At 33.9% G+C, this 106334-nt stretch overlaps 2 protein-coding genes and 1 long non-coding RNA gene across 3 annotated transcripts; 2 read left to right on the top strand and 1 right to left on the bottom strand.

Moving 5' to 3' along the window:
* Nucleotides 1-15118: 15118 nt before the first annotated feature.
* LOC114340472 (dolichyl-diphosphooligosaccharide--protein glycosyltransferase subunit 1) lies at nt 15119-16636 on the bottom strand. The gene has a single exon (XM_028291219.2). It carries the CDS (start codon nt 16551-16553, stop codon nt 15171-15173), a length of 1383 nt encoding a protein of 460 aa, XP_028147020.2. The 5' UTR covers nt 16554-16636; the 3' UTR covers nt 15119-15170.
* A 278-nt stretch (nt 16637-16914) lies between these two features.
* On the top strand, nt 16915-89588 carry LOC126890516 (protein O-mannosyl-transferase TMTC4-like). Its single transcript, XM_050659513.1, has 10 exons — nt 16915-17136; nt 17188-17414; nt 26221-26599; nt 45754-45966; nt 57324-57526; nt 66601-66778; nt 75947-76263; nt 79616-79757; nt 84261-84558; nt 89335-89588. Exons 1-10 carry the CDS (start codon nt 17134-17136, stop codon nt 89472-89474), a joined length of 2100 nt encoding a protein of 699 aa, XP_050515470.1. The 5' UTR covers nt 16915-17133; the 3' UTR covers nt 89475-89588.
* Nucleotides 51983-55102, top strand: LOC126890520 (uncharacterized). The gene is made up of 3 exons (XR_007700346.1): nt 51983-52915; nt 52974-53168; nt 54920-55102. It is a non-coding gene; the product is annotated as an uncharacterized LOC126890520 (long non-coding RNA).
* Nucleotides 89589-106334: the final 16746 nt, after the last annotated feature.

The raw sequence follows: 106334 nt of genomic DNA, 5'->3' as shown, positions 1-106334 counted from the left end.
AAAAATCAAAGTGTCGGACAAAAATATTGGGGCAACTCGACAGTCGGACAAAAAATTTATTTTTATTAGTAAAGTATACTTTCAAATTATGCTGGCTTCGTGCATCCCTTATCTTTACAACCATTTTTCCGACAAAAGTAGTAGGTTACAACTAATTATATTCTTAAACAAAAAATATAATTGTCTGACAAAAATGTTGGGGCAAACGAACAGAAAACTTAATTCCTTTAGGCTATCGACGAGGAGGTATTATCAAAAAAAAAATTTAAAACAGTGTTTCTCGGTTACTTTTGAATCGATTTAGCTGAAAATTGGTACACACACTAAGTAAAGCATTTAAAAGGGTATGACGCAGATCGGAACCCAAAATTTTCTTAAAAAATTTTCCGACAAGAGGGAAAATTTTAGAAAAATTGTGATCTGATAATTTGTGTACATACTCCTTGAACAACGACAAACATCGTTCTGTATTTTTTTTCTCGAATTAAAAAAAAATTTTCAGCACATGTATCAGGTTATAAGTAGTTATATTTCAAATCAAAAAATCTAAGTGCCCGATATAAATAGTGGGGCACATCCAAATTCGGACAAAAAATTTAATTTTTATTAATAAACTATACTTTTAAACTATTCTGGGTTCGTGCATCCCTTATCTTTACAACCATTTTTCCGACAAAAGTAGTAGGATACAAGTAATTATACTCTTAAACAAAAAATGTGATTGTCTGACAAAAATGTTGGGGCAAACGAACAGGAAACTTAATTCTTTTAGGCTATGGACGAGGAGGTATTATCCAAAAATATTTTAAAACAGATTTTTTCGGTTATTTTTGAATCGATTTAGCTGAAAATTGGTACACACACTAAGTAAAACATTTAAAAGGGTATGACGTAGCGCTGTACCCAAAATTTTCCCAAAAAAATTTCGGACAAGAGGGAAAATTTTAGAAAAATTGTGATCTGATATTTGCGTACATACTCCTTGAACAACGACAAACATCGTTCTGTAGTTTTTTTTCTCGAAATAAAAAAAATTTCCGACACAAGTATCAGGTTATAAGTAGTTATATTCCAAATCAAAAAATCTAAGTGTCCGACAAAAATATTGGGGCAAATCCAAAGTCAGACAAAAAATTTAATTTTTACTGATAAACTATACTTTTAAAATATGCTGGGTTCGTGTATCCCTTATCTTTACAACCATTTTTCCGACAAAGGTAGTAAGTTACAAGTAATTATATTCTTAAACAAAAAATGTAATTTTTTGACAAAAATCTTGGGGCAAACGAACAGAAAACTTAATTCATTTAGGCTATCGACGAGAAAGTAATATTAAAAAATTTTAAGAGTTTTCTCGGTTATTTTTGAATCGATTTAGCTCAAAATTGGCACACACTAAGTAAAACATTTAAAAGGGTATGACGTAGAGCTGTACCCAAAATTTTCTTAAAAAATTTTCCGACAAGAGGGAAAAATTTTGAAAAATTGTTATCTGATATTTGCTTACATACTCCTTGAACAACGACAAACATCGTTCTGTAGTTTTTTTTTTCCAATTAAAAAAAATTTCTGACACAAGTATCAGGTTATAAGTAGTTATATTCTATATCAAAAAATCTAAGTGTCCGACAAAAATATTGGGTCAAATCCAAACTCGGACAAAAAATTTAATTTTTATTAATAAACGGTCTTTTAAACCTTACTGGGTTCGTGCAACCCTTACCTTTAAAACCATTTTTCCGACAACATTAGTAGGTCATAAGTAATTATATTCTTAATCAAAAAATCAAAGTGTCGGACAAAAATATTGGGGCAACTCGACAGTCGGACAAAAAATTTATTTTTATTAGTAAAGTATACTTTCAAATTATGCTGGCTTCGTGCATCCCTTATCTTTACAACCATTTTTCCGACAAAAGTAGTAGGTTACAAGTAATTATATTCTTAAACAAAAAATATAATTGTCTGACAAAAATGTTGGGGCAAACGAACAGAAAACTTAATTCTTTTAGGCTATCGACGAGGAGGTATTATCAAAAAAAATTTTTAAAACAGTGTTTCTCGGTTACTTTTGAATCGATTTAGCTGAAAATTGGTACACACACTAAGTAAAGCATTTAATAGGGTATGACGTAGATCGGAACCAAAAATTTTCTTAAAAAATTTTCCGACAAGAGGGAAAATTTTAGAAAAATTGTGATCTGATAATTTGTGTACATACTCCTTGAACAACGACAAACATCGTTCTGTATTTTTTTCTCGAATTAAAAAAAAATTTTCAGCACATGTATCAGGTTATAAGTAGTTATATTCCAAATCAAAAAATCTAAGTGCCTGACATAAATAGTGGGGCACATCCAAAGTCGGATAAAAAATTTAATTTTTATTAATAAACTATACTTTTAAACTATTCTGGGTTCGTGCATCCCTTATCTTTACAACCGTTTTTCCGACAAGAGCAGTAGGATAAAAGTAATTATACTCTTAAACAAAAAATGTAATTTTCTGACAAAAATGTTGGGGCAAACGAACAGGAAACTTAATTCTTTTAGGCTATGGACGAGGAGGTATTATCCAAAAATATTTTAACACAGATTTTTTCGGTTATTTTTGAATCTATTTAGCTGAAAATTGGTACACACACTAAGTAAAACATTTAAAAGGGTATGACGTAGAGCCGTACCCAAAATTTTCCCAAAAAAATTTCGGACAAGAGGGAAAATTTTAGAAAAATTGTGATCTGATATTTGCGTACATACTCCTTGAACAACGACAAACATCGTTCTGTAGTTTTTTTTCTCGAAATAAAAAAAAATTTTCGATACAAGTATCAGGTTATAAGTAGTTATATTCCAAATCAAAAAATCTAAGTGTCCGACAAAAATATTGGGTCAAATCCAAAGTCGGACAAAAAATTTAATTTTTATTAATAAACTGTCTTTTAAACCTTTCTCGGTTCGTGCAACCATTACCCTTAAAACCATTTTTCCGACAACATTAGTAGGTTATAAGTAATTATATTCTTAATCAAAAAATCAAAGTGTCGGACAAAAATATTGGGGCAATTCGAAAGTCGGACAAAACATTTATTTTTATTAGTTAAGTATACTTTCAAATTATGCTGGGTTCGTGCATCCCTTATCTTTACAACCATTTTTCCGACAAAAGTAGAAGGTTACAAATAATTATATTCTTAAACAAAAAATATAATTGTCTGACAAAAATGTTGGGGCAAACGAACAGAAAACTTAATTCTTTTAGGCTATCGACGAGGAGGTATTATCAAAAAAAAATTTTAAAACAGTGTTTCTCGGTTACTTTTGAATCGATTTAGCTGAAAATTGGTACACACACTAAGTAAAGCATTTAAAAGGGTATGACGTAGATCGGAACCCAAAATTTTCTTAAAAAATTTTCCGACAAGAGGGAAAATTTTAGAAAAATTGTGATCTGATAATTTGTGTACATACTCCTTGAACAACGACAAACATCGTTCTGTAGTTTTTTTCTCGAAATAAAAAAAAATTTCCGATACAAGTATCAGGTTATAAGTAGTTATATTCCAAATCAAAAAATCTAAGTGTCCGACAAAAATATTGGGTCAAATCCAAAGTCGGACAAAAAATTTAATTTAATAAACTGTCTTTTAAACTTTTCGGGGTTCGTGCAATCCTTACCTTTAAAACCATTTTTCCGACAACATTAGTAGGTTATAAGTAATTATATTCTTAATCAAAAAATCAAAGTGTCGGACAGAATATTGGGGCAACTCGACAGTCGGACAAAAAATTTAATTTTATTAGTAAAGTATACTTTCAAATTATGCTGGGTTCGTGCATCCCTTATCTTTACAACCATTTTTCCGACAAAAGTAGTAGGATACAATTAATTATACTCTTAAACAAAAAATGTAATTGTCTGACAAAAATGTTGGGGCAAACGAACAGGAAACTTAATTCTTTTAGGCTATGGACGAGGAGGTATTATCAAAAATTATTTTAAAACATATTTTTTCGGTTATTTTTGAATCGATTTAGCTGAAAATTGGTACACACACTAAGTAAAACATTTAAAAGGGTATGACGTAGCGCTGTACCCAAAATTTTCCCAAAAAAATTTCGGACAAGAGGGAAAATTTTAGAAAAATTGTGATCTGATATTTGCGTACATACTCCTTGAACAACGACAAACATCGTTCTGTAGTTTTTTTTCTCGAAATAAAAAAAATTTCCGACACAAGTATCAGGTTATAAGTAGTTATATTCCAAATCAAAAAATCTAAGTGTCCGACAAAAATATTTGGTCAAATCCAAAGTCGGACAAAAAATTTAATTTTTATTAATAAACTGTCTTTTAAACTTTTCTCGGTTCGTGCAACCATTACCTTTAAAACCATTTTTCCGACAACATTAGTAGGTTATAAGTAATTATATTCTTAATCAAAAAATCAAAGTGTCGGACAAAAATATTGGGGCAACTCGACAGTCGGACAAAAAATTTATTTTTATTAGTAAAGTATACTCTCAAATTATGCTGGGTTCGTGCATCCCTTATCTTTACAACCATTTTTCCGACAAAAGTAGTAGGTTACAAGTAATTATATTCTTAAACAAAAAATGTAATTGTCTGAACAAAAATGTTGGGGCAAACGAACAGAAAACTTAATTCCTTTAGGCTATCGACGAGGAGGTATTATCAAAAAAAAAAATTTAAAACAGTGTTTCTCGGTTACTTTTGAATCGATTTAGCTGAAAATTGGTACACACACTAAGTAAAGCATTTAAAAGGGTATGACGCAGATCGGAACCCAAAATTTTCTTAAAAAATTTTCCGACACGAGGGAAAATTTTAGAAAAATTGTGATCTGATAATTTGTGTACATACTCCTTGAACAACGACAAACATCGTTCTGTATTTTTTTTCTCGAATTAAAAAAAAATTTTCAGCACATGTATCAGGTTATAAGTAGTTATATTTCAAATAAAAAATCTAAGTGCCCGACATAAATAGTGGGGCACATCCAAAGTCGGACAAAAAATTTAATTTTTATTAATAAACTATACTTTTAAACTATTCTGGGTTCGTGCATCCCTTATCTTTACAACCATTTTTCCGACAAAAGTAGTAGGATACAAGTAATTATACTCTTAAACAAAAAATGTAATTTTCTGACAAAAATGTTGGGGCAAACGAACAGGAAACTTAATTCTTTTAGGCTACGGACGAGGAGGTATTATCCAAAAATATTTTAACACAGATTTTTTCGGTTATTTTTGAATCTATTTAGCTCAAAATTGGTACACACACTAAGTAAAACATTTAAAAGGGTATGACGTAGAGCTGTACCCAAAATTTTCCCAAAAAAATTTCGGACAAGAGGGAAAATTTTAGAAAAATTGTGATCTGATATTTGCGTACATACTCCTTGAACAACGACAAACATCGTTCTGTAGTTTTTTTCTCGAAATAAAAAAAAATTTCCGACACAAGTATCAGGTTATAAGTAGTTATATTCCAAATCAAAAAATCTAAGTGTCCGACAAAAATATTGGGTCAAATCCAAAGTCGGACAAAAAATTTAATTTTTATTAATAAACTGTCTTTTAAACTTTTCTCGGTTCGTGCAACCATTACCTTTAAAACCATTTTTCCGACAACATTAGTAGGTTATAAGTAATTATATTCTTAATCAAAAAATCAAAGTGTCGGACAAAAATATTGGGGCAATTCGACAGTCGGACAAAAAATTTATTTTTATTAGTAAAGTATACTTTCAAATTATGCTGGGTTCGTGCATCCCTTATCTTTACAACCATTTTTCCGACAAAAGTAGTAGGTTACAAGTAATTATATTCTTAAACAAAAAATATAATTGTCTGACAAAAATGTTGGGGCAAACGAACAGAAAACTTAATTCTTTTAGGCTATCGACGAGGAGGTATTATCAAAAAAAAATTTTAAAACAGTGTTTCTCGGTTACTTTTGAATCGATTTAGCTGAAAATTGGTACACACACTAAGTAAAGCATTTAAAAGGGTATGACGTAGATCGGAACCCAAAATTTTCTTAAAAAATTTTCCGACAAGAGGGAAAATTTTAGAAAAATTGTGATCTGATAATTTGTGTACATACTCCTTGAACAACGACAAACATCGTTCTGTAGTTTTTTTTCTCGAAATAAAAAAAAATTTCCGATACAAGTATCAGGTTATAAGTAGTTATATTCCAAATCAAAAAATCTTAGTGTCCGACAAAAATATTGGGTCAAATCCAAAGTCGGACAAAAAATTTAATTTTTATTAATAAACTGTCTTTTAAACTTTTCTGGGTTCGTGAAACCCTTACCTTTAAAACCATTTTTCCGACAACATTAGTAGGTTATAAGTAATTATATTCTTAATCAAAAAATCAAAGTGTCGGACAAAAATATTGGGGCAACTCGACAGTCGGACAAAAAATTTATTTTTATTAGTAAAGTATACTTTCAAATTATGCTGGGTTCGTGCATCCCTTATTTTTACAACCATTTTTCCGACAAAAGTAGTAGGTTACAAGTATTTATATTCTTAAACAAAAAATGTAATTGTCTGACAAAAATGTTGGGGCAAACGAACAGAAAACTTAATTCCTTTAGGCTATCGACGAGGAGGTATTATCAAAAAAAAAAATTTAAAACAGTGTTTCTCGGTTACTTTTGAATCGATTTAGCTGAAAATTGGTACACACACTAAGTAAAGCATTTAAAAGGGTATGACGCAGATCGGAACCCAAAATTTTCTTAAAAAATTTTCCGACAAGTGGGAAAATTTTAGAAAAATTGTGATCTGATAATTTGTGTACATACTCCTTGAACAACGACAAACATCGTTCTGTATTTTTTTTCTCGAATTAAAAAAAAATTTTCAGCACATGTATCAGGTTATAAGTAGTTATATTTCAAATCAAAAAATCTAAGTGCCCGACATAAATAGTGGGGCACATCCAAAGTCGGACAAAAAATTTAATTTTTATTAATAAACTATACTTTTAAACTATTCTGGGTTCGTGCATCCCTTATCTTTACAACCATTTTTCCGACAAAAGTAGTAGGATACAAGTAATTATACTCTTAAACAAAAAATGTAATTGTCTGACAAAAATGTTTGGGCAAACCAACAGGAAACTTAATTCTTTTAGGCTATGGACGAGGAGGTATTATCCAAAAATATTTTAAAACAGATTTTTTCGGTTATTTTTGAATCGATTTAGCTGAAAATTGGTACACACACTAAGTAAAACATTTAAAAGGGTATGACGTAGCGCTGTACCCAAAATTTTCCCAAAAAAATTTCGGACAAGAGGGAAAATTTTAGAAAAATTGTGATCTGATAATTTGTGTACATACTCCTTGAACAACGACAAACATCGTTCTGTAGTTTTTTTTCTCGAAATAAAAAAAAATTTCCGATACAAGTATCAGGTTGTAAGTAGTTATATTCCAAATCAAAAATCTAAGTGTCCGACAAAAATATTGGGTCAAATCCAAAGTCGGACAAAAAATTTAATTTTTATTAATAAACTGTCTTTTAAACCTTTCTGGGTTCGTGCAACCCTTACCTTTAAAACCATTTTTCCGACAACATTAGTAGGTTATAAGTAATTATATTCTTAATCAAAAAATCAAAGTGTCCGACAAAAATATTGGGGCAACTCGACAGTCGGACAAAAAATTTATTTTTATTAGTAAAGTATACTTTCAAATTATGCTGGGTTCGTGCATCCCTTATCTTTACAACCATTTTTCCGACAAAAGTAGTAGGTTACAAGTAATTATATTCTTAAACAAAATATATATTTGTCTGACAAAAATGTTGGGGCAAACGAACAGAAAACTTAATTCGTTTAGGCTATCGACGAGGAGGTATTTTCAAAAAAAAATTTTAAACAGTGTTTCTCGGTTACTTTTGAATCGATTTAGCTGAAAATTGGTACACACACTTAGTAAATCATTTAAAAGGGTATGACGTAGATCGGAACCCAAAATTTTCTTAAAAAATTTTCCGACAAGAGGGAAAATTTTAGAAAAATTGTGATCTGATAATTTGTGTACATACTCCTTGAACAACGACAAACATCGTTCTGTAGTTTTTTTCTCGAAATAAAAAAGAATTTCCGACACAAGTATCAGGTTATAAGTAGTTATATTCCAAATCAAAAAATCTAAGTGTCCGACAAAAATATTTGGTCAAATCCAAAGTAGGACAAAAAATTTAATTTTTATTAATAAACTGTCTTTTGAGCCTTACTGGGTTCGTGCAACCCTTACCTTTAAAACCATTTTTCCGACAACATTAGTAGGTTATAAGTAATTATATTCTTAATAAAAAAATCAAAGTGTCGGACAAAAATATTGGGGCAACTCGACAGTCGGACAATAAATTTATTTTTATTAGTAAAGTATACTTTCAAATTATGTTGGGTTCGTGCATCCCTTATCTTTACAACCATTTTTCCGACAAAAGTAGTAGGTTACAAGTAATTATATTAAAAAATATAATTGTCTGACAAAAATGTTGGGGCAAACGAACAGAAAACTTAATTCTTTTAGGCTATCGACGAGGAGGTATTATCAAAAAAAAATTTTAAAACAGTGTTTCTCGGTTACTTTTGAATCGATTTAGCTGAAAATTGGTACACACACTTAGTAAAGCATTTAAAAGGGTATGACGTAGATCGGAACCCAAAATTTTCTTAAAAAATTTTCCGACAAGAGGGAAAATTTTAGAAAAATTGTGATCTGATAATTTGTGTACATACTCCTTGAACAACGACAAACATCGTTCTGTAGTTTTTTTTCTCGAAATAAAAAAGAATTTCCGACACAAGTATCAGGTTATAAGTAGTTATATTCCATATCAAAAAATCTAAGTGTCCGACAAAAATATTGGGTCAAATCCAAAGTAGGACAAAAAATTTAATTTTTATTAATAAACTGTCTTTTGAACCTTACTGGGTTCGTGCAACCCTTACCTTTAAAACCATTTTTCCGACAACATTAGTAGGTTATAAGTAATTATATTCTTAATCAAAAAATCGAAGTGTCGGACAAAAATATTGGGGCAACTCGACAGTCGGACAAAAAATTTATTTTTATTAGTAAAGTATACTTTCAAATTATGCTGGGTTCGTGCATCCCTTATCTTTACAACCATTTTTCCGACAAAAGTAGTAGGTTACAAGTAATTATATTCTTAAACAAAAAATATAATTGTCTGACAAAAATGTTGGAGCAAAATAACAGAAATCTTAATTCTTTTAGGCTATCGACGAAGAGGTATTATCAAAAAAAAATTTAAAACAGTGTTTCTCGGTTACTTTTGAATCGATTTAGCTAAAAATTGGTACACACGCTAAGTACTACACTTAAAAGGGCATGACAAAGAATTGTACACAAAATTTTTCAAAAAGATTTTTCGACAAGAGGGAAAATTTCGGAAATTTTTTTTAAAATTTTAGAATGTTCTCTACAAGGCGGAACCCGACATCCGACGCCCTGAAGGCACTAAGGATTATGAGAAAGAAGAAGAAGAAGGAATGTTCTCTACGTTACGTCCTTATAAATATTATAAGGTGTATTTCTACAAATTTTCAGTTTGATCTATGTAGAACTAACCGAGAAAAATTGTTTATAGTTCGCTTTGGTCTCCTTGATGCTTATTATTTTTTTATATCCCAGAGAACGGCTGTTCCCGTACATGTGACACTATATTATACAAGAAATTTTCGATTTTCTAAATGTGACTGAATTGAAAAAATTGGGCCAAATCTAATCTTAAAATATAGGAAAAGAGATATATGTCAACCATCCATTTTGGTCCAAGGGTGTGGATTTTACGTCCCATTTAGAGTCTGTTTTTTGTTCTCGTCCCCAAAACTCCCAAAAATTTAGAAAATTTAAGTCCGACTTTACAGCTTCCTTTAGTACTGAACATTACCTTTCCAAAGCATGTTTATACCTTTCCAAAGCATGTTTAATTTTGAAAATTCTTCTCTTCTTCTTCTTCTTCCTTTTATATAGACATTACTCTGTCTGTTTTTCAATGTGCCTCCAGTAAGTTGTCATTCCACCTTTTTCGTGGTCTTCCCACTGATCGTCTTCCTATTGGGGAACCTTCTGTGACCGTCCTTACTACTCTATTTGTTGTCATTCGGCTTATGTGGTCGTTCCATTCTACTCTTCTGCTTTTCACCCCATAGGCGTAACCAGGGGGTGGTTTTGGGGGTTATAACCCCCCTTTTGGATGTACTTTGAGCTCTATACGCTTAACACAATTATTATTCCATACCCCCAGAGACCTTCAAGTAGACGTAACTCCCCCTTAGGATCATCCTGGTTACACCTCTGTTTCACCCAGTTATTAATGTTGTCCACCTTGCATCTCCTTCATATATCTGCACTTCTAGCTCTATCCCACAGCGTCTTACCATCGATTTTTCGCAATGTTTTCATCTCTGCTGTTTCTATAGCATTCTTTTTGTCCTTTCTGTATCAGGTTGTGTTTCTGCCGCGTATGTCATTATTGGTCTGATGACTCTTTTGTAAATTCTGCCTTTCACTTCTTTTCTGATGTTTTTATTTCTCTATATTGTTTCATTCCGGCAACCTGCGGCTCTGTTTGCTTTATTCACCTGATCTTCCACTTTTGTTTCGAGCTTTCCGTAGCTGCATAGTGTGATGCCTAGATATTTAAACTCCATGACTTGTTCTATTATTTGACCCTCCAGCTCTAATTTACACCTTATTAGATCTGCTGATATAACCATGCATTTAGTCTTTTTTAGGTAAATTTACATGTTAAATTTTCTAGCGGTTATATTAAATTCGTGCAGCAAACGTTGTAAATCATCTTCACTTTGAGAGATTAGTATTGCGTCGTCTGCACAGCAGATTATTTTAAGTGGTTTTTCTCCCATTTGGTATTCTTTTTTTGTTCTTACTTTTTTTATTATTTCGTCCATGATCAGGTTGAACAACAGAGGACTCAGGGAATCTCCCTGTCTTATCCCATTGTAATTTTGAAAATTGTATATACCATTCAAAAGTTACCGATCTCAGAAATTTTATTCAATTTCTATTTAAAAAGGGAAAAATGTTTTTTCTCAAAGTTCGCATCACCCCGTGGAATATTCTAGCATCTATAAAATACTAAAATTAAAACCTAACTATAGCCTCATTCCTTCTCAACATTCAGTTTTTTCATTCATTCGTTTATGTTGGATAATAAAAAAGTTAAGGACTTTAATAACTAGCCATGTTTTTCATAGACAAAGTGTGTTTTTAAATGGCAAACTTTAAGGAGTAATTGTGCATGACAAAATAAAGTCAGTTTGCTTTACGAGAAAAACGTATGTCCACAAATGCATCGTTTCCGAGATAGGGGGTGTTGAAGTTTTTCTGACAAACTGACGATTTATTTATTGCTTTAAAACCAGTTGAGATATGCAAATGAAATTTGGTGGGTTTTAAGAGGTAGTTATTGCACATTTTTAACTACAGTTAAGAATTTAATATTCACCATTGGCGCGCATACGGGTAATATGAGCCGAAAAATACGTAATTTAATATGAAGTCAAAAATGTATAAAAATTAATTTTTTTTAAATTGTACCAAAACGCCCCATTATTTTTGTCCGACAAGTGATCCAATATGCATTACACATGTAAAAAAACAGTACAAAATAAAAATAACATCTGTGGTAATAAATAAAAAAATTTCAGGAGATTGACATTTTCGGCGGGTCCGACTGCGCATATGCCCCGTGAAAATTGTCCGACAAGGTTACCACATTATTGTAAAAAGGTTTTATGGTAGATACCGTTAAAATTATCCATGTGGTAATAAATTTATTATTTTCATAAATTTTAAGTTATTTTTCGGGTGTAACTTCAATGATATTATGCTAAAAATGATGGTGTATCGCATATTTAAAATGCGTTTATCTCGAAAACGGTTGAGTTTAGGAAGATGAAAGAAGTATACCTTTATTAAGTAAAACTAATAGGAAAATAAAAATTTTAATGTCAAAATTATACAGAGTGAGGGATAAAAAAAATTGAACGTAATAAATGAGTGCTGAAAGGCATATGTGGCGCCCTCTGGGCAATGCATAATTTTTGGTAAGGAATTTAGATTTCTAGACCCAAGAAACCCCCAAATATAAAATTTCATGTTGTTATCTCATACCTATCAGGAAATATTAAATAATAAATAAAAAAAAAGTTTAACTTTGACACCCTGTATCTCGGCTATTATAAACTTTGTACTAAGGTAAGTTAGCTTAAATCGGCCTATTTTAACCTCAGGAACCTGAGGTTAAGCTATGGCCCATTCTTTACCAAACACCCTGTATGCATAAAAATTACTTCTTCTTTTAATTGTACCAAAACGCCCCATTATTTTTGTCCGACAAGTGATCCAATATGCATTACACATGTAAAAGAACACTACAAAATAAAAATGACATCTGTGGTAATAAATAAAAAATTTTCAGGAAATTGACATCTTCGGTGCGTCCGACTGCGCATATGCCCCGTGAAAATTGTCCGACAAGGTTACCACATTATTGTAAAAAGGTTTTATGATAGATACCGTTAAAATTACCGATGTGGTAATAAATTTATTATTTTCATAAATTTGACATATTTAGCGTGTCCGACGCGTCATATGCCCCAATATTTTTGTCCGACAAAATTGTTTTCGTTGTTTATATGATAAAATCCATTGATTAAAATAGAATGACCAATGTGGTAATAAATTTTTTTCTTGCATAAAATTGACAACTTCGTCACCGCTTGACAGACAAACGCCCCACTACCATAATGCGCCAAGCTCAAAATTTGTCCGACTCCACCCAAATAACAAGTACAAAAAGTTTCAACGGTGTGGTCATAAATAATAATTGTATATGCGGGCCCAAGGCCTATATTATTTTGTACTTCTACTATATTCATTGTCACAATAATCCAAAACAGTATATTGTTGGAATAGACTGTATAAATACATCAGAATTAAAAGTCAGATTAGATTAAAAATCAGAGTCAACTAGAACATTTGCCGATCATAAAAGTATGTTAGCCAAAGGCATCATAATGGTATTAACACTAGAAGCACCAGAGCGGTCATTTTGACTGCTTTCTATTTTTGACACTCTGTTTTACTCATTCATAGTTATTTTAGAAACTTGATAATTTATGACTTTTCCTAGATCTATTTGAAAATTATAATTTCTCTTTTACAGCTACTTAGCGGAATTACTTTTTAAGATATGCTAATGTCTACCTAGAAGCACCAGAGCAGTCATTTTGACCCTCTGTATTACTCATTCATATTTATTTTACAAAATTTATAATTTGGGGCTTTAATATTTATTTGAGGATTATAATTTCTCTTTTACAGGTACTTTTACAGTATAATTACATTTTGAATATAGTTAATGTCTACCTAGAAAAATTGTGTAGTAATGACAAGGTATTCTACATTTTGTTCTATTTTTCTGGGAAGTTTTTACTTATTTTATGTATAAAATGCATCGAAAACATTTGTTATTAGGTAATTTGAGTATACTCTTTGCAAGTGCGTGCTCAATATGTATTTTGATTTTTCATTGTGATCTTTCTCTTTTCTGCTGTTATCACGTCTCGTCGATATTTGACTGAGCAATAACTATTGGAGTGGTTACAGAATTTGTCAGATAATGAATATGAAGTAGAGTTATGTGATGAAAATGTATCCAATAATGAAGAAGACGAGTATGTGCCTGATAAAGTTGATAAAGGACATTCATCGGGTAGCGATTCTGAAGTTGAGGATATGTTCAGTACTTCTGCTTCAACTTCGAATGATGATTTCAATACCTCTTTAGGAATTACTACCAACCGTGTAAGAGGAATTCGCGGAAGCAGTTTAGAGAATTCCTCCATTGACATTATAGGATGGGAGTTACTTTGCAATAGCGCTAGTACACCAGGTTAGCAACTATATTATATTAGTAGCTTCACTAGCTTATATTTATATATTCATTTAGGCATATAATATTTTTGAGCATATTATTTTTTTATGTGCCTATCCATGATGAATGTTGGCGACCATCATGGGAATTTTTACCTTATCCGCAGGACGTTCTTCTTCCTGGGCCCGTTTTCCAAATATTTTTCCTTGCAGGATGGCTTCTAGAAGGGTATATCTAGATTCATTTCGCATAATGTGTCCAAAGTACTCGAACTTTCGAGATTTGATGGTGGTACCTCTCGGTTCTTCTACATTCTTCTGAGGACCTCCTCATTTGTGACTCTCCGATTATTTTGTGGCTATTCTCCGATATAGCCACATTTGGAATGCTTCCAATTTTCTGCACATATTCTTTGTTCAAGGTCCACGATTCAACACCACAAAAAACAACAGAGAAGACGTAGCAGGTGAAAGTGAAAAACATGTGAAATTTGTCATATACATAAATGTATATAAAATTTGTGTGGGTCTTGTACAAGCAAAATTGAAAAATTAATTAAATATGTCTTTTATTATTAGTTATTAACTCAATATAGGCTTTTATCAAGTAAAAAATAATTCAAAAACGGCTGGCAATAGAAATTCTAATACCCGTCATTTTGAGCACTGCGGTGCTTCTAGGTATGCAGAAATGTTGGTGCTTCTAGTGTTAAAGAGGATATAACAAGTCTCAATTTTGTGAATTTTTTATTGTTTTTGTATGTAATCAGTATGATAGAAAGTGTGGATTATTACGATATTACTTTTCTTTTTTTATCTTAGGCTGAATGGGTCACAAAACTCATGCCATTTAATTGTTTAACACGTTAATTGCCCAAATGAAGCAAAAAAATCGTACTCCCAGGCCCAACTCAGACTTTATTGTTCACGCTAGTCTATGGGTGTTAGAGCGTGTATGATCACAGGATCTGAAACCCAACTGTCAGGTGTCATGGTAATGAACGTGTTAAATAAATAAATATTTCAACACTCACTAGAAGTGAACTAAAACCTAGAATATTTAGAGTTAGATATGTATGTTCCGTACATTCATCAGAGTTTTATTTTCCAACTGTAAAAAATAATACAAAATACAATCTTATAATTTATTTAACAAAAAATGTTAATATAGATGTACAAAAAGTTATTCTCTTTTGCTGTGCTCAGGCACTGCAAGTGAAAAGTCCAATCGGACCCAGATAATTACAGCTACAAACAAAATAAAGAGTGCCAACGATAACAGCAAAGGCTCATGTAACAACAATCGTGGTTGCCATTTATAGGTAATTTCCAAATCTTGAATGTGTTGTTCAATCAGGTCCCTCTTTTTCAGTCTTATAACTTTACGCCCAAGGTTATCCAAATATTTGTAAGTAACATCATCTGATAGTCTCTCCACATCATAGGGTGGTCGAATTTTGATATCAGTGACTCCAACAGGAAGAACTACGTTAGTAACAACTTCTTCAACATACATATCGTCAAAAACATGGTCAATGAGCCTCATAGCTAATACATTATCTCCATTTTCAGCCTTGAAAAGGTACTGGTAACTGGGGACACTGTAGCCGAGAGTATAAGAACTTTGCCAACCTCCAAAAAGTGGGAATCTTGGTCTCAGTTCAAGTTCTATCCAATCCTTACGGTGTTTTACAGCTGAAGTAGAAATGTTGCCATTGCTGTCTCTGTAATAAATGCTATGAGCAGTGGCTGGTAAAACAGTAGTGTATGATTTAATACTGTGATGTGTACTACTAGTGTCTCTTTGGTAATCATATCTCGAAAATGGCCCCTTTAATGTAGCTCCTGTGTGTTTAATTTCAATTTGCTCTTCCACTGCAATGTTACCCCAGTGAGATATTTCAATTGTTCTATCTAGATGGACAACTGTCAAAAATGGAGCATTGTTTTCGTAATGAACTATCAGTTCATCCACAGCAAAAGGTGCAATTTCTCCATATGGTCCATAATGTATTGTACTATCTGTCTGAGTAACTGGTTTCAATTTAGAATAATTTTCAATACTTCTAGAGCTTAATGTAACATCAGTTTTTTGTTTAACCACTGTGTATGGTGTATAAATATAATGATTACCAAAATACCTCACTAACTGCTTCTCTTTCTGGGAAATACTATGTGGATATGGAATTAAACTTTTAATGAGTATTTCTTCAACCACCACTGTTGCAGTACGGCCCGGTTCCAAATTCTGCCTCAAGATAACTTTGTGGAATCTCTTATCGCTCTGGTTTTCTACTTGGGCTGTTAAGACGTTTAAATCTTGCTTGGCAGAGTCTTTGGCACCTTTAAATGCTATCTGTCCAACTAAATTTGGTTGCTCCGCCAGTAGAAAATTCTTGATAGGGTCTGCGCCGGCATTTTCAAGAGTTATGGTGCTGGTGATTTTTACTAACTGTGACGTTAAATCTATGGTTCTATCCACATTTTTATAAATTAAATTATTGTTGATTCTTTCTGCTGCATTGACGGTCACTATTATGAATATGAAGGTGATTAATTTCAACATTATTTTAAATTTTACATTCAATTACTGAACACATCACCGTCTAGTTGATTCAATTGACGTTTCTTAAAGGACTTGACGTGTTGACGTGTAATTGGTTGTGGAATATGACAGTGTGATGACAGTGACAGATACAAGTAGGCGATTTCCTGCAAGTATAATTTTAATTTAACTTTCACTGCTAAAATATTTTATGAATACGTTTCATTCAAATGATCTAGGTGTGACCTTTTGTATTTTAAAAGGCTTTTATTTTCCACATTATTTATACGCAAGTGTTCCTGTTGTTGTAGGAATAATGTATAATAATTACATTATGATAATTTTTGAAGCGGCATACTACATTTTTTGACAGGTGACGAAAAACATCTACTCTACACTACAGATTCCTGTAATATCTTTCATAAATATTGATTAAATTCAAAATACAAATTTGATAGGTTATGTATTTAGAATCATAAAATATTTATAAAAAAGTTTTATTAAAAATCAATACCATTAACTCGCGAAGTTAAAAAATGTGGTATTATCATGCCATAATTGATGGAATTAATATGGACTCATAACTGACAAGAATAATAAAATGGTAAGCTACTTGGGTAAGATCTATTTTGAAGTTAAAATTAATATTTTTTAGGATAATTCTCAAAAGTACATAACAATATCTGTAGCAGCATTTATTTGTTACTGCAATACTCTCGGAGGATCGTTTGTTTTTGATGACAATGAAGCTATTATAAAAAATAAAGATGTGATGCCACATACTCCCATTTTGAATATATTCAAAAATGATTTTTGGGGAACAGATATTACTTTGAACAGCAGTCATAAGTCTTACAGGCCACTTACAATTTTATCTTACAGGTACATCACTTTTACTGAAAGTTATTTGCCTATGGCATCTCAGTTTCACTCTCATTTAAAAATTTATCTACTGTAGAACCCCGATTATCTGGTCTGTGGATTATCCGTGCTATGTTTTCTCATTATTCAAATTGCATTTTTGAGGTTTTATTGAAATAGTAGATAAATCTCACACCTATGTGTGTGATTTAGTTGTGTGCTAGAAAAGAGTCACTACTCTGCTAAATAAAACGCAGGAGAAATGTTTTGACGATTTTGAACAATAATAGAATATATTTTAGAAAAGGGTGAATAGTCTCATCATTATCACAAATATATTACGCTAACAAGCAAAAAATACACGATATCAATAAAAACAAAATGAAACTATAAAATTCCATATCTTAGTCTGACTGTTTTAAAAACATATCAAGCATGGAAATTATTAAAAAATTAACTTTTTAACAACTGGATGAAGCACTTTCCAAATGGTTTTTCACATCAAAATTTTTAAGAATTATTGATATTGCTAATTTTCTTTATATCAAATACAGGGTGAGTCAAAATGCAAGTACATTATTTTCTCAGTAATGTACATTAACATTAACGTACTTTAATTTTTATATAACATTCCCTATGCCCACATTTATTAGTTTTCGAGATATTTTCATTTTTCAGAGCAAATTGTTTTAGGTGTTTAAATTTATCTAAATTTTAAGTAAGCCATGACTGAATTGACAATTGAAGATTACTGATTATCAATCCGGTAATCAATGTAATGGTAGGGGAGCAAAGTATGCTAAATGTGCAGTCACTCGAGCGTTATGGGGACCTATTGGGTTGTGAAGAGTAGGTCCTAAAACCAAAAAAAGTTAAGTAAAGTTTTCCATTTTAGTGGGCGCTTGCCATTTTTAATTTAATTTTCCATTTCCAATAATCGTTTTTTCCGATTATAACGCCATCTATCCATAATCCGAAAAAATGTTTCGAGTAAAAGTTACTTATTTTTACGTAAGGAATCCAAATCTGCAATAAAAAAAGGGGGCTCCTATTTAAGATTTTAAAGTAACCCCCCACCCCACCTCCGTGGGGGTCGTGTTTAGTGCCATTCGGTAGATTTTTCAAGAGTATTGAATAAGTGTATTTTACAGTTTTTTGATCTGATGTTAATTTCGCGAAATATCGCGGGATTCGTATTTAAAATATTAAATTTACCCCCCACCCCTCTCCGTGGGAACTCGTGTTTGATATAATTCGGTAGATTTTTAAAAAATATTGAGCACATATTTTTTAGTTTTTCGATCTGTCATTCATTTCCCGAAATATTCGCTTTTTTCTTGTGAAATTTTGGGACTCACTCATTTCCTTACGCCCAGCTCAAATCGTCAGATTTTTTAAATATACACTCTTTTGCATGTACTTAACTTACCTTATCTTAATCTGACAATTTCGAGCATTTTTAAGGATAAATTTTTTTTGGGCCCCCCTTAATGAACTCCCCTGTGTTAAGAGCCAATATATAGTAGAGGTACATCTGCAGGGTAGCAGGTTTCTCCCCATATGCTAATCTGACGCGCTCGAGTAACTGCAAAAATCCCCACTTGGGCTCCCCTACCATAACACTGTAGCAAATAAAGATATAAAAATAATTTAAACAAACTGGAACATGAAGTAAAAACCACTTCCATGTAAAAGGTATATTTACTAAAAATTTTTTAGAATCCCAATGGATTCAATAAAATGAGTTCATCAGAACGTTTTCAAACCTATCGGTCCATCATCAGTGAATTTGAATACTTGCAAAATAGCCCCAGAACCAAACAATGGTTGTGATTATAAATAAATCTACATTATGTTGAAATAAATTTAAAATGGCTAAACGCCGATGTTCAGGGATTAAACCTCTGGGAACATGGTGAAACTCTACCCGAGGACCCAATCAACCATCTTCGGTCAACGATGACTACTAAGTGACTACTTAGACTTAGTAGTCATCGTTGACCGAAGATGGTTGATTGGGTCCTCGGGTAGAGTTTCACCATGTTCCCAGAGGTTTAATCCCTGAACATCGGCGTTTAGCCATTTTAAATTTATTTCAACATAATGTAGATTTATTTATAATCACAACCATTGTTTGGTTCTGGGGCTATTTTGCAAGTATTCAAATTCACTGATGATGGACCGATAGGTTTGAAAACGTTCTGATGAACTCATTTTATTGAATCCATTGGGATTCTAAAAAAAAAATTTTTAGTAAATATACCTTTTACATAGAAGTGGTTTTTACTTCATGTTCCAGTTTGTTTAACTATAAGGTATACAGCCAATCCAGGGAACTACCCCTTTTTAGGAAAAATAATTTATTAGTAATACATTTTACAAACAAAAACACAATCACTACATGCAACATTTTTGAAACAATTAAAAACTATATTTTTATGTAAATGCAACAAATAAACAAAAAAAATTAGTAATAAATTTTACAAAACAACAGACAAACACAAAATACAATATTTTGTGAAGACAATTAAACACTACTTTTGTATGTAAATGTAACAATGTAACAAATAAAGAACGAAACATAATTTATCAGTAATACATTTTGCAAAAAAACATGTTTGAAAAAATTAAAAGCTACTTTTAATAAAATATTTTTAATATTTAATTACATAAGGTGTTCAAAATTATCTCCCTAACACATTTATGTACGCCTAAAAACGATCATTGAATGAGCTACTTATTCTATGGAGCATTTGTAAATTAACACATCGAAATACACTTTGTATTCTATGTTTCATCTCATCCCTTGTTGTTGGAGGTATTTTATAAGCTTCATTATTAACGTAACCCCAAAATAATCAGTCCAGTTTATTAAATTCTGGTGATTTGGGTGGCCACGCTACTGGTCCATTGAAAAATGAAAATATCTCGAAAACTAATAAATTTAGACATAGGGAATGTTATCTAAAAATTAAAGTTTAGTAATGGTACTTTTCAATAGTGATATAAAATACAGGGTGTTCGATTTAAAATTACTGAGAAAATAATGTACTTGCGTTTTGACTCACCCTGTATTTGATATAAAGAAAATTAGCAATATCGACCATTCTTGAAAATTTTGACAATACGTTAAAAAATATGGCATTAATAAACCATTGTTGTTTTGTTTATTTTTATTTATACAGGGAGTTGAACTTGTTACGATTTTCATATAAAATTGGTTATAACTTTGTAAATACCCTGTATAACATGACAAAACTTTATATTTTTGTGATGGAGAAGTTAACAGGATTTCGAATTTAAAATAAAATATAGGGTGTTCCATTTAAAAAAACATAAGTTTGGTCTGCCACTGTGTTATCGAACACCCTATAACATTCTAACTAATTTTGTAATGTGAAGCTCAAAGGTGGATAAAATTTTTGTTATCAACTTTTATTGCTATCTATTACTATAGCGGAGCTATTGAGCTTTACCCTACTAATCAATCACCCTGTATATATCACAAAGCAAGAGATCTTTTGAACTGAGTTAAAGTTAAATTGAAAATATAATCAAATTCATTTAATAGCCCCATGTATCTATCCAATAGGTTGTGAATACCATATGTTGTTCTGTTGAAAGGAATGTGGAAAACATTGTGGTAACATAGAGCTTGGTTTGGAACATTAAAGTTAATGTGATTTAACAGGTTTGGACAATCAATAAATCCATGTATGATCTTATATATAAATATAGCACCTGATATATCATGACGGTTCTTAAGTGGGGGTAAAGATAATTGTTGTTCAATAGAGGAATAATCATGATTTCTAATGGTAGAACTTATAATATAATGAACTTATGAAGGAAGTCGAACAATAAGGGTTGCACATAATTTTCCCCTTGTTGCCATATTCTACATTTAAAAAAATATATAGGGAATAATCAGATTTTTTTGACATGCCATTCCTATTACATGCATTTAATTGGCTAGAATTAGTGACGAGTTTGTATGATGTCATTATTACATTTGGTGAGATTGGAAATTGTAACTGACGTCTGTCATAATATCGGAGGTTGAATATATATAATGTCAAAATATTGTTATCAAATTATAATCAGGGAAGACGAAATACAGATAATATATTATCGTTTTAATACAGTTTAATTAAAATATCCAACAATTTGAATCAAAACCAAATCAAGAAACTAAAAGGCTGTATGACACTATACATTTTCTTGTATCATTTCTAATATCGTTTCTGATATGTCAAAAAAATGCATAGTGTCATACACAGATACAAGAAACGATATCAGAAACGATACAAGAATTTGTGTCAGGCACAGATTATTGTACAAGAACTGCGCCAATTTCTGCGCAAAGAGCAAAAACGTAACACCTGCTGGTAAAACATCTAAAATGTCAAAATTACTTACTCATAATGGCGGCTGAAATGAAAATGGGATAATGTATTGATGAATTTATTTGTGTTTTTGTAGGTATTATTTATAAATCTTTTATTGATACTTAATATACCGTTTGGTATGGACTACTGTTCTACTAATAACCATATATTTAGCTCCTAGTAAAGTTCAAACTATAAATTTAGGTTTCATGGTGCATAATTTTTTAATAGACGAAAATACAATAGTTCCTAATTTGGATCAAACTGAAGATAATTCTAATGCAAATATTTTAGCACAAATATCAAAACAAAATAAAAACACAAATAATCAACCTCAGTCAAAGTAAAATTCTGGTTAACATTAAAATGTTAATTATATAAAAGTTTAATAATTTTATAAAATATTTAAAATCAGCTGTGTCTGTAGATGCAGTACTACCATAACGTGACACAGGGTGACAAACAAAATTTCGACCAATCACGTGCTGAATTTCATACAATTTTCGATACAAGAACTTGCATAGTGTCATACAGGGCACAAATGTACGTACAAGAAATGATACAAGAAAATGTATACAAGAAACGATATCAGAAACGATATTAGAAATGATACAAGAAAATGCATAGTGTCATACAGCCTTAAAGTAACAGAATTTAGTATGTAGACAGTTTCATAGGACAGTTTATATTTTAACCAACTTCACATCTATAAACAAAAATCTTACATAACCTTCTATAGGACAACATTAGTTTGACATTTATAGTACAGATAGTTATCAATGGCTGCATTCAGCAGAAAACTGCGATGACTAATCGATTACTTAGCGATGTGTAATCGCTAACGATTCTTCTGAATGGTATATTTTCATGTACATACGAAATAGGTTATGACAACTGTCACATTTTTCAAAACGCTGTGTCTAGGTACACGCTAACGTGTACGCAAATAAAAAAGTTAGGTACACGCGAATTAAACTTCATCAAGCCAGTGACGTAATTATTTAGCGTGTGCAGTGACTTTATATTTTGGTACACGCTATTTTCATATGTTTAGTGTTTGTTGTTTCTTTGATAGAATATATTTTATTAAGGGAAGGGGAAGGGAAGCAAAACTATTCAGATGTTTCAAACTTAATTGTAATAAAACAATATGTATATAAAAGTATATATATTCAGGTTAGCAAAATAAATATTAGCTAACATGATATATAAAAAATACTGCTAAAATAATTTTTATACCTAAGTTAATTATACCAGTTTATATTGGTGTTTATTTTTGCTGTGGTGTTTATTTTTATTTATACAGGGAGTTGAACTTGTTACGATTTTCATAGAAAATTGGTTATAACTTTATAAAAACCCTGTATAACATAATAAACCTATATATTTTTGTGATATGGAAGTTAAGAAGATTTCGAACATAAAATAAAATATAGGGTGTTCCATTTAAAAAAACATAAATTTGGTCTGCCACTATATTATCGAATGCCCTGTAACATTCTAACTAATTTTAGTAATTTTGTAATATGAAGCACAAAGTTTGCTAAAAATTTTGTTACTAACTTTTATTGCTATCTATTACTATAGCAGATCTACTGAGCTTTATCGCACTAATCAATCGCCCCGTAAATTTTATCTTATTACTTCTGCTACCCTTAATCACGAATTTTTGTCTTTTATCGTTTTCATACTGTTTTAGAATGTTGTTAAACTCATTAAAATAACTAAATAATTGTCCACACTCAATAGTTAATTTAAAAAAAAAACACTACACAAGTAAAAAATAAGGAAACTCTTTACAAATCAATATTAAAGTGTAAACATAACGCGATTAGACAAATTCTAACCACACTCTGACACTCGTGATACTTACACTTACAGATACCACAGCATACACGCGGCTCAAATTAGCGTGTACCAAAAAACCCAGTCATAGTACACGCTAAATAATGACGTCACTGACTTGATGACGTTTAAGCGTGTACCTAACTGTTTTATTTGCGTACACGTTAGCGTGTACCTAGACACAGCGTTTTCAAAATACTTTGCAAATACGTGAAAGACACCCCAAGAACAGAAATAAAAATTATTATGAAATGGTAATTTATAAATAACCCCATTTAATTCATACATAGTTTCAAATTCTTGAATTTCTTGCGACATAGGTAAACCTAATAGGTACATGCGAATAATCCAACAAAGCAGCTCAGATATTTATCAGCGTGATTTATATGCCTTTCAGCCTTCCTTGCCTTCAATTCATGTTTTTTTAAGATATATAACTTAAAATATACGTATTAGACACACGTCATACGTCAATCATATTTTGATTTGCTAAGAAATCATATTTCAAAACCGATGTTTAAAATGGCGACCGATAAGTCATCGAATGATAACTAATCGACAATTTATGTGGCATTCAGCAGAAAATCACTAAGCGATTAGTCATCGATTGAGTCTGCTGAATGCACCCTTTGTTTCACAGTCTCTTTTTTTGTTTGCTGTCAAGTTTGTACCAGTGGGATATGATGTCATTAAATCTATGGCGTACACGCCTAATAGGGAACTTGCACATTTTTTTTATTACATAATAATGTTCAGTTTTGTATAAAAATGAGATTTCTAAAATTTCACGCTTCAAAAACTCATAATAACTTAGAAGTACGAATTTAAAATCTTCTGTGATTTAAAATAGTTCAAACAACCAGTGACGTCACATAGTTGTACTTTATTTATGTTAATATTTATGGTTATATTTAGGTATATTCTTCTTCTTATTCTTCAGTTTATTAGCCTCCACCTACTTGGGTATTTGGCCAGCTCATCATCGTGGAATAAGGGAAAAATATTTATATTCTAATGACATATGTCATTTTAATAATATATACCAGTTTGTTGAGATTGAAGTTTGATACAGTTTTTGAAGGAAAGGAAAGAAGGTTTGTTATGGAAAATAAAAGAAAACACTATAAGTGTTATTTAGTGCCATTTTGTAAAAGTACAAGTTTTCTATGTATGTAAAATAGTTCAAACGATCAAAAACACTTGTGACATCACATAGCTGTATTTTCTACTGACGTTTATAATTTTAACTATTTAGAATGGGAAATAAGCCACAATATTATTAAAAAATGATTTTTATTAATAAAAATCATTTTTTAATAATATTGTGGCTTATTTCCCATTCTAAATAGTTAAAATTGTAAAAATGCCACAAGAAAATAGCTTCAGAACGACGTTTATAATGTCTTATTTAAAATTATATACAATTTTGTTTACTTTGTTGGTGTAGAATGTAAACATACAGCCATACGACGTCACGGCGCATTTTGGGTTAGGTCCTATAATTTGAATTTAGAATTGTCTTTAGGGCCCAAACAGAACACAAAAACAACTTTTTTTATCTTTGATACATGTTTTAAATTATGATCTGTTGTGATTTATAACATTTTTTTCGAATTTAAAATTTTATGCAAGTTCCCTATTGTTTGAATATGACCATACTATACTATATACTGTAATGAACTAATGAATACATCATGCACATATAAATAAAAAATACTTAACTATTTTTAACGGAAAATAAGCCATAATTTTACTAAAAATATGATTTTATTAACGTTTCGACGTCCAAATCGGATGCCGTTGTCAAAATACAAAAAAAATTAATAAATTAAACAAAAATGTTGTTGCTTAGTAAAAAATTCATCTATTTTTTTTAATCCGACTCATTTATATCGGCAATTCAGACATATATTATACATTTTAAAGTAGAAGACTTTAAAATGATATTGCCAATATTTATGAGTTGCGTTCCTGGGACGACTTTACTGAAAGATGGTTCATTCGATTACATGAAATCAACCCCAACTCAAGAATATCCTTCACAAAAAAATCATAGCATGTGATCTATCTTTAAAAAGACAACCGCATGCAACGGTGACAGTAAAATTCTCGTGTAAGAGATTCCATAGTAAATCACGATTGAAAACCAGGAAAAAACCTCGTGATACTATCCCGACATCGTAAGTATTAGGTCTTACTTTAGTTTACTCTCAAAACTAATACCAAATTCTGACCTTAATATGTAGGTACATTTTAAATTATAAATAATACTAATAATACATAGGTATATAAATAATACTACAATATAAAATGTACTAACTCGATGTTATTGACGGCATCCGATTTGGACATCGAAACGTTAATAAAATCATTTTTTTAGTAAAATTGTGGCTTATTTCCCATTAAAAATAGTTAATTATAAAAATGCCACAAGAAAATAGCTTCAGAATAACATTAAGAAATACTTGTTCAGAAATACTTGTTATCCATGCTTTTCAATTCTCTGTGCCACATCCGGTCCCGTACCTGTAGATAACTGGGGTTCTACTGTATTTTCATTTTAACAGTTGTTGTACATTTCTTTTAATTTTCAGATTAAATGTACTTTATTCTAAGAATAAACTGGATGCGTTTCAATTCCATGCAACAAACATAATCCTCTATGGACTTCTATGCCTACTAACAGTACCTGTTTTTGAACTATTTTTAAAAAAATCAAAATATGCTACTAATATCCATGACGTTGCCTTCCTGTCTGGCTTACTGTTTACTGTACACCCTGTACATACAGAAGCAGTAGCTGGTTTGGTAGGCAGAGCCGATATTTTGAGCTCAGTATTATTTTTTGTGGTCATTTTACTGTTCCATAAATTTAGAAATAGTTTTGGAGAAAGTGTAATTTTTTGGTATATTCTGGTAGCTATATTAACGTGTTGTGCTGTCCTTTGTAAAGAAACTGCCATAGCTGTCGTGGTGAGTATATTGTATTCATGTTTGTTTTTATAAAATTCTACAATATCATTTTTTACACAATGCCGTTGTAAACCTTCCATAGAACTCTGGGCCGTATTAGACGGAATGAATAACGCAAGGATTGATTCCAGATATAGAATACTCCTAAAATACATATACGATAATGCAACTATGCAAATAAATGTAGCAGAAGACCTAACAAGAAGTAAAATAAGAACGGAAAGAGGTGTTAGACAGGGAGCCACCATATCTCCAAAGTTATTTACTCTTGCATTAGAAGATGTGTTCAAGAAGTTAAATTGGAACAACGTGGAATTAAAATCGATGGCAGATTTTTTAGGTCATTTGAGATTTGCCGATAACATAGTACTCATAAGCTACAATACAGAGGAACTGATCTGCGTGCTTAACCTTTAACTACCCGGGCATTAAGTTATAACATAAGTACACGCGTGGCATACTTTATAGGTACGCCACAAGAGAATACACTTAAAAACAACTGTTTTGTTTATTTATTTTTGAAAAAATACACTTAGTTGTTTGTTATAAACGTTATTCGGCATCAGCGAATGCTTGGAGTTCCATCTAAGTAAGTCAATTGGAATATCTAACTGGAATCTGATCCTTTGAAAAATAAAATTACTATTAAAAAAATTTTGAAATGTGATATTTTACATTAGAAAAAGTATTGTTTATAAAGGAACATATATTTTGTGTCATAATGACAAAAATTCCAATTGAAAGATGTACTTAGATTACTACAATCGTAGCCTATTTTGTACAAAACCGGAAACAACAAATAATAAACTGGTAATTACCATCTTCTCAGAACGCCGATTATAACAAAACTAAAACCAATTGTAAAGTACATTCCAGTGATAGGTTAGATATATAAACAAGGTCAAAAATAAATTTTTTAACATATTTGCAATAGAATTCCTATATCTGGCGTACAAAATACGCCAGCGCGTGTAGTTAAAGAACTTAAACGAGAATCTGAGAAAATCGGTTTAAAGATGAATTTAAATAAAACAAAAGTGATGACAAATCAAAATATCACAATCGACTTAGATGGAAGTGAAATCGAAAGTGTCGAAGAGTATAATATACGAGCCCCTTTCCAGTTCAGTTGGCCCACCTTTGTAATTTGCATTTTATGACGATTACCATAAACAAGTGATAATCAATATAGTTTTATAAGTTCCCATATTAATTATTATTGCAATTTTTACTAATATTTATTGAAAACATTACCCTTCTGGTTTTTTTATTTATTTCAAACAATAATAAAAAAAATCACTAAATCGTGGGATTTGATTCAATTACATCAACATACTTTGATTTATTCATAATTATCTTAAAATCAGAGTTAGGCCATGGAAAATGATATCAAAACAATTGTCAATTAATGTCAAATAGATTTTGTGATATTATAAAGCCTATTGCCGTTTGTCAGGATAAAGTCATCGATGGGAATGAGTGAAGGTAAAGTTATGGATAAGAACATTTGTTCAATCATCAATAGATATTTTATTTTCTCGAAAATCAATTCGAAAAATGCGAATATGTTTCAATTGTCACAGTATAGTGTAAGAAATATAGTTAGGAGATACAAAACCTCGGGTTTTGCCATCACAAAACCTATAAATGTAAGAAAAAGTAAAATAAGCGAAGCAGATAGAAGGGGATTAAGACGCATTATAGTGAAAAACCGACGTGCAACTTATCTAGATTTAAGTAGTTTTTGGAGTAAACTGGTTGGAACACACGTTTCTAGATCGACATGTCACTGAGAGGTCCACAAATTAAGATTTTCTACTTACAAAGTGATTGATAAAGTTAAAAAAAATCAATACGAATTCTTTGTGAAAATATTAATTTTATCTCAGACTAACGAGAATCTAGTCTTAACCTTACAACACAAGACAAATAAGTTAAAATGGTCAAAAGAGCATTGAGGTTGGACAAATTCACTAAGGGATACAATGCAATGGAGTGATGAATCCAGATTTGAAGTTTGTGTTGGAGTCGAGTTGGATACAGTAGGAGTCGAGTTATACGCAGGAAAAGTTAAGCTTTTCAGCTTAATGTTTTAACAGAAAAGTCAAAATTCCTACGATTATCATGGTCTGAGGCATCATGTCATCGAATAGTTTGGAAAAATTGCATTTTATCGATGGAATCTTAAATACGGGCAAATATTTGAAGGTTTTAAATAATTTCTTACCGATTGTGAAACAAAGTCGTTTCAATAAGTTTAACTTAGCGAAAGATTTTGTCTTCCAACGAGATGGCGTAGGTTGCCTTACCTCAAAAAAGAGTTTAAACTGGATTGGTGACCACGGTATACTACTTCTGGAATACGTTTCCAACAGTCCCAACAGTCCCGATTGAGGAAACATCCTGCTAGATCCTTAAAAGAATTGAAGCAAAACTTGCAAAAAATATGGGATCCATTTACACCAGAGTGTTGTCAGAACTTTATAAAAACTATGCCACGAAGAATTTTGAATCTAATTAAAAATAAAAAAAGATGTCACTTAGTTGTAAACTTCCACATTTGTTTTGTGAAAATTAGATATTTTTTGCGTTTTTTTTAATTTGTTATTATTCTGTTTATAGGCTATTGATTATATTCAAAATAAGATAGCTAAAAGGAACTACAACGTTAACGGGGTTTTATTATTTGATATGGTCAATGGACATCTATATATGAAAAAACCGCGGAGTGCTACCATTTAAAGGGGTGCGTTTTTGAGAAATGGGTGAATTAGTCCCTGGGCACAGGTTACATTAGGGTGAGTTCTATGCACTTTTGGTACAAATACGTCTACATAAAAATTGTTTCTGGTTAAATTTCCTATCTAAATATAACTTTTTAAAATCAAAGATACTTTTTTTTACAAAAATATATTCAAAAGAAAAAGCACAAAGAAACCCAAAAGAAAGAAATTTTGTTTTTTGTCCCATAACTTTTGTCCACGGAGATATAGGTATAGACATTGCTTCACAGAAAAAAAACTTACATATTTTCTCTTTAAAATGATGTTTGGTATAGGTCATTAGGATTTACAGTTTTCGAAATATGATTTTTCAAAGTTCGCCACTCACAGCAATTTTGGGCAATTTTCCTTGTTATTTCGCAAATATTGTTCTGTAACTTTTTTCTACGTAACTTTAGGTATATGCGATGGTACACGTAATAGGAATAGAAATCAATTACCTTTAAAATGGTCTACTGTATAACGTTGTACGACTTTTTTTAAAGAGATTTAAAGAGATACTTTTAACGATTTTTTTATAATATAATATAAAAATTAAACAAAATTATTATATAATATATTATATATTTATTATTTTTTACATTTTTTACGATTATTTTTTAAATTTCTCATTATAACTTTTTTTTCTTGTACATGAATATACTATCTATATATTGCGCAACAAAGAGGGCTTACTTTCTGTTCTTTAAAATGGTGTATCATCTATATTTAAATACATAATGGAAACCGAGTGATTCTTTGATATTTTTTTACCTGTATTATTTAAAATTATTTCTTTTACAAAAATTACATAAACATTAGTCTTAAAAAACATCACTTTAGTTAAAATTATTTAAACGTTGACATTTAAAAAATTTTCAAAATCAAAGTCCATCTCTTCGTTAGCATTAGCTTCAATATCTTCCTCTGACACCTCAGTTATCTTAGAGTTCCCACAATTAGTACCCATGCACATGCACCCTTTGCAGAATATTGAACAACTAATTCCTATCTTCCTACAACCGCAGTTTTTTGTACATCCTTTGGTACATTTACATGCTATTTTTTCAAGCAAAGCTTGTGGTGCAGGAGCTTTGACAATAAATATTGGAATTAATCCATATTTTCAAGTTTTCCCGACCGAGTCAAGTGGATATAAAGTATTACCTATAAAAAATAAGATTCAATCATAACACACAATCACATAAAAAAGTTATAATGAGGAATTTAAAAAATAATCCTAAAATCAAAAATCGTTGCAAGTACTTATTACAATTTGAAAAAGCATATCTTATTCAAAAATAACCCTAGAATTTTTTATAATACATACATCATTTTAAAGTAAACAGAATAAGCTTTCTTTTTTATTATAATATAATATATACCATATAGAAAAAAAAGTTATAATGGGAAATTTAAAAAATAATCGTAGAAAATATAAAAACTCGTTAAAAGTCTTGAAAAAGATAACCTCGTTAAAAGAAGTCGTACAATATTATATAGTAGACCATTTTAAAGGTAGTTGATTTCTATTCCTCTTATATGTACCATTGCATATACCTAAAGTTACGTAGAAAAAAGTTACAGAACAATATTTGCGAAATAACAAGGAAAATTGCCCAAAATTGCTATGAGCGGCGAACTTTGAAAAATCATATTTCGAAAACTGTAAATCCTAATGACCTCTACCAAACATCATTTTAAAGAGAAAATATTTAATTTTTTTTTTCTGTGAAGCAATGTCTATACCTATATCCCCGTGGACAAAAGTTATGGGACAAAAAACAAAATTTCTTTCTTTTGGGTTTCTTTGTGCTTTTTCTTTTGAATATATTTTTGTAAAAAAAAGTATTTTTGACTTTAAAAAGTTATATTTAGATAGGATATTTAACCAGGAACAATTTTTATGTAGACGTGTTTGTACCAAAAGTGCATAGAACTCACCCTAATGTAACCTGTGCCCAGGGACTAATTCATCCATTTCTCAAAAACGCACCCCTTAAATGGTAGCACTCGGCGGTTTTTTCATATAGAGAGATTCATTGACCATATGAAATAATAAAACCCCGTTAACGTTGTAGTTCCTTTCTATAGTACATAATCAATAGCCTATTAATTAATCGTTCTTATTAATTTAAAACATATTTTGTATACTTCTGGAAATCCAAAAAATATCGATGAATTAAAACTTTCAAAGTGTAGGTATGCTGGACTTTTGTTTTTGTTCTATAAAATTGGATTTTCTTTTAAATCTACATTGGGCCAACTGATAGTATGGGAAGGGGCTCGTATACCCAGATCACACGATCAAACTAGGCAAACAGAATCAAACGGCAGAGATAACTAGAAGAATCCGGATGACTTGGGCAGCAGTAGGAAGACTCGGTGATGTGTTAAAAAACAAAAAGATACCAATAAATCTAAAGAATAGGGTATTCAACAGTTGTATTCTACCAGTTATGACTTATGGAATGGAGACCATGGCACAGAGGTATCAGCCATAGAGGACACAGAGGGCGATCGAACGAGCTATGTTAGGAGTATCTCTGAGGGAACATATACGAAATGAGGAAGTGCGGACGAAGGTGGAAGATGTAATTGGAAGATTTGCGCAAATGAAATGGAACTGGGTAGGACACGTGGCACGGCAAAACAACGACAGGTGGACGATAAACATTGTACAGTAAACGATGGCTAGACGACATCAAAGCCAAAGTAGGGAGAAACTGGAACCAAACAGCACAAGACAGGGAAGAGTGGAGAGCTCATGGGGAGGCATTTGGCCAGGAGTGGATGCAAACAGGCTGAAGAAGAAGAAGTTATAAACCAGTTGTACAACAACCAATTAGTTTATTATACATTACAGTCCGTGAGCTGTATATATGTTGTAGTGTCTATGTTGACTAATTGTCGTGTTACTTAATAAAATGATTATGGCATATAAAGTGTTGTCCAACGTATTGTACAAAAGACTCCTTCCCTACGCCGAACAAATAGTGGGAGGATATTAGTGCGGTTTCCGTCCTAATAAATCAACAACTGACCAGATATTTACAGTGAGGCAGATCCTTGAAAAAACCCTAGAGTCTCGGCATACGACTCCGTTAATAGAAATAATCTTCTACTTGCTATGGTAGAATTTCGAATACCGTTTCATCTTGTCCAATTAACTGAACTTACACTCACAGGTGCAGAGAGCAATGTAAAAATCCAAAACGATCTCTCAAGACCCTTCCATTGCAAAAATGGACTAAGACAGGGTGATGGACTATCGTGTCTCTTATTTAACCTGGCATTAGAAAAAATGATTCGAGAGTCCCAGATTACTACGAATGGTACCTACTATCTTTAACAAATCAGTACAAATTGTCGGATACGCAGATGACATAGACATCATAGGTAGGTCCACAGAATCTCTGACTGAAGCATTTCGGTCGTTAAGAGCATCTGCACAGACAATGGGACTAAATATAAATGTTCAAAAGACCAAATATATGTGTTGCACTAGGTCAAGCAATCCGATACCTACAAGAATAATAATTGATGACCTAAAACTAAAGTGTGTCTACAAGAGTTGCCTATGTAACCCTAAAGCTCAACAACAGGTATAAACTGAAAATTATCCAGGTATACGCTCCAACAACAACACAACATCCAGACGAAGAAGTTGAAGACTTTTATGATGATATATCTGTAGCTCTAAAAGACACACCCACCCACTTTACAATCCTGTGTGGGGATTTTAATGCAAAATTAGGCCTTAAAGAAGACGAAGCAGAGACATCACTAGGAAATTTTGGAACTCTAGGTAGAAATGAGCGGGGAGAAACACTCTTAGACTTTTTGCTACAGAATAACTTGTTCCAAATGAACAGTTTTTTCGTTAAAAAACTACATAGAAGATGGACGTGGGAAAGTCCTGATGGTAAAACAAGAAATGAAATAGATTACATTATCAGCGACAAAAAACAGATTATCACAGACGTGAGCGTCCTAAATAAATTTACTACAGGAAGTGACCATCGAATGGTAAGAGCCACAATAAAAATAGACCTCAAAAAAGAACGAAATCGTTTGATAAAAAAGAAAACCTTGCAAGCCTGGACTCCCCCATTAAATATTGATAAATACCAACACCATATAAACGCTGCTTTGGAAAAAAATACAACTTCAGATGAAAGTATAAATAACTTAAATGAAAACATAATTAGAGCCATTGAAGAAAGTCAACGAAAAAACTGCCCAAAAAAGAAGAGAGATGAAAAAATAAGCCCAGAAACTAGAGAACTAATCAAAACGCGAAGTAAAATGAGAGGAAGCGAAAATACTGAAAAAAGTGCGTTAAGAGACATCAACAAGAAAGTGTCAAAGGAAATCAGAAAAGATCTAAGGAAGTATAAAACTCAAAGCATCCAGAAAACCATAGAAGAAAATAAAAGTTTGAAAGTTTTACGAAGGAAATTGACCAACGGAAAATGCGAAATACATAAATTAAAAAATAAAAACAGCGAAATAACATCAAACAGAGAAGATTTACTAAATATCGTAGAAGAATTTTATTTGGAACTATATAGGAGCCAAAGGCTGAATCAAAATAATCTGAGGGAAGCGGTTTCAAAGAAAATAATAAACCAAGGCTCCGAAATACTACCAGAGATAACCACTAGCGAAATCCATCAAGCACTGAGAAAAATGGAAAAGCACCAGGTGAAGATGGAGTCGTAATAGAGGCCATTAAAAACGGAGGCCACATTCTTATAGGTAAAATAAAAAATCTCTTCAACTTATGCCTTCATCAAAAGTCGATACCTGAAAAATGGAAAAACGCAGTAACAATACTTTTGCATAAGAAGGGAGATAAGACAGACTTAGAACATTATAGACCCATTAGCCTGCTAAACCACTTATACAAACTCTTTACAAAAGTAGTGACATCAAGAGTAGAAAAGAAGCTAGATTTTTACCAGCCAAAAGAACAAGCTGGATTTCGATCAAACTTTGGGACAAACGACCATCTGCAGGCAGTCAAGTTACTAATTGAGAAGTCAATAGAATATAATAAACCCCTTGTCCTAGCATTCGTGGATTTTCATAAAGGCTTTGACACGATAGAGCTGGATAGCATTTTAGAAGCTCTAAATGAATGCCGCATTGACTACCGTTACAGTACACTCATCTATAATATTTATAAAGAGGCAACAATGAGTGTTAAGTTACATGATAAAACCAAACAAATAAGCATAGAACGCGGCGTAAGACAAGGCGACACACTCTCGCCAAAACTATTCATAACTGTTCTGGAATATGCCTTTAAGATGCTCAACTGGGACAATAAAGGGATCAAAATAGATGGAGAAAAGTTAAATCATCTTCGTTTTGCAGATGACATAGTCCTTATAACTGATGACCTAGGAGAAGTAAAGAAAATGCTAAATGAGTTAGACGCTATCTGCTGGAAAATAGGCCTGAAAATGAACTTTTCTAAAACTAAATTTATGACTAATCTGATTCCTAGCGGACAGCTGATTATACGCGAACAAGAAGTAGAACTAGTGGAAAAGTACATTTACTTGGGTCATGAAATTAGAATTGGCAGAGATAACCAAACATGCGAAATAAAAAGAAGATTAACTCTTGCTTGGGCAGCCTACGGAGCTCTGAGAGACATATTTAGGAGCAGTATACCGATCGGTTTAAAAAGACAAGTGTTTGACCAATGTGTGCTACCGGTAATGACATATGGAGCAGAGACACTGACTCTAACCAAGGCAACAGCGTCGAAAATGCGGGTTGCTCAAAGGCGCATGGAAAGATCCATGCTGGGCGTAACTCTACGGGATAAAATAAGAAATGAAGATCTCAGACAAACAACCGGTATCGCAGATGTTGTAGAACGTATCACCAGGCTCAAATGGAACTGGGCAGGACACGTCGCCAGGCTGAAAGATTCAAGATGGGCACGAAGGCTGATGGAGTGGAGACCAAGAAGATAAACGAAGTAGAGGAAGGCCGCCTACACGATGGACAGATGATATCAGGCGGATTAGTAAAAACTGGCAAAAATCAGCACAAAACCGTGAAGTGTGGAAACAATTGGGGGATACCTATGTCCAGCAGTGCACGTAAATTGGTTGGATGATGATGATGATGATGACCTAAAACTGGAAGGTGTCGACACCTTCATATACTTAGGCTCGCTGTTAACTAAAGATAACAATGTCAGTAAAGAAATTAAAAGAAGAATAGTGCTCGCCAATAAGTTTTACTATGGCTTAAGAAAACAGATGGCCTCAAAATGCCTAGAAAAATTAAACTGACTATACAAAACACTAATAAGACCAGGGCTAACATATGGTTCAGAAACTTGGTCACGTACACAGAATGACCAAGAACTGCTCAAACGTTTTGAGCGAAAAATTTTAAGAGGAATATATGGTGGCATAAAAGAACACGGTTTGTGGAGCAGGCGTTACAACTTTGAGTTATATAGAAATTTTGGAGAACCTGACGTTGTACAATTCATTAAGGTAGCACACCTTAGATGGATAGGTCATGTAATCAGGCGAGAGGAAGATGCCATAGTCAAAAAAGTTTTTGACCGAAGAGGGCCGATAGGACAACGAGCAAGAGGAAGACCGAGACTTAGGTACTAAGACAACCTAGAAAATGATTTGAAATCTATTGGAATTAGAGCATGGAGAAGAGTTGCCAGCGACAGGGGCGAATGGAGGATTGTTCTGAAGAAGGCTTTGGCTCATAAAGAGCTGTAGCGCCACTGATGATGATACTTAATAAAATCGGTTTCATTCTTCTTCTTATATTATACTCCAGACCTTTTCTTGTCTTATCATAAGCCTAGTCTTAGTTCTTACATTGATTGCCATAAAGTCAATAGAATTCTTCTTTGGGCTAAGGGATGTAAGGTAGGTACAACATTTTTCAAGACTCTAGGATTTTTTTTTTAAGAAAAATAAACATAAGACTTCTCCTGCAAGATTTATCACACAGATGGACAGCGGGATAAACAAAGAATTTCAAAAGGACTTTTGGTTTGTTAATAAATACAACTGGGCTAAGAACTGTTGCCCCATCCTCCATATTATCCAGATTTTGTCCTATGCAACTTTTTTTTGTTTCCAACCCTTAAAAATAGCCCTCGCCGTGCAGAATTTTAAGTCCAATGAGGAGGTCTTCGCTGCCATGGAGATCTTCTTGCAGACCTCGAGAAAAAATAGGTTTCAGATGAATTAAAGAAGTTGGTGTATTGTTCGGTTAAGTGAATCGAGCTAAAAGGAGAGTATGTTAAGAAATAAATCCCCACTTTTCCAAAAAAAATTTCGTTTTTCTTCTGTAGACTAAGTATTTATCGGACAGCCCTAGTAAATACAGAAGAAACAATATTAATTCTAAGATTAAAAGCATAACAAGAGAGTATTGGAGAGTATTCACCAAATATACAGGGTGTTAGTAAATAAGTATGAAAAATTTTAAGGACTAATTCTACATGAAAAATTAATGCCAGTTTGCTCTATAAACATATTTCCGCAAATGCTTAGTTTCGGAGATACGGGGTGTTGAAATTTTTATTTCAAACTGCCAATTTATTTATTTCTCTAAGACTAGTTGAGCTATGAAAATGAAATTTGGTGAGTTTTAGGAGGTAGTTATTACGAATTTTATTACATACAATTAAGAATTTTGTATTCATCATTGGCGCGCCTACGGGCAATGGTCTGAATTATTTTAGAGAAAAAAATAGTACCCCACTGAGATATCTCGAATTAGAAATTATTTTTAAATTCCACGTCTAATTTATGATAAAAAATCTTTCTTGCCTTTTTTTCATATGATGCACCGTTTTTATGCAGAAAAATAAAACATCTTGGCGCATATTTTTCATTTCTTAATACATCATCAAGAACTATCCAATAATAATATAATAATACTAAACTAGAACAATAACAGAAAATATTACTAATACCATTTCAATAAGGTGCAAAGCTGCAAGAAATGTTTAAAATGATCTCCTTCACAGGTAACAGAAGAATTTTATATTCATCATTGGCGCGCATACGGGTAATGGTCTGAATTTTTTGAAGAAAAAAAGAGTACGCCACTGAGATATGTCAAACCAAAAATCAGTTTTGAATTCCTCGTTCAATTGGCGACAAAAAATCTTTCTTGCCTTTTTTTCATATGCGGCGCCGTTTTTATGCAAAAAAATTAAACATTTTAACGTTTACAAAGTATTTGAACCAAGTTTCTATGCATATGGAAACTCAAATACTTGGTAAGTGTTAAAATGTTTTATTTTTTTGTGTAAAAACGGCGGCTCGTATGAAAAAAAGGAAAGAAAGAAAAAAGAGGAATTCAAAAATGATTTTTAGTTTGACATATCTCAATGGCGTACTATTTTTTTCTTCAAAAAATTCAGACCATTACCCGTACGCGCGCCAATGATGAATATAAAATTCTTCTGTTGTCTGTAAAGGAAATCATTTTAAACATTTCTTGCAGCTTTGCACCTAGTTGAAATCTTATTAGTAATATTTTCTGTTATTGTTCTAGTTTAGTATTATTATTGTAGCGGAAGAGAAATCTTGGCCGATCCCCGTATAACAGTAAACACCTCGAGAATGACGTAATCGGATGTGCTAGGCCTCGCCGGAGAATTCTGGAAGGTACGTCACGTAGGCGGAACAAGCCGATAGCTCGAGATGGGAGTCGATTGTTCCAGAATAACAACTGGGTATAAATACGGGCATATTTTGTGAATAAGTTTAGTGTATAAGATAAATTCGTCTGTAACTTATATAAATAAAGTCGTATATAAATTACGAACCGCTAGTTTTATTGTAATTAGAAGTAATTACACTAATCACGCTACAGTTGGTGTCGGTGTTCGGTTAACTTAGTGCGATATAAATAAGTGAATTACAGAGAGACTTTAAAATACTTTTGGACTTTATTCGTCGGGAATAGTTAAAGTGCGTTGATTGTTCGGTATTCGGAAAGACTGTTAAAAGACATTTTGGAAAGTACGTGTGTGCCGACCAAAGATGTTGCTACAAGAACTTACAGTAAAACAGCTCCGTGAACAGCTCGAGGAACGGGATCTGGACAGCAGTGGGCTCAAGATAGTCCTACAAGCACGACTCGAGGATGTCCTCACGAAGAACGGAGAAGACCCAAAGACGTTCCACTTCCAGTCAGCAGAACAAGCAATCTTATCGAAATTAAAAACTGTTTCTGAAACGATCGATGATACTTCTAAGATAAATAATGAGAAATTCGAAACCATTTCTCAAAAGATCGATGAAACTTCTATAAAGAACAACGAGAAACTTGAAGAAGTTAGTAGAAAAAGCGACGAGAAATTCGAAAATGTTGCTAAAAGATTCGATGAGACTTCTCAAGTAATTAAAGAGGTCTGTAGGCAAAACAACGAAGAACTAGAAGAAGTTTGTAAACAGAACAATGAGAAATTTGAAGAAGTTTCTAGAACATTCGATAAGATGCAGAAAAGTGTAGAGACCGTAGAAGAAAAGATCAAACAGCTAGAGAGCAGGATAACCGATACAAAAGTACAACCATCAGTTAATGCAGCAACGTTAGATCCTTTAGTGAAAGATGAACTACCGAGAGACGAAACGTCGCATAATATGAGATTCAAATTACCACCATTTGATGGAAAGTCCTCTTGGTCCATATATCTTAGACAGTTTGAAGCTATTGCGACCGCCAATCATTGGACCGAACAAGAAAAGGCTGTTTCCTTGACTGCTGCTTTACGAGGTGATGCTGCAGATATATTAAGGTCAATTCCCAAGGGTCAAGAAAATTGTTACCAGACCTTGTTCACTCGTCTAGAAAAACGCTATGGAGATGCCCATCTACAACAAGTATACAAAGCACAACTGCGAAGTAGAAGTCAACGAGCAAGTGAGAATCTGCAAGAATTTGAAGCAGATGTGGCTCGTGTGGTGCGGTTGGCTTATCCAGAGGTGCCAGACAGCGTTTTAGAAGAAATTGCAGTAGATACCTTCGTCAATGGGCTGAAAGATAATGAACTACAGAAAGCTTTACGACTAGCAAGGCCGAAAGTTTTAGATGAAGCACTTGCTATTGCCTTGGAACACGAAGCAGCTAGCCAAGCTTCACGAAACAATCGAGTAATAACCGTGGAAAAAGGCGATAAGAGAAAAGATGAACGTTTGGTGGAAATGGTACGGAGGGTGATTCGTGACACGATGCCGAAGAGACGCATGAAGAGGGCTGGAAGAGTTGGTTCAAATACAGATGCTTCCTCGATACGGCCATGCAGTGAAAGTTGTAATCACCGGCTTAAAGTAGATGAACAGCTTTGCCCTGTGAGACGAACTACCGTCGTTAATGAGCAATGGCAGCCACAACAGTTACAAGAAGCCCAAGAAGACGATCCATGTATAAAAAGAGTATTGGATTGGATGCGTCGAGGTGAGAGACCTAGTTGGCAAAACATTAGTGCATGTAGTCCGGAAGTCAAGGCCTACTGGAGCCAATGGAATTGCCTGATACTAAAAGATGATCTTCTGTACAGAACCTTTGAGAACGATGATGGTACAGAATCTAAGCTTCAGTTGATTGTACCTAAAAGTAAAGTGTCAGAAGTATTGCGTCAGTTGCATGACGGTACATCAGGTGGACACTTTGGTATTACGAAGACTCTGCAAAAGGTTCGAGAACGGTTCTATTGGGTGAACTGTAAAGATGGTGCCGAAAATGTGAACCGTGTGCATCCGGTAATGGTCCGGTTGGTAAAAAGAGAGCACCCATGAGACAGTACAATGTTGGAAGTCCTATGGAAAGAGTAGCTATCGACATTGCAGGTCCATTTCCAGAAACCGATGCTGGAAATAAATACATCCTGGTAGCCATGGATTATTTTACAAAATGGACTGAGGCCTATGCATTACCAAATCAAGAAGCTGCTACCGTTGCAGAGGTACTTGTTAAAGAATTCTTTAGCCGATTTGGTGTTCCCTTGGAGATCCACTCCGACCAAGGGCGAAACTTTGAGTCAGCTCTTTTCCAAAACGTTTGTAAATTGATTGGTGCCAATAAGACCAGAACAACACCCCTGCATCCTCAATCAGATGGGATGGTCGAGAGGACGAACCGAACGATGGGTAAACACTTGTCCAAAGTTGTATCTGAACATCAGCGAGATTGGGACCAACACATTCATTTATTCCTGATGGCCTACCGCTCGGCCGTAAATGAAACTACAGGTCAAACACCAACCTGCCTGATGTTGGGTCGTGAAGTTCGGTTGCCCTGCGACCTAGAGTTTGGCTGCGGACCTTCCGAGGAACATGTTGCAGGCGAAGACTACGTTGACCGCCTGAAATTACGAATGAACAACATTCATGAACTTGCCCGACAACACATCCAGATAGCCAGTGACAGAATGAAAGATCAATATGATTCTCGATGCAAGAATGAAAGCTTCGAAGTAGGTGATCTTGTCTGGCTTTATAATCCGCAACGTCGTCGAGGCTTGTGTCCTAAACTGCAAAGACAATGGGAAGGTCCGTATGAAGTTAAGAAGAAAATAAATGACGTAATATATAGAATTAAGAAGTTGCCAAACGGTAAACCAAAAGTTATTCACATAAATCGTCTTGCACCATATGCTGGCTCAAATGAAACAGAAGAAGCACGAGTCCTCCAACAGGAGATGAAAGATGTCGCACAGCCAAGTTTTAATCAATTTATGTCAAATTACGCAGCGAGAAAGAGTGCTAGATTCGGCGTGACCACAGAAGTTCAGCAAGATCTGTTTGGTGTTCAGAAAACGTCTCTCTGGCCCACTGTGTTGCCCAAGACCTCGAGATGACTAAAGGAATATCGTCCGTATTCAATAGAAAGTTCGGCCGCCTGGACGAGTTAAGAAATCAGCAGCCTAAAATTGGAAGAGTACTGCGATTGGAAGATGGTCCTCGATCTTTGCTGTATATGGTGACCAGAAAGTCTTATACGGACACGCCAAGCTACGAGAACATATGGCGTGCTCTAACTAATTTGAAGAAAATCGTGTGTAATTATGACATCAAAAATTTGGCTTTACCAAAAATAGGCCATGCAGTAGAAAATCTGGATTGGAAGATTGTGAGAAGCATGCTTGAAGTGGTCTTCAGAGGAACTGGTGTACAAATCACTGTGTGTTGCATGAACCCGAAGATGTCGTACCCTTCAAAGACAGTAGACTGTTATTTCTTCTTGAAGGGTGTATGCAGAGCTGGAGAGTCGTGTAGATTCCGCCATCCTGGGCCTTCATTTAGAGTTGCTGATCGAGACGCTCAGATCTTAAGAGGGGAGCAGTGTAGCGGAAGAGAAATCTTGGCCGATCCCCGTATAACAGTAAACACCTCGAGAATGACGTAATCGGATGTGCTAGGCCTCGCCGGAGAATTCTGGAAGGTACGTCACGTAGGCGGAACAAGCCGATAGCTCGAGATGGGAGTCGATTGTTCCAGAATAACAACTGGGTATAAATACGGGCATATTTTGTGAATAAGTTTAGTGTATAAGATAAATTCGTCTGTAACTTATATAAATAAAGTCGTATATAAATTACGAACCGCTAGTTTTATTGTAATTAGAAGTAATTACACTAATCACGCTACATTATATTGGATAGTTCTTGATGATGTATTAAGAAATGAAAAATACGCGCCAAGATGTTTTATTTTTCTGTATAAAAACGGTGCATCATATGAAAAAAAGGCAAGAAAGGTTTTGTATCATAAATTAGACGTGGAATTTAAAAATAATTTTTAATTCGAAATATCTCAGTGGCGTACTATTTTTTTCTTTAAAAAAATTTAGACCATTGCCCGTAGGCGCGCCAATGATAAATACAAAATGCTTCATTGTATGTCATAAAATTTGTAATAACTACCTCTTAAAACTCACCAAATCTCATTTTCATAGCTCAACTGGTCTTAGAGCAATAAATAAATTGGCAGTTTGAAACAAAAATTTCAACACCCCGTATCTCCGAAACTAAGCATTTGCGGACATATGTTTATAGAGCAAACTGGTATTAATTTTTCATGTAGAATTAGCCCTTAAAATGTTTCATACTTATTTACTAACACCCTGTATGGGAATACAACCTATATGGAGCGCAATGAAAAGTTTGTAAAATCCATAAAGTTAGAAAAACCTATTAATGAATATAAAATCAGAACAGTGGATATCTTATACACTCACCGGCACAAAATTCCGCCAAATTTCGGCAAAATTTTTGATTAAGTTTGACAATTTATAACTTTATTATTTGTACTTCGATTTTCAAGATTCTTGCTTCAGTTTGTAGGTAGATGTTTTCCTGTCGCTTTTTATTATTCCGATAATAATTTTTTTTGCTTAGATGGCATTATACGGGGGTGAATGGAAGCGTTGTATTTTCTCCTAACTTTATAAAATTCTGTGGAAAAATTGGAGGGCTGATTTTGTTACATACTCATTTTGTATTATCCTGGAGGTAACCCTAAGATTTTTTTTGAATTATCCGAATATCTCTTTTTTTTTAAAGCTGTAAATACAAACACTGATTTGAAGGTTTATTTAATTAAAAATATCAAACGCACTGAAATTAACCACACAAAACAAAATTAACAACAAAACAAAACAATTCAATAGCGGGTATGTCCACCTCTCGTAGCAACGACTGCTCTCAATCTGTTTGGCATCGAATAAAGACGTATTATCCTTGCCTGGGAAATAGCCCGATACTCCTCTACCAGGGCCATACCTGTACCAAATTTTCTGGAGGCCTATGAGACGGCGAATAATAGCTATTTTTAATTAATCCCATACATGCTGAATATGATTGAGATCTGGGCTGCATGCGGGCCATTCTATTCTTATCAATCCAACCTTTATTTAAGATATTTATTTATGAATCAATCAGTGTTTTTATTTACAAAAAATTGTACAGCTCTTAGAAGAAAAGAGATATTCGGATAATTCAAATAACAAAATCTTAGGAATACCTTCAGGATAATACAAAATGAGTATGTAACAAAATCAGGCCTCCAATTTTTCCACAGAATTTTTTAAAGTTAGGAGAAAATACAACGCTTCCATTCACCCCTGTATAATGCCGTCTGTGGTATTATAATATCACCCTGTACAAAAGATGTTTGATTGAAAGTAAAGCATATCATAAATTGTCCGCCCTTGACCAAGGCCGACGCGTGAGGTTGCAAAGTTCATTCTAATATATAAGTAAACGCCCGATGATATCATCATCATTATTATTTGTAGTAGTAATGTAAAGGTAGGTCGTTACTGTGATATGTAAACAATTTATTATGGTTAATCGTTGATGGAGTTAAATGTAAATATAACGTATTTGAACCAAGAAGAGAGTTTTAATTAATTGGGACCTAGAAGGCAGTAACCACACACTTATTTACGACACGTCTAAGCAAAAAAATTGTGTTACCGAAATAATAACAAACGACACCAAAACATGTACATTTAAACTGATGCAAGAATCTTGAAAATCCAAAAATTTTGGGTGGCGGAATTTTGTGCCGGTGAGTGTATAAAAGAACTTTACAATGAAGACATATTTAGAAGTACAGAAGCGGAAGAAAATGATAATAATATATAAATTACAAAAAGATGAAATCAGGGATAGCTTACTTGAATTCTTCTTCTTTATGTGCCCTATTCTACAGAAGATTTCCAAAGGGGCAATCGAAATGTAAACATAAACATTAAAATTGTAGTTAATTCCTGTTAAAATTATAAGTAAATTATATTTTTTAGGTACTAGTACACTTTAGAAGACCAAAAATAAGCATTTTTTCAAGAATTTTTTTTTCAGAACCTTTATTCAAAATGAACATACAACTTTTTACGTGTTAATATCTAACTCAAAGAGTACAAAAAAATATATATTTTTTCATTTATGCACGTACACTAATATTGTAGAGGGCGCCAAAGTCGAGGCCTCGAAAAAAAGTAGTTCCGATGGCGGACAGTTAATCTCAGGATTGGGATCTCTGAAACAAAAAAATCGTACGGCATTTGAAAAAGGAAGGTTTCTTACGTGACAATTTACCACCGAGACAATTCCGCAAAAAAAAGATTTTACGGAAATTTGAAAAATGTTTGTGAAAAAATCGCCCGTTTTTCTTGGTTAAAAAATATTATTTTTTTATTTTTTGGTCATATTGTGGTAAATTGTCACGTAAGAAACCTTCCTTTTTCAAATGCAGTACGATTTTTTTGTTTCAGATATCCCAATCATGAGATTAACTGTCCGCCATCATTTCTCGAGGCCACTACTTTTGCGCCCTCTACAATATTAGTGGACGTGCACAAATGAAAAAAGATATAAGATTGCAAGGAGTCCTTTTTGTTTTCTATATTCGTCGTCTGCAGTCTTATAAATTGTAAAAGTCGCAGATTAAGGATGTACCAGAAAGAACTTTCAACACGAAGAGTCTCAGATTTAAATAACCATTTACCATTTTAATGGTAAATTCTGCATTTGAGACTCTTCAATTTGTTAAGAGATGTCGCTGTATCGCGTCATATCGCTGTATCGTGTTAAATTGATGGTTGAGCAGTGAGCTATTTTTCGATTCAGAGGAGTGCATGCTAGCGCTGTTGAGGAAGCCTGAAATGGTGGAAACAGCTGTCCAGCGATTATGCAACCCTCTGGATCAAAAACAAGCAAAACCATCTATTTACTTTTCTATCTTTACTCAGATTTGAGTACTAGAAAGTTCCTCTTCTGTCCTTTTCCTAGACGAATGAAAACGGAATGTGATTGCAAGGAGTCCTTTTTGTTTTCTATATTCATCGTCTGCGGTCTTATAAATTGTAAAAGTCGAAGATTAAGGATGTACCAGAAAGAACTCTCAACACGAAGAGTCTCAGATTTAAATAACTGTTTACCATTTTAATGGTGAATTCTGCATTTGAGACTCTTCAAGAGATGTCGCTGTATAGCGTCCCAATGGGAAATTCAATGATTTTTGAAGTTCCTCTTAAATTGATGGTTGATCTATTTTTCGATTCAGAGGAGTGCATGCTAGCGCTGTTGAGGAAGCCTGAAATGGTGGAAACAGCTGTCCAGCGATTATGCAACCCTCTGAATCGAAAACAAGCAAAACCATCTATTTACAGAAAAAAGATATATTTTTGTACTCTCTAATGAGTTAGATATTAATATGTATGTAAAAAGTTTTATGTCCATTTCTAATAAAGGTTCTGAGAAAAAATTATTCTTTTTGGTCTTTTAAAGTGTACTAGTACCTTAAAATACCACAAGAAAATAGCTTCACAACGTAAAATGTTATGATTTTTTAAATTTTAATTTTTTAGGGTGTGCTGATTCTCTATGATGTATACAGAGAAAAGCGAAAATCAGTCTCATGGGCAGAAATGTTAAGATTTTGGTTGATAGTAAGATGCATGTTAGTTCTGATAATGGGCATCAGTATTATGTATTTTCGTTTAGAAATTATGAATTTCGAAGGTCCCCTATTTACTTATAAGGATAATCCGGCAGCATATGCTCAAACTGTGTTTACAAGGGTAAGTAAAAATTTAACACCTTGGCTGCGTTACGAGACAGATAGATCTGTGTTTTACGTTAACGGCTGACGGCTGGCTGCGTCGACTGTGTCAAAACGCACTGTGGCAAATAGTCCAGGAACCGAAGCTTTTCACCTCGCAATTTTTACAGAATGGATCGATTTGCTTAAAAATTTGAGAATAGGTAATGGATAGTCCAAGGATCAAAATCTATATGATCCCGAAAGGCGCTTTTACCACGGGGGTGGTTGCCACCCCATCTCGAGGGTGGAAATTTTTTATTATATTTTGATCGCAAAAGTTGATAAAAACATTCATTCTAAGCTAAAAATGTTCTATACATTTTTTTGATTAAATTAATAGTTTTCGATTTATTCGCTATCGAAAGTGTTAGTTTTATATCAAAAAATCGATGTTTTTCGGTATACTCATTATTACGATTCACTAAATTTTTGCCGTAGAAAATTTTTTTTAAAACCAAGTTCTTGGGAATTAAATAACCTACAATTTCAAATTTAAACATTTTTTCATATCTCTGATGCTAATCTTTCTATTCTGAAGAAAATGGCATTTTTTATCAAACTACAAAAATTCGTTATTTGCTTTTAGCTCCAGGTTTTTAAAAAGTAATCATTCTAAGCCAGTCAAACTTCTAAAATATATTAATAATACATAAATAAAGAAGAATGAATAAGGCTAATGACTAAAAACACCGCTAACTTACATTATTATGGTTTCAATTGGATTTCTCCTTTTTTTTTCACAAAAATGTACTGATTTTTTAACCGTAACTTTTTTATTTTATATCTTAGAAAGTTTGATAAAAAAGAATTTTGTAGGTTTTTATAAGGCCTATAAGGCTGTTAATATTAAATATTTTTAAAATCCTCAATCGCAAAAAGAAGTGACTTTGAAAGGGTTGGTAAAGGTGGTTTTTACATGTTATTAAAAGTTTTAATTGTCAATAGCTCACTCAATTTTTGCCGCAGAAAAATTTTTTGCAAACCAGGTTCTTGGGAATTAAATAATCTATAATATCATATTTAAACATTTTCTCGTATCTCTATTACTAATCTTTCTATTATGAAGAAAAGAGCCCTTTTTTCCAAACTATAAAAATTCGTTATTCGCTTTTAACTTCATTTTTTTTTAACTAATCATTCTAAGCCGGTCAAACTTCTAGAACCTATTAATAATACATAAATAAAGACGACCAAATAAGGTCAATGACTAATTTTAATTAGGGTGGTGATTAGGGGGTTGCTTCCGATCACTTTTTAGCTGAAAAAATAGGGACTGACTTTCTTTTCATTATAAGTCACTTAATTTTTGAGCTAGAGACTTTTTATTTATTTGCTAAGATAGATATTTTTAAATACTTTAAATTAGTTTAAACAAGTTATCCTCCAAAAATGCTTAGTTTTCCCGTCTTTTGACTTTGAAACTACAATATTTAGCATTTGACGAAGAAGAACTAACATATAATAAAGTATAGCTCGATTACTATTGGTCTTAAAGAAAACTAAAACAAACGGTTTTGTTTATCTTTGAAAAGGTACATTTTTGTTAGGTGAAGTTGTTTTGATAAAACGAAAACTTTTGGAGTTATTAGCAGAAAACTTATTAAAAACACTGATTTTTTTCGATATAAAACTAACACTTTCGATAGCGAATAAATCGAAAACTATTAATTTTATCAAAAAAATATATAGAATATTTTTTGCTTGGAATGAATGTTTTTACCAACTTTTGCGGTCAAAATATAATAACCATTTCCACCCCCCGAGATGGGGTGGCAACCACCCCCATGATAAAAGCGCCTTTCGGCATCATATAGATTTTGATCCTTGGAGTATCCACTACTTATTCTCAAATTTTCAAGCAAATCCATCCATTCTGTAAAAATTGCGAGGTTTTGTCCTATTTTAAGCTTCATTACTTGGACTAAAAGGTTCACTACGGGACATATATGCCACGTAACGCACTCAACAAGTTTATAAATATCTCTAAACGCAGCCAAGGCGGTAATATATTATAACGTGATTACTGTTAAAATAATACTCTCGGTTCGTTTACACGTTTATTTATACAAGTTACAGATCGAATTTATACTATCCACTAAACTATGTACAAAATCCGTCCCAATTTATATACTCTAGCCGTCATTCCTGAACGTTCTGTATATCTCTAGCTATGTCCATGAGACCACTTGCACGTCCTTATCGGCGCTGCATCGGCGTATCTCGAAACATCGATAAATGTTCTGTCTGTGCGGAGACGGGAGCTGGTATACCAGGGTCGGTCAATAATTATTTTGTTACAATATGAATTAAACTATTATTATCGTGACAAGAATAATCTTTGAAATTAAAAAGAGACCTAAAAACCGAACTTAGTCTTCTATTTATATCTAATATTATAATACACTCCTGGCCAAAAAAATCGGGACACCTTAAAAATGGGTCATTTTTGATGTCTCGAATCTCGTAAACCTGTTGTCCGATTTTAGTGATTTTTTTAAATATGTTATAGCTTTATTCTCTAAGAATATGGATGTAGTAATAGTGTTGCTGAACAGGTAAATGTCATTGTATACCGGGTGTAACAATAATACTGTGTTTTTCCTGAAAGTTCGTAACACCCTGTGGAATATTTCAGCATTTAAAAAATATTGAAATTAAAACTCAATTGTAGCCTTAGCCTTTCTTAACATTCTGCTTTTTGATTCATTCACTTATATTGGATAATGAAAAAGTTAGGTACAGAATTAACCCTTAAAGTTTGTCGCACTTATTTAGAAACATCTTGTATTAATGAAGAACATGACTAGTTGTCAAAGTACCTAACTTTTTCATTATCCAACATATGTGAATGAGTCAAAAAGCAGAATGTTAAGAAAGGCTAAGGCTACAGTTGAGTTTGAATTTCAATATTTTTTAAATGCTAGAACATTCCACAGGGTGTTACGAACTTTCAGGAAAAAACACAGTACTATTGTTACACCCGGTATACAATGACATTTACCTGTTCAGCAACACTATTACTACATCCATATTCTTAGAGAATAAAGCTATAACATATTAAAAAAATCACTAAAATCGGACAACAGATTTAGGAGATTCGAGACATCAAAAATGAACTATTTTTAAGGTGTCCCGATTTTTTTGGCCAGGAGTGTATTACATTTATATTATACAGGTTGTCCAGAAACACTACCGACAAACGAAGACAGGAGATTCCTCAGATAGTCCAGGGCGGATCTGTTTTGAGATGGACGTTGAGAGGTGACTCAAATTTTTTTGCAGAAATTGCTTGAAAATAATCAAATAATAATATTTGAGTTATCCTCCCTCTCAAAAAGGTCCGGAACATTGTTAATAATCAAAATGTCAAAAATTGAAGGAAAAATTCGATTTTTTTCTTTGTTTTTTGATTATAACTTTAAAAGTATTCATTTCCGAGAAAAGTTGTACTGACATAAAAGTTGCGTAATTCAATTTACTACAATATAGAATTGGTTAAAAATTTAAAAAATAGTAACCCTAGTTGCAAAATAGCAATAATTGCGAAAAAACCATACAAAAACAAGTATTCGCATTTTACGTTTTTCAACCATTTATGCTACACTTAGGAGCTTCATATTTCTCCCTGAAAAACTTTATGATACAGTAAAACAATACTGTAAATTTCATTAAGATCGGTTCAATAGATTTTGCAAAATAAATTTTGCAATACAGCTTTCGCAAAAAAAATTCATTTTTTCAAAATGTTACAGGACTGAAAGTAAAGCAGATAGCAAGTTGAATTTTTTTTTGCTTATAGAAATGTACTCTACCTTTCATTTGCAATTTTCAAAATTAAAATCGATTAATTACCACGGCGTCAGAAAATTTTTGAAATAAACAATAATTTTTGGTGCTACGCGCAGGACAGCTGTGTTCGATTCACACAGGTTGATTTCCACCAAAATTTCTTCTAATCTTTATCTAATATATTACTTTCTTACTCTATATTTTGTTGTATTTTAATATTTTAATTCCACAAAAATCAAACTAATTTTATTATTGTTTGTGAAATATTGTTTAAACAATTGAATATGTTTAAAAATAATAAACTTTTATTATTTAAGTTAAAATATATGAACAAAGAAAGTTTTTGCTAATAAAAGTGTTATTTCAAAGGATAGAGTATGTGTTTTTATTTTGCAATAAACAAATTTATTTATTTATATTAAAATGTCATAAAAATTAAAATGTATCAATCATTATAAAAGGTCATTGAAATGCCCAATCAGAGCAACCTATCCGCTGTCCTGCGCGTAGCACCAATAATTAATGCTTATTTAAAAAAATTCCTGACGCCGTGGTGTTAAGCGATTTTAATTTTGCAAAATTGCAAATGAATGGTACAGTACACTTCTATGTGCAAAAAAATTTTCAACTTGCTATCTGCTTTATTTTCAGTCCTGTAACATTTTGAAAAAATGAATTTTTTTTACGAAAGCTGGATTGCAAAATTTATTTTGCAAAATCTATTGAACCGATCTTAATGAAATTTACAGTATTGTTTTACTGTATCATAAAATTTTTCAAGGTGAAATATGAAGGTCCTAAGTATAGCATAAATGGTTGAAAAACGTAAAATGCGAATACTTGTTTTTGTATGTTTTTTTCAAAATTATTGCTATTTTGCAACAATTGTGAGTATTTCTTAAATTTTTAACTAATTCTATATTATAGGAAATTTAATTACGCAACTTTTATGTCAGTACAACTTTTCTCGGAAATGAATACTTTTAAAGTTATAATCAAAAAACCAAGAAAAGAATCGAATTTTTCCATAATTTTTTGACATTTTGTTTATTTAAACAATGTTCCGGACCTTTTTGAGAGGGAGGATAACTCAAATATTATTATTTGATTTATTTTCAAGCAATTTCTGCAAAAAAATTTGAGTCACCTCTCAACGTCCAAATGTACTAATATTTTTACAGATCCGCCCTGGTCTAAGATAATTTTAAGATATTTTAACTCAATTCACCTAGTCCGAAAATGCTTCCTAAGGGAGCTAGAGCTCTTTGAAGATGGCGTCTTGTAATTAGTTTTTCTTAAATAACTCCAGAACGCTTCTATTGAGAAAAACGAAAATTGGTACACATATTTATCTTCTAGAGATAAATCGACTATATCCATTGCGATTTTCTAGTACCGGTCATAGGCGTCCGTTTTGGGTAGAGCAATAGTTATTTTATCGCATAACTTTTTTATCTTTAATTTTTAAGCATTTTTGACTCTGGATTATTAAATTGTGAGGTATTCTACAACTAAAAGGTACTCTTGTTTTAGGTCGATAGGATACACCGTTTTCTAGAAAAATCGATTTAAAAATTTTTCCTTTTTTGAATTTTCAAAAAGAAATTTCAAAAAAAAACTATTTAGAAATCCAAAAACTAGTACCTTTATTTATATTTCATAGGTGAATCGATTTCATTAATTGCGAATTTCTAGTACGGGTCATATGCGTCAGTTTTGGGTAGGTTAACGGTTATTTTATCGCATAACATTTTTGTCTTTAATTTGTAAGCATTTTTGACTCGAGCTTATTAAGTTATGAGGTATTCTAGTATTAAAAATTACTCTTGCTTTAAGTTGGTAAAATGCACCGTTTTTTTTTTGAAATTTTTTTTCAATTTTTATTCAAATTCAAAAAAGGAAAAGTTTTCAAATCGATTTTTCTAGAAAACCGTGTGTCCTACCGACTTAAACCAAGAGTACCTTTTAGTACTAGAATACCTCACAATTTAATAATCCAGTGGAAAATATGCTTAAAAGTTAAAGACAAAAAAGTTATGAAATAAAATAACCGTTGCCCTACCCAAAACGGACGCCTATGATCGGTACTAGAAATTGGCAATAGATGGAATCGATTTATCTCTGGAAGATAAATATACGTACCGATTTTTGTTTTTCTAAATTGAAGCGTTCTGGAGGTATTTAAGAAAAACTAATTACAAGACGCCATCTTCAAAGAGCTCTATCTCCCTTAGGAATCATTTTTGGACTAGGTGGGTTAAAATGTCTTAAAATTATCTGAGGAATCTCCTGTCTTCGTTTGTCGGTAGAGTTTCTGGACACCCTGTATATTACAAAAGACTAAGATACAAGACCATAATTCAACTGATAGTGAGCTAAGGATGTGAAACTTGGATATTAACTGAAAAATCTGTAAACCGCATGGATATCTCTGATAGAGAGGTACTCAGACAAATACTAGACCTTATAAGGGAGAACAACAGGTAGCGAATCAGATACAATTATAAAATACATATAATAATATATAAAGAACATTTGCTCATACTTCCACATAATCCAGAGATTGCTGGAACATTTTGTAGCGAAGTTATGAACAAAGGTGGAACATTTTTGGATACAAGAATCTACAGGTCGAGCAAGTCTCGTAAATTTCACGATTGCGAGCCACGCTTCACGCAACCGTGTTTACGTACTTGTGTTTCGAGTTGCGTGGTCGTGCGGAGTTATATTTACCAAATTTAAATATAATCGTTTCTACTGATCATAATATATCATGTCAAAATTAAATCAATATGTCAATATGGCTACTGGGTGTAAAAGATAAATCTTATTCTATCTGTTCTTAATGAGTTTTAGATAATTTTAGTTGTATTTCTTTGTAATTTTGTGTTGTACAAAGATTAATTTAACATTTACTCTGGAAGTATTAATTTAGAAAGATAATATGCTTCATTGGTGTTGTGTTTTGAAGTGTGAAATGCAAAGTAATTGTGATAAAGTCAAGATAAAGTTCACTTTTAAACTGAACTAAATAAGGTATCTGAGAGACAACAATGGTTAAATGCAATACAATGTACAGGTTTTACTAGCGAAATGAAAATTTTCCTGTCCTGTCTGCTGTAATCATTTTATATCTGGTAAGTTACAATTACAACAGTAACGATTTTTGAAGATGTTAACATTTTAATCTTATAGGAAAACCAACCGACTTAATCGATAATAACAATCTCCAGATTGGGTTCCTTCAATAAATATGGGCTATTAACACAATGAAATAAGTTCCAGAAAATCTAAAATGGACTGGTATCAAAGGAGAATTAAAGGAAAAAATATTCATATTGAAATTATTTATAAGGCACTGGACTGTCTTAAATTCTACAATAATACTAGGTGGGTAAATGATTTTAGACATTTTTCATTAAGAGTAGATTAAGATTAAGTAGATTTTCATTCAGTAGATTTAAGACTTGTTTACACGGGTAGAGTAATGATGCAAGTACTTGATAGAGTAGAGTAACTCTACCTGTAAAAATGCTCAGCACAGTAGAATAGCTGGTAGAGTGTATAGTTGGAGTTAAAGTAGAGTGACTAGCAACCTATGGCAAAGTAACTACTCTATGACCACCACTACTGCCAAAATGTCTACTCGGCTGCACACTCTACCCATGGAACACGCTCAATTATGGCAGAATAGAGTAGGTAGGAGAGTACATGGGGGCGCTGTCATTCTGGCTGGAATTGTGTTTTGTGTAAATAGTGAAAATGAAGTTCACCGAAGATGAAACTTTAAAACTTGTAGAGCTATAATACGGCGAATACCAGTATTTATGGAATTTAGGTAGTGTATACTACAGAAATAAAAGTTTGCAGTAAGCTGCGGAGGATGAAATCGTCGAAAGAATGGCAAAGGGGGCTTTGGAGTAAACGAGCTTAAGCAAAAAATTAAGAATTTAAGGTGCACTTATAATCAAGAGTGTTTAAAAATACAAAAATCGGTTTCACTATACTAGCATCAGTACTATACTTGTACTCTCCTCATGTGAATGGTATCAAGCCATTTTTGGTAGAGTACTACTGCTACTCTACTCTCCTCAAAACTCTACCCATGTAAACAAGTCTTTAGAAACAGTGGAAAATGAGGTAGCTAGTAGAGTAGTAGTAGAGTAAAATATACTGGTTTAGCAAATTACAATGTTTTAAGGTAATACAGTAGCGATAAACAGGTAGCCGAAACGTGTTCCAAGATTGTCACTGTAATTTTGAATATTTTTTCGAGGCATTTGGCACACGTATTCGTAAAATAATAGAGAATGGCGGTACAGAGCCCAATTTGAAAAATATATTAATATGTGGAAATTACTCTGTAATTATACAATATTTAAAAAACGAGCCTGTACCGCCATTAAGAAGAACAAAAAAATACACTTTCTTCAAATAAACTTTTTAAACTACTAATGAAATAAAAATTTTAGTAGTTCCAAAATAACACAAAATCGGATAAAAAATGTATTTGAAGAAAGTGTATTTTTTTGTTCTTCTTAATGGCGGTACAAGCTCGTTTTTTTATATTGTATTTAATTACAGAGTAATTTCCACATATTAATATATTTTTCAAATTGGGCTCTGTACCGCCATTCTTTATTATATTACGAATATGTGTGCCAAATATCTCGAAAAAATATTCAAAATTACAGCCGCAATCTTGGAACACATTTTCGCTACCTGTTGATCGATACTGTTTCCTCTTAAGATAGTTTTAATAGTTATTTATGATATAAGTATTAAAAGTACAATTTTAAGACGCGCATGTGAAAGTTAACTTGAAAAAATAATTTTATTAATGTTTTGACTTCCACATCAGATGTCATTGTCAAAATACAAAATATTCATTATTATTAGGTTTGTTCTAGCAAACAGTCAAACTAGTCAAAAACCATCAGCAAACAGTTGGTCAGTAAAAGAACATAATACAGTCACCGTGCGATCCCCTCTACTCGCGCTGGTCCACTATTCGCTGATGGTTTCAAACTGATGCTAGAACAAACCTATTATTATTATGCATATCATTATCTGTAAATAATATTTCTTCTGATTGTTAATTGTAAAGGATAGAAAAATTACCATTTATTTTATTTTTTTAGAATCAGCTGAGAGAAGTGGTCTACAAAAAAACCAGGAAGGAAACAGAATATGTGGCTACGAAAGGCAAAAGAAAGGTTTACAAAGCAAATGTGACACATTTTTTTGAAATATTTAGGAATATCAGTAAATTGCATTAAAAAAATGTATGAAAAGATTTTGTTCAATAAAAATGTTTATATTTATCAAGGATGTATTATTTGGTATGGCCACATATCGTCAGTGATGTAATAATACATCCTATCTGTTTTTTCATGAGTTTTGTAAGAGAGACTAAAAACTTGTCTTAGGGTCACCTCCTGTTTTCATATGATATTTTTTGACTTGTTTTGTAGTAAATTAAACTATCTATGAACTACAAAACAAGTCAAAACTTACATATGAACACAGGAGGTGACCTTAAAACATGTTTTTCCATCTCTCATACAAAACTCATGAAAAAACAGATATGAGGTATTGTCACATCAGCAAGGATGTACAGTGATGAGTGCCCTAATAACCGGCAAAATATGGGCAACATATTTAGTTGTGAGATAAAAAGAAATGAAACTAGTCGAGCTGGGAAATTTAGCGAAATTAACCTTTAAATTTACGTTATATTGATCCCACCTTTACACATATCGGAGGAGTATGTCAACTAAAACTGTCACTGTGACAGTGGTAGTTTCCAAACTCGTCTGATATGATCTTTTGTATCACTGAAAGTGGTATAAATGGTCTAAATGTATAAGTTAATATCGCTAAATTTCCCAGCTCGACTAGTTTCATGTCTTTTTATCTCACTACTTAATACATCTTTTGTGCTATTTTGCCGGTTATTAGAGCGCTCATCACTGTATTTCTGGTATATCCAGGGAATGTCTACAAAATATATTTTGAATGTCCAGAGAACATTCGTGGACATTCATGGAATGTTCCAATAAGACATTCAGGTAATGTTTAAAATGCTGACACAGGATTTTCCTGGGATGTTCAGGGAACATGTTTTCGGGGATATTCCAGGAATTTTTCAATGTCTGTGTACCTTCTATGGAATATTTTGGTGTTATTACCGCCGCACTCCACTTGCGATTTGTAATCAGGAAGATTGAACACATTGTTTCAAATACAAGTCAATCCATTTGTGACTAAATAATCATGGATTGACTTCTATTTGAAAGAATGTGTTCAATCTTCACAACTACAAATCGCAAGTGAAGTCCGGCGCTTAGGGCTACTTCCTCTTCGGTATTATGTATTATACTACAGAAATCAGGAACTTTCCTTCTAAATATATGTATGCATCTTGGCCATCAAACATATTCTTCCAAACATTTTTTTAAGGGGTTACATAGGTCTTGTGGGTAAAAAAAGTGACTTTTTAAAAAAATTATATCTCGAAAACTAAAATTTATTTTTATTTATAATTGGAACATGTAAAAGTATAGTACTTAAGGTAGTCTCAAAAAAAGTTTCAGCCAAAAATATTCATTTTTGTAGAGTTTAAGTTTTTTTGCGTTGGCAGCATAACTAAGTCCAGTCTCATCTGAAATCAAAAAGTTTCTTGTAGTTTATACCTCTGGCTAGAATATGAACGAAGGAATTTAAAAAAAAATGAAATTTGAAGATTTTACATAAGTTTAAACACATTTTTGACCCCAATTTTTCTCATTTTTAAAGTAGTTTTTTTTTATAAAACAAAAATGACCTCATCTAATAAAAAATCCTTTGTTCATTCACTAGCCAGAGGTATAAACTACAAGAAACTTTGATTTCAGATGAGACTGGACTTGTTATGCTGCTCACCGCAAAAAAGGGCTGTTGTCGAAAAATTGCAGTCAACTCTACAAAAATGAATATTTTTGGCTAAAATTTTTTTGAGAGTACTATACTTTTACATGTTTCAATTATAAATAAAAATAATTTTTAGTTTCCAAGATATAATTTTTTTAAAAAGTCACTTTTTTTACCTGCAAGACAACAACTTAACAAATTGTTGATTTCAAATTGTAACAGTTGTTTTGCAAAGTATGCTGCCCTCTTGTATTTTCTGTGTTATTTTCAAAAAACACAAAACAAAAAAAAAATAAAACAAAAGTTTAACCTTCACACCACAGAATCAAGCAATCAAGTTACACAAATTTTCATATTTTTAAACACCTCACCTGACACAGCGTCTCAAGTAGGATTGCGCGAATTGGTAAATATAACTCCGCACGACCACGCAACTCGAAACACAAGTACGCAAACACGGTTGCGTGAAGCGTGGCTCGCAATCGTGAAATTTACGAGACTTGCTCGACCTGTAGATTCTTGTTTTTTGGATCAGGCCTCATATAACAAACTGATAATCTTCGGCTAATCACAGGCTACATTACTTAAAATTCAAATATGTGACTTTAATTTAATCTTTACTTTTTGTTTCAGGTCTTTACATATAATTACGTATATTTGTTAAATTTTTTATTATTACTATGGCCTCAATGGTTATGTTTTGATTGGTCCATGGGATGTATACCCTTAATAGAAAGTGTATGTGATATTCGTGTTGTGTTTGTCGTACTTTTTTGGTGTCTAACGTCTATTGGATTGTTTGCTATGATGAAACAAAACTACAAAAATGAAGTTTTGTAAGTATTATTATGATTAATTATATATTGCAGAATAACTAGATCTCTGAATTAAGTGAACAAATCAATAAAAGTCCCATCAATCATTTCAACTAATATCTAATAAATGTTAAATGCTAGGAAAACGGTTTTGATGAAAATTTAATTTATTATTCTAAACGGGAAATAAGCCATAATTTAACTTAAAAAAATGATTTTATTAACGTTTCGACTTTCACTTCGGACGTCGTTGTCAAAATACAAAATATTACTAAATTAAACAAACATGTTGTTGCTTAGTAAAAAAGAATATTCTAATATTTAATTTAATCTGACTTATTCATATCGTCAATTCAGACATACATATATTATACATTTTAAAGTAGAAGACTTTAAAATGATATCGCCAATATTTATGTGTTGCGTTCCTGGGACGACTTTATTGAAAGATAGTTTCGAATTATCGAAAAATTCGATTACATGAAATCAACTTTAACTAACAAAAAATCATAGCATCTGATTTGTCTTTAAAAAGACAAAGAAATAGCTTCAGAACAATATTAAAGAAAATTTAAGATGAATTTTTGAAATTAGCAAGTCAGTTGAAAAAAGGATCTTAGCCGAGAACATTTTTCAAGCAATAATTTTTTACAATTTTTGGAGACTATTATCCCAACATATTGTCTCCCTGAAATGGTTTCTGTGTTTGGGAATTAAGCATCACACCAGTCAACTATTTCCCGCTGGTATTGCACATTTCAACATGGGTGCTCCGGTCTCAGCGACGAATCCAGGCCAGGTCCACCCAAAAAGGCAGTCACACAGCAAAGCATTGATGTGGTTCGTCAGCTAATTAAGGATGACTGCCGTGTAACATACCGAGAGTCGGAAAATAAAGGCATCTTTGGGCATTTTATGGACATCCTACGACTTCTTCACGTTTCCAAAGATCAAGAATTCAATGCGTGGGCAGCGATCCCAATCGCCAGAAGAAGCCATCGATGCCTTTAAAACAGCGATTTTGCAGGTGTCAACTGAAGACTGGAATAACTGTTTTACCAATTGGTTTGAACGTATGCAAAAGTGTATCGATCTTGGTGGGACATATTTTGAAAAGCGATAAAGTACTTTAAGTCTATATATTTTTGTCTTAACTCAAGAAATGAGTCTTAAACTCTCTTTTTGTCTTAAAATATGTACAGAATAAGAAACAAAGACAACAACATTGCTACGGATAGAGCCAAAATCCTTAAGGTTGTCGAATCGAATTATCGCGAAATGTATGAGAGCACTAACGCAAGGCAAGATCAACCCCTGCCCAAAATCACAAACAATGGATCAGAATTAATGCCAGAAGTAACACCATACGAAGTTAAAAAGACACTTTCAGAAATGAAAAATAATAAATCCCCTGGCGATGACGGAGTAGTGATCGAGGCAATCAAACAAGGTGGAAATAAAATTATCCAGGTTTTGGCCAAACTTTTCACCGAATCCATTTACCAAGGAAAAACCCCTTCTCAATGGAATAATGAAGTCATTGTTTTATTGCACAAGAAAGGTGACATTACAGATCTAAAAAACTACCGTCTTATCAGTCTGCTATCACACATATATAAACTTTTCACAAAAATTATCAAAAACAAAGACTGGAGGCTAAGTTAAACTTCTATCAGCCTAGAGAACAAGCTGGGTTTAGATCCGGATATAGCACTAACGACCACTTACTGGTATTAAAAAACTTGATAGAGAAGTCGGCGGAATACAACAAACCATTGGCACTGATATTCGTGGACTACGAGAAAGCGTTCGATACCATAAACCAGCAGAAAATGTTAAAAGCATTGACAGAATGCCGAATAGACCATTGCTACACTAGCATGATAAAATATATCTACCACAATGCAACTGCTAGCGTAAGACTCTGATCAACAAACTAATAAATTCTGTATGCAGCGAGGAGTACGGCAAGGAGACACCATCTCACCAAAGCTATTCACAACCCTTTTAGAACACACATTTAAGAAGGCAGATCTAAACGAATATGGTATCAATATAAATGGAGAGAAGCTCAGTCATTTGAGAAACGCAGATGACATCGTCCTTATAGCCGATCGTATGGATGATGCAATAATAATGTTGAACAAGGTGTATCACGCTTCCTTAGAGGTCGGACTAAAGATTAACATCAACAAGACGCAAATAATGACTAATCTGGTGCTAAATTGTAATATTGTTGTTGATGGAATGGATATTGAGCAGACTGCATCTTATAAGTACTTGGGACATGAAATTCGGTTGGGAAGAGATAACCAGACGTGCGAGCTCCCACGTCGCATAGGATTAGCCTGGGCAGCGTTTGGTAAACTGAGCTATGTATTTAAATCGGACTTACCCATATGCCTGAAAAGAAAAATCTTTGACCAGTGTGTATTGCCTGTACTCACTTATGGAGCGGAAACATTAACACTCACAAAAAAGGTAGTGAACAAGATTCGCATAACTCAGAGGGCTATGGAGCTCCAGATGTTGGGTGTCTCCCTGAGGGACCGAATCCCAAACGAAGAAATACGTCGTAGAACAAAAACAACGGACGCCGTCGAAAGAATCGTGTCGCTCAAGTTGAACTGGGCAGGACACGTCGCCAGATTGTCAGACAACTGATGGACAAAACGTATTGTCGAGTGGAGGCAACGAGAAGAAGCACTACGGAGCAGAGGACGACCACCAACCAGATGGGCTGACGATCTGAAGCGTATTGTCAGCAACTGAATGCAAGCCGCACAAAACAGAGAAAGATGGAAAGAGCTGAGGGAGACCTATGTCCAGCAGTGGACGAGTACGGGTTGATGATGATGATGATTTTTGTCTTTATGACTGTATGCAAAACTAAAAGGACAACCCTTGTATAATAGATATATGTTCAATGAACTACGTTAATATGTTGTTTATTAATTTTATTTACAAACCTTCTTCGGTTTTATTCCGGTGTTACAAACTTTTACTATTCAACCAATTGCTGTAGTTTCTTATAAAGTAGCAACATACCGCTGGATATATCAGTCATCAAGCTAAAACTTTCTTTTTTTAGTTATTTTTTATGATCATCAGATATGTATAATTATATGATCAACAATTGTAAAGACGTTATAAAACGTTTTACGAATCCATTAATTTTATCAATTAGGCGATACAGTTCTGTAACCATTTTGATTCGTTTAGATTCAAGACCTTTAAATACGACACAAAATATCGCCGGTCCGGAATAAGAATGACGTAACTGCAAAAAGCCAAATTTCTCAGGAGAGCAAACAAACGACGGCTTTATCGAAATGCCTCCCACTTTTTCAGGTAAATTTTTTCATATATGAAATGCCTCCCATGTACAATCGAAATGCCTCCGTTTCGTTAATCAGTTAGGTTGTTATTTGGTCTATTTAATGTCTGTATAATGACACAATGTTGCCAAATCATAATTTAAATACGTACTATCTATCTATTTTGATTTTTCTAATTCTTAATGCAGTACATAAAATATATTAACATTAATATTTCACAGAACGACATATTTCTTTTTAGAAAAGAAAGTTGTTACCCGACATTGGGCTGAGCACTCTTCATCCTTGCAAAGAACCACAAACCCATGCGAAAGTTTTCATTCCAAGTATAATTCTTCTTTCTACTGCCCTCATCATTAATAATTTTATTGATATAATTTTAGATTTTCAAATAAATACCTACATTAAAATTACGACACGATTTCGACACCAAAAAAAATTGTTACGGAAAGTACAGCAAAAATAAATTTTCTTATAAATGAAAAAAAAAAATTAGAATTAAGAGAAGGTAAAATAAATAGATTAGAATTTTTCAAAGTAGTATCATATAAATTTAGGAAACATATTTCGTAATTTTATATTTCTATACATATTTTGTAATATTTTCCAAATAAGTTTTTTATGATGTTATTTTTAATTAATATATAAAATACTTATTATGTTTTTGTAATGAAAATAAAATAAATTAAATAACAAAATACCAATTTTACCAAAAATTTACAAAGGGACGAAGATGTGGCAACATTTTACCTTTACATAAAGATTAGAAGCATGTAATTTATTTAGAGCTTGGGAGGCAATTCGTATGTGACCATTTTAGCGGCAGGTTCTTCGGGAGGCATTTCATATGAGCCCAACAAACGATTTTTAAATATTTAAAATAGGGATTATAGTATGATAGAATCGATTCAAAAAATGACATAACCCAGACATCCAAAGTAAAAGTTATCCTCCAACACCAAATTATTCTATATGGTCCACATATTGTTCAGAAAAAAGTTACACCTTTTTGAGCGTCGGGTTTGGGGGGGGGAGAGGGGGGAGAAGTCGGTAAATTCGTAGTTTTTTACGTTTTTCGTCAATATTTCCAAAACTATGAGGTTTAGCATGAACAACCTTCTATACAAAAATGTTCTACATTAAATTTGAAATAAAAATGGCCCTATACATAATCCTTCTAAAATGAACGGTTCCAAAGTTACGGAGGTAGTATAGTATAATTCGTCCAAAAAAAAGGCCTAACCCAGACATCCAAAATAAAAGTTTGCCTCCAACACCAAATTGTTCTATATGGTCCACATATTGTTCAGTAAAAAGTTACACCATTTTGAGCGTCCGGTTTGGGGGGGAGATGGGGGAGAAGTCTTTAAATTAGTAGTTTCTTTACGTTTTTCGTCAATATTTTTAAAACTATGTTTAAACGTAAACAATGTTCATTACAAAAACGTTCTACATAAAAGCATTAAATTTAAAACAAAAATGTTCCTATCCATAATTGTTATAAAATCAACGGTTCCAGAGTTACGGAGGGTGAAATGTGGAGGTTTTCCATACTTTTAATATTTTTTGGGCAATTGATGATGATTTTGGGTGGTGACGTTTCTTCAAGGGCTTATCACTAACATACCATCGGCCACTAAAATAGCAAATCCTGTTAAAGAAAATTTCTTTCAATCAGTAAAAATATTATAAATTGCCCAAAAAATAAAAAAAAGTATCGAAAACCTCCACTTTTTACCCTCCGTAACTCTGGAATCGTTGATTCTATAACAATTATGTATAGGACCTTTTTTGTTTTAAATTTGATGTAGAACATTTTTGTATAGAACATTGTCTACGCTAAAGCATATTTTTAGAAATATGGACGAAAAACATAAAAAAAACTACTAATTTACCGATTTCTCCCCCATCTCCCCCCCCAAACCGGATGCTCAAAATGGTGTAACTTTTTACTGAACAATATCTGGACCATATAGAACAATTTGGTGTTGGAGGAAAACTTTTACTTTTAATGTCTGGGTTAGGCCTTTTTTGGACCAATTATACTATACTACCTCCGTAACTTTGGAACCGTTCATTTTAGAAGGATTATGCATATGGCCTTTTTTGTTTCAAATTTAATGTAGAACATTTTTGTATAGAAGGTTGTTCATGCTAAACCGCATAGGTTTAGTGACGAAAAACTTAAAAAACTACGAATTTACCCATTTCTCCCCCCTCTCCTTCCGAAACCCGACGCTCAAAATGGTGACTTTTTTCTGAACATTATGTGGACCATATAGAACAATTTGGTGTTGGAGGATAACTTTCACTTTGGATGTCTGGGTTTGGATCTAGTTATACCATACTATCAAATGAGGTGTAATCGTCCAGGAGCATCGGTATGGCGTTTATTGATACAATGGCCTTTATTTTTATCCCTAATGGTTCGAATTTCATTATCATAATTTAATCTCCCGATTTCAATCCTTTTTACAGTTGCGTCATTCTTCATCTAAAATTTCTTAAATATTTAAAATAGTGATTAAATAAAGAGTAACCGTTCGGAACATCGGTATGGCGTTTATTCTTACAATGACGGCTTTTAGTTTCATCCCCATTGGTTCGAATTTCATTATCTCAATTTAATCTCCCCATTTTCAACCCTATCTACAGTTGCGTCATTCTTGATCTGAAAATTTTGTGTACAAAAAAACTATTTTTAAATATTTATTATGCCGTTAATTCTTACAGGGGTGGCTCTTATTTTCATCCCTATTGGTCCGAATTTCATTATCTTAATTTAGTCCCCCCATTTTCAACCCCATTTACAGTTGTGTTATTCTTCATCTGAAACAAGGTCTAAAATGGTACGTATTTCAATAACGACGCAACTACCTTGTGGTGGCTCACCACATAGTTACAGTTCTGTCGCTTTTGTATCATCTGTATACAGTATTTTAAGCATTGATTAATAAATATAGGGGGAAGATACGAAACCCTGTGCATTATTTTGTTTCCTTTAAAATCTGCCTGTATAGTGGCGCGCCTAGCCTAAATTTGTTGAAGCTAGCCAAGAACAAGCACTTATTCTACGTGGTCCGTATTCAAAATTTTAATGCACAGTCGCTATCATATTAATCTGTATTAATACCTGTATTAATTTTTTTTTTTGCAAAAACGTTGAAAATATAAATTGACTATAGAGTTTTTTTCACTAGTCTTGACCTCACAAGTATTTCGAGTTATTTGCGCGTGGATATATTCATGTTCCAAAAAAAGTATGTTTCATGAGTAAATGAGTAAGTATTTCGCCAAAAAAAAATATTCATAGCAAAAATACAGCTTATAAAAAAATGAAAAAAATGTTTTATATATGCCATATGAAGTAGACCCAGTAAGAGCAGAGTTGTAGCTAATAAAAAGTAGGTTCTTATTCGTCAAATTCTAAATTGAATATTTCTACTTGAAATAACCAAAAAATTAAGCACTTTTCGGGGAAAACTCATCATAACTGTTTTAAAGTGTTTAAAAACAGCTTTATTTTTTTAAGTTTCTAGTATCAGAAGTAAACAAGTTCAGCACAAAATAAAGTTGATCCGTTTTTTATAAAAAAAATCTTAAAAATCACCTCTTAATTAGCATCCCAGATGAAATTAATCAGTAGCGCTTCATAAGTTAGTTTACGTATATGTATGCTTATATAGTAAGTTTCATCGGTTCAAAGTGCTTATTTTTGAAAGGCTGTAGTTAAAAGGGCTTCAGTGGGTCACTAGTCACGAGTATATGCAAATTTGGAACAGTCATATCTTAACCAATTTTTGTGTTACAGAAAAACAAAATATTCAGAAAAGCAAAACCTTTACACTTTGGGATATTTCGTATCACTGATAATTATAATGTTATTTTGAAAAAAAAAGGCATTTTTCTTTCAAAACAAAAAAAATTACTGTAAAACTAAATTTACGATAAAACTTACAGATCATGACAAGGCGAAAACGGCGGGTCCGCTGGGAAAAATATTCCCATGAGATTTTTTGGCATAATCACATTCGTGAGACATCCCAGAATAAGGTTCATGAAGTCGCCCACGTGAAAAGTGGTTCAATTTTTTTTTTGCAATTTTTTTTAATCAAATTGCAAAAATCAATATTTTTGGCTCGGACATTTTTTTTTTGTAAGTTTTTTGGACCATTCTGGATAAAAAAGGTCTCTTATTATTTTTCTCTAAAGTTGTTCGTTTTCGAGTTATAAGCAATTTAAAATTGAAAAAAACGAAAAATGGCGATTTTCAAGGCTTAATAACTAGGTTAAAAGTTATTATTATGAAAGTCAGAAACTGACTAAATCAAAGTTTAATGCCCCCCCCCCCCCGAAATTTTTGTCATTATGTTATTACTAAGCTGTTATTTTTAAGTAATAATAATGAGCGCCATGCACGAGGTAGGCGGCCGTAAATGTGAGTGCAAGTAAGATGCACAATTGGACTGCCGGAGTGGCATCTCTCTCGCACTCAGCATTTACGGCCGGCAACCACGTGCAACAGCTTAGTAATAAAATAATGACAAAAAATCCTTCAGGATCTTGTAGGGGGGCATTAAACTTTGATTTGGTCACTTTCTGACTTTCATAATAATAACTTTTAACGTTTTTTTCAATTTTAAATTGCTTATAACTCGAAAACAATCAACTTTAGAGAAAAATTATAACAGACCCTTTTTATACAGAATGGTCCAAAAAACCTACAAAAAAATTGTCCGGGCCAAAAATAAAGATTTTTGCAATTTGATTAAAAAAAAATTGTTAAAAAAAATTTGGCCCACTTTTCACGTGGGCGACTTCTTGAACCTTACTCTTAATAGAATAATGTAGGTAATCCTGACTATCTAATATCTCACCTGACAATACAATCCACGGTGGACGCCTACGCAGAAATACAAGGCACCTTTAAGAAGTAAAGTTAATAATAAATAATTCAATAAGTATACTTAGTCACGATTTTCCCCCTAACTCGGAAAATATCGACCGCATGAAAAAACTGGGAAGAAATTGTAGGAAATCGCAACAACTTAAGTCCTTACCATTTTTTCGAAGAGTTTAAAGTGGCCGAGCGGTTTACTTAGTCAATTTTATATTAAGTTACCGTTGCAATATCTCCAAACAAAATATACCATCATCAGAAGAGACTGTAATTAACGAAAATACTTACCTAATTTTTTATCGAGATTATGAGGCAAATAAGATAAATGTACAATATCTAAAATCACCCAGTGACTTAAATCAAATTAAAAGACAAATTACAACTACAATTATTCTTGTTAATTTAAAAACGAGTTTAGAAAGCAATACATAGGTACACTCCAATAATTATTTTAAAGATTGCCATTGTTATCGTTGAATGAGAACTCAAATTTAAATACATCAAAAGAAATAAATAATTTTTATTATAATCCGATCGACCCGACCGACCCCAAATTCCGATAACCAAAGCTACCTGAATACGTCTCATCGTTGTCTCAGGTAAATTCAATCTCGTACCTAGAAAACTGCTAACGCCATCTATTTCTAAAACCACTGGTTTCGTACATAAACGCTCGTTTAGTTTCGTATCTTCTCCCCTATATTTATTAATCAATGTTTTAAGTTAATTACGCAATAAAGAGGAATTGACAAAATTTGCAGTTACGTCATTCTTATTCCGGACCGACGATATGATAATGTAACTTAGCCACTAATACTTTGTAAAAATTCCTTTTTTATGTCTATCTATGTTTACAGGGACGCTAGAATCATGGCAGTGTGTCTCATGGTGTTGCCGTTTTTACCTGCTTCAAACATTATTTTTACCGTTGGTTTTGTTATAGCAGAAAGGACATTGCTATTGCCTAGCGCAGGATTTTGTCTTTTAGTAGTTATTGGATACAAGAAACTTTTAAGAAAAAGTGACAATAATAAAGTAAGTATTGACATATTTTAAAAAAGTGTAAGGTTATACAGTTTTTTTACTATCATTTTTTAATCATGGACCTTTTCTATGCCTCTGTTATAGAAATATTAAGTGAAATCAGGCACCAGGCTTAAATAAATTGAAATAGATCGAGATATTGATATTAAAATCTCGTACCAGCCGAACGTTTAGGCAGGCCAGTAACCTACTGATGTAAAAACAGTATGTTAAGTTTGATCTCAGAAATACTTTCTGAACGTCCATATAATCTTCTAAGCTCCATGTCTGTCTAGCGAAGTGTTTCAGAAAGATTCTAGTTACTGCGTGTCATTTCCGTGGTAACTGCATGCCTCTAATGTGGACTTTAGTAGCTTTACATTAGCAGTCAGTCCTGTTTCCTGCCACAATACTTTTAGAGATCGACTGGCTCACTTTCTTATAATAGTCAATCTGCGAGCTTAGATACGTGAAACTAGTAACTTCTTTTAAGTTACAATCGTCGAAGATAACGTACTGAGAGTTTATTGTAGCTTGACCAGCAAGCATTCTTGTTTAAGTGATCAAGCTCCGCTCGTTCATTTTTAAGCCAACAGGCTCACTTTTCGCCATTTTCACATAGCGCTTATTTTAGGGATACAAGAACCGAACACAGAACGGAATGAACGCACGGAAGTGGACTGAAGCCGGAAAAAGTGCTCCGAAGCGGTCGGACAATCAATGGGTCTTAAAGGTCATGGCCACTGTATTTTGGGATTCTTCTTCTTCTACGGCACTACAGCCCAAATTGAGCCTTGGCCTCCTTTATTTTTTGCCTCCACCCTTGCTTGTCTGTGGCTGCTCTTCTCCATACACGGACTCCTAAAAGGGCTTGTGCGTCGCTGTTTACTGTGTCTTCCCAGCGCTGTCTTGGCTTTCCAACCGGTTTCTTTCCCTGTATTCTAGCATTCAGTGCTCTTTTTGGTAGCCTATCCTCTCCCATTCTTATCACATGTCCGGCATATTGCAATCTTTGTATTCTAATGAAGTCTGACAGGGGTGCTTCCTCATAAAGTTGATAAAGTTCGTTGTTGTATCGACTTCTGAAGATTCCGTTTTCCCTCACAGGTCCTAGTATTCTCCTCAGTACTTTCCTTTCGAATGTGTCGAGTTTGTTTTTGGATGTTTCTTTCAGGACCCAGGCTTCACTGTCATAGCATGTTATTGGTCGAATTAAAGTTTTATAGATTCTCATCTGTGTATTTCGGTGGACACTTTTAGACCGAAATATATGGGAGAGGGCAAAATAAGCTCTGTTTGGCTGCATTATTCTCTTCCGTATTTCTCCATCTTCTGATCCGCCGGCATATATTTCTACTCTCAGGTATGTAAACTTTTCAACCGTTTCAATGCCATCTTCATGTATAATGTTTTATGGGACTATATTTCTTCTCGTCTGAGTCATTATTTTTGTTTTTTCTGTGCTAATTTCCAGACCTAGCATTTTTGTTTGTGTTTTTAACTCTGCGTATGTTTCCTGCGCTCCTGTTGATGTTCTACTCATAATATTAATATCATCGGCATAAGCGGCCAGTTGAACCGTTCGGTTGGTCAGTAGGTTTCCTCGTCCAGTTTGCATTTGCCTAACCGCATACTCCAGTGCCAGGTTAAACAATGTTGGGGCCAGCCCATCTCCCTACTGTAGTCCTTGCGAAATTTTGAAAAAGTCTCTCCGGTAATTTTGTATTCGTACACATGCCTGAGTTTCATCCATTGTGGCTTTAATGAGTCTTATTAGCTTGTGTGGTATTGCCAGTTCAGCCAATATATAACTAGTATAGTTTGTTCCTTTTTACTGAGTCGTATGCCTGTTTGAAGTCTACAAATACGTTGTGAACATCCATATCGTCTTCCCATGATTTGCTCAAGATCTGTTTGACTGTAAATGTTTGATCCAGTGTCGATTTTCCCCGTCGGAAGCCCGTCTGATACTCTCCAATAATATTTTATGCTAGTGGTTGGAGCCGCTGGTTTATAATATACGTGAGGACTTTATATGCTGTACATAGTAGAGAGATTCCACGGCAGTTTTTGCACTGGAGTTTGTCTCCTTTTTTATAGATCGGGCATACTATACTTTTCTTCCAGTCGTCGGGTATTTTCTCTTCTTGTCATATGTCTTTGATGAGCGCGTGGATGTGACTTGCTAGGTGGTCGCCACCTACCTTATACAGTTCTGCTGGTATTTCATCAACTTCCAGAGCTTTATTGTTTTTCTGGGCCTTCATAGCTTCGAGAACTTCCTCTATAGTTGGAGCTTCTACTCCATTATCTACTTCATTCTCTTCTATGTAGTTCATACCATTTCATCTTCCATGTCTACTTATGTTCCAAGTAGGGTCTGAAAATAATGCTTCCAGGTTTCTGTGACTTTCTGTTGGTCACTGATTATTTGCCCACTTTCATCTTTACATAGACTTGTTTGAGGTTTATACCCACTTCTTATCTTTTTTAGGTATTCGTATGCCCCTCTAATTTCGTTGTTTTTGAAATTTTCTTCCATTTGGTCTTAAAGGTCATGGCCACTGTATTTTGGGATTGCAAAGGCATAATTTTAATTGACATCATGAAAAAGATAACACTATCAATAGTCAATATTATTGTGCATTATTGGACAAACTGAAGCAGGAACTCAGTGAGAAACGGCCCCATATACAGAAGAAAAAAGTATTGTTTCCCCAAGACAATGCACTGATATAAAAAAAATACGGGTGGATTACCCTTGGTATGGGGTGGGATAGCAGGAATACGCTCAAATACCCATATCTTGTTTATTCAGTTAACAAATACGTTATAAGTGTACTCAAATGATAGATGATTATAACAAATGAAGTAAAGAAAGACAGACGTACTCACAATCTTTTAATTTCACTACGACGCCGACGACCGGTTTCGATCTCTACAATATACAGATCATCTTCAGGTCAGCGTTACAAGTGAATTAAATGATGCCGTTGCAAGGGATGATTTGTAAGTTCATCAGTAACATGTTTTCACGTCCAGATTATGCTAGTAGGATAACTAGGTGTAGGACTGGGTAGGCGGACATGCTTCGTAGATTAACACATAGTGTATTGGAATAGATCTTGAAGGTAGATGTGTGATGTAAAACAAAAGCTAGACGGAAGATAAGGAATACAGAACACCAAAAGTTATCTGTAGGGTATTTTGTTTGGGATTTGTAATTGGAGAAATCGTGAAGTTGAACTTTTTTGAGTGTGTTAACTCGAAGTGTTACGCCACTCGGAAGTGTTACGCCACAGGAAGTGTTACGCCACTGTGTTGATAAACAACGCAATTTTGAGTGCTCTGATATTTCATCCGAATTTCGGAAATATCGAGAATTAGAAATTGTAAGAGTGAACTGTGAGCAAATAATATACTACAACAAAGTGCTGAGAGTGTTAGTGACACAATAGGACTAATAATATTCGAGGTAGGCTGAAATCAAAATAACGTGGCGTCTTATCTGTTGGTAGCGATTTATCTATCCGCAAGGTTGAATTGTAGATGATCGTTGGCGCTAGCAGATAGGCAACACATATTACACATTCCATAGGCGTATCAGAGGAATACGGAATGGATGAAATGAGCGAGATGGTTAAAGAAGTAACAAACGGAATGAGAGAGATAGCAAATGAAATGAAAGAAATGAGAACTGAGCGTAAAGAATTAATAAAAATTGTCAAAGATTTAACAAGTGAATGGAAGCAGAGTTTGGAAGAAGTAAAAGAGATTAGAAGAGAAAATGAAGTAATGAAAACTAAAATCAGGGTGCTAGAATATAAACTTGAAGCTGTGGAAAAGAAAGAACGTCGAAATAACATTATTATCACCGGATTTGAAACTGCAGGAGATACTATAGAGCTAAAAGAAGATATAGAGAATCAGTTGCAAACTTTTCTTGGAACAAAGTGTGAGATAAAAGAGATAACGAAACTGAATAAGAGAATGTGCAAGTTAGAATTGAGTACATATGGTGATAAAGCAGACATAATGAAAAATAAGAACAAGTTAAGACATATTAAAGGAAGAAAACTTTTTATTGATGATGACTATACGATCCAAGAAAGAGAGATTCAAAAACAACTAAGAGAATATGCAAATGAACAGAGGCAAAAAGGTAATGTTGTAAAAGTTAAATACCAGAAGATCATTATAAATGATGAAATATGGAAATGGAATATGGAAACTGGCACAATTGAAAAAGAGAGCAACAGAGCTAATCCAAAAAACTAATAAAAGCAGAGGCGGACAAAACGACGACAAATTCGGCAATGAAAACGGAAAAAGAAATGGAACTGAAAGTTATAGATAAGAAAGGAGAAGTATGGAGAACAGCGACATGGAATGTTAGAGGAATAAGTGGAAAAGAGTTAGAATTAGTAGAAACCCTTAGCAACACAAACTATGCTGCAATAGCCATCACTGAGACAAAAAAAAGGGAGCTGGGACACAAATAATAGGAGATGGAAATCTATTAATATACAGTGGTGTAAAGGAAACTGAATGGGCCAGAGCAGGAGTAGCCTGTTTGATACCCAAAGATAAAGTAAAAGGTATAAGAAATTGGGAGTTCATCAATGAGAGACTATTGAAAGTATCAATGAATTGTAGTAAAAGCGATATTATAACTTTGATTGTAATATACGCACCTGGCGAAAGTGACAAAGCAAACGACAAAAATCAATTTTGGGAACAACTACAGCAGACAGTAGAAGATTATGAGGGAACACTCATAATATTGGGAGACTTCAATGCTAGAGTGGGAAACGAAAACATGAAATGGCAAGGAGCTATAGGTAGGCACGGAGAACACACAATTAATAAAAACGGGAAAAGATTGCTAGAGTTTTGTATAGATAATGATTTAGTTATAGCCAACACTTTCTTTGAACACAAGGAAATACACAAGATAACAAGAGCAATGCCCCAGCGAAATGAAAAATCAATAATAGACTTCATAATTGTTCCTCGGGAAAAAAGGAGTAAAGTTAAAGATGTCAGAGTGAAAAGAAGCTATGATATAGGTAGTGACCATTATCTACTAGAAGGAGTATTCAAGAATAACAACAAAGTCGAGGACCGAAAACAGATACAAAACAAAAATTATAGCGGAAGAATAAGAACCTATAAGCTGAGAAACTTGCAAACAAGAAATAAGTATATAGAAAAAACAGAAAAACAGTTTGCAAGGATTGAAAAGAGAAGACAAAGTAGAAATGTGGAAGAAAAGTGGATCAGATTTAAGGCAATACTATTAGAAACAGCAGGGCAAGTTTGCGGGTATACCAGAAGAAATAATCATAAAAAGCAGACAAGCTGGTGGAACAACGATATTAAAAAAGAAGTCAGAGAAAAGAAAAGGCTATGGAAAATGTACATACAAAAAAGAAATCAAGAGGCATACGATAAATACAAGGAACAGCGCAACAAAGTTAAAGCAAGGATAAAACAAGAAAAGCAGAACGCCTGGGAAGAATTTGGAAGAACTATGGAAGAAAATAGTACCCAAAATACAAAATTATTTTATAGAGTATTAAAGAATATGAGAAGTAAAACGGAAATTAAACTACAGCAGATAAAAGATAGAAACGGAAATATAATAACTGAGGATGAGCCCATTATAGAAAGGTGGAGAGAATATTTCAAGGAGCTTTTAAACAATGAAAATACAACAGCAGAGAATTGCACACAGATAACAGACGAAACACCTGAAAGAGGGCAAGAAGACGTTTATGAAACTAAAATAAAGATGGAAGAAGTTGAAGATGCACTAGAAAAACTAAAAGTTGGTAAAGCAGCAGGGATCGACGGAATAGATGCTGAATTATTGAAATATCTTGGACAACAGGGTAAACAAGAATTACATGACCTACTAAATTTAGCGTGGACAAACAAAAAAATCCCAGAGGATTGGAACATTTCAATAATACTGCCTATACACAAAAAGGGAGACACGAAAGAGTGCAGTAATTATAGGGGTATATCACTTCTCTGCTCAGCGTTGAAAATCTACGAAATTATCCTAGAAAAGAAACTACGAGAAATAGTTGAGCCTCGACTGGCGGATATACAAAGTGGATTTAGACCATCACACAGCGTACAAGATCATATATTCACACTACAGCAAATTATTGAAAAAACACTGTTAAAAAACGATACACTGTACCTGGCGTTTTTAGATATGAAAAAGGCGTTTGACATGGTCAATAGAGAAGGAATATGGCAAAGCCTGATAAACAAGGAAGTAGATGAAGAACTTGTAAGTGTACTAAAAAGTTTGTATGTCAACACAAAAAACCAGGTCAGGACAAGTAACTTAATCTCCGGCGAATTCTCTAATAACGACGGGGTTAGACAAGGTGGAGTGTTGAGCCCACTGTTATTTATTTCCGTTATGGATGAAGTTATTAAAAAGTGTTGGAAAAAAACTAAAAAATGCGCTATAGGGTATAGAAATTTGCAACAAATAAAAATTGAAGCCTGTGCATTTGCTGATGACATTGTATTAGTTGCAAGAACTGAAAAGGCTCTCGCAGATAACATTAGAATCTGGGCTGAAGAACTAAAAAACTACAACTTAATAATAAATATGGAGAAAACTAAAGTAATGACAATAGCCAACAAAGAAGCAACTGTAAATATTGAAATCGAAGGGCAAAAAATCGAGCAAGTAGACCTCTTTAAGTATTTGGGAATAATGTTAAACAACAAAGGTACACAAGAAGATGAAATTGGAAACAGAATAAAATTGGCAACGAGAACTTATTATTCACTGTATAAAAATTTCCTAAACAAAAAAGAAATATCGAGGAAAACCAAAATGACAGTATATAAAACTGTATATATGCCAATTACAATATATGGGGCAGAAAACTGGGTACTTAATGACAGACAAAGAAAAAGATTACAAGCTACAGAAATGAGATACTTAAGAAAAGTGGTGGGAGCAAGAAGATTAGACAAAAGAAGAAACGAAGATATAAGACATGAATTACAGGTAAAATCGCTCAACGAAAAAGTTGAAGAAAAGAAGTTAAAATGGGCTGGACACATGATAAGAATGAGTGGTGAGAGACAAGTAAAAATGACATGGGAGGCCAAAGCAGTGGGTAAAAGCAGGAGGGGCAGACCAAGGAAAAGCTGGAACACTAGTGTAAACGAAATACTCAAGAAAAGAGGAACATCGTGGCAAGAAGCAAAAGTTTTAGCAGCAGATAGGAAGAAGTGGCGTAAATTTGCAGAGAATATTATATAAAGGAGGAATCCTCGACACCTAATGGTAAAAGAGGCAACCGATTATGTATGTATGTAAAATGGACTCACATATGCAACCCATTTAACATATGATTATAACATTTTGCTCTAATCGGTAGCAAACCCCAAACTCAACTAACCCCCCAATCTATTCACGTTCCCTTATTTATCAACACATCATTATGTAAATATGTTGCTCAACACTGTTAATAGAATCAAGGACTTGGGGATTACACTGGAAAACTCTCTTTGTTTCAATACTCACATCATCAATGTCATTCAAACATCTATGAAAATGCTGGGTTTTGTAAAAAGAACAACTCGTGATTTTACAAACATATCCAGTATTAGAGTTCTTTACTTCTCTTTGGTCAGGTCTCACCTTGAGTATTGTTCTTCAGTGTGGTCCCCACACTACTTGGTCTACATTAGGAAACTTGAACAAGTCCAAAATAGTTTCTTCCGTTACATTGCTTTTAAGCTTCATACCTATCAAGATTACGCTGTATGGCAGCATCAACTGCAGGTCCCTTCTCTTGCAAGCAGGAGAAAACAAAGGGACCTTTTGCTATTATTCAAGATCTTAAATGGTATATGCAGTTGTTCTCAACTACTTAATAAGATCGCACTGTTTGTACCACCTCGCACCACTAGACAAGTGCGAACATTTTATGTACCATTCCACAGGTTTAATTATTCACTTTTTTCATTCGTACCCAGAGTCTTGAATTTGGCAAACTCCCTTTGCAATTTACAACTGTTCGACAACTCCATCAGTCGTTTTAAAAGAAATTTAGATGGGATCAATATTTGAGTGAAGCGTCTGTAATTTGTTAACTTGGTTTTGTAATTTGTTAACTTGGTTTTATGATATTATTTCATAGTACATATTTACTTCTAATATTGTATTTATATTTCTGTATGTCTGTTTTTTATATTATATTATGTTATTGTTTTTTTTCTGTACACTATGTATTTTTGTAGAATTGGGCTTGCCCGTAAAATAAATAAATAAATAAATGTTTGTCTATGTTTTTTCATTACCGTGTCAAGTTTATCGTTATATCATAAACAACCTTGCTGAGGTCTGTAAAAGTACATGCGTGAGTTATTTGCTGTGTTCTACTTGCGCAATTAAAACGTCTGCTTGATGTGTATTGATTTATAAATAAATATCTAATGGATTAATTTAGAGTTTTTTAAAAGATCTGAATAATGAGTTCAATCTCGTTACACTGACTCACAAGAGCATTATGACAATGGCAAAAATTCATGAGTTGAGTTTCGAATTGCTTTCTCATGAGACTTATTGACTAGATTTGGCCTCCTCCAATTCTTATTCGTTTCCAAATCTGAAAAGATGGCTCGTAAATATTCAGCTCACACGAAGAGATAACTGACGAAACAGTACTAGAAGAAAAATTGACTTTTTTGCAGATTTTCCAGAATCGTCTTATTTGGATGGCATAAAGAAGTTGAAAAATCGCCGAAATCGTTGTATTGAGCTAAAAGGAGACGATATCGAATAAAATAAAAGAATTTTCTGGAAAAACATGTTTTTCATTTCAAATGAGGTTACTTATCCAGACTATCTATACTTTATTTCACGTTAAGAATAGAACATTGCGAAGATAGCCCCATGCATTTCTTATGTACGATAGAAGCGCGCCGATGCCACGCCGTACTGATTAAAATGAATCGTATATCGGCAGTCGAGTAGCCACCCGTGCCCGAGAGGTTTGTCAACACAGAGGTTTGGTAGCATATAATATCAGTTAAAAAAAATATTGGTCGAAGTTCATATAAAATGAATGGCAACAAGCTTTTGTTTCTTTTTTTTTTTTCATTTTATGGATAATTTAATTTTTTATGTCATTTTAGATTTGCTCCTGTTTTTTCTACGGACTTTTAGTGTTATTTATACTTAGAACTGTATTACGTAATATGAACTGGCTCACGGAAGAAAAATTATTTTCTTCAGCGTTAGAAGTATGTCCTTTAAATGCTAAAGTACACTACAACATAGCGAAAATAGCCACCGACAATAACAATAAACCCTTAGCTTTGGAAGAGTATCAAAAAGCAATACAACTCAATCCGCAATACGAACAAGCGATGAACAATTTGGCTAATTTGCTCAGAGAAGACAAGAAATTCGAAGAAGCTGAAGTTTTGCTCAGAAAAGCTGTAGAAATAAGGTATGTAATATAGGTGTAGAATTTCAGTGTCCTTTGTTAGTTTTTCTCCTATCTTCTCTAACATAAGTATACCTAAACGAAATTTTACACGGCGATTACTAACGTAACTAAGATAATGTGATGTTTTATTTTAGTTTTTATTTACAATTTTCTAACACTTATTTTGATTCCTTTACTCTAACACTAACAACACAATTAATTAATGTATAATATTTATTACTTAACGCTACCAATTTATTTCTTAGGGCCGGCTTTTCCAACCGCACTTGAGCGAAAGCTTACTTTAAGCCTGAGCTTAAGCTTCGATGCCTGTATTTCCACTTCAATTTGAGGCTTAAGCATAGGCTTAAACCAAATAATTTTAACCTCGCACGGGAGTTGGTTTAAGCCTTTGCTTAAAATTTGTTTTGTGTTTTGAGGTTATTTCTATAGATTAATAATTATAAAGTTATTTTGAAAACAAACTTTTGCGTAATAACGTTATTATTTGATTATTAACGATTATTAAAATAAAATTCTTACTCCATTTGGGAGGTGTACAGGCACATAAAAATTATTTCTACAATGCTTGGTATATTTATTTTACAAAAGTGAACTTACATTCCAATTTGACATTTTCAGTAATAAGTTTATCCAATAAACAAAATTACAGAGACGTATCTTCTATTGCTTATGCCCTTATGCAAAATAAGGGAATAAAACATATAACCAGAGAAAATATAGACAATATGCAATATAGCTACTAACAACACATGTACCATGTACACACAATTAAGTGAAGTAAAAATTAGACAGATACAGATGACAAGATAAAATTAAATAAGGTCAACAGTAGTGGTTTTTACCAAAGAACAGTTAGTTCTGGCATTTTGAGGTATTCAGAGGTACCAAACCAATTAACTTGACAGTTGACGACCAGTTTAGTTAAGGAAATGATGGAAATATGACACCCAGCTTAAGCTTTTCCTTAACTTTTGACACAGGCTTAGCTAAGCAAAAGATGAAGTAGCTGTTGAAATACCGGCCCTTAGACTAACCCTACGATTTAATTTATCTGTATTTATATTGTCGTTAATGATTCACAATTTGGGTTTCGCAAATGCCTAGGAACGCGTGAAGCTCTTTTCTCACTTAATATCTTAATACAAAGGTGCCTAGACATCAATCAAGATATTTTTTTTTTATAGCCTTTTTTCTATTCGAAATGTCGAATAAAGGCCTCTCCCATTTCTCGCCATTCATCTCTGTTGTGTGTGAGGCGTTTCCACATTGGTCCTGCGACTCTTCTGATGTCATCGCTCCAGCGCATTTGAGGTCTTCCTCTTGGTCTCTTCGCTTCGTACGGTCGCCAGTTTCCAACTTCCTTGCTCCATCTACCATTTTCGAGACGTTCGTTGTGTCCAGCCCATTTCCATTTTAATTTAGCCGCTTGTTCCACGGCATCCCTTACTTTTGTTTTGTTTCGGGTTGCTTCGTTTGTTTGCCGATCTATTAGTGAGATACCAAGCATCTGTCGTTCCATGGCTCTTTGAGTTTTTCTAATCTTGTCCATGTTCATTTTTGTGAATGTCCAGGTTTGAGCTCCGTAAGTGAGAACGGGAAGGATACAAGAATCGAACACTTTGGTTCGAAGGTATTGTGGTATCTTTTTGTCTTTTAGTATATATGAGAGTTTTCCGAATGCAGCCCATCCCATTCTTACTCGTCTGCTTATTTCGGTAGTTTGATTTTCTTTGTTTACCTTGATATTCTGACCTAGATATATATATTCTTTTACATGTTCCACTTTTGTTCCTTGGATGGTTATCGTTGGTTGATCATCTTTGTTCGACATTAGCTTAGTTTTGCTCAAGTTCGTTTTTAGTCCTTTTTTTAAGGATTCTCTATGAAGCTCATCGATCATCACCTTCAGTTCTTTCCAGCTGTCGGCTATTAGTACCACGTCATCTGCATATCTTAGGTGGTTTAAATACTTTCCATTTATCGAGAGTCCCTTTGTTTCCCAATTTAATGATTTAAAGATGTCTTCAAGTGCGGCAGTAAATAGTTTTGGAGATATGGTGTCTCCCTGTCTTACTCCTCGGTTGATTTTGATTGGCCTAGTTTTCATGTCGTTATCCATCGTGACTACCATTTCAGCATGTTTGTATATATTATGTATTAATATCCTATATCTAGAATCGATTCTGCTATTGACCAGTGCTTCCTCAATAGCCCATAACTCTATGCTGTCAAAAGCTTTTTCGTAATCTATAAATGCTAAGCAAATTGGTAAGTTGTACTCGTTAACTTTTTCCATTAGGATCTTTAGTGTGTGAAGATGGTCGCATGTACTGAAGCCTTTTCTAAAACCGGCTTGTTCTGCTGGTTGATATACATCGAACTTTGTTGTCAATCTATTTGTAATTATTTTTGTGAATGTTTGAATCAAGATATATGTCTGTTTTATTGACTATAATAAAGCTTTCGATAAAGTAAGACTGATTAACAGAATAAGAATAGCGATATATAGCCAAAATACGGTCTAACAATGAACATGAAGAAGACAAAATTTATGAGAATATCTAAAACGTAAAGAAATAACGAGAATCTCCTTATAAACGGAACCAATGTCGAACGAGTAAACTAATATGCATATCTTGGAACAATGATCAACTCCACAAATGATTACTTCCAGGAGATTAAAATTAGAATAGGAAAGGCTAGAGCGAATTTTAACAAAATGAGAAAAATGCTCCGCACAAGAGATCTAAAGTTAGAGATAAGAGTAAGGTTGGCTGGGTGCTACGTTTTCTCGGCTCTGTTTTACGGAATGGAATCTTGGACCTTGAATGCGGCATCAATGAAAAAACTGGAATCATTCGAATAGTGGGTATATAGAAGAATTCTGAAAATATCATGGACAGAACACGTCACAAAAATAGAGGTTCTGAGAAAGATAAATAAAGAAATGGAAGTCGCTAAGGACAATCAAAACCAGAAAATTGGAATATCTCGGACATATCACACGTGGAGAGAGATACAACTTGCTCCAACTCATTATGCAGGGAAAGATTCAAGGAAAAAGGAGCATAGAGCATAGGGAGACGCAGAATATCGTGGCGATAGAGCTGAGATAATGGTACGCATGTGCATCAAATGAACTTTTCAGAGCAGCCGTCTCCAAAATCCGAATAGCTATGATGATTGCCGACCACCGTCGCGGAGATGGCACTTGAAGAAAAATATGTCCTTGTTTGTGTTGACCTTGGCGTCAACAATTCGTCAAGTCGGATACAAAGAGATGAATACAATATAAATTATTATTATTACCTCTTTGTCTTTCATTATAGCTTCATTTTCAATGTTTCAGACCAAATTTTGCAGCTGCTTGGATGAACTTAGGAATAGTATTAACCAACTTAAACCAATCGGAAGAAGCTGAGCATTGTTATAGGATGGCAATAACTCATAGAAAGAAGTATCCTGATTGCTACTACAATCTTGGAAATTTGGTAAATTAAAATTATTTTATACGGATACATTAATTTTAATTTTATGCATTAACAACGAATTCAGTATTATCCTCAGTCTATCTGTGAAAAAATTATGATTTCCATAAATATCTTATACAGGGTTTTAAAGGTTCTAAAAGGTACTTATATAAGTGATAGCTGATGGCAAATCCTTGAACATGTACAGTTGTTTTTGCTTTGTTTTTTTTTGAACAATCATAAAAAGTGAAAAAATGTTTTAAGGCACTCGGGGGAGTGCCGACAGAAGTGAAAACTTCTTGCGAACCAAGCGCCTTCGGGTACACACTCTATTTCTCCTCCAACCTTTATATCTTCGGTCAAACTTATACGCAATTCAAATTATAGTATATAAATTACTAATATCTCGCCGTAGCGATGACGATCGTGAGTTCAATGCTTTTTCTCCATCCAAAAAGAAGTGCTATACCTATATTATACACGCGTTGCGTGCATCCTATGCTATTTATATAATATAATATATAATTACATACACATATTATACGTACAGTATTTATTTCGGCGAAGCGATGACGGTCGCGAATTCAATGCTTTTTCCCTATCAAAAAAGTGCACAACGTCGCTAAAGAAGTTTTCACTTCAAAAATACTTTAAACACTAATCAGTTATAATGATTGAGGGATAGTGCGGCCCCTCATGCACTTTCTTCGCAAGCTCCTTCGGAGACACACTCTCTCCCTCCTACAACCATTATAGCTTCGGTGGAACTTATACGCATTTCAACCTATAGTATATAAATTACTAATATCTCGCCGTAAGGATGATGGTCGCGAATTCAATGCTTTTTCCCCATCCAAAAAGTGCACAACGTCCCTAAATAAGTTTTCACTTCAAAAATTTATTTCGCCGAAGCGATGACGGTCGCGAATTCAATACTTTTTCCCTTTTTTTCTCCACTTTTCCTTGTATTATAAGGCGAAGTAGATGGTATTTAGGTCCTATAATAATATGGCCGAAGTATTCTGTTTTTCTCCTCTTGATGATGTTTATGAGCAAACGTTCTGAATTCATCATTTGGAGAATATCTTCATTGGAAGTGTGCGAAACCCACGATATCTTTGAGATTCGTCGATAGCACCACAATTCGAATGCTTCTAATTTATTTAGCATTGTGGCTTTTAACGTCCATGTTTCACAACCATACAATGATATAAACCACACGTAGCATTTCAGGACCTTCTTGCGAATATTCATCGACAGGTTTCGGTTACATAAAACTGATTCCAGGTCATAAAAGCCTTACGTGATATTTCGATCCTGGTTATCTCTTCATCGCAGTCGCAATTTACATTTAACCAGCTGCCAAGGTATTTAAAATGATTTACCCGTTCTATCTCCTCTCCATCAAGCGAAAGCACACCTTGATCTACATTAGATCCAACTGCCATCCACTTTGTCTTTGAAATATTGATTTTTAGGCCTCTCCGATAACTTGCTTCGCTGACTAGATTTACTAATGTCTGGAGATCTTGTAAATTTTTGCGAGAATGGTAAGAATAACTCATTATTTGTCATAATGATTTAAGATCTACAACTTTCATTTGAACCAATTTTCTCTAAAATGTAGAACTTTTTATACACAAAAAATAAATGTTTCACGTTTTATGATCGTTTAAAAAAACAAAGCAAAATCAGCTGTACGTCTTCAAGAATTTGTCATCAACTATCCCTCATATTAGTCCTGTCGCCACTGGGGGACAACGGCCTCCTTAATTCAGATGGACTTACCCAAGTTTTTTAGGCACGAGGGTGAATTTTTATTTTGCCGGGCGCATGCGCACACCGACAGTATGGTCACGTATGGTATTAGTCGCTCAAACGTTATACGGGATCTGATTGGGTGTTAAAATCATCTGTCAAAATTGTTCAATAATATGGAGATTAGGGATAAACAAATGTTGTGTATATTAGTTTTTATTGTTGTGAGGACAGAGACAAAAAGCAAGAAGCAAGTTTATAATTGTAATGACTTTTTAAATAGTTTTTTAAAGCAACAGGTTCGTACCTTATTGTAAATGTTTCAGTATTGTAATAAAAAATTACAAATTACGTACCTATTTGGAAAATGTACCTACCTAGCTAATAGGTATTAATGCTTTGATTTACATAATTTGATATTTTGTCGTATTTTAATTCCACAAGAATTAAACTTATTTGATTAAACTAAGAGAATAAGCAACTGTCAAAAAAATTTTAAAACGTTTACGACACATGTCTCGGTAGTTAAATTCTGCGTGGGGTGAGTTCAAAATAATCTAACAACCTGATAGACGCAGGTTCAATTCCCAATGCAAATTTTATTTTTTTTAATTTTTTTAGACATTTCATGATTGTAGGTATATTTATTATATTTTTTTTTCAGAAAATACGTACTTGTTAAAAATTTTCTCAACAATTATTGTTCAGAACTCATTTCTTTGTTTAATTTTTCAATGTGTTTGCGTGTGTTTTATTCTTTTATTACTTTAATTTTTGGTATAGTTTTAATAAAAATTTAATATTTAAATAAAATATAAACAAACTATTCAAAGTATATTGATTTCGTTGAAATCATATAATAGAAGTATAACTTCTTACGTGCGTACAAAGTACACACACATTCTTTTTTATGTATTTTGACCCGTAGAACACGAATTTTTTGGGTAACAGTCGATCCGGATGTCGATAAGATTGGTATAAACAAAGAACTTGAGGAATCGCATAACAGCGATTTTTCACAAAACAAAATATTTTTTTTTGTATTTTTTGGGCCATTCTAAGCAAAAAATGTTTTTACGTAGGATGCATAGTTTTCGACATAAACGCGGTTAAACTTTTAAAAAATCTAAAAATTGCAATTTTTGAACCCGAATAACTTTTGATTGAAAAATAAAAAAGAATGTGTGTGTACTTTGTACGCACGTAAGAAGTTATACTTCTGTTATGATTTCTTAAAAATAAATATACTTTAAACAGTTTATTTTAATTTTTTTAAACACCAAACTAATTTTGTGCTTACCGCTTTCAAAAAAAATAAAAAAAAAGTATAGGATTGCTCCGGGCTCGAACTCAAGACCTCTCGATCTCTGGCCGAATGCTATACCAAATACGCTACGAGAACTGTGTCTGTATCGGTTCGGACGTACCTAATGACAATTCACGGTAACAAACAGGCAAGGTGAAGTATAATAAATATACAATAAAATGTTTTAATAATACTCATCTTACTCCTGAGGAAGACAAATCCAAAGACACAAAAATTATAATAAATATATTTATTAAAAACACTAATATATTCTTTTCACACCTTTTCTGGCACTGATATATTTATACATAACTTGAAAGATTCAGCAACTAAACGCCATACTGTCTGTGTGCGCATGCGTGCAGTATTATGAAATTTTACTCTCAATCGCGCCTAAAGAAGTATAACTTCAAAATAGCAATTCTGCTTACCGCATTTGAAAGTCAAATTCTATCGGTTTTGATTACTTTCATTGCTAAAAATTAATTTTTTTATTGTTAAACAAAGCTATAAACACATAGTGATTGAATGATGTTTTCAATGCATTTCTCATTTGAAATCCAACGAGTAGGCGCGCATACAGACAATTTATACGTAGATTACGTATACCCTATTCCACGAATAGTGTTGGATTATTTCGACAACGAATATTTTATTGTGCAAAATATGAAGAACGAAAATAAATTCCAAATTACATTGCTGTTTATTGGAATAATTATTAGAGCCATTTACTTTCGTACTTCTTATGTTGCACACTGAAATATTCGTTGTCGCGATAATCAAAAACAGACGTATGTTGGTGGAATGAACCATACATTAAAACGCATGTATTGGGCACGGGAAACACTATGTGTTTATGGCTTTGTTTAACAAATAAAAACTTAATTTTTAGCAATGCAAATCATCAAAACCGATAGAATTTGACTTGAACTTTCAAATGCAGTAACCAGAATTGCTATTTTATTTTTTAATCAAAGTTATTCTGGTTCAAAAATTGCACTTTTTCGATTTTTTGAAAGTTCAACCGCGTTTATCTCGAAAACTATGCATTCTACGAAAAAACTTGTAAGACTGAGACTTTTTGCTGAGAATCACCCAAGAAATACAACAAAATGTTGTTTTGCGAAAAATCGCTGGTATGTAATTCCTCAAGTTCTTTGTTTATAACAATCTTATCGACATCCGGATCAACTGTTACCCAAAAAATTCGTGTTCTACGTTCTACGGGTCAAAATACATAAAAAAAACTTGGGTAAGTCCATCTGAATTAAGGTGACCGTTGTACCCCCTGGCGACAGGACTATATATATATATATATATATAATATATATATATATATATATATATATATATATATATATATATATATATATATATATATACCTTTTAGACCCTTCAAAAACCTGTACAAGATTTTTTCAGCTGTTTTTTTTCCTTACTTTACTATATTTAAATTTCAGTATTTGGATCTAAGACGAAATGAAGATGCTCTAAAATCCTGGGAGATGGCAGTGTTGTACCGACCGACTCACGTAGCCGCTTGGAGTAATACGTTGGTGTTGCTAGACAGTATGAAAAAGTACGATGAAGTGTTAGAACTAGGCCGCACGGCGCTCATCCATAATCCCAAAGCCCCGGCTTTGCACTTCAGTTTTGCGAATACATTGGGAAAGATACAACAGTTTGAAAAGGCGGAAGGACATTTTTTGGAAGCCATCAATCTCAATCCAGACAATGGGCTTTATTATTCAAACTTAGGTAAATAAATATTGTATTTGTATTGGATTAATTTTAAAATAAAAATATGTACTAGATCCTTTGTAAACAATGTAAAGTCCCTAAATAAGGGTTACATTACATCATAGAACGTTTTCGGATTAAAAAATCCATCATCAGTGATAAAAAACAATGATGATGATGTTTAAAAAAAAAAATAACACTGATGATGGATTTTTTAATCCTAAAACGTTCTGTGGTGTAACGTAACCCTTTTGTAGGGACTTTTAAATATACCTTTTACAAAGGATCTAGTATTTCTGTGATTTATGGTATACAGCCAACTACAGGAATTTTATTTTCCTCGTGGATTTTCTTAAATTTTAAAATGTCTAGTGAAATCGGCCGAGTGAGAGACAGGATCCCGCGGACTAGTAATGTAAAATTCCCGGGAATTTATTCTCATTCCCATTCTATATTCCCAGGGAATATTCCCAAAATTCATATCTTCGCGGGAGTTTTTGGGAATTTATAATTTACACCGAAACTGATTTAAAAATAATTATTTCTTACATTAAATGGAAACTTATTGTTGGATTCATATTCTAAAATGATGAAAATTATGCAGAGAATAAAACAATAGGTGGCAGATAATGGACTTGGCCAAGATTTTGGTGGTTCCATATTGGAATCTGTTGATGCTGAACTTGGACCAGGTTTGGTCAGGGTCAGATAAATTTCTTCATCTACCTCAACAGAGAGAGGTTTACTGACATTCCTTGATGTCAATTTAGAAGCAATTGTAGTACTTGTAGTATCACTTAGAAGGCTTTTTAGTTCTGCAGGGCATTTCAAACATTATTTCTTCCCCATGTTGCAGAAGAGCAAATCCAACTCCCCCAAACTTTATTAAATTTGATATAACATGTAACTTTTAATCTTCCATAATAACAAACTGCCCCAAAATAAAGGTTAAGTAGCAACACTAGCAATCACTCCTCAACTAGAACTAAACACTGAACTAGCCCAATCCATAACAAAATGGCTGACAGAGACTAGCAGTCGTCTACAATGAGGCAAACAGGGAGAGAGAGGGGGGGGGGGAGGATTTTGCCTTTAAGTTATGAAAATTATAAAGGAGTTCATAGTCAAGATCTACGAATCATAGAAAAATTATACTGGCGTCAAACAGCGACAGATTGCATAAATGGAAAATTAACAGAAATATGCAAAATACAAAGAGGTGTCAGGTGGGAAGAGAGTTTGGCCTAAACATAAACTGTTCAAAAACAAAATACATGGTATTTAGCCGTTTTTCCCGTCAAGATTCATGGTTACATGTTCATGGTCATATAATTCAAAGAGTACCCAGATTTAAATATCTTGGTTGCCATATTACTGAACAACTAGATCCAGATAAAGAGATAAAATGTAGAATCGAGATAGCCCGCACGACCTTTTTAAAAATGAGGTCATGCTTGTAATGATAACTTGCAACTTCAACTTCGAAAGCGCATAATTAAATGTTACATTTGCTCAGTACTCTTATACGGTGTCGAAGCATGGACATTAAAAATATCCACCATTAATCGTTTGGAGGCCTTTGAAATGTGGCTGCACAGACGTACACTGAAAATACTATGGATGGCTATGCTGACAAATGTGGCACTCTTTAAGAGAGCAAATGCTGCCCGCGAGCTGCTTGATACCATCAAATATATAAAGATGGCCTATTTTGGGCACGTAGTAAGGGGAGACCGGTATAATATTCTTCAACTTATTATGATGGGTAAAATCAAAGGACGCAGAGGAATTGGTAGAAAGCAGGCCTCATGGTTGAAGAATATCAGGGAGTGGACAGGAATAAAAAAAGCAGAACAAGTATTTAGAATGGCTCGAGACAGAGACAGTTTCGTCGTGTTAATCGCCAACGTCAAGGGGACTTGATAGAGCACGTTAAGAAGAAGTACATTTAAGGCAAATGTGTAAAGACTCCAGACTTGCTTTAGCAACAGACCTAATAACCATTGACAATGCTGTAGTACCTCCACATGTGGTTATTTTCAGATAGAAAAGTACAATTTTGTTGAAATAGATCACATTGAGACACAGACATCCTAAAAACAGCTAAAATGTTAAAGATAAGCAGGACTTTTAATAAATTCCCACTTTTTGGGAAGATATAATGACCGAGGGAATATTCCCATCTTTTAAATTACTTCCCACTGGGAAAATTTTCAGTCTACATCACTATCGAGGATGATCCTTCCGGAGAGCCTAACGGTGCGTTCATATCGGAGACCATCGCATCGTATCCTAGCCTAGAGCAAAGTATCGTACTCTTCATTCTCGTGAACGCTCGCATTTAAAATAATGCATTTATTTTACATGGCGATCGATAATAGTTGCGTTCGCGGCTACCTGAAATTGTCAGAAAATTGGATAAATTGTCAGAACACGCATGCGCACTTTAAAATAATATACCTAAGTAATAGTCGGAGAGATAGAAGCGGATTTTGTGCGTGATAAGTAATATGGAAAAACTATACGGGGATATGTTGAATTAGTTGTGTACATGACTTTCACCAACGGCCGGAAACCAGAGTGGGGGCCGAGGGTAGTTATAAGGGGTCAAAGTCGCGGTTTTTATTATTGTGACGCTCACGATCGAGATAGTGCACCAAAATGTGGAAATAAGTATGTCATGACGTAACTAAGTAAAATCTCCAGGGGTGGAACACTGCGTGGCCGACAAAGGGGTGGGGCAGGGGTTAATATAAAAAATATAAGTGGGTTTTTGCGACGTTCGTGATTGAGATAGTGCACCAAAATTTGGGAATAAGTAGACCATGACATAACTAAGTAAAATCCTTATGAGCCGGAAACCAGAGTAGGGGCCGAGGGTAGTTATAAGAGGTCAAAGTCGCGGTTTTTATTATTTTTTTTTGTGACGCTCATGATCGAGATAGTGCACCAAAATTTGGGAATAAGTAGGTCATGACGTAACTTAGTAAAATCTCCAGGGGTGGAACGCTGCGTGGCCGACAAAGGGGTGGGGCAGGGGTTAATATAAAAAAAATTAAGTGGGTTTTTGCGACGTTCGTGATTGAGATAGTGCACCAAAATTTTGGATAAGTAGACCATGACATAACTAAGTAAAATCCCCAGAGCCGGAAACCAGAGTAGGGACCAAGGGTAGTTATAAGGGGTCAAAGCCGCGGTTTTTATTATCTTTTTTTGACGCTCATGATCGAGACGCACCAAAATTTGGGAGTAAGTAGATCATGACGTAAATAAGCAAAATCTCCAGGGGCGGAAACCAGAGTTGTGGATGAGGGTAGTTTTAATGGGCCAAAGTAGCTGTTTGTATTATTTTTTTTGCGACTCAGCACAACATTTGCCCTCCACGCAGCGTTCCGCCCCTGGAGATTTTACTTAGTAATATCATGATCTACTTATTCCCAAATTTTGGTGCACTATCTCGATCACGAACGGCACAAAAACCCTTTATATTTTTATACTCGCCCCTGCCTACCACCCCTTTGTACCCCAAGCAGCGTTCCGAGTATGGAGATTTTACTTAGTTACGTAATGACCTACCTACTCCAAAATGTTGGTGCACTATCTCCATCATGAGCGTCACAAAAAAAAATAATAAAAACCGCGACTTTTACCCCTTATAATTACCTTCGTCCCCCACTCTGGTTTTCGCCTCTGGGGATTTTACTTAGTTATGTCATGGTCTACTAATTCCCAAATTTTGGTGCACTATCTCAATCACGAACGTCGCAAAAAACCCCTTATATTTTTTATGTTCACTCCTGCCCCACCCCTTTGTCGACCACGCAGCGTTCCACCCCTGGAGATTTTACTTAGTTACGTCATGACCTACTTATTCTCAAATTTTGGTGCAATATCTCGATCATGAGCTCCACAAAAAAATAATAAAAACCGCGACTTTTACCCCTTATAACTACCTTCGTCCCCCATTCTGGTTTTCGCCTCTGGGGATTTTACTTAGTTATGTCATGGTCTACTAATTCCCAAATTTTGGTGCACTATCACAATCACTAACGTCGCAAAAAACCCCTTATATTTTTTATATTCACCCCTGCCCCACCCCTTTGTCGACCACGCAGCGTTCCACCCCTGGAGATTTTACTTAGTTACGTCATGACCTACTTATTCTCAAATTTTGGTGCACTATCTCGATCATGAGCGTCACAAAAAAAATAATAAAAACCGCGACTTTGACCCCTTATAACTACCCTCGTCCCCCACTATGGTTTCCGGCCGTTGGTGAAAGTCATGTACACAACTAATTCAACATATCCCCGTATAGTTTTTCCATATTACTTATCACGCACAAAATCGGCTCCCAGCTCTTAGACTATAATATCGTTAATAGATAAATATACAAGGTATATTTGCCTAGTATAATTTAATAATTAGTTATTAATATTAATTAAAAGTAAATAATATACTTTGTATATTTATCTATTAAGTGAGGTTATAAATTGTCAGCGACAATTTGTCAACTGTATCCGCGAACGCACCTAATATGGTACGAGCGGAGCGAGGGTCTGCGCCTCGTTGTGAGCGCTCACTAAGACGCTAAAGACATCGTAAATATACTGATGGCAAAAAAAATGCAACACCTAAAGGACAAATATTTTTTTACATATTTATTTATGGAAGTATATACATTATAATATTTAACATAATTAAATATAAAATTAAAATAAATTAAATTTGATTGGCTATTTTATTGTTATTCTTCCTGTAACTGAATTATATTCCATTTACAATATATTTTAGGAGTTCTCTATCACCGATGGGGAAAAAAGGAGAAAGCACGTCAGATGTATCAAAAAGCCCTTCAAATAAACCCGACCCTAAAATCGGCCGAACTGAACCTCAAAAGACTAACCACTGATGCTCAACAAGACAAACATTAAGACATTGTGTTACTCTACAAAAAAATTCACCTGAAACACTCATGTTTTGATCTTTTATGAATATGTAATTTTATTTTCTGTGATTTTATATTTATAAATATATTATTTATTATTTTTTGTCGTTTTTATAATATCGATACTCCTGTAGTACAAAACTATAAATCTCACAAGCACTATGATTATGAAAATAGTTTTGAAAATCAACTAAAATAGAATATACAGCAAATGCAAAGGTCGGCTTTCTCGAACACAGGATCTGCGACGACTTAGTGACGCATTTTTTGCAATTCAGGTCTCTATTTCGAAGATATAGATCTATAACCTATCATCGATAGACAAAGATCAAATATTTAAATAGAAAAAAAATACTTAACAATATTATTCAGAGCCAAGATAGCACAAGTCCTAACTGAGCACGGATCCTCGGAAGTCTGAGTGCCACTGTCACCCCTTCTGTATACCATATACACAGCTGATGTTCCAAGAACACCCGGAACATTACTAAGCCTTCATGCAGATGACACAGCAATAGCGGCTAAACACAGAAACCTGGATATAACTAAGAAATCTACAGACGGCACTAGATACAATAGAAGAATGAAAAATGAACGAGATCGGCTCAGTTAAACATTTATCACCGTGTAGGTAGTGAAACACCAGATTTAAAATTATAGTAATTTATTTAAATCGACACTTTTGACCTGGGAAACTTACAAAGGTTAAATTTGACAATAACAAGATCTAACTGTTAATAATAATAAATGATAAAATGATCGAGACTACATCTTGTCTCTATGAAGTGATTCGATAATGAATGAATATTAATGTACGCTTTTCTTAGTGGCAATATTTTTCTGGGTCAACCCCACGCGCCGAATATAATTAGGTACAAAATATTAAAGAACAAAGAAACTATATTAAATCATCAAAATTTATGTGCAATTGTCCAAACTTATTGTTTATGATTTGTAGTAGTTAACTAAATTAGCAGGTCGCACCTGTTATATGCAATAAAAAAATGAAGTCAATTTGATATACGGACTGTTAAAAATATTGTTAAATTCTCGGATATGAATTATGAATATTTGAGATTAAACAAAGTATCTAATGGAAAACAGCATTAGACTGATCGAAAGGCAGTACGAAGTTTATTAAAACGACATAAAGTCAATATACGCAATAAATTTTCTCAACATAAATATTGAATAAAATTGTAGATAGTACACATTCCTGTCGGACTCCCCTTAAAAGATAGGCATTCATGCGGATGTCTCACTCTATTGTGATTGTGTCCACTCAATATTAATGTACGCTTTTCTTAGTGGCAGTATTTTTCTGGGTCAACCCCACGCGCCGAATATAATTAGGTACAAGATATTAAAGAACAAAGAAATTATATTAAATCATCAAAATTTATGTGCAATTGTCCAAACTTATTGTTTATGATTTGTAGTAGTTAACTAAATTAGCAGGTCGCACCTGTTAAATGTAATAAAAAAATGAAGTCAATTTGATATACGGACTGTTAAAAATATTGTTGAATTCTCGGATATGAATTATGAATATTTGAGATTAAACAAAGTATCTAATGGAAAACAGCCATTAGACTGATCGAAAGGCAGTACGAAGTTTATTAAAACGCCATAAATTTTCTCAACATAAATATTAGGTTTGTTCTAGAATCAGTTTCAAACTATCAGAAGCATGCGTATTTGTTTAACGGCGTTCAAGCACACACATTACTAGCTTGAAACTACTAGTCGAGCGTTCTAACGAAAGTAAATTTTGATTTGGAAACTGGCTTAAAACGGTCAAAAGAGTTTGCGGATTTTGTTCGGATTTTCAGCTTGTGACTTGCGCAGTGGAATTATTTGTTTGGCATTTACAAATTTTACATGACAGTAATATGTTTTGACTATGTTACTTACCATTATTTACGTTTATAACAATAATTTTCAATATTTAGCATAAATCTTGAAAATTTGGATACTTGTAAGAAAAATGTATTTCTAATCTAACCTCAGAATTATAAATAAAAACAAACAATTCGACATTGGTATTTACTCCGATAAAAAAGCGTTCTAGCAAAAAACAATTTGTTAACTTACCAGTTTGTGGATTGAACATGCGCGGTAAAGCAGTACAATAATCTGGTGTGGAACCATACAAAACTATATGCTAGAACAAACCTTTTGAATAAAATTGTAGATAGTATACATTCCTGTCGGACTCCCCTTAAAAGATAGGTATTCATGCGGATTTCTCACTCTGCTATTGGCTCCAACACACCTCTTATTATTTTTATCGTCAATACCAATTTCGTGTAATCGCTCCTAAAAGTGGCTCCTGCCTAACATTATCAACAGCTTTTAGATAGTTAATTAAGCATACACAAATATCAAGCCTTAAGTCATAGCAATTTTGTACAAGCAAGAAAATAATGCTCCTCTACTGCCAAGCTCTTTGATAAGTTCGAATTGCGTATCCCTACTTATATCCTCGCAGTTTTTGTATTTCCTCGGATGAATTACCCTCAGAAATGCCTCGACAGTGTGACTCATCCAATTGACTAGTTTGTAGTCTTAAAAAACTCTTGAGTTCTTTGGTATGGTGACAATATTTTAATGAACATTGTGTGTGTTTGTGTTTTATTGGCATTGGTGTTAAAAACCAACTGACCAGTCAATTTGAAGAGCATTCAAGCGAAAGTTGATAAGTCCAATTACACCAATTTTGAGAAACTTGTTCTTTTGCTATTGCTCTTTAAAGCAACTGAATTTTTTATTTGGATAAACACCTTTAAAATGTTTATTACTTTGTATTGATCAACTTTAGTACGAGTTTTGACGAAAATATTGATAGATATTTGCTTTTAGATGCCGAATCCATGCCTAACTAAAAAATTTCAACTGTAGAGTTATTAATTTTTGCGTGATCACTATCTTTACTCTATTTACTGCTGTTCTGAAGAGTTCTACAGAACTGCTTTTAAACCAGTCCCTTAAATCCTTCCCTTCTCCCCTTCTTCCTATACTCCTTCATCCTCTTATCTTTCCCTGTATTATGTCTTAGCATTTCATATCGCTGTCCCCTCATTACGTGTGCCAGATATTGTAACTTTCTTAATTTTCAGTGTGTTTATTATTTCGTATTCTTTGCTATTTCTCGCAATACTTCCGTGTTTGTTTTCTTCTGCATGCTATTCTAAGCATCCTTCGGTAACACCACATTTCAAATGACTGTAGCTTATTTGTGTCCTTGTTTCAATGCACATCAAAATATCTAAAGGGATGGTTTGGTTTTTAAGGAATTAGAACAAAAACAAAACACAAATTGCGCTAAACGTGAAATTTAATAAATAATTTAAATAATATCACAATTATCGTTGATACAACTGTGAGAATCAGGCCGTTCTACAATAAAAAAAACAAATAAATAGACAACAAATCTAAAACTAATCAAACAACACTGATTGTAGGTGATAGGTAAAGAAACCTTGTTTGGTTTTCGAAATTTTTAATCTTTACCTACCACCGTACAATCAAAAATGTCTTTACTACAAGCAATTCCTCCATGACCCAAATTTAAAGCTATTTTAAAAACATGCGTAAATTGTAATCATTTTGTATATACAGTGAGTTAAATTAAATATTTTAAATATAACTACAAAAGCAAATACCAAATAAGTGATTGATGTGATCGTTCATGGATAATCTTTCATTTTTCCGACTGTATATACCTATTAGTTGATTTACAGATTCGAAGCAAAAGCCTGCACTAGTGATCATAACATCTGTGATGCACAGAAGGAAAAATATTTAGTGAAAACCGTGGGTTTGTTACACATATTGTTACGGTTTCATATTTGTATGTAGAGATATATTTTAAGAAAAGATTTTGATTCTTGCACACATTCACATGCATTCATATATTTTGATAATCGGTTGGGCAGATGTGAGCTGCTGAATAAACCAGCCAACCGTTGCCACCTTGTAACGCTTTTTGTAGTCTTCAAATTAAACATATTGTGAACATATAATATTGTCTTTTTATTCGGGTTGTTATTTCGATAATTCACCACTATAAACCTATAATTTATTAATATGGTAGCTAAATTGGGCAGTGTAATTTATAAAATATTTAAACATAAAGCGAATAACAAAGCAAGAGAAATATTTATAATCAAAAGTTTAAGAATAACAAAAAATGTTGTGAATTTGATGGGGGGTAAATTAAAAATTTTAAATATGAACCCCGGGATATTTTGCGAAATGAACATCAGATCGAAAAACTGCAAAATACAAGTAGTCAATATTTTTGAAAAAGCTATTGAATGGTACCAAAAACGAGGGTCTAGGACATTTCGGCGTCGCCGTTTCGGCGTGGCCATTTCGGCGTGGCCGTTTGGGCGTAGAGCCGTTTCGGCGTAGGCCGTTTCGGCGTCGGCCATTTCGGCGTCAGAGATTTTATTTTAGTTGACTAAATACCTACATTGGAGTCTATTAGTAAGACATTAGATTATACCTACGTTACTTTTTTAGAAATTTAAGAGGCTCTTGATTTATATCTATACCACACTAAAAAAATATATTAAATGTTATTTTTTCCAACTTTTGTAAATGTAAGCTATTTAATTGCACATAATTAATTAAAAAATTAATATATTATATATATTATATATTATACAGTACAATTTTCAAAGGAGGAAGACCTAACCCTTCGGTCCAAACCTAACTTTCGGGTATTATTTTACATCTTCTAAAATTAAAATGTCGAAAATTGTTCTCCTGACTCTACATTTTTTGTTAAAGAAAATTTCAGACTATCATACATTAACAACTATTTTTTTTCTCTCTCACTTTGCCAAAGTATCTGTCGCCGAATCAGCCGGCGCCGAATCGGCGGGCGCCGAATCGGCGGGCGCCAAATCGGCGGGCGCCGAATCGGCGGGCGCCGAATCGGCGGGCGCCGAATCGGCGGGCGCCGAACCGGCAGGCGCCGAAACGCCGACGCCGAATCGCTGGCGCCGAATCGCCGGCGCCGAAACGGGCCATCCCCATGTAGGGTTATAAAAATATACATTCTGCAAATATTTTTGCTTAAAAAAGATATTTTAACAATATTAAAATTCTCCGTCTATATACCATATAATGTATGTCTAATTAAAGTTGAAAAATGTCAGTTATCATCTAATTAGCTCTGGGACAATTAAGAGAACAGCAATTATTATTAATATGCATTAATAAAAAATCCAATATAGGTATTTGCAGAATAAAATATAACAAAATGTTTATAAAAGAAATATATTTAGTTTATTTTTCTACTTGACCATTAATGTTAAAATTGTGTGACCAATGAACTCCAATGTATTTAAATAACTATATTAAAAGATTTTTTTCCAAAAAATTGCCTGACCAATAAACCTCAATGTAGGTATTTAGTCAACTAAAATAAAATTTCTGACGCCGAAATGGCCGACGCCGAAACGGCCTACGCCGAAACGGCCTACGCCGAAACGGCTCTACGCCCAAACGGCCACGCCGAAACGGCGACGCCGAAACGTCCCATTCCGCCAAAAACGACCCCCACGGAGGTGGGGTGGGGGTTACTTGAAAATCTTAATTAGGAGCCCCCAATTTTTATTGCAGATTTGGATTCTTTACGTAAAAATAAGCAACTTTTATTCGAGACATTTTTTCGAATTATGGATAGATGGCGCTATAATCGGAAAAAACGATTGTTGGAAATGGAAAATTAAATTAAAAAATGGAAAGTCCCCCACTTTATGGAAAACTTAACTTTTTTTGGTTTTAGGACCTATTCTTCACAGCCCAATATGTGCCCATAACGCTCGAGTAACTGTAAATTTAGCATACTTTCCTCCCCTACTATAACGTCAGTTTAGATTCATATTATGGATGAAGCAATTCCAGGGCCATCTTGACCAAAACACTACAATATAAATTCAGCGAGAAATCGAGTTAGCACCTATATCGCGGTCGCGTTAGGAATATTTCGTCAGCAATGAAAGGGTTAAATGAATGTAATATTTTCATCAATTGTAGTACATTTACTCAAATATACCTTGTAATAGTCAGGCTCATTCACCTGCGATTAAATTGCGTAACCGAGGTTCGTTGTATAATGGTGTTGGTTCACGTGTGATCCTATAAACATGCATTGGGAATGGGTGAACCGTTTGCAAAGCAATTTTTTGTATAGCTCAAATTTGCGAAATTTGACGCAGGTGTATAAGGCCTACTGGTACAGTAATGATTACAAATCTGATTAGGTATTATATACACCGGTATATTAGGCGTCAACGCCCTTCTGGTAGAGATCTATGGACGAGTATCACTGAGCCGCAAGCCCTTATCCCTTGCGGTACTGCTCCCTCATAGGCCAATCAGACACCAGCGTATTCCAGTCTAAGCCGCAGATTCATCTTAGAATTTTACACTGCTGCGTTAGCCTTTTTTTCCGTTCACCGGGCCAGGACCTCGATTTTTGACCCTTCGCTTCGTTATCGAACGTATTCGCTTCGAATCTGTACAGTGTACAGATAGCGAATGATCGATAACGAAGCGAAGGGTCAAAAATCGAGGTCCTGGCATTCGGATAACTCATATCCACTAGAGCACCTCACATCGCAGTGAGGTCGACTGCCTGCCCCGCTTGGCTATCCGACCGACAAGATTATAAATATACAAATTAATAAATATTAGTACCTTATGAAACGTTAGCATAGCCAATACATATTTAAATTTTTTTTAGGTCTTTGGTTTTATCACAATTAAGTTAATTTTTTAAAGCTGTAGTGCTAAATTTAAGAATATAGGTTCACTAGACGGCGGTAACTAAAAATATAAAATGGACTGCCTCATAAAATGTAAAATGACTTCATCGAGTTCTTCTTGGTCAATTTATTGAGTTCCTTTTTCAACTGATAGATGTTCTTTTTTGATTTCAGAAATTTTCTTACATGATTCTCTCATCTCTTCTCTATATTCTCTTTGTTCCTCTTTAATCTCGTTTACTTCCGTTGTTAATTTTTGTGGAAATGTTTTTCCTCGTGGATTTTTGTGTTTCGTTTGCAAGCTTCTGCATTGGGTTCAATAATTTATTGAGTTTACTCACTTGTTTGTTATTCTTCTTTTTTAAGTACCTTGCCCAAATTTTAGGCGTGGGTAGCTTCCATGACAATTTGCCGATATCGTTCTCAATCTTGCGCGGCATGTAATAATTGATCTGCTGATAAGCCAGTTCATTGACGAAGGTTTCGGAGCTACGAAAATTTCTTCCTACCAATTCCTCTTTCTTCGTCGATCTTTCCAATGAGAATTAACTGCAGCATCCTGTATTTGCTACCTCTCATTATATGCCCGAGATATTCAAGTTTTCTCTTTTTTATCATCTTGATTAAGTCACCTTCGCCTTGACCTACTCTGTTTAAGAGGAAACAGTAGCGATCAACAGGTAGCAAAAACGCGTTCCAAGATTGCGGCTGTAATTTTGAATATTTTTTCGAAATATTTGGCACACGTATTCGTAATATAATAAAGAATGGCGGTACAGAGTCCAATTTAAAAAATATATTAATATGTGGAAATTACTCTGTAATTAAATAATATATTAAACAAACGAGCCTGTACCGCCATTAAGAAGAACAAAAAATACACTTTCTTCAAATAAACTTTTTTATCCGATGGCTAGATTTTGTGTCATTTTGGAACTACTAAAATTTTTTATTTCATTAGTAGTTCCAAAATGACACAAAATCTAGGCATCGGATAAAAAAGTTTATTTGAAGAAAGTGTATTTTTTTGTTCTTCTTAATGGCGGTACAGGCTCGTTTTTTTAATATTATATTTAATTACAGGGTAATTTCCACATATTAATATATTTTTCAAATTGGGCTCTGTACCGCCATTCTTTATTATATTACGAATGCGTGTGCCAAATATCTCGAAAAAATATTCAAAATTACAGCCGCAATCTTGGAACGCGTTTTCGCTACCTGTTGATCGCTACTGTTTCCTCTTAAGACTTCTCTGTTTGAAATGCGTTGAACCCAAAATATTCTGAGCATTCTACGATATGACCACATCTCGAAGGGTTCTAATTTGTTGTCTGTTTGTTGTTGCAGGGAGTTTTTGGTGTCTTTTGCTTTTATGAAAGGAAAAGTCTTTATCTTCTGCTCCTTTTTTGAATTCTTCATATGTGTACTTATCGAAGTCCATCTTGTCTGTATCTTGTCTGTTCCTTCTGTGTTTTTAATCGACTACTGTTTCTTGAGAGGCCGATCTCAGGTATACTTCCAGCATCTCGTACACGGTTGCGCACGGGACCTATAGCACCTACTAGAATTCAACTCGAAACCGGTTGTCCAGACTGATCTTCTACCTACTCGTAAGCTTCCTCGTATATCATTTTTTTAGTTATCCCTTGTAAACTATTTTTTGCTTATCTTGACTTTAACAGCGTGAGACATTAAAGAACTAAACCAGTTGACGGTATTTTGCCAATTTTCATAACCTATTCGTAGAGTTAGTTGGTTTTGCGATAAATTTCATGAAGGTCGACGGATATGGATAATACAAGTAGTTGACAACATTCCTGAATATTACTATTGAAGAAAAATTTCAAACTTTGCTGTTATAACCAAAATATCGACTTCGTGATGGTCGTCTATTGTTTTCTAGTGTTAAGAGGTCGTCTCTTGCTTCCTACACGCCATCCTGCAAGGAAAAATATTTGGAAAGAGAGGTCCCGGAAAATGAAGAACATCCTGGTTAAAAAACCTCAGAACCTGGTTCAATATAACATCTGTGCAACTTTTCTGTGGTGCTGCAGATAAAATAAAGATTGTCATGATGATCACTAACATTTGTCACGGATAGACACATCAAGAAGAAGTGTTAAGAGAATTGAGAAACCTAATTGTCAAACATGGATGATTCAACCATGGATGATTTTCAACTAAGAAAATGAGATCTCCCACAAGTCAACTAAAACACTATTGAGCAGGATATCAATATCTTAATGGATCATCCATCTTTAAGTTCTGATTTGGCACCAAATGAGGCCTTGTTATGCCAATCTATCAAAAGTAATAGTGGTATCAACACTTCTAGACACTCTAAAAAATTGTTGATAATAACAAATTGTAAACTAAATCCCTTTACGATGATAAATACTTCTTTACGTATTTCTGTAATACAACTTAACACTTTCAAGTCCGCCGACACGGCGCCCGTGTTCACACTGTTATCAATTAGGTGCTATCGACACGGCTACCGTGTTTACATTTCAACAATTTTCCAATGACTTTATAAATGGGCACATGAGACAAATATCTGATATTGGCCCGTAGCTGAAAGTGTTAAGCAACAAGCATAACGAAAACTGGCAGCCTATTCAAACCGCATGCAAGATACGATTATTTATTCGAAACGAAATATTATCGAACCAAACAATTTTAGCCCACATCCCTTAGTTAGTTTTGTGGCAATGGTGAATAACATTATGTCAATACGTTTGATACAATCTAATGGTATATAAAATGTCGGAAACGACGGAACAGAAGGTATTGTGAAAACCTTGGAAAATATACTGCTATATAAAATTCGACTAGCTGGAGAAAATTCGAATCGTGTAAAGGAGCTTATCTAGATACAAGCCGCACTGATGTAAGATTCGATTTTTTAATCGTGTCATGGCATCCGGTTTGTAGTGAAAAATTCCAATGTAAATTTGGACGTATCCGATAAAATTTCCGAGAGCGATATACGATCAAATTATTTGAACACACCCATTTACATTGACTGAGCAATTCGACGTTTTTATCGACTCAAACAAAAATTCGAGTCAGTACCGTCTTAACGGGCTCTTACAGTTAGAAAATAACCAATTTTGTTACTGATATTGTTATTATTCTAGTCACGAATCTACTAAATACGCTGTTTTCTAGTTTATTTACTCTACTGGTATATGTATTACCTTTAATCTACTTGCACCCACTAAAGTATGTAGATCCTAACTTTACGCAATACATGAACAAATTTCTTGTTTAAATTAACAAAAATTGCTTGTAGTAAAATAATCCGAAACAAATTTCCGAAATAATAAATAGTGAACAATTATTACAAATAACCAGGTCTAAAAAGGAATGGATATGGTACAGTGAGAGCGAGGGATGAGTACGAAGGTATTAAATACTTTTTCATAATACCATCGATGATAAGTTGTTACTCTACTCTAAATAGTTTCTAAAAAACTAAAATGCTGCCTATACGTTTATAATTAAGGAGATAATGACTCATGTTATCACTGGGCTCAATAATTTAATTGCATCTTTGTTAATTGTTACTATGATATATAGAACGAGGGTATTTTGGCTAATTGATATACATATTATAATGTAGTTGTTAACCTTTAACTACACACGCTGGCGTATTTTGTACGCCAGATATAAGAATTCCACTGCAAATATATTCAAAAATTTAATTTTCGACTTTGTTTATCTATCTAACCTGTCACTGGAATGTGCTTTACATTTGGTTTTAGTTTCGTTATAATCAGCGTTCTGGGAAGATCGTAATTTACAGTTTATTATTTGTTTCCGGTGGTGGACAATATACGCCACGATTATAGTAATATATATAGTAATATAGTAGTATAAGTACATCTTTCAATTCTTTTTTAGTCATTATGGCACAAAATATATTTTTCTTTATAAACAATACTTTTTCTCGTGTAAAAAATCACATTTCAAAAAATTTTTTATTAGTAGTTTTATTTATCATGGAATCAGATTCCAGTTATAAATCTCACTTGGCTTACTGAGAAGGAACTTAAAAAAAATAAACAAATCCGCTGTTTTTAAGTGTATTTTCTTGTGGCGTATAAAGTACGCCACGCGTGTAGTTATGTTATAACTTGATGCGCGGGTAGTTAAAGGTTAATATCTAATGATCCGCTATATATTTACTAATTCACGATATTGCTGCCTATGTGAAGCATCTTACACAGTAAATACATAAGTAAGTGAACGTGTTGTTGATTTTCAAAATCCTCAATAATAGCTTAATAGCTTCATGTACATTGAACAATAAAATTATTAGTTACCTGGTTAAGTTGAAGTTTGCAATAGTAATAAATAGACTGGTAGAAATCAAGTTAAGATATAATGTCTGTAATAGTTTTGATCTTAAAATCATCTAATAAATATAATTCATCTTGTGGCATTAGTGGTCACTGTGTCACTAGTGGTCATTGTGGCATTAGTGGTCATTGCGGCATTAGTGGTCATCAGAATGACCACTAATTGGATTCTAAGCGCACAGGACAGAAGGCAGTAGAAGGAAAAAAGGGAGGCCTATATCCAGCAGTGGATGCAAAGGGCTGATTTATGATGATGATAATGTGGCATTAGCCAAAACGTGCTGAGACCCTTGTCCTAGCACTACAACTCGGGGTGAGTCTTCTCTAATTTAATCTGCCTCCACTTGCAACAGTCGAGCCTTAGGTCATCTGCTTGCTCAATGTTTAGAGCGCGTTAACCTTCTGCAGTATTACAGCTCCCGGAACGAACCATGGCTGATGATAAACACTGTCGTCAGTCGTACACCCACCTAAATTTTACGCGGAGAGGATTTCTCTCACCGGTCATGGTTCGGTCCGGGAGCTGTATCTCTCCACCGCATCCTTTTCCTACTGCAGCGATTGCTCTGTGTCCACTTTACAAAGAGAGAGACATGATGGTGTGTGATAATTATAGAAGCATCACGCTACTCAATGTCCAAGTAAAGTACTAAAGATAAAGTACCGTCCAACATATTGTACAAAAGAATGCTTCTCTACTCCAAATGAATAGTGGGAGGATATCAGTACAGCTTCCGACATAATACATTGACAATGGACCAAATCTTTACAGTGAGACAGATTCTTGAAAAAATCCTGGAGTTCGGTGTCGACACCTGGCGCATATTCGTGGATTCCAAAGCCGCATGCGACTCAGAGATAGATCAACAGATATTGCCTTCTCCTGGCTATGGTAGAATTCCAAATACTGATTCATCTTATTCAGCTAACTAAACTTGCAACTCACAGGAGCAGCGAGTATTATTCCATCACAAAAATGGATTAAGACGATTGTCTATCGTGTATTTTATTTAACCTTGCTCTAGAAAAGGTAATTCGAGAGTCCCAGATTAATACAAATGGCACTATCTTTAACAAATATGTGCAATTTGTCTGATATTCAGATGGCATTGACTTCATAGGTCTACAGAGTCTCTGACCGATGCAATCTGGTCATTAAGGGCATCTAATCATAATGGGATCAAATATAAATGCCCAAAAGACCAATATGTGTTGTACTAGGTCAAGCAACCCGACACCTACAAGAATAATAATTTACGATTTAGACACCTTTTTAGGTGTGGACACCTTTGTACATCTAGGCTCGCTGTTGACTAAAGATAAAAACGTCAGCGAAGAAATTAAAAACAGAATAGTGCTTGCTAATAAGAATTACTATGGCTTGAGAAGACAGATAGCCTCAAAACTACCCAGAAAAATTAAATCGCTGAATCTGTGGAGACTAAAATTATTCCAGAACAAGCAGGATTCAGACCCGGTAAGTGCTGCTGCAGTCAAATTCTTATCTCACCCAACATATAGAAGATGGTTTTGAACGGAAAGAAATAACAGGAGTAGCGTTCATAGACCTAACTGCCGCCTATGACACAGTTAACCATCAACGGCTCCTCGCAAAACTCTACGAAACTACAAAGGATTTTCGACTAACAAGGTTAGTGAAATGTCTCCTCCAGAATAGACGCTTCTACGTAACGCTCCAGTCCAAGAACAGTCGGTGGAGGGACCAAAAAAATGGGCTCCCACAGGGAAGTGTCCTCGCGCCGATTCTATACAATATATACACCAACGACCAACCCAAACACCAACAAACAAGGTAATTTATTTACGCTGATGATACAACTGTGGCAGCTCAGGGAAGAACCTTCAATGAAGTCGAAGTGAAACTGACAGATGCCCTGGGAGACTTAGCTCTATACTACGATGAAAACCATCTGAAAACCAATCCCACAAAAACCCAGGTATGTGCTTTACACCTTAGAAACAAGCTTGCCCGAAGGCCGCTGGAGGTGGAATGGCGTGGTCAGATGCTGGAACACAACGAGACGCCAAAATACCTCGGCGTACGTCTGGATAGAACTCTGTCTTACCGATACCACTGTCAAGATGTCAAGAAGAAAGTAAGTGCCAGAAATAATATCATCCGCAAGCTAACTAATACAAAATGGGGAGCACAACCACACACTCTCCGCACTTCTGCCTTAGCATTATGTTTTTCGGCCGCGGAGTTTGGAGCACCAGTATGGGCAAACTCTGCTCACGCAAAGAACGTTGACGTGGCTCTAAATGAAACGGTTCGTATAATATCGGGTTGCCTGAAACCGACACCTATTGAAGAGGTATACCCCATAGCTGGGATTGCTCCACCATCTATCAGGAGGAAAGTCACGTCAGAGGTAGAACGAAAAAAGCAGGAGACGGACCGAAGACACCCCTTATATGACCACCAAACTCAGCCAAGTAGATTAAGATCTCGGAAAAGCTTTCTGAAAACATCAAGATCCACCCCCGAAGCGCCAGAAATGCACCGAATAGACCTGTGGCAAGCGTCAGGTACCGCAACACATTTTCCTCCCTCAGAGGAAATGGCTGCTGGACACAATTTACCGTATCTGACTTGGAAAGTGCTAAATAGACTAAGAACCGGCGTTTCACGTTGTGCTAGTAACCTGAAAAAATGGGGATACCAGTAGGACGATATCTGCAACTGTGGCGCGGTTCAGACCAGCCGGTATTTACTGTCATGCACAGAGATGAGAGAGACCTGCACAGAAGAAGACTTAATTTTAGCAAATGACAGGGCCATCTACGTGGCCAACCATTGGAAATATAGAATTTAAAGTTGTTGGTGTTTCGGACACGGAAAGTAAGTAAGTACCGGCAAAATAGCACAAAAGATGGAAAACATAATACATTGTGAAGTGAAAAGAGATGAAACTAGTAGAGGTAGAAATTATCGATATAAACGTTTAGATTAACATTACATAACATAGTTTCCCACCTTTAGACGTTTTGGAGGAGAATGACAACTGTCACTGTGACAGTAGAATTTTATAAAATACTCCTGTCACAGACGTCTAAAGGTGGGAAACTATGTCATGTAATGTTAATTTAAACGTTTATATCGATAATTTCCACTTCTACTAGTTTCATCTCTTTTCTAGGTTTTCCATCTTTTGCGTGATTTTGCCGGTTATTAGCGCGCTCATCACTGTATATTATTTACCTAGTATTTTGATTGTTCATTGTACACTGATAACTACTGGAGAGCTACACCTCCATGATAGTTATGAGAGCTATGATAACTTATGAGAGCTATATTCACATCCAAGAAAAAGCGCAACTAAACGATTCACACTTGAACAAATCCTGATTTTGAACGATACAATCGAGGAAACACAAACCTGTTACACCCATGTGACCAAGATGGTCAAACGTATTTGTTCTTGTTACATGTATTTCGTACGCTTTTTCTTGACTTGAATGAACTGTAGCTACAAGTTACTGTGTTAAATGCTTATACAAATGGTTCACACTGTATTAGAGCGCTAAAACATTTTTTAATAAATAAGAATAGTTACGCAATGCAGTTAGTGTCAATTATTTAAAACTAAAGAACATTCGACCAGCAAATTTAACTTTTTTTCCGTGCATCGAAGAACTAGCTGCAGTATGTAGCTGTTGCACTTTGAATTATTATTAAAAAGTGTTTTTCAGTTTTCTTATATAAATACATTGGCATTTTAGAGTACAAGTTATTTAGTTCAATTGACAAGGTTTGTTAAAAAGGCAAACTTAAATATAGAAATTGAGAAAATATGAAAATAAATAATTATTTGATTAATATAAAAATATAATGGATGTAATATTTTCCAGTATTCACGTTCAAAACATGATGACATTTGTCATTAAAGAGGTAAAATGATGATATTTATCGAGATCCTAGATTCGCTAAAGTTAAGTATATAGATACGCATACGTTGAAGCATCGTTATCAGTGAAAGAATCCAGGCAGTAAACCGAGCCTACTGGAAATACAATAACTTCCTCAAAGATAAGAAGCTTACTCAGAATACTAAACTGAAAATTTACAAAGCAGCAACTAGACCAGTAATAACATATGGTGCTGAAGTAATGTGTCCGACCCAGAAAGAGGAAGAAAGATTGAGGATCCTAGAGAGGAAAATAATTCGGAGGATAGCAGGCCCACTAAACTTAGGTAATAATGAATTTAGAAAACTCATGAACCACGAAGTAAAAGGACTTCTGAAAGGAGAAGACATCATCAGATTTATCAAGGCACAGAGACTAAGATGGATGGGACATATAGAACGGAAAAATCCAGAAGCCGTCATCAAGAAAATTTCCAAATGGAGACCTGTATCAGGCAGACCACGAGGAAGACCCAAAACTAGATGGGAGAACCAGATAGTCGAGGACCTTAAGAAGGTGGGAGTCAGAGATTGGGTAACCATAAGCAAAAACAGGAAAAAATGGAGAAAAATTGTAGCAGATGCCACGTCACACAACCAATTGTAAAACCAAAATGTTAATGCGGATTGATTCACCGCGAGGGGGTTAAGGAGTAGAATGCGAATATATGGAGTTGATTCCAGTTTACTCCACTTAGCCTCTTCTACTCAAATCCGACTCTCACCTTCACGCTGGTACCTCCTGTTAAACCGAACAACCCCGTCGGAGATCCGGTATCAAACCCGGGTGGAAAGTGGGGTCGGGAACGGACGAGAGCGGGTGAAATGGTCCTCCGAAAAGGGGGTTGTGCTATGGGCCGGCGTCCCGTACATATGAAAATTTTGAAGCCACGAAACAGAAACTATTGCCTCGGAACAAGACGGATACTCGATATAAACGACACATGCAACGGAATAAGGATATTTGCATAGGTACGTGGAATGTGTTAAGTTGGTACAGACCTGGAATAGCCACAAGAGCCATTAGACAACTGCAAGAATATAACATGGATATAACAGCAATACAGGAAATAAGATGGACAGCAACGGGAAATTTAGAAATGGAAGATGTTATAGTCTTTTGGTCGGGTAGTGAGAACAGACATGAATACGGATGTGGATTCGTAATTGCAAAAAGATTAAAAACGGCAGTGATAGATTTCAAGCCAATAAACGAACGTATCTGCTATATTAGACTCAAAGGTAAGTGGTTCAATCTCACTATATTCTCAATTTATGCCCCAACAGAAGATGCCGAAGAAGATAGGAAGGACGAATTTTACGAATTACTAGACCAACAGTATAAAGCAGCGCCAAAACATGACATCAAAATAGTAATGGGGGACTGTAATGCTAAACTAGGTAAGGAAGACTATTTAAGAGAAGTAATTGGTAAACATAGCCTACACGATACAACAAATGATAATGGATACCGGCTAACACAATTCGCAATATCTAATAACATGATTATTAAATCCACCCAATTTGAAAGAAAGGACATTTACAAGGTCACATGGGTGTCAAATGATGGAAGAACACGTAACCAAATAGATCATGTCCTCATTGATGCAAGACACTCTAGTAGCATTATTAATACACGAAGTATGAGAGGAGCTGACAGCGATAGTGATCATTTTCTTGTAAAATCAAAGTTGAGAACACGAATATCAGTACAGAAGATGGAGCAACAAGAACAAAGAGAAAGATGGGACATAGAAGCTCTTCAAAC

This window comes from Diabrotica virgifera, chromosome 8, assembly GCF_917563875.1.
Source record: "Diabrotica virgifera virgifera chromosome 8, PGI_DIABVI_V3a".
NCBI lineage: Eukaryota > Metazoa > Arthropoda > Insecta > Coleoptera > Chrysomelidae > Diabrotica > Diabrotica virgifera.
Note: the sequence above shows the minus strand (reverse complement) of the source record. Positions and strands in the feature narration are given on the sequence as shown.

Excerpts from the sequence above, each read along its gene's own strand:
- LOC114340472 (XM_028291219.2), bottom strand. The coding sequence starts at position 16,553 with ATGTTGAAATTAATCACCTTCATATTCATAATAGTGACCGTCAATGCA.
- LOC126890516 (XM_050659513.1), top strand. Across the intron at positions 57,527-66,600 it reads AACTACAAAAATGAAGTTTT|GGACGCTAGAATCATGGCAG; the intron begins GTAAGTATTATT and ends CTATGTTTACAG. Across the intron at positions 66,779-75,946 it reads GAAAAAGTGACAATAATAAA|ATTTGCTCCTGTTTTTTCTA; the intron begins GTAAGTATTGAC and ends ATGTCATTTTAG.